Consider the following 144,179-nt stretch of genomic DNA (forward strand, 5'->3'; position numbering starts at 1 on the left):
CCCCAACGTGTTGCAGCTGGTACCAATTACTAAAGATTAGGAACGCCTGTAACTAATAAGAACAAGTGGCATAAAAGGGTGGTGTACTAGGAGGAGTTAGATGGCTACAGCAAGGACTGAGAAGAGTCACTGCTCAGAGGAGCTCACCATGAGAAGTATTGGGAAGGTATGAAACTCAGAAGCTTTGGAATCCTTGCATGATAACAGAATTGTTGTAATATATAAGGCAGCACAAAGGAGGATCAGGGGGGACCTTGTGGCTCTGCACAACTCCTCACATGAGGGGAACAGGGACAGGATGAGAGGAAACAGCCTCAAGCTGCACCAGGACAAGTTTAGGTTGGATATGAGAGAAAATTTCTTCACTGAAAGGTCAAGAGTTGCCACAGGGTGTCCAGGACAATGGTGGAGTAAAATAGGTAATTCCCATGAGCAACCACCCAGAAAAGAAAGTGCTGAGAAGTCTCAGGCCTGAGTGAAGGAATCCCCTCAGCTCCTCAGCTTCAGGAGGTGCTGGGGGTGCTTTCCCCAGGCCCAGGGGTGGCAAAGGTGAGGCAGAGATGATCTGACCACCAGCTCAGGGTGGCAGCAGGACATGCAGCCACTGCTCCATGAGGATCCCTGGCGGTGATCCCAGTGCTGGGAGCTGCAGGGCAGGAGTGCCCTCAAACCCAGTCCCCAGGGGTTTTTGTGTGGGTTTTGTGACAGAGTTTGGGTTCTGGAGAGCCCTGAGGGTGTTAGGTCAGAGCTGCCCAGTGAGAAGATGCTTTTCAGTGAGAAGAAGCAGAGTTTGCTTTGGTCAGCTTATAGTGGGATGCCAAGTGGAAAAAAATAATAAAAAGGGTCAGGAGTCAAAAGTTTGGGAGCTGGCAAAAGCCTGGGACAGACATCCCATGGGACAGAGCCTGCCAGAGCTTTATCCCAGGACCCTGCAGCTCCCTCTGCTTTGTGGCAGGAGCCAGAGAGCAGCTCTTGGATGGGTATTTTCACAAATAACCATGTTTTCACCCCCAGCTCTCTGGGTTTGTGCCCATCAGGAACAGATCATTACTTTATAAAAAACATTGGAGGAGGGAAAAAGGTGTCAGGGCTGTTGCTGCAGCAGACTCATGGATGTGGGAGGGGACTTGCACAGCACAATATTTATATTTTTTATCTGACACAGCCACTCTCTCAGCCTCACATTATCTTATCTGCCATCCTGATAAGGGCCCCAGAGAAAAAGCCAGCAGAGAAATTAGCAATCACAGGCTGTTTTATCAGGTCTGTGTGACAAACACAGGGACAGGGAGCAGGGTGTCCTTTGGCCCCTAGTGATAGGGGTGCCTGGAAACCACGAGGCTGTTTTCCCAAAGAGGTCAGAGACGTGGCATGACTTTCAGTTTTATTTTTCCTGGTCCCACCTCTGCCAACACCCAGCCTCACCCAAAGTCCTGCAGGGAGCAACAGGTTCAAGCCCACAGGGTGCTTGGCCATGAGGTGAATCTGGAAAGTCTTTGCTTCAGCAAAATAAAGGAAAAACCACTCTTTTTTTTTTTTTTTTGTTTTGGTTTGGTTTGGTTTTTTTTTAGAGCCTAAAGAAAGATGCTGATCCTCTGTGTCTGCTGTATTAGCAGCAGAGAATCCCAGAATGGTTTGGGACCCAAATCTGGTTCCACCACCCTGCCAAGGGCAGAGATACCTTCCAAACACCTTCTCTGAAAATGCAAACCCCTCATGGAGAAAAAAAAAAAAACACAAAAAACTGGAGACGTGGCAGAGAAAAGCACGGATGAGCTGACCCGGCCTCAGAAGCTGGGAAGCAGCCCTGTCCCAGGGCTGGGGCTGGCATCCCTGCAGGGTTTGGAAAAGCCAGCAGGCTGAGAGAAGGCAGCCAGATCAACACTAACCAAATTTGTATTTTAAAAATAAATAAATAAAGAGAGAGAGAAGAGAAGAGCTTGGTTATAACCTTGGGCTGGGCCCTTTCTCTGTCTGGCTGATGAGATTGTGCAGCCCCCCCTGGCAAGGAGGAGTGCCAGGCTCCAGCCAGCCCTAGGGGGAATTTTGGGATTTATCACAAGGGCACCGCAGACCCTTCCACTGGCAGCGGGGGGAGCGCGAGGTCACATCCACAAACGTGTTGGGGGAAAAAAAAAAATCCTTAATTGCTCCCCCAAGGGCCGTTTCAGAGCTGCTGCCGGGCCAAAAGCGAGGTTGGAAAGGTTCATTAAGGAAGTTGGCAGACAGATGTGCCCGAATCACAGAGTCACAATATGGTCCCTGACCTTAAAAAGGGACACTGAGCAGCACGGGGTGAAAGGAGAGGGTGGAAGAGCTTCAAACCTGCCCTTCTCCAGCAGGGAGGGAGCTGCAGAGAGGAAGATGCTGTCAAGAAACGTAGATATTTTTTTTTTTTTTTTTTTTTTTTTGCCAGCTGAGGATTTTGCTCTGTGCAACATTCAGCAGTGTCAAGAGAGGGCAGCCCAAGCCACCACATCACTGCCTGGCTTTTTCCTAGGATGTTGAGTGAGGTTAGGATGCTAGGAGCAAGCAGATAAAAAAAAAATTAAAATTAAAAATAAAAATCAACATAAAAATAAGCATAAAATACAAATACATTTAAAATAAAAATAAAATTTAAAAGAATAAATTTAAAAAAGAAAAAAATTTAAAAATATGTAATATAAAAATAAAAATATTTTATATATTTATATAGCTATATTTATTACAATAAATATTATATAACTAAAAAGGAAATTAAAAGGAAAATTAAAAAAAAAAAAAATTATTAAAAACAGGGGTGAGGGAAAAAAGAGGGGAAAAAAGGCAGTCAAAAGAGCGGGAGAAAAAATACTGAGGAAAAACCAAAAGGGGACTCCAGTTTTGCAGGGATGGAGAGGCTGACACTGTAAAATTGGAAACTGGCTTTGGGCAAGAAAATTTTAGAAGGTGTGAGGTTAATTAAAGCATAACCCAATGCTAAGGGGCCATGAGGGGAAGTGGGGAGGCAGCATCTGCCCCTCAACCCTGGGAGGGAAGGTGAGCCCAAGGTGCTCAGTGCTTTGTTTTAAGGATGGTACAGGGAAAAGAGAAGCTGGGGAAGTTCACGAGCCAGGCCATAAATACATGTGGCTTTTGTGCTCACAGGAAAAGGACTTGGAACCCAGGGGTTTCCATGAAGGTCTTTAGGTCTTCAGTCTCCCACAGGTACCTTTCTAGTGGAGAGAGGCAGATTTTGCACAGTTTCAGAATTCCTAATAAAAATGGCACTGGATATTTCACATTCAGAAAGAGAAAATGAAATTTCCTTTCGGGAAGGGAAAGGGAATCTTGCGATTTCAATGGGGACCAATAGGGGAATCTTTGGTGCATGTCCCAGCACTTGCTGGCATGCCATGACTTTGGATGGCCTTGACTTTGGGAAAGATTTTCTGCATTTTTTTTCCTTTTTTAAGCATCCTTGCCATGTCCCTCATACCTTCGCCTCCAAGTTGTGTCCTCCTCCTTGCCTTTTTCCCTGCTTTTGCAGCATCTGTGAGCTTAGATTTGGCCTCTTTTGGTCCTTTGCACTGCACTGGACATAATCCCGGTCCATTTTCTTATAGTCACTAAATCTGCCAATTTTTTCTTTTTTCTCTTCCAATTGCAATTCCTTTGATTGTATGTCCATTCCAGAGTGTTTCTAAGTCCTTCTTTTCTCTTTTGGCCTTCAGCAGCGATCAATTTGGGCAAGCTTTGGTGCATGTCCCTGCACTTGATGGCATGTGGCCTGCCTTTGGATGGCTTTGACTTTGGGGATGTTTTCTTTAGGTTTTTTTTTTCAGCATCCAGCCACATTCCTCATCTCTTCCCCTCCAAGTTGTGTCCTCCTTGCCTTTTTCCCCTGCTTTTGCAGCATCTGTGAGCTTAGTTTTGGCCTCTTTTGGTCCTTTGCACTGCAACTCATTTCCTCACCCACCATTTCTTGAAGACACTAAATCTCCCGATTTTCTGGGTTTTTTGCTTTTTTTTCAATTGTATTTCATTTGATCCTATCTCCTTTCCAGAGTCTTTGGAAGCCTTTCTTTTCAGGGTCGCAAGGTTCCCTTTCCCTTCCCGAAAGGAAAGGAAATTTCCTTTCGGGACGGGAAAGGGAATCTTGCGATTTCAATGGGGACCAATAGGGGAATCTTTGGTGCATGTCCCAGCACTTGCTGGCATGCCATGACTTTGGATGGCCTTGACTTTGGGAAAGATTTTCTGCATTTTTTTTTCCTTTTTTTAAGTATACTTGCCATGTCCCTCATACCTTCGCCTCCAAGTTGTCTCTTCCTCCTTGCCTTTTTCCCCTGCTTTTGCAGCATCTGTGAGCTTAGATTTTGCCTGTTTTGCTCCTTTGCACTGCACTGGACATAATCGCAGTCCATTTTCTTGTAGTCACTAAATCTGCCAATTTTTTTTTTTTTCTCTTCCAATTGCAATTCCTTTGATTGTATGTCCATTCCAGAGTGTTTGTAAGTCCTTCTTTTCTCTTTTGGCCTTCAGCGGGGATCAATTTGGGCAAACTTTGGTGCATGTCCCTGCACTTGATGGCATGTGGCCTGCCTTTAGATGCCTTTGACTTTGAGGATATTTTCTTTTGGGTTTTTTTTTTCAGCATCCTGCCACATTCCTCATATCTTCCCCTCCAAGTTGTGTCCTCCTCCTTACCTTTTCATCCTGCTTTTGCAGCATCTGTGAGCTTAGTTTTGGCCTCTTTTGGTCCTTTGCACTGCAACTCATTTCCTCACTGACCATTTCTTGAAGACACTAAATCTCCTGATTTTCTGGGTTTTTTGGTTTTTTTTCTATTGTATTTCATTTGATCCTATCTCCTTTCCAGAGTATTTGTAAGCCTTTTCTTCTTTTTGTTAAATTTTTTTTTTCTCTTCTTGCATTTCCCATCCCAGTCTGGACAGGAATAATATTGAAGGTCGTTGCAAGTGGATTTTGCTTTATCTCCCTTCCCACCCAAACCACTCTAATATTTTATGACTCTGCATTCAAGGAAATGTTTGGAAATATCCCTGGTGAATATTCAGGGCACTAAGGTGTGGATCTGTCCCCCAGCACATCTGAACTTTACACTGACAAATAAATTAACCAGAAACAAAAGGAAATGATCAGAAAATTCCTTCTCCTCGTTGTGGCAACTTAAAGTAGCATGAATGTTGATTTATTGATCAGGAGAGGTACTTACATTTATAAAACACCAAGGGCTTGTGTTCAGTGCCAATAATGTAACACACACCTGATGGCTCCAGGCTGCCAATCCCTTATGCGCACCTGAATTCATCAGGAGGGCAGGATGTAAAGGGGAAAGAAAATCCAGAAAACTTTATTTTTTTCTGCAAAAAATAAGCAGTTTAAACCCTTCAGCAAAACTGGGATGTCATGAGCCAACCACCCTGCAAAGAGCCAAGGAGAGAACCAGGCTGGAATCAGAGTGGGGATCAGATGGAGTAGCAAGGTCTCGGTCACATCCAGGCACCAACACCAACACCATAAATCTCTCAAACATCCCCAGAAGCAAAGAAATTTTCCCCAGGGATCCAGGTGAGCAGCTGGAAACAGGCAGAATTTCACAGCAGGAAAGGTGAGAGCAAGAAGCAAATTGTAGGGACAAGGGCTGATGCTTTAGGGCCGGAAAGGAAAAGCACAGAGGGTCTGTGAATAAACTTGGAATGCTCTTCCCTAGATCCAGAGGGTTTGTGTGTGAGTTTTGTGGCAGAATTTGGGTTCTGGAGAGCCCTGAAGGTGCTAGGTCAGAGCTGCTCAGTGAGAAAATGCTTTTCAGTGAGGAGAAACAGGGTTTGCTCTGGGCAGCTCAAAGTGGGATGCCAAGAGGAAAAAAAAAAACCAAAAAAAGGGTCAGGAGCCAAAAGGTTGAGAGCTGCCAAAGCCTGGGACAGACATCCCATGGGACAGAGCCTGCCAGAGCTTTATCCCAGGTCCCTGCAACTCCTTCTGCTTTGTGGCTTGTCCAGGAGATCCATCACTGGATCAGAGGAGGAGGAGGAAAATCCCCTTGCAAGGCAAAGGCAAACCAATAACCTGCTCAAGGCTCACTCTTAAGACAGATGTGGGAATAAAGGCATTTTGTCAGAAGAGGGTGCAGAAAATAAATAATTTCTGAAATTAATTCAGAAAATTCTGAAATAATTTCAGAAAATAAATAATTTTTGTCATGGTGCAGGTCAAATAGGCAGTGTAGAAAGGACATGTCTGGCCAAGGAAAGCCATAGATTCTCCCCACAGTTTGATCCAACTCCTCACCAGATTTTCCAAGTAAGGAGGGAATTGATCTTCTTGCACAAAATCTGCCCCTGGGATTATTCCAGGTTCAACCAAGAGAGAAGAAAAAAGCAAGAAACCCAGTCAGTTTTCTCAGCCTGGACATCTGCCCTGTGCATCCTGTGGAGCTCCTGGATGGAGTCCAGGATGGACTCTCATTCCCAAATGCATCCCTGGAGGATGGGGTACCCTGTCTGCCACGGAAAAAAGGGATGCTGTTGTCTCAGCAGGCAAATCACCCACAAACTGTACAAGCCACAGTTAGTAAATGATTAAAACATCTGATCTCTGGAACAGTGATGGTGAAAATGGTTTGAAAACAAGATATTTGTGCAGGGGGAGGGGGCTCCTCCAGCATCTCCGGGGGCTGGGCTGCAGAAGCCCTCCAGAGGAGCCCCAGATAAGTAAGACATCATTAATAAATCAATGGCAGGGAAATGAAAATGGAAGTGGATGAATCAGGGAGCTGATGGGGTCACAGATGCAAACCGCGCATCTGCCGCACTCCCGGTGCATTAACAAACAAGGCCAGTGGCTCAGGCACGCTAATGCCGGGAATAATGAACCTTCAAGAGCGATTAGAGCATAAATCACTTCTTTTAAAGCGTGGCCAGGCCCTCCCTGGCCATCAGGAGACAACATTCTCTGAATCCCAGGGGCTTCCTGGTAGCGCCGCTCCTGGTGCCAGCAGGGCTGGTTCCAACCTGCCAGGGGCACCTCCATCCATCCCATCCATCCCATCCATCCCATCCATCCCATCCATCCATCCCATCCACCTTCATCCATCCATCCCATCCCCAGCCAGGGAATCCCTGAGCCCTCCACACCACCTGGGTGGGATCCCCTCTTCTTCCCTGCTCACATCCTGTGAAAAATGCCTATCACTGGTTTTTAGAATTTTAAAAGTTTAATAGTAATAAAATGGTTGTAAAAATTGTAATATAATAAGAGTAATAAAAATTTGGACAATTTGGATTAGGACAATACGAGACAATAAAAACAGTTATGGACAGTCAGGGTACCTCTTTCTGGGCAAAAAAAACCTGAAAAAGGACCCACGTTAACAAAGGATTAACCCTTAAAAGCAATAGCCTGTTGCATATTCAAACACCTCATCCATGATGCATAAATTCCATTCAAACAAAGGATTCTGTCTGGTCACTGTCAGCTTCTTCCTCTGATTCCTAGCAGCATCTTCAGGGCTGAGCAAGGTGGGAAGAACTCAAAAAGAGAGCAATAAATTCTTTTTCTCTGAAAGATTCAGGTGTCCTGTGGCTGCTATCTCGCTGTGAGTCCTCTCTTTAAAAAAAGTATCCTACATAGCATAGTTTCTATTTTAACATTTTTTATAACCTAAAACTATATTTAACACACTACTTAAGAAAATTAATACAACATAACTTTTTAACATAACACATCTAATATTCATTTTAATATTTGCGAAAAGCCAATCATAAAACACGCATTTTTCATACATCCCTTGGGGGCATTATTTGGACCAGAGAGCAAAATAACCTGCTCCTGTAGAATTTGGGATATTCAGGGAAAGGAATTGAGTAAGACTCCATGGGAAATCCTTTCTGCCTGCCTAGGAGGGAAAACTCTATGATAAGTCTTTCCAATGCCCTGGGGATTTCCCTGAGGGGGAAATATTCAGATTCCAGATGCTCCGTGGATTTTGGGAAGGAAGACAAAGCAGCTTTTCCTTGGAGGGAGCAGCCCCAGCCTTACCCCGCAGGGTGTCCCTGGGGACCTTGGGGCTGGGCACAGGGACACAGGGGTGGCACACAGGGCATCCACAGCACTCAGCACACGTGGCAGGCTGGCACTGAGCAGCCCCAGCTCCCGAATTCCTGCATTTCCCATCCTTCTCCCCGTGTCCATGTCCCCAGTGTCTTGCTGCCATCCGTCACGGTGACATATCCCAGTGCTCCTCCTGCTCATACATCAGCTCCAAAAACAGCCAAAAATCACCCTCCCAGGGTGTTGTGGGGACAAAAACACGGGGTCACCAGACACCCCACAAAAGCCACCCTCCCAGGGCCTTTTGGTGTTGGAATTCAGGAAATTCCTCTGGCTGTCCTGGATGGCTCGAGCCCCTGCCCAGCAGGCTCAGAGTCTTTGGCACAGAGCCCAAAACCCCTGTGCCTTTGATTTAGCCCTTGGAAAAAACAATTACCAACCTTTATATGAAGAATTACAAGTCAAAAGGGTTTAAGTAGAATAATAGCTAGTTTGCCACGGGGTGAAAAATAGATTTTTGGGGTTTTTAGAATGGGGACTCAGGGCTCCAAGATGGAGGAATTTGGGCGTGCCTTGTCCATTTTCCTTCTTCTTGGCCTCCATCTTCTGGGTGATGTTGGCACTTTTAGATTGGTTTAGAGTAGAAGCTCACTGTCTAACATAGGTGATAGGTATTGGGAAGTCATTGTAAATAATGTACCCATAGTTTTTAGTATAAAAAGACAACACTGCCCCAAAGATGGGCAGTGTGCCTGAACCCGACCTGCCAGACAGACTTCGGTGGGTCAGAGAAAGAATGTTATAGATAAGAAACAATAAACAACCTTGAGACTGAGAATAGAAGAGTTCTGACTCCTTCTTCGACTGCCAGGCTGGGGAAAGAGACTTTCTAATGCATCTCAGGGTCACTCTGACCAGCAAAAGTCCTGAGATTTTGGGGACAAAACCACGGGGTCACCGGACACCCCATACCCCATGGATGTGCCCAGTGGGTTTCCCCTCCTGGCTGCTCCCCCGTTTCCCCCTGCACATCCCCACATCCTCCAGCCCCATCCCTGGGCACAGGGTCACTCCTGGGCAAACGAGGAGATCCATGCGCTCATCCAGCTCCTTCCCCTCCGGGCTGGATGGAGGCACAGATCGTTATCTGCTGCTATTTTTAAATGCCCGGGAAGTGCCAGGATATCGCAGCAATGGGGTCAATCTGCAATCCTGGCATCCCTGTGCTGTGCTGGGAGGGAAGGAGAGGCACAACCCGCCTGTGGAAACCCAGCACCCAAAATATCCCTGGGAAGGGGCTCTTTGTGACCCTGGAGAAATAGCCTGGAAGGAAAAAGAGGGGAAGGAAGAAAAATGGAAGCTCCAGCTGCTGGGATGGGGGTTCAGGCATCTATCCCAGCTGGGAATACCCTGGAGCTGACCCTGGGCTCATCCTGACTCAGCTCCTCTGCTCAGCCCCAAAACAACATCCCCCCAAGTTATTGTTATGGCCACACCGCCTGCCTGCAAAACCCAGAGCAGTCTGAGCTCCTCCAGCCTGGCTAAATCACATTGAAATGAGGGCAGGCCCTGCAGCTCCGGGATTATTGCAGGACCAGATTATGGAGCCATCGCCATCCCAAACCCCACCACTAGCTCGGGATTTAAAACAAAGGCTCTGAACTGCAGCCCTGGCCCCAGATTCCACGGACTGGTCGCTGCCAGGGAAAAGCACTGGGAATTCTCCGTGGGCAGGGAAGGCTGGCAGGGCCACTGCCACTGCCAGATGGTGACAGGAGGGTGCTGGGCTGGGGACCAACAAGGGGATGCTGTCAGATGGGGCAGAGGCCAGGAGCTGCTGGGGGATATCAGCCTCTGATCCTGAAGGAAGAGCTTTGCTTTCCCTGTTACATCCTCTGTTTATTCCCAGTGTTTGTGTATTGTATTCACCGGGTGCCCCAATGAAGGAAGGAATGGTGAATCTGACTCTATGTTCTCAGAAGGTTAATATATTAATATATATTATATTATATTATATTATATTATATTATATTATATTATATTATATTATATTATATTATATTATATTATATTATATTATATTATATTATATTATATTATATTATATTATATTATATTATATTATATTATATTATATTATATTATATTATATTATATTATATTATATTATATTGTACTATACTAAAGAATACAGAAAAGATACTTAAAGAATGCTAAAAAGATAATAAAGAAAACTCATTACTCTTTCCAGAGTCCTGACACAGCTTGGCCCTGATTGGCCATTGAGTCAAAATAATTCACAGCAGAAACCAATGAAACAATCACCTGTGGTTAAACAATCTCCAAACACATTCCAAAGGTGCAAAACACAGGAGAAGCAAATGAGATAATTATTGTTTTCCTTTTTCTCTGAGGCTTCTCAGCTTCCCAGGAGAAAAATCCAGGGCAAAGGGATTTTTCCAGAAAATGTGAATGTGACATTTGTGTTCCCATTGAAAGGCAAAGCACCAGCCAGCCACGCTGGTTCATTAGGAGGAACATCATAGAAGAGCCTGCTCAAGCTCTGATTACCTGTTTGCAAGTGATATTAATCACTGAATCAAAAACTAATTATGTGGTTCACCAGTTTTCCCTTCTCCTTCGACAGCTCCGCTGTGAAACCCTTGGACTTGACAAACAGGGAGCCACAATCTGCCACTACTGTGACACAAAATGCCTCCTCCTCTCAAAAAAAAAGCAGACCAAGGGATTTAGGACGAGCCTGGAGGAGTTGTGGGAACATTCCAGGGTTTCTATGTCAAACACAAACCTCTCTGTGATGACTGGGATGTGATGGGAAGTGTTTAAAAATGCATATTCTGACCTAAAAAGAGCTCCTTGGGTTTGCTTTCTAAAAAATGTCCATCTTTGGGATCTGAAGGACCCCTCTGCTTTCCTGGCGTGGCAGGGCAGGTGACCCCAAAGGAGCTGGGGGCTGCTGGAGGGGAGCCCCAGCAAAGCAAGAGAAAGGGAAAAATGGGAGAGAAAAATGAGAAAAGAGGAAAATAAGAAGGAGGAGGGTAAAGGTGAGGAGAGGGAGGAGGAGAAGGAGAAGGAAGAGGAGGAGAAAAGGAGAAAAAGAGAAAAAGAGAAAAAAAGGAGAAGGGAGAAGGAAAAAAGATGAAAAGGAGAAGGGGAAGGGAAAGAAGAATGGGAAGGAGAAAAAGAAAAGGAAAAGGGGGAAAAAGGAAGGCTCAAACATTTTTCAGTCCTGGAAGTAAGGCAAGGCTGGGAGCAGCCACAGGGACCACTGGGGCCCAGCAGGGTCTGTGCACCTCGAGTCACCTCTGAGCACTCAGCGAGGAGCAAGCCCAGAGCAGCACTGATTAAGTGGGTTAATTCCCATCCCTAAATGATTATTTTATCACAGGAGCAGCAGCAGCAGCAGCAGCAGCATTCCATGGCAAGGCACAGGCCCTGCCTCCTCTGTCTGCTCCCCAGCCTTCCCCCCAAGAGCTCCAATCTAGGTCAGAGCCACGCTTCGCACATCTTTCAATATTAAACAAAACTCAGGCACTGCGAATAACTCATCTGCAGGGGGTTGGGGGCGGCTCCTGCTCCCATCCATCAGCTCTCTGGGAAAGGCAGCCTGGAAAAATACGGAGAAAAGGTTGTAGTGCTAGCAGGGTCTCACACCTGGCAGAATCCACAGCTCTGCCTTGTCAATATTTGGTGTATTAGATTCATTAAGGTTGGAAAATACCTCTGAGATTGAATCCAACCATTCCCCCAGCACTGCCAAGCCCACCCCTAACCCATGGCCCCAAGTGCCACATCCACATGGCTTTTAAATCCCTCCAGGGATGAGGATTTTCTCAACCTGGTGCCATATGATGGTGGTTTTGTGGCAGAAAAAACCCGAAAGTTCATTTTCTGCATGAGGGGCAGAACCACCTCCCCAAGCAAAGCTGGCACGAGAGTGATGCGTCCAGCAGTGCCAAACCTCCAGGGATCACATCCCCAGAGCACAGGCAGCTTTGGGAGCACTGAGCACAGGGAACAACATCAATTCCCTGTTTCCATGAGCAGTGACACTGGAATTGCCATGAAGGGGCTGCTGGTGAGTGTCGGGGTGCCCAAGGTGTGGCTTTGCTGCTCCGTGCCCGTTCCCTCCCATTCCAGTACCTGTCCAAAGGGGTTCCAGACTTGATCAATCCAGCCTCAATTTCGTGCCTGTTGCACTCTGCAGGGAGAAGGACTCTCCTGTCCAGGAAAATGCACTGGCTGCTTTTCATCCTTTTGATTTATGGAGCCCGTGGTTGAAGAGATGTTCCTCTCCTCTCCAAACGGAGCAGGGCTGACAGCTCCATCCATCACCCGGCCTGTCAGGAGGCCAGTGCTTTAAATAAGCTATTAAAGAGAGATCTAGCTGGTTAACAGTCATAACAGAGCAGGAATCTGAGTTTACTTACGTCAGGGCCTGCTGAAATTAATTTCCTTTTAATGACCGGGCACCGGAGGGAGAGATCACTGCAGGCTGGAGATGCAGAGATAGCCCTGGCATCAGCTGTGAAACACCTTCCTGGGCTTGCTCTGGGGGGAGAATCTGCTTTCTCACTCTGGTAAAGGCTAAGGAACAGGCTGAAACACCCACGGTGCTGGGCTGGGAGAGGGAAGAGGTGGCACTTTCACTGTCACCCCCTGGGCACCCTCTGTGACCCAGGATGAGCCACACTGAAAGTGGGACATGCAATTAATCAGCTTTAAATATCTTCTGTCATGGATCAACAGCACCTGTTTGGCTGTTTCTTTCCCTAAAATAGATGTTCACTGCTTAAAAAATTAGTGTTGCTACCAATTTTGGAGATTAAAGGTTTCTTTGCATGATTAGCCCTTGAACTTTCCTCTGTAAGCCCTGAAATTCCAGTGTTAAAACAATTAGTGCTGTAATATCAAGTTTATTGGGTATGTACAGCTAAAGAAAGAAACACAATCTAAGTGTGATTATCTGAGTCCAACAGAAGATTGAAATTTAATGTAGGAACTGTAATTATCCAAAAGGAAGTCTATTACTCCAGGATAAAACTGTCAAAACAATGATGGGAGCTCCTACAAATCACACAGAAAATCAATAAAGTGAATTCTGCATCATGGCTTGAGAATTTAGAAATTGTATTTTGACCTTAATTTATGATGCAGCCATTCAAAACATATTTTAAAAATGGGCTTTAGTGCTTCTTCATAATTAAAAATTAAATTGTTCCTGCTGGGTTGGGACCACAGGAGGGCCAAGTGCTGCTGTGCTTTGTCCAGCAAAGCCTGTCCCATCCCAAAAGGTCCACCAAAACAACCTGTTTTGCCTTTATGGCATTTTTTGCCCCAAAGTGGGCAGGCACCAGTGGTTCCCAGCCCTTAAAATGCTGCTCTGCAGCAGCAGAGACACTCACTCACTGCTCAGTGAATATTTAACTCCTTCAGAGCAGCAAAGTCCCTTCCAGGCTGGTCCTGCTGGCCACACTGGGATGTTGGGACAGGGATGCCATCATCCCACAGCTGAATGTACAAGTGATGTTGAATCCCCAACCCAAAACCCCCAAAGGTTTGGTTCCACAAAAGCACAGAGTCCCAAAAGCTCTTGTGGAGATTTTGGGATCCACAGGTGAATATCAGGATCTGCAGCTTCAGTTCCCAGGGGCTCCAGGAGAGCTGGAGAGGGATTTTGGACAAGGGATGGAGGGACAGGACACAGGGAATGGCTCCCACAGCCAGAGGGCAGGGATGGATGGGAGATTGGGAAGGAATTCCTGGATGTGAGAGTGGACAGGCCCTGGCACAGAGCAGCTGTGGCTGCCCCCGGATCCCTGGAAGTATCCAAGGCTGTCACTGTTATATTTTCTAGAAAAATCCCTTCACCAGGATTTCTTCTCCTGGGAAGCTGAGAAGCCTCAGCGAAAAAGGAAAACAATAATTATCTGATTTGCTTCTCCTGTGTTTTGCTGCTTTGGAATGTGGTTTGGAGACTGTTTATCCAACATGTGGTTGTTTGATTGATTTCATGTGAATTGTTTTAACTTAATGACCAATCAGGGTCAGCCTGTGTCAGACTTTGGAGAGAGAGTCACAAGATTCATTATTATCTTTTAGCCTTTTGTCTGTATCCTTTCTCTATTCTTTAGCATAGTTTAGTGTAGCATTCTTTAATATAATATAGATCATAAAATAACAAATTAGCATTCTAAGAACATGGAATCGGATTCATCTTTTCTCCCCACAATGGGGGACCCCAAAAATACCACACAAGGCCAGGTTGGACAGGGCTTGGAGCAGCTTGGGATGGTGGAAGGTGCTCCTGCCATGGCAGGGGTGGAATGGGATGGGCTTTATGGGCCCTTCCGACCCAAACAAAATAATAATAACAATAACAACAATAGCAATAACAACAACAATAATAATAATAATAGCATATAATGATATAATTAATCTATATACACAAATTATATATTTATTAATTAATATTAATATAATTTATAGCAACATTTATTAATATAAACTACACTTCTACAATATTTTATACTAATATACTATGCTTATATTGATATTAATAAATATTACTATAAGTATAAATAGCTTTATATTATATATGAATTTATAAATTAATTTAATATAGTTATATAAATTAATAATAATAAAGGACACAACACGAGGGCAAAGAGCTCCTTTTGGGCAGAGAGATGGGGCCCAGTGAGGGGTCATGTGCACAGTGGGGAGCAGTTGGGCACCCAGGGAAGCTCAGGCAGACAGTGATGAATGGGCAGGGGGATGAAAAGCTACAGCTGTATTTATTACCACTGGTCATTTCTGACAGCAGAATGTTAATAAGAATACTAATAGTCAATATTTCTTCAGGAGAGGCTCCATACATTTTTAGCAGCTTGCTGCTCCCTGCAGATGAGCTCCTCATGGGCTGCTCCTTGTGGCTGCTGACACGATGTGATGAAATCTGAGCTCCTCCAGAGCAGTGGCACAACTTTATTGGGCTTTCAAAAATCCAATTTTACTGTGTCCAATATTGTGAGTTGATTAAACCTGATTTGAATCGACAAACCGGGAGGGTGGGTGGCAGCTCGCTGCGGAAGAAGGGAGAGAGTTTAATAAACAGGCTTGGGAGATAAAAATCTGCTTTTATTCCAATAAAACCCTCGTGTCAGAAAGCTGATGGTAGCACGAAGGATGAGAGAGAGAGAGAGAGAATTTTTAAAAAAAGATATTTCCAAGCCAGTGAAGACTCAAAGATACTGAAAGTACAGGAGATTAAAATGGAAAATCAGCCAGGATGGCAGGACCTGCTTGCAAGAGCTGGGGACAAGTTGCAGAGCTGGGGTTGCTGCAGGGCAGCTCACCAGGATTTCACCAGGAAAAAGGGGAATCCTGGGAGAGAACAGGTTTTATTGAGCTCAAGGTAAACTCAGCCTCTCTCCCCACCTGCAAAAACCCAGCTGGGCTCAGAAATGGGCGGCAGCTGTGGCTTGAGGGGATGGAGCACAGCACCCAGAGCTGGGACACAGCCTGGGATGGCCGGAGGGGAATGCAGGCACCCTCTGCTGCTGTCCTGCACCTCCAGCCAGCCTTGCTCAGGGTTGGGGTGCAGCTCCTGGCGTGCTGAGCATCAAATCCCACCCAAAACCCGTGATCATCCCTCCCCTCCTCCCCAGCGCAGCTGCCTGGCATCAGAAAATTTTGCTTTTGCTTTTTCCCTGGATGTGCCCTCCCTGTGCCCCTGCTCCATCCCTAAAAACCTTCAGTTCTGCAGGTTAAACTGCTTGATCCAGGAATATCCTCTTGCTTTTGTACTCCCTCTCCCACAAATCCAGGAATCCTTCACCTGCCTGAACATTCACTGGCAGCAGCAGAGCACAATAAATTCCCTCATCCCTCTCTGCAACAGCCACACATAAACCCTTCCTGCATGATTTAGGTGGAGGTTAAACACAAATTTAAATTAAACACAGATTTAGGGGTTAAACACAAATTGAGCTCCCTGTGGGGGATCCTCTTCCCAGAGCTCCCCAAAATCTGCCCAGCACCACCTCAAGGAGTGATGGCAGGAATGTGCAGGGCTGAATCCATGGAAAACTGTACCTGGAGGTGAGGAAGGAGAAAATCAGAGCCTCAGCTCCTGCCAGAGCCTGGCACTGAGCAGGTTTTACTGCCCTGCAAAGATAAATTTTCCTGCCCTCTGCATCCTTATTATTCCACCCGCATCCATGAGCCCCTGGCTCTCCCAGGCAGCTCAGGATCTCAGCCAGGGCTGCTCCACACAGCTCCTGTGGCTTTTTGCACCAGGAGAACCCCGTCAAACCTACAGGCCTTTTGCAGAAAGGTTTAAAAGGGTTTTTTAAGGCAGTGAGGATACAATTTGCTTTTCCCAGTTGTCCCAGAGAGATGATGGGTGGGCAGTGAGTGAGGTGTCACATTGACATTTTCTGGAAAAATCCCTTCGCCCAGGATTTTCTCCTGGGAAGCTGAGAAGTCTCAGAGAAAAAGGAAAACAATAATTATCTCATTTGCTTCTCCTGTGTTGTGCTCACATGTGGAATGTGTTTGGAGATTCTTTACCCACAGGTGAATGTTTCAGTGGATTCTGCTGTGAGTTGTTCTCACTCTTTGGCCAGTTGGGCCCAAGCTGTGTCAGGACTCTGGAAAGAGTCAGAAGTTTTCATTATTATCTTTTTAGCCTTCTGTAAGTATCCTTTCCGTATTCTTTAGTATAGTTTAGTATATATCATATCATATCTTAATATAATAAATTAGCTTTCTGAGAACATGGAGGCACATTCATCATTCCTGCCTTCATCTGGGCACAACGGTCAGGATGGATGAAGCCTCCAGGAGGATGCTCCTGGCTCTTGGGACAAACTGCAACCAGTGGGTGCCTTCAGGCCACGAAACACTTGGCTTTGCCCACATTCCTCTGCCTTGGCACCTGGTTTGATCAAAGAGGAGGCATTTGGCTGTGTCCTGCCCCTGGATCTGGGCATCCACAGAATCACTGGGTTGGAAGAGATCTTCAAGATCATTGAGTTCAAGCCAGCCCCAACTAAACCCTGGCACCCAGTGCCACATCCAGGCTTTGTTAAACACACCCAGGGATGGGGAGTCCACCACCTCCCCGGGCAGACCATTACAGAACTTTATCACTCTTTCTGTAAAAAAACTTTTTCCTGATATCCAACCTGTATTTCCCTTGGTGCAGCTTGAGGCTGTGTGCTCTGGTTGTGTCAGTGCTGCTGGAGAAAGAGCCCAGCCCCAGGTGAGCACAGGCACCTTTCAGGAGCTGTGCAGAGTGATGGGGGCACCCCTGAGTCTCCTTTTCTCCAGGCTGAGCACCCCCAGCTCCCTCAGGGGTTCCTCACAGGGTTTGTGTTCCCAGCCCCTCTCCAGCCTTGCTGCCTCCTCTGGACACGTTCCATTGTCCCAATGTCCTTCCCAAACTGAGGGCCCAGAGCTGGGCACAGCACTCCAGGTGCAGGATTGGATTCAAGGCGACCCCCGTGGCAGGGAGAAATGATGAGGAGGACTCCATGATATCAGAAGGCTAATTAACTACTTTATTATACTATATTATTTATTATACTGTATTATTCTAGACTATATTACACTAGATTACATTACATCTAAACTGAATCTGCACAAGCTCCCAGCTCAGCTCCACTGCCCGGAATCTTGTGAGTGTCTGCTGACCAACAGCCTGGACATGCCCTTGGCCCTGATAGGCCAAGGAAACAAAACACCATCACTCTGGGTAAACAAAACACCACATTGGCACAACAGTCTCCACATTGCATTCTACTTTGGCCCAACACAGGAGCAGCAAATGAGATAAGAACTGTTTTGATCATTCTTTTCCCTGCTTCTCTCACTGCTTCTCTCAGGTTCAGAGAATGGGAATCCCACAGTGCAGCCTCAGCAGGGCTGAGTCCAGGGGACCTCCCTGCTCCCACCCACATTTCACAGAATCCCAGGCTCACTGAGCTTGGAAAAGACCTCCAAGATCAAAGCTCGACCTTTGATCAAACACATTTGGTGTGTGCAGGGTGTCCTGTCCCCTTGGTGCCAGGCACCAGGGCACATCTGTCCCACCCAGGAATCCCAGCCCATCCCAGCCTGCAATCCCACCTCTGCCCAGATCTAAACTGAATGGGAACAGGAAGGACCTTGCATGGACCACAGAAATTCCTCCCTGCGAGGGAGAGGAGGCCCTGGCACAGGGTGCCCAGGGAAGCTGTGGCTGCCCCTGGATCCCTGGAAGTGCCCAAGGCCAGGCTGGATGGGGCTTGGAGCAGCCTGGGATAGTGGAAGGTGTCCCTGCCCATGGCTGGGGATGGAATTTGATGAACTTCAAGGTCCCTTCCAACCCAAACCCAGCTCTGAGTTTGTAGAGATGCAATTGGTACCAGCATTTCTTTATTGCCCCCTCCCCACCCTTCCCCTCCTGTCCCTTGGACAGAATCCAGGCCACAGAGCCAGATGGAGGCAGCAACACCTGGGGAAGGAGATGAGAGCCCCAGGCTCCTTCCCAGCCTCACACTTGTTTTATTACCCCCGTGGTTATCATAACCTCAACATCCCTCCTTTTCCATCCTCCCCCACCCTTTTCCCTCAACATCATATTTTCCCTCCATCACTTCCAGCTCCCTCCCCTTCTGCCACAAAGCCAGGAATGTTTCCAAATCCCTCAGCCCAGGAGTTTGCCCTCAATGGGTTTGATGTGCAAAACACCCACTGAAACACATCCAACCCCTCCAGGTACAAACCCCAGGGCTCTGGGCACCCACCCCAACAGAAAACAGGAGAAATTATTGCCAGGAGCTTCAATGCACAGCCCTGGCAGGGTTAAATGTCCCCGTGCCAACCCTCCCTGTCCCCTTGGTGCTCTGAGCCACAGGATAACATGGATGGACCACAGGAAGATCCCACTTTGGTTTATGATTCATTTATGGGTGAGAGAATCCATCCCCAGACCCAGCACAGGTGTGCAACAGGTCCACGTCTTCGTGTGGTTTTGAAGCACTTTCAAAAAACAAAAAAAAAACCAAAAAACCCCAAACCAAACCAAACCAAACCAAAACAAAAAAAAAACCAAAACACCCCAAAAAAAAACCACCCCAAAACATTTGATGCCCATCTCCAGGACAAACAATTGGCAAAGAGAATTTTCAACTCCACTTTTCAAACTACTCAAGCTTTCCTTGGTGGGGCACAGCTGAGGGGGAATCTCAAAAAAAAAGAAATCTCAAAACTTCTTCCTTCTGTTGTTTTCTATAAGATGAGGCTTGAGCAAAACTTTTGATTTCTCAGGGATAAAATTTCATCTCGGAATAATTTTGCTCCTTTAAGTGTTTGCATTTTGGAGGGTCCCTAATCAAATCCCTGGCAGAGGAGGGGAAAAATTAAATAAATCCTCTCAGATTTTGCTCCAGGGCTCAGAGTTTTCACCTCATCTGAGAGCCAGCCCCTGCCCAAACACATCAGGTTTTCCTGGGAAAGCTGCATTTTTACACCCACCACTGAGCCAACAGCCCTGGGTCCATCACAGCAATCCCAAATCCCTGCAGAAAACACAGATTTTTATTATATATATATATTTTTTTTTTTTTGGTCTGGCAGGGAGGATAAAGAGGGAAATGACAGAATTAGCAGCTCTTCTGGTGAACCAAACAGCATCCTTGGCTCCAGCATGGGCATGGGACAAAATCCCTGCCCTGATAAGGAGATCCCCTCTCCCCCCCACATCCCTTTTCCCCCAGCACTCCCCTCTTTGCCAAGTCCCATCTGCACAGAAGGTCACTCAGTTCATACTTTTTTTGTTGTTTATTCCCTTATTCCATTTTCCTGTCCCCAAATCCCTCAGCATTTTTGAGCCAAGCCAAAGCCCTGCTATAGGTTGGGTTATTTTTTTTTTAATTACTCATAATTAAGTGATTCTTGGCAGGGAGGATCATGGAAAGAGCATTATCCCACAGACAGGAATTCAGCTAGGAATTTCCTCTTAGCCTCCTAACCCTAAATACATCTGGAAAAACCTATAATCACTTTATTGCAGCAGTATTTCCTTGGGAATTGAGCACCCCAGGACCTTTATCACAAAACCAACAGCAAGGCCTCGAGCTGCACCCCTGGCTCATTATTTGCTCAGCTCCACTTTTCCTCCTGCCAAAGTCACCAGGAAAAACCCCCCAGATTATTTCTGGGAGGGGGTTTGAGCAGCCTGGGACAGTGGGAGGTGTCCCTGCCCATGGCAGAGGGTTTGGAAGGAGATGAGATCTAAAGTCCCTTCCAACCCAAACCATTCTGGAATTCTGCTTCCCCCGTGCTCTGAAGGGAAAATGAACCCCAAATTGCTATATCCTCACATCTCCTGACATCTCACAGCATTTTAGAAAGACCAGGGGGGTCTGCTAAGGATGCAGGAGGCTAAACCAGTTCCCAGTCCCCCTTCCAAGCTCAGGACCATAACCCAAAATGCTCAGAGGAGCAGTTTTCCAAGGGTGGGCTGCTTCCCAAAACCTCAGTGCCTCTGGGGGAGGCACAGGGTGCCCAGAGAGGTTGTGGATGTCTCATCCTTGGAGATGCCCAAGGCCAGGTTGGATGGGGCCTTGGAGCAACCTGGGATAGTGGAACTGGATGATCTTTAAGGTCCCTTCCAACCCAAAGCATTCCATGATTCCATGGAATGGTCAAACACCACCCTCCCTTTAAACCCCCCAAACCAAAGGAGCTGAGTTCACACAACTCTGACTCCCTGAGTTGCTCTGAGCCCATCACTCACTGGAGTTTAGCACCACTTTCCCAAATAAACTCAAGGAAAATCCTCTATCCAGGACTGTCAGCTCTAAATATTCATGAGTCATGAGACTGCCTTCAAAGTCGGCAGATTTTTTACAAAATCTCACTCATACATTGCTATTATTCAAAATTGTCTTAATTCTTTTTTTAATGTTCTATATTTGGCTTGCTTTTGATGTGTGTTCTCTTTGGGGCTGTGTTTCCCCCTGCAACCAAGTGGGCCTTAAAAAATGGAAAATAAAAGATAGCTGCAATTCTGATACATCCACACAGCTCTAGATGTTAATCCTTGAAACAAAGCAGGACAGGAGACGGGGGAAAAAATCAGGATGATGCCATAATTGCTGGTGGGGAGCTCCAGGAATCAACCCCCATATCCAACATCCTGCCTGGAATCCAGGATGTTTTTGGGGATCCATGTCCTGTGCTAAGGGCAGGAACCAAGGTGGAGCCTCTGCCAGGTTCCTTTTGTTCTGACAGATTTGATTTGCTGGGAAAATCAGGAGCTGGCCATAAACCTGCAGGTAAAATCCTAGGAGAAAATTCTTTGGGGTGACAGGGACGTGTGTGGAATGAGCCAGGAATGAAGGAATATCCCAGGAAGTGGAAAACAGGGACAGGGAGAGCCCCTCATGTCCTGGATTGCAAAGCAATGTGTGTTCAGTTCCCACCTGTCAGAGGTGGGGCAGTTATCCTCTGTTCATTGGGCAGTTTTCTTTATGTCTTCCACAACCAATCCTCTTTTTTTGTTTATTCTTGATTGATCTTCTGTCCATGGCCAGTGAGTGTCCCTGCAGGGCTGATCCAATTCCAGCATCCCATGGGGAGATGCTGCCCCCAGGGGAGGGCTCCTCATAGCCCTACACATAATCCCCATGATACTACTAATCCTGAAACCCGAGCTAATCTCCGGTATCCCCATATGCAAGTATAGTTTCAACAAAACTTAGACCGTGACTCTAAAATAGAAGTTAACCTTCTTACCTGCCGGGAGAGGAAAAACAGGCTATTCCGTATAGTATAAAATTTAAAGGTTAGTATCCAATGGTCTTAGGGCCACTCATCTTGGTGAATCAAGTGAAAGCTTTCACTGTCCTAAACACATTCTATCTAACCCTAACAACCCTCTCCACACCCATCTATTTCCCCTCCTATCCAAAACCAAAAAAACCCCACCACAATACAAACACAGTCAAAACCTCCTTTCTAATCAGCCTAGTCCCATAAATTACATTTACTCAGGGAAGAACCACCTTCTATGAGATGAAATCACTAACTTCAAAATCCATCAGCCTAAAATCTTTACTCCCTCACCTCTTCCCCATTGCACTATTGTATGATCATCCTACAATTCACTCATGATACATAGCCAACCCCTACATCACAAAATTCTTCACCTACCTACTATTCTTCCTAATCGCCATACTCATTCTAATCTATAGGGGAGGAGCCAAGCATTCCTACCTGGATCCAATCTGAGCCTGGAGCAGCACAGCAGCCTTTGCCCCCTGCATTGCCAGAGGAGCAGCTTTCTGCTGCCCTGCATTGCCAGAGGAGCCCAGGCCCATCTGCAGCAGCCCTGGAGCTGCAGAGGAAAACTCCCCCCTTGTGCAGGATCCCTGCTCCAGCAGCAGCACAGCTGGCACTGCAGGAGGGCTGAGCCCCCATGGGATGGGGCTGTGCCACCCCCTGACACCCAGGGGGCAGCGCCTGGTCTGACTCTGGCAGTGTTGGTTTGTATCACTGCATCGTTTATTTTATTTTTATTTTCTTCCCAAATAAAGAGCTGTTATTCCTGCTCCCACAGCTTTGCCTGAGAGCCCCTTAATTTCAAAATTATAACAATTCAGAGGGAGGGGGTTTACATTTTCCATTTCAGGGAAGACTCCTGCCTTCCTTAGCACACACCTGGCTTTTCAAACCAAGACCCCCCATTGCCCCCAGCAGCTTCCTCCAGCCAGGATGAGAAAAAGAAAAACTGCTCTGGCTCCTCCTCTGGTTCCTGCTCCCTTTGCTGAGGAAATTAAAGGAAATCCCCAGGCATCCCAGGGAACACAGCCAGGGTCCCCCTCCCTCATCTCCATCCCCAAATCTGAGCTCATCCCAGGTGTCTGCCTCGTCCTCAATGCAAAACACTTTGCATAATCCGATTAAATAGGATGGGTGAGCTGCCTGGCAGGGCAGGGGAGCACCCAGCTAATCACCAGGGAATACAAACCTCTGGGACTTTGATGGATGCTGGTGGATTCTCCATGGAGAGGCTTTGCCTTGTAAATCCTGGAATTGAGCTTAAAAAAAAAAAAAAAAGAAAAGTGAAAAGCAAATGTTGTGCGCAGAGCGAGAAACCTCCCAGAGCCATCACAGTGCTGTTAATGACATCTAATTAATTAATTAATTGTGGATAGCAGGCAAGTTCTGGAAAAGTAGAAAGGTGCTTTAGTGTGGATCCAGGATTGAATAAGGCAAAAGGAATCACCCAGGTTTTTTCCCACCAATGTCTGTCCCAGGTGGAAAAGCACAGGTGTTAGCGCAGGACTCAGCTCAAAGGATAAAGAAATGCAAAACCAGCTGGCTCCACTGGGTGGATGTGCAGGAATAAGCACCAAACACGAGTGTTCTCCTTCCTCATGAGCTCTACCAACAGCAGGGAATTCCAGAGAGGAATTCCAGGAGGATTTTGAATCTAAAAGCCCTGACATTGGAAAGCAGAGCTGCAAAATCCTTACACTCCATGATCCTAAAGGAGTTTTCCAACCTTAGTGATTCCATGAGGGAATGGGGCCATCCGCCCCAAACTCCCAGGAGGGGGAGTTTGGCAGGTGGGGAAGGATTCCAGCCCCATGGGGTGGGGATCTGCAGCCAGGGGAGCCTCAATCCCACCAGGTCCAGCTCAGCTCAGCAAAAGCAGCAACTCCCAAGGGTTCCCAGGTGCCTCGTGGGTGGGAAGAGGGGGACTGCAAGGCTGGGATGTGACCCCACACCCCAGTGTCCCACTGAGCAGCTCAGCAGCAGAGCCACGTGCCCAGATCCAGCAAGGGAACCTGAAAAGGCACAGAAAAAGCACAGAAATGACGTTAAGGACAGAGCTGCCCCATCTCTGGTCAGAAAAGGGCCTAATCCAACAGGGTGGTGTATCCTGATGGGCAGGGCGGGAAGGGAGAAAACAGATCCTGCCAATGGGACAGCACTCCTGGGAGCGTCAGAGGGTGAAGGAAGAACAAACACCTGAAGGAAGACATTGGATTCTGCAGAGAACATTCCCACTGAAAAAAAAAAAAGGACATATTTATTATCTGCTCGCAGAGGGGGAAAAACCATTGAGCGAAAAGCCAGAATTTTAGAAGAAAAATCTCAAATAGTCTCAGGCAGTGCCAGGTAGCTCTGTAGTTCCTGTTCTCTGGATAGGAAAGGGGAAATGAAAACCAACCCAAGGGCTGGGCAGGGAAAAGCCAGAAGTCAAACCTGCCCTCCTGTTAGCTCGTGCCTTCCCCTGGGAAAGGGGAATTTTTCTGGCTTTGGGTGCCTGTGCAGCTCCCCTGACATGGGATGGCTGTGGCAGCACCCCTTGGTGCCTTTCTGCCACTGGGAGCTGGAAAAGGACTTTGGATGAGGGATGGAGGGACAGGACAAGGGGGAATGGATGCAAAGAGACAGAGGGCAGGGATGGATGGGATATTGGGAAGGAATTCCTGGCTGGGAGGGTGGGCAGGCCCTGGCACAAGGTGCCCACTGGATCCCTGGAAGTGTCCAAGGCCAGGCTGGATGGGGCATGGAGCAACCTGGGATGGTGGAAGGTGTCCCTGCCATGGCAGGGGTTTGGGATGAGATGATCCTTGGGGTCCCTCCCAACCCAAACCATTCCATGATTCCTCCAGGCCCACTCATGGGTAAGGTTTGCTGAACCACATCTAAAGCCAAACCACTCCCTGTGTACAGACACAGCTTGGACAAAGCTCAGCTTAATCCTCCTCTGGACCCCCTCATCAGGGGAATTACTCTGGCCTGCTCTCCCTTCCTCCAGCCCTTCCCTGGCTCCTCACTCCATTTAATCAGGGAGAAATAAAGGGCGGGGGGGGATGCTCCACAGCTGTGCCAGATGTTGCTCCCTGCTCTCCCTGCCCAGCTGAGCTGGATTTGTGACCTTGGCTCAACAGGCACCAAAGGGGGACAGGACCAAATCCTGTCCCCCTTGGGGCTGAGGCCAGGCTGTGCCCCTGCCCCTGCTCACACAGCTGGCACACAGCTGGCACTGCAGAGCCACAGCTGGGGCCCAGCAGCCTGGCAGGGACACAGACACCATCCCTGAGGAAACCCAGAAACCCACACAGCACATCCCATTCCTGCTCCCTGGCTCCCTTTCTGTTCCCCTTCTGTCCTTGCTGAGAACAATTCCTACCAGAATTAGCAGATTTGGGCTCAGTTCAAAGGTCAGGCTCCTTTAAAAATACAGCATTTAAGGGCAATGCTCCCCAAAGAGTATTTATTTGCATATAAAAAGAAATGTATATAAATATTAAAATGTATATAAAATATTAATATAATATAATATACATTGTATTATATATTATAGTCAATTTATATTATATTATATTATATTATATTATATTATATTATATTATATTATATTATATTATATTATATTATATTATATTATATTATATTATATTATATTATATATAAATATATATAAATTTAATTATTTACAGGCACGTCTAGGATTTTAAGCCTTGATGTATCTGGGGTTCTACTGAATTCCTTTCTGCTGTGAAGTCTTTTCTCATCTCCTGTCTTCAGACAGGAGTTTTCAGTGAGTGGAAAAGAAAAGAAGTATCAGGCTCAGACTCCTCTGTCAAACTTCTGCCTGCCTTAGTTTTACATGAAAGAGATTTCTTAAGTTCCTCCTAAAAATATGCATCCATGCAGCCATGCCTTGAAAGGCAGAGAAGAGCAGGAGCCACAGATGCCCTGGAAAGCTCTCACAAAGATGATTTCCCAGCAGCACAAGCTGCAGTGAGTGAGTGAGTAGTGAAATTTTACAGCCAGGTAACACAGATAGGAATCGATGCTCCCTTCAGAGGGGAGTGAAAAAAGAGACCACAACATCTTTAATCAGGGAGCTGGAGGGATGAGGAGAGAAAAGCAGCAAGGGAATGGGATCATTAGGATGATGTGTGGTCCTGTTGTCGTGCATAAATTGAATGGAGAATAGGCTGAAAGCTGAAGGTTTCAATTATAAAACAAACCTGTGACAGAATTGATACAAAATCCACACAATCTGCATAAAACAAGCTGACACAGGGTCAGTCCTGAGGGGTACTGAGGGTTGCTTTAGGATGAGCTGGGACAATTTTGCTGCTCTGGAGCCAGGCAGGGAGAGCTGGGGGTGCTCACCTGGAGAGGAGAAGGCTCCAGGGAGAGCTCAGAGCCCCTGGCAGAGCCTGAAGGGGCTCCAGGAGAGCTGCAGAGGGACTGGGGACAAGGGACGGAGGGACAGGAGCCAGGGAATGGCTCCCAGTGCCAGAGGGCAGGGATGGATGGGAGATTGGGAAGGAATTCCTGGCTGGCAGGGTGGGGAGGCCCTGGCACAGGGTGCCCAGAGCAGCTGTGGCTGCCCCTGGATCCCTGGAAGTGTCCAAGGCCAGGCTGGATGGGGTTTGGATCATCCTGGGATAGTGGAAGGTGTCCCTGCCATGGCAGGGGTGGGATGAGATGAGCGATTCCCTCAGCACTCTCCCCAGGCTGGGGCTACAGCAGCAGCAGCAGCTCAGCTCTGAACTCTCCTTGTCCCTCCCTCTCAGCCTTTGCTCCTGCCTTGAGGCTCTTCCCCTCCTCTGAGGAGCAGCAGAAACTTCTCCCTCACCCAGGCTCCCAGCAGAACTGCCCCAAGGCTGCCCTGGAACCCTGGCATGGTTTGGGCTGGAAAGGACCTCAAAGATCATCTCGCTCCAACCCCCAACCCACAACTGCTCTAAATCAGCAGGGCCCTGCCTGTCTCTGCTCCCCTGGGCACTGCCTCTCTCCATAAACAGAATTCCTGCCCAGGAATCCACCAGGAGCACATCCCTGCCCTCAGGAGTCATTTTCAGTGTCCTGGGGTGAAGCTGCACAGATCAATCCCTCAGGAAAGGGTTCACTGCTCTGCTGGGAGGTGAGCACAGTTACACCCAAACACCCCAAACTCACCCAGGAGCACTTCCCTGGAAAGGATTCAGCACTCCTGACTTCCCTGGAAGCACAAGAGCCAGCTGGCAGGTGATCACATCTAGAAAGCACTGCAGATATCCTTATTTCCCTTCCCTGTGCTCACACCAACACTTATTTTTCCAAGTCCCAAAAAAAGATGAGAATTCATTTTAGCTCCTTTTAAAAAATGCAGCTCCTGTACTCACAGGGACCACCTGCAAAAAAAGGGATGCAGAACACACAGATGGAAAACAAACCACTGAATTCCCATTATGGAAATTAATTTTAAGAGTCACAAAGCATATTATTCCTGGAAATTGCTTTTATTTAGCAATTAAGTTAACACTGCAAGGAGGCAGCTGGCACTGAAAACAAACAGTTCAATTTAAAAATCAGGGAAGGGAATTAACTGAAATTCCAGGGCACTCACACCTGAATACGCTCCACTACCTCCAATATTTAAGAATCCTCAATCAAAGGCTTCAGGTTTTGTTTGCTGAGTAGAAAGGGGATAAAAGAGTAAAAGAAACCATTTATTTTTGAAGTTGTTTATATGGTTTTTTGCAAATCAAAGTCAAGCTCTGACAACCAACCAGCAGGGAAAATAAACTGAAGGAGTCAGTGACAATACTGAGATAATATTTTAATTTGTTCTATAATTTTTTTTTCCTGTAAAATGGCTTGTACTTCCACAGGTACAACAGCAAAAGAAATTATTCCAGTCCATTTCACACGGTGTATAAAAAGACCAATTTTACAAATATACCCAGAAGTTGAACAGCTGCTCACACTGTTTTTAAGGTAAACATCCCCCTCCATCACACAGGGCTCGCTGTGGGAGAGGCTTTTCCTACAGCTGTGCTGCCTTCCAAGGGCTCTCCATGGTGGATCCAAGAGCCATTCCCATCCCCAATCCCCAGGACAGCAGCAGGAGGGACTCCAGGTGACTTGGAGACTGGCTTGCCCGCCAGGAGAACATAAATCTGCCCCCAGTGAGGGAATCTGGACAGACATTGGGCTTTTTCTGGTGTTTGGGTGTCCAAGCAGCTCCAATTTTTGTTCTGCTGCCAATAAATGAACACTGAGCAGCACAGACAGTAAAAATCCGTCTCTGCTGCCTGTCCAGGGTCACTCCACTGCTCTCCCAAGATCCAGTGCCCACTGCACTCAGTGGGACACAGATTGCAGAGCCACTGTGACTCCATCCTAGAAACTCCCCCCTCTCCACCCCCCACCCCCCAAACCAGCCTTACCTTCTACATTTGTCCTTTCACCTCACAACACTGAGTGTGCAGACTTGTGACCAGTGCTTAGAAAACCCAGGATAATGAGAACAATCTGTCAAAAGACACTTGCAAAAACACCTGGCTTGTGTTTTCCTTGTTTTCCTTCCAAGCTGTATTTATTTGTGTACCTGCAACTGCGTGGATAAATCAAAAACAAGGAGCCAAGGACTCACAGGATGGTGAAAAACGGAGGAAATGAGGAGGAAGAGCCAGAAGAGCTTTCCTCTCAGGCTAAAAATGGATTTAAATGCCATCAGGTCAGTCCTCACCACAACCACATCCCTACCAAAGGTTCTCCAAGCACAGGAAAGTGTCAAGACTGTGGGATGGAGGAACAGAAACATAATGCTCTTGGAGAAACTTCCTTCCACTTCCAGAAGAAAGAAAAATGGTGAGGAATCCACCAGCAACTGCAAGAGCACTAAAGGGAGAATGACCACAGCCCTAAAATATAATTAAGCACTAAAACATAATTAAGTTCTGTTCATAGTTCCACTGCAGTTTCTCACTATGACACACTCTGGCTCCTCACTCAGGCTCTGAAGCCAAAGCCCCAAATTCCAGGAATTGCCACTAAAACACCAAGGAGTGTCTCACTGGAAGGTCACCCAGAGCATCCCAGAACTCCCCACAAACCCACAAGAATCCTTTGCAAGGCATGGATGAGGTCTGAAAGCAGGAACAGCTCCAGTCACAGCTCCAAGCAGTTCCTTTGCTTCTGTCCCTGCTGGAACCAGCTCAACCATGGCTTTCTCCTCTTCTGATCCCCATTCCCACCCTCACAATGGAAAAAAAGATTCCTCTTTAATTACTTGACCTGCATAGTACTGTGACTGTAGCTTGATGCACAAAAATGACCAAATTTGAAAAAAATTAATGAATAAAACACAGTCTCAGGTGAACTCTTCTGTACAACTAGACAACAATTCCTGTAAGAACAGCATTCATCACTCCTTTTATTTGTACTTCAGCACTCTCCCAGAAAGCTGCCAGGAAAAAGGGAAGGGTTCCAACTCCAGCGTGCATGGATTTGACAGATATCATCTTTTAAAAAAAAATCAGACTAGAAAAATACTTTTAGTTCTAAGTTATGCAGTCAACGCTGCTTTTGAGGCATTCAGATAGAATCAACAGTAACAGGTGATAAAAAAATCCTTATGGAATACACTGCCAGCATTGGAAATGGGATGCGGGGAACATCGTAACACTGAGATAATGAATAAACCTGAGGGTGCGTCTCAAATATACTGACTCTAATTTGATTTATCCACAAACTCCTTTTACTATAGAGGTACCAGAGCAGAGGAGGCGTTTATGGAGCTGGGGTAAGGTGAGGGCTAAGAGCTGAATGCTCCAACATTTCACCAGAGCAGGGTTGGAGGAAAATCGTATTACAAACTCTTCTGCCTCCCCAGCACAGGGGACTGACCCTGGATTTGAACAGCAAAGTCCCTGAATTCCACACAAACCCTGGGAAATTGCTTCCCAGAAAAGAATCCTGCCCCTCTGCTCAGCCAGAGTGCTGTGCCCAGTTCTGGCTCCTCAGGGCGGGAGGGACACAGAGATGCTGGAGCAGGAACAGCACAGGGCAAATCCTCCCATGAGGATCAAGGGAGTGGAGCCTCCCTCATGAGGAAAGGCTGAGGGAGCTGGGAATGTTCAGCCCCAAGAAGAGACAACAGAGACCCCATCAATGTGTATAAATATCTAAAGGGGGTGCCAAGAGGACGGAGCAGGCCCTGCTCTGTGGACAAGAGGAATGAGCAGGAGCTGATGCTCACAAGTTCCACCTGAACATGAGGAAGAACTTCCCTGAACAGAGACCAGAGGGGGTGTGGAATCTCCCTCACTGGCGATATTCCAGAGCCATCTGGACACAATTCCATGTCCTGTGCTCCAGGATGGCCCTTCTTGAGCAGGGAGGTGGGACCAGATGAACCCTTGTGGTCACTTCCAGCCTGGCCTGTTCTGGGATTCTCAGAGTTTTCCTTGTGTTATACAGAACTGCCAACAGCAAAAGGAAAAATAAATCTTGTTTAAACAGTTTTAAACAGCCACTTCCCTTGGATACAAACCATCATCCAGTGTTCTGCTTCACACAAGCCCAACACAGCAAGCCTGATGGTGTGCTGTGTTTCCAGTGAGGATTCTTCCAACACCTTCCACTCACCTTCCACAGGGAGCAGGAGGGAGATGAAGCCCTGAAGCAGCAATTAAACTGCACAGTGAAGGGAAGCAGTGAAGCAGCTGGGGGAGGGAGGTGGTGCCTGGCTGTTTCCAGCCTGTGGGGGCTCAGAGGAGATGTGCAGACCCTGCTGAGCTCAGGGCATGCTGCACGTGGAGGGAGCTGCAGGGCCTGAAGCCAGCCAGGAGCATCTCACCAGGAGCATCCTCGGGTGTGAGTCCAGCAGGGAGGGAGGGAGGAGTGAGGCTGCCTCTCCCAGATGAGGTATCTGCTAACCAGGAATGACTGTGGCACCTGAGGAACCTGCAGGGGCTCAGGGGTGAGGAAGAGGCACCTCTGTGTCTGGGTTTCTCCCCCACGTGGCTGGGCTGCTGCTCTCCGTGGAGATGAGCCATGAGGCTGGGAGAAAGGATTGGAATATGGAATCACAAGAGGATCTCTTTGAAAAGGCACTAGGAAGAAGCATATAGTTGTAGGTTAACAAGGTTTATCCTGTTTCCAATCACTGAGTGGGACAAAAACTGTACAGTTTGGGGCTTTTAGGACAAAAAAATGCTGCAGAGTTGTATTTTTTTAACAGCAAAAGCCTAAAAAGAAAAGTAAAGCTATTTTCAAATTATTAAAATGCTGAACATGTATACAGCAAAATTATACTAAAAACAGCAGCAGACAAAATCCATCCCATCACCATTGGCAAGGGACATGTAAAATGTTTATAAGGTTAACTATAAAACAATTTTACAACCAAAATATGAACAGGCCAATTCAAGTATATCTATATACAGAATATATTAAAATCATATAAATTATATATTTATACAAAGGGCACAAATATAGCAAAAAGCTATAGTTGATTAAACAGAACTGAGCTTGAATGATCAATTTCATCTAGAGATGTTATAGATTTCTCCCAAAATTTTTTTTTAAAAACCTGGATAGATTGATACCTCAGATACCAAGAGTACAGAAAGCATAAAGGAAAAAAAAACCACAAATCAAAGAGTTATCATTCTGCATGAAATGAGTCTAACAGTGGGCAGGGTACACCTCATATGAAATTCTGATTTAATTATTTCCATAGTAAACATTTATCAGCTCTTTTAAAAAGTCACGAATTTCAAGTGATCCACTTCAGATGTACCACCCCAGTGCATATATTTGATTACATTTGAATGTTGTTTGATTTGCAAACATTTGGGGGAAAAAAGAGATACAAACACAACTCAATCTGCAAAAGAAAAGGTGACAGATGGCAGCAAGTTGAAAAGTGAACAAAAAATGCTCAGCTGAACTGGAAATGATGCTCTCCCTTCTAGTGAAAATGCTTTAAAGTGAGCTTAAAAAATAACTTAAATTGCTTTTTTTTTTATTTCAAAACCTAACAGCAAATAACCACAATGCACTGAAGCTTTTGAGAATCTAAACAGTTCCAGCCATGGGCCCAGATTTAAAGACAGACTAAGTGCTTTCCTAAATTCAGGTTTATGGAAATAAATTCTGTACCAGCTGAACCTAAACCTCCTGCTGTGGCACCACCCTTCATCACTGCAGCAAAGCCTGGACACAGCTCTGGCTCCATCAGAGTGCCCAGAGCAGCTGTGGCTGCCCCTGGATCCCTGGAAGTGCCCAAGGCCAGGCTGGACAGGGCTTGGAGCAGCCTGGGACAGTGGAAGGTGTCCCTGCCCAGGTCCCTTCCAACCTAAACCATTTTGGGAATCTGTGGCCTCCACTCACCCAAAGGTCAGGGTAAAGAGCACTGAGGGCAAGCAAAGCAGAAATAAAAATGCCAGACCACACATACACAGAACATCAGCTTAAACCCCAGAGCTGAGTATGGAAAAGAGCAAAGTGGTTTCACCAGATGCAGGTTAAATGGAAAAAAAAACAAACCAAACCAGAAAATAATCAGCCATCTCCCATACCTAATAGCCAGTGGATATCTACTACACTGAAAGGAAATCAATGCAAAGAGGATTTCCTCAGTTTCAAGTAATCTTTGATGCCTTTTTGGCCAGCTGTGTTATACCATAATAGATATTTTAATAGCTTTTATCCTCTACACTTTAGGCAGCTAATTTTTCTCCTACATATCCAATTATCTCTAGTGAACATTCACCTATGGTTGTCCACACATTCTGTATTTGCTCCTTGAGAAACTATTCAAGTTAAATTATATTGCAAATTAAAGACAGTTACATTCTGTATGTTCCTTCTAGATTTGAAAAATAGGTTTTAAAGGCTTGTCAAAGTTTAGAAGAAAAAACCTTTCCATTAAAAAATCTTAGCTTAAAAAAATCATTTAAGACACCTTTTTCTGATCCAGGGTACTAATAAAAAGATTACAAATATACTACAATTTGACCAAGAAGACTCCATGAATATGCTGCTTTCGAGCATGCAACACCACTGATATCTGTCGAGTTCCAGGTATCAATGTATCCCAATCCCACCACGGTCCCTCCATCCCCACCCTACCAACCCCCTATATTAACAACATTATAAAAAAAGGTAAAATCTAGAATTAGTGGCAAAAAATCTTCACAGTAAACCGTTCAAAAAAACTTTTTATTGTGGTCATTTCCGTGCGGTTCCTCAGTCGATGGGGCCCTGAAAGATGAGCTTGACGCAGTTGTCTCCGGTGAGCTGCGTGGCGCAGAAGGGGCAGGCGGCGTGGAAGGCGTGGGTGCCGTGAGGCAGCGGGATCTGGGCCCAGTATTTGGCAGTTTTCTCGGAGCACACGTGTCCACAGGGGGTGAAGGCGTGCGTGGGGGGCCCGGCGTCCACGTAGAAGCCGGCCTCGCAGCCCAGCCACAGGGGCACGTAGCGGCCCACGGTTCTGCACATGGGGCACTCGCGCTCGTTCACCTCCGCGTCGCTGCGGTGGCCCCAGTTGTGGTAGCCGTGCACGTGGCCGCAGCTGAGGTAGGCCCAAGGCTGCTTCTCCTCCACGTCCTTCTTCTTCACCACGTCCTTGCGGGTCATGCTGGGGAAGGCCAAGGTGTTGAAGCCCACGGGGCACTGGGGCCGGGCGGCGTTGATCTCCTGCCGCAGAGCCTCGATGTGTTTCTGCGTCGGCGAGCGCAGGAGCCCGTCCGCCGTCCGCCACAGCAGCGTGGCCCCGCACAGGTCAATCAGGGAGCCGTCCTGCAGCACGTTGGTCTCGTTTTCTACCTGGTGGCAGGACACAAAGAGCTTTTACACACACTGTCACCGTGATACTTTTTGAAAAATCCCTTCGTCACCATGATATTTTCTGAAAAAAATCCCTTCGCTGGGATTTCTTCTCCTGGAAAGCAGAGAAGCCTCCAAGAGAAATGTAAACAATGATCTGATTGCTTCTCCTTGTGCTTTGCTGCTTTGGAATGTGCTAGGTGATTGTTTGATTGGTCTCATGTGAATTGTTTTATTTTAATGACCAATCACGGTCCAGCTGTGTCAAGGCTCTGAGGAGTCACAGGTTTTTATTATTCATTCTTGTTAATAAGCCTTCTGATGGATCCTTTCTCTATTTCTTTAGTATAGGTTTAGCATAGCATTCTTTTAATATAATATCATCAAATAATAAATCAGCCTTCTAATGTATCCTTTCTCTATTTCTTTAGTATAGGTTTAGCATAGCATTCTTTTAATATACTATAATATCAAATAATAAATTAGACTTCTGATGGATCCTTTCTGTATAGTTTCAGTATAGCATTCTTTTAATACAACATAATATCATCAAACAAGACATAAGCCTTCTGATGTATCCTTTCTCTATTTCTTTAATATAGGTTTAGTATAGCATTCTTATAATATAATATAATATAATATAATATCATAAAATAATAAATCAGCCCTCTGAGAACATGAAGTCAGATTCTCATCTCTTCCCTCGTCCTGGAGACCTCACAAATACCACAAAGACACCACAACCCCTTTTCTCACCATTTAACCTGCTTAATTTTATCTTACTGTTGTCCTGAATCCACCTCACCTCCTAACCTATATCTAGGATTAAAACGAGCGCTGCTCTCTTATTCTGTGCTAGTACAGGGGATTTGCATTTGCAGTTGCAATATAAATTATTATACAGTCTCTGGGCCCCTGAGCACGCATTTTTTTTTCTCCAATATTGATTCTCTGTTCCTTTGTCATATTTCAGTAAGTCCTGATAGACTGAAGAAAAGACGCGCCATTCCCTGAGGGCTGCATTAGCAGATTCTCTCCTGGAATTCTTTGCCCACATAACACTGACAGAAGCTGCTCACACAGTAAAATAAAAAAAGTCCTTTTTGGACTAAAAACTGCTACCCAGGACAGGCCAGCTGTCCTGCCTCTCAGATACCATTTTTTCAGGGGTTGTGGCAAGGGTCAAGCATTTTGCAGAAGCATGAGCTCCCAGAGTGTGCCTCAGCAGCAGCACAGGTACCTGCATGGCTTAGCACTGCAGCAGACAGAATCACCAGCTGAATTTCTCAGGTGACAAATTTGAAGTCACACGGGCTCAGCTTATGAACAATTACCCACCCCACTCATTAGCCCTCTTATTTAATGTATTCCAAGCAAACACAGCCCCAGCATGCACTGCCTAAAGGCTTCTCTCTGATTAAAAGCAGGTACTTACAACATTTTCAGGGGATTATGCCAAACACACATTGTACCTGACTAAAACATTCTTTATTTTAATGTCACAAACATATAAGCAATCCATGCTTTTGCTATCAGTTCATTAGTGATGAATATATATTAAAAAGGCTCTTTATAAAATTAAAGAGAAAAACAGACCTACTGCCTGGCTTTATGCACAGAAAGTATGCAGAAAATACCACTAATGCAGAACAAACAGCCAAATACAAACAAATACATTAAGTAGGTCACATGAAATCATCACATCTGCCTAAGAATACTATGAATGACAACCAATTTAGCATTTACATTTTAATCCAGTTTAAATTCACAGATTAACTGTGGATCATCCTTGCACAAAACACCTCAGTGGTACAATACAGACTACAGATAAGAGGTCACCAGCGCCAAGTAATTCCAGCAGTAAAATGTAGTGGTTCAAGTAGAGATGAGAGAAGCCTTGATCTGATGCTCTTTTCAGATAATTCCTTCACAAACAGCAAAACAAAAAGCTCCCTCATATGCAACGTGTTCAATTCATTATACAGCCTGCATCTGGTTTTATGAACCCAATCAAGCAATACTGATCACATCAATACCAGTGTGCCATGCCAATTTTATTTAAATGAGAATTCAACTCGTTTTGGATGCAGGGAGGGGGATTCATTTGTTTTGCTGTGCCTCGCTTTAGCAGCACTAAAAAGGTGTTTTGCTAACCACAAAGGCTGCAATTGCCACATCATCTGTCCAAGTCCCCAGGCAACATCTGCCTGCCACCATCAGTGACAAAGCAATTTATGTCCTGAAGAGTGTCTGCTGAAAGCAGAGCAGCCCAACTCCATTCCCCTAACTCTTTCTGCAGTCAGTTTTCTGCAAAGCCAATGGCAGAGTTGCAAAGTCACTTCATTGAACTTCTCTTCTGGTTTTATGTGTCACAAGTCCCTGGCAGCTGAAATCCCTCACTTCTGGCAAAGGCAAAGCTCATCCTGCCTCACAGGAGAAAACAGGAATATACTTCCAGGGCTCCTCTTATCTTCCCAGTGGCAGGTAAATCAAACAGAAGCTGCCTTACCCAAACTGCTTTTGCACAAAAGTGGACTCTTCTGGCAGTACTGCAAAAGACAGCTCCCCATGCAGCAACTTCAGACATCTCCATGTCCCTGGAGAACATTCCAGAGATGGAGATCCCAGAGCAGAGTTTATTTTGCTTTTACACTCTGCGCTATTTCAGTTTGAAAAGTGGCATTAGCAGAAAGCTCTGAATCTTCTCCCACACACTCAGGAACAGAACAGCAGTGCAAAATCTGCTGTAATACACAGATTTACACACTCACAGTGCCACTGCTCAGGGCCAGCCACCCTGTACCTGCCTGCATTCACAGCAAAGAAAACAAATACCCTGTCACCGTTGAGTCAGAAGTGACACTGATAAAGAGTGACACACTCCATGCATTTTCAGAAGGCAAATAACAGTTTTATTAGGAACCCATTCCTTTTTATACTCTAGGTCTCTACAGGTGGACCTGATTAGTCCTTTAATCAAAACACCATCACCATTGGCTAATTATGAAGACACCCATTTGTAAACAACCTTATGAGAAAACAGCTTGTTACAAAACACCACCTGTGGATTGTTTCCATTTGATTATCATTCCTTCCAGCTCCCTGAAACTTCCCAGACTGATTCATGGGAAAGCTGATCTAGCTTTCTGTCTCTCTGACCAGACTGTCACATCCACAGTACTCCTTCATTAATTTCAGTCACTTCCTGATGGAGTTCTGGATGTTGGAAATTTTAGACTTTCTCTACAGACTCTGACTTCCTGGAGAACACTACAGTTGACCTGAAGCCATGGAACAGGCTTCCAAAATTGACTGACAGCACTGAGATCACAGGTGTGTAGCTGGTTAGAAATGTGTAATATCACAGGGTGGAAAACTCAGAGTTTGGGGTTTTAGAATATAGTAATAAATAGGAAGTAAGATAGAAGTTTTAGGGCAGAAGCAGGTTGTTCTTCTTTACCTTCTTCATGGGTTTGGCTGGTATTTTGTAGTTGGACAGAAAAGTCTGCAGTGCGGGTTTGGAGTGATTAGTTATTGGGTTAAAAGTGAAAATAATTTAGGTGTCATTTCTTAATTAGATAGTTTAGCCTTAAAAAACCTTGTAACAAGAGATAGTTAACCATTTTTGTGCCTTGTTAATGAAAAACTACAGAACTCACTGCTGTAAGACTGTGACAGTGATAAAAAATAACAAACACCTGAGTCCAAATGCAAACTATCATCTCAAATACCTTCAATCCCAACCTCAACAAAAATCAAAAAAAAAAAAAAAACCAAAGCCAACAACTTCCCACTCACCAGTTTGCCCCGGTGCTGAGCAGACCTGGTCTCCCGGAGCGTGTAGACGTCCCCACAGACAGAGATCTCCCTCCACACCCCGGGCTTGGACTCCTCCGTGAAGCCTCCCTTGGGGTGCATCACCAGCACCCCGTTGGTTGTCAATCCATCCATGTGGCCATCAGGGTTTTTCCACTTGGCTGCTTTTTCCTATGTGTGACAGGGATTATCAGAAATGCATCAAACCAACCTAAAGAAAATCCTCTAACAGTTCCTAAAGTGCAGCTTCATTGTCAAAGACAATTATGACCACGAGTCTCTGCTGGTGATAACTCAGGCACATAAAAATGCAGTTTCTATTTAACACTGAAGCTGGTGCATTGGAGTAATAAAAGTCTAATGACAGTACAAGTTATCAACAAGTACAAGGAGATTTGGGGGCTTGAAAGTAACAGAATATTAACCAGAGCTTGCTTGTAACATCATTATTAGAAGTACTTACACCAAGAAATATATTTTTAGACGAGTCAAAGCCAGCTGCAAAGATCCTTGCTGTGTATGGTGGGTTCCTGTCACAAACAATCCTGCAGGCAAATCGGGAGATGGTGCTCTGGGTGATCTGGGTTTCATCATTATTTTGATATCCTGAAATAGTGTCTGTTACTACAAAGTCTATGGGGCTTTCTGTAGACCTCCCAACCTGCAAAAAAATTAAGATAATGGTATAAATAGAAATACCCACAGAAATATGAAGCATTGAGGACATAGTTTTACCAGGTTAATACTGATGATATCAGCAAACTTCTGTCTACTGAATTTCTGGATGACAAGACCAATCAGAGACTAACCTGTATTTCCACATTTGTCCTAGGCAGAAATACATTACAGACATGGAATGACAAATTTTCACTTACCACAAGTGATATTCATGCTTGCTTGAAACAGATCAGCACAGCTGATCTGTTTGATCAGAGTATTGTCACCAAAAATATATTATCACCTTGCTATTTCCTCATCCAACCACTGCAAATTACTTACCACTACATTCTGCCAGTTGAGAAAGCACTAACTTGGATTGACAAGTTTTATTCACATTTTCCAGTTCCAGATACATTTGCCATGAAAATAAAGGACTTTTTTTAGACACAGAACTTGGTTATTTTGATGTGTCATAACAAAGAGCTACCCACCTTCATGTTTTTGGGATTTGTAGTCCCTGAAAGAAGAGTTGTCAGGCAAAACCCACCCTATGTTGAAATTTATCCCTAATCATGCACATGCATGATTAACAGAATTTAAAAACTTTTTTGAGTTGAGCAGAAATGAAACACACCCAGTAGTGTGTAGATAGGAAGACTCAGCATACTCAGTAGTAGACGGGAAGATTTTTCTGTCTTGTCAGCTAAAAATTTTAATTGTCAATCTGGAAACATCTGGCACAGAAAACTTCATGACTACATGGATGGAAGGATCTGATTGCCAGACAGACAGTGAGGCTTTATCAATATCTCTACAGGCAAATTAGTGTTACACCAACTTTGAGCTTAACTGGGAAAGTGGAGCTGAGGAACAAGAAGTGGAACAGAATATTAATTTTACAGACACCTTGTGATCAAACAGAATTAGGAATACTCTTCACATGAAACTACCTTCAGTTATTCAGGTATCTACATTGATATTAAATAACCTCCTCACTAAACATGATCTCACTGTCCCCCCAGAAGTTCCATTCTGCTCAGATCTTGATGGGGAGCCATGTATGGTTCTGTCATTAACAAACATCTCTGCAAACTAAACCTGCTTTAAAGAAGTATTGTTCACAAGTCAAGGAAATGAATATTATCCACACCTAAGCCTTGTCACAACTGGATTGATAAGAATAGTGCAGGGATCTCTGCTGTGCTTCTCCTTCCAGTTCTGTTTGCAGGTTGCAGTCTAAGACATGTCAGAATTCCTGTCTCCAGTGACACATCTAGTTACTGGCTCCACATCACAGGGCTCAGCACAGGCAGAAAATGGGATCAGCTCCCTGCACAGGAAATACTCAACAAGGCCTAATCAAAAGTCTACATTTCAATTTCTCACAGAAAGTGTCTACTAGAATACCCAGGAGAGAGAGTTTAGAAACTATTTAATACGGGATATTCCTGATTTATATAACTTGACAACTTGAAGCTAAATCTTACAAAGCAATATTCTTCTTCCTTTTACAGTATTATTTCTACCAGGTTTCTATTTCCCATCCAAAGCAATTCCTGCTAGGAGTCAGCATTGAGCAGCAGCAGGAACCTCATGAATAACTTTTGACTCTTCTCCATCTGTACATGGAGTCTCTTAAAGGATAATCAATAACAAATATGAAATTAATTTGTTCATAACAAGTTTCTGCCTCTTGCAGTCTCTGAAATAGATCATTCTCTCAAAGCTTTTAGATGCAATTAGAGAAAAATCTGCCTCATTTTTCCTTAAAGGATGACAAAGCACACAAGTGTGTGCTCCCAGCCTTACATCACACTAATCATTCACCATGAAATTCCAATTTCTTCTGATATAACCGTTAAGATCTATAACAATGCATCTATGTGCTTTTTTAAATCTCTAGAATGATATGTAGTATTTTATATAAACACTTCAGTACTTATCCCATTTGTGTCACAAGTATATCTGTGCAAAATCAAATATTTTAAATATTTGGCTTTCTTCCCTTTTCCAGTTGAGAAAGCCTTCTAGAGGATGAATCTCATGTATTGTGCTACTTTTCAGCATTTGAATTTATTTGAAAAAGTGGCCTTCAAAATCTGGCAATTTTCTCAATCTCTGTATTAAATCATGAATTTGGGTTTGAGATCACCTGAAAAGCAAGTGCCTAAGGAATAAATGAAAAACTTGATGCTATCAACATCCACCCTGCAGAACTTTTACTTCATCTGCAGTTGCAGCCAGACCACAGCCACTACAGAGCCAGTCCATTATTCAGAGCTGCTCTTTACACACTTCATCACTCATTTTTCTCTCACTTTCCACCACAGCACAGAACACTTTCTTCTTTCTCAAACTTCAGGCTTTACTTTGGGACCCTTCTTGTTAACTGTGTCATCTGATTTCCCCAAGTTACTTCCAACAAGAACCCATAAATGTGCCAGGTGCTGCAGAAGCAGCAGAGTTGTGTCCTGTGCAGGTGATTGTTAAACTGTGTGAGAGGCAGGCAGTGGCTTTGCTGCTGTCAGTAAAACACTGCTCCTGACAAGAAAACTCTGCCAGCACAGAATTTAACAGCTGCAGGTTCTTGGACTTCGACAGAATTTCACTCTGGTGAGAGTGAGAATTGGATTCTGCATCTTCTGAAGGGTCATTTTTCAGAAAAAAATCAATCCTTTGTATTGAATGTACCTGCTACTTGTATAAACTTGTGGTTATTTAGGGTAGGAGCTGCACATTTTGGGTTTTGTAGTGGCATGAGCAGATGTAATCAACCCATTTTCACCCCATCAAACCATGAAGAAACAGCTTCAACTTCACCTAATGCATCATCAACAGAGTGGTTAAACTCTGAGGAAAATCTTCATTTATAGCAGCACGTGGATGCTGGAGCATGCAGAGCCTGGGAGATGCCAGAGGAACACATTTCTACATTCTTTTTGTAAATAAATGAAGAAATCTGACCTGGGTGCCACTCAGGCAAAGGTGCACAGCAGCATTTGCACACAGATTTCATAATATAGTTACATTTAAAAAACCCAAAAAACAAAACTACAAACAACACAGCAAAGCAACAGCTCAAGAAGCACAGTGGGAATAAAGAACAAAAAGCCAAGATTTGCCCAGGATAATACATGTTAACTGCAGTCAAAGCAGGGCCTGAAGGCTCAGGATAATCCTGTGGTCCAGGAAACATCCTTCCCTTTTCAACTTCCACATCCTACACAAGCCAAGAACACATCTTGAGAAAAGAGAACATCAAACTCCATTGTCTGTCCAAGTGATGCCTGACCAACAAGGAAACTCTGCTCTGTGGATCAACAAACATGAATTTTGTCATCATGTACCACAGGGCTGCACTAAACATCGTCAAGGAACTTTTCTCCAACAGATTCATGAGAACAGTTAAAATCGAATGGCTCAAATAAATAATGGAAACCTCTTCAGCTGCTCTGGCACAGCTTCAGGGGGGAATTATTGCCACAGCCCAGCAGACCACTCCTGCAGGCCAATGCATGGAATGCAATCCTCAGGAAAGAGCCAGAGAGCAGAAACCTGAACCAGGACACAGCACTCGAGGTCACACTGAGATCAAGTCCCAGCAGGACCCCCCACCACACCCCAAGACTGAAATGGTGTCTTTATTCCCCAAAAAAAAGCTGTACCCACCACTAGGACACTATGCAATAGAAGTCTATAGAGAATGCCCAGAAAAAGCAGCTGTTCTACAACTCTTAATTCATTTTTCACTGCACTCAAGAAGAGGAAAAATCCAGCTTTCAAAAATGGCTTTTCAAAATTTATATACAGGAAAAAATTGTGCTGTAGCTACTCAAGAGCTAAACAAGCATCACACAGTAACCCCAATGGATGGGTTACATTTTTCTTTCACTAGTCAACATCTGAAAAACCTATTTCAGTTCATCCTGGCTGTTCAATCCTTCATTCTGCAGCAAATGAATAAGACTGGGTTTTAATCAATTCCTATTTGGACCTAATAGCTTCAGACACAGTGGAAAATTTAATATAGAGCAAAACACAGAAGTCAAGAGAAGCAACAACACCTCCAAAGAGTTATTTCCTCTCTGTCAACAGCACTCAGCTGCTGACCCTTCTAAATATGAAAGGCTGAATGAGGAAGGATAACCATTCCTGGTGAGATGCTCTAGATAACACAGACCTGACCAGTCTAGAATGAAAAGTGTTGTTTGGCATGTTTGGGCTCCCCAAATTTGAAGTCTAAGTACACACAGGATTTCTGCTCTCTTATTATACATAAAAATAACCATGGAACAAGAAAATCACTTAGGTTACTACACTGGTAAATGATGCAGAAAAACAAAAATGCAGACAGGGGACACTGAGCACGTGCTGGACAATAGATGGGAGCTTAGAGAAACTCAGCCCACACCCCCTGAGGAACCTGCACAACCCTCAGAACTCATCATACTGAGTGAAATGATAAATATCATTTATCATTGGTTTGTCTCCCCTACTGCCCAACTCCTTTTACCTTCCTCCTTTTCCCCATCCCATGTCCTACTCCTCCTTCTTTCTTTTTACTCCAGCTACGTGACTATCTGCAGGGGGGTGAGTGTAATTCTGTGCTAATTCATTAATCCAAACAGAGCACACTTTCCTCTCCAGTACAGTTTGTCTTTGGAGAAAAGGCAGAGTACAATTAAAGGAATAAGTCAGTAAGACTATTAACAGATGCTGCTGTGGGTTTGCAAAGAGTAGAATAATGCAAAATTTCCAAGTGCTCCCATATGAATGCAGCTGGGTCAGACTGTGGAAATCCCACAGGTCACAGAGAATACCCAGAGGATAAGGCAGAACTGCGGTTTCTTATGTTGCTTTTAAAAAACAATCCAAGTATCTTAGAGCCTTACCTGAAACATGTCCGTATCTCTGTCATGAATGTATTCCACTATAACTGTCTGGGTTCTGGATAATGTGTAAGAGATGCTGTGGTGGCCTTTTGAGCTGATTGCCTGGGCATTAAAAAAAAAAAAAAAAAATGTCTATTACACACAAAAATATTGTAATCAAATCATTTTTCTACATAAACACCTTTGCTGTGATCAGGAAAAGCAGTGTATTGTAACATGTTATTACAAGGTTGGGTAAGCACATACAATAGGATTTCTTTTGTTTGTTTTTAATGGAAAACCCCAAGCTGCTCTTGTTTGTTTCTAGTTCAGAAGCACCCAATACTTTTTTTTACATTTTTATATACATTTTTACATACAGAATATAATTTTTATATATTTATTTATAAAAAATATTGTATTTTTTCCAAACACTTTTTTTTCTCTGAAACGATATTGAACTCCTAACCCTTCCAGCAACTTGTACCCTAGCAAAGACTTGGAGCTGAGGGAGCTTTGGCATTATTTTTGAAGTAAGTGAACAATAGAACTGATTTCCAGTTAAAAGCCAGGACTTCAGGTGAAGTAAATTTCTGGTTATATCAGAAAGAGCCCAGCAATTTTATACAGCTGGTGACAAAATCCAGACTTTCAGTGTGGTTTTCCTCATTAAAGGGTATTTCTTACTACCTGTCAAAGTAGACTGGTGTCTACAGATATGGATTTAGCATCAAAGATTAAAAAGGATTTCAGTATTTAAAAGAAGACAGCAAGAGGACAGCTCCTGTTTTCTGCTTTATCTCACCCAGATTGAGGGAAACGAGCTGAGAAACTGAATCTCTTGGCTAACAGGGAAATAGCTGTAAATATAAAGGTCCATATAACCACACACAGTTCTGTAAGGTAATGACTGTTACTGCTCAGAAAACACTTTGCAGACACTTAAGCAATGAATTAATAAGTTAATTAAGGCTTTCTCCAGTTTTCAGTTCAGGGGATAATTTCCTCCAAGAAGTTCTCTCACCTGCTCCTTTCCTTTGTTCTGTTTTTCACCTAAAGCATTCACAGAGAGGGATGGTTAAACTAAACAACTAAATATATTCTACTCATCTGCCTGCCATCCCTCACAAAAGCCTAAATTATGCCAAAGCTCCATCAATTATTGAACAAATCATTAAAAATCCTTCTGAATGCTGGAGGTACTAAAAACATCTATGTGCATACTAAAAGCCTACTAAGGGTTAGCAAGAGTATTTGACACAGAATTATTGAAAACACGTAATGGAAGAACTGTTTCTTGCAAACCTCATGCATTTACAACCAGACAATGCTTTTACAATGTGCCTCTTGCTGGAAGTTCTAGTACCTGCTCTAGTGGAAAATGTCCTTTCCAATGGCAGAGGGGTGGAACTGGATCATCTTTAAGGTCCCTTCCCACCCAACCATTCTAGGATTAGGCAATAAAACCTTTCCCAGTACTTCTTTTCTGCAATAAAGCTTTTAACAAAACTAGGCATTGTAACAGCTGAGAAGTGATGTAAACACACTTGGTAATCAGTAATAGCCAGCTTCTGAATTTCCCAGATTATTTATAGTATTTTGTAATAACCACTACAGTGGCACACAGTTGCAAGAACAAATGGCACTGAAATGCAGTTTGGATTAAGTCACTAACACTCTGTGACCTGCCAGGACACTGAGCTGGGCTCTCAAAAGGTCTTCCTCTGTGCCTGTTTGACAACTCAGAAAGGGATCTCAAACCCTGGACAGGTCTCAGGTGCCCCTAGGATACAAAAGAAATAAAGGTGTTCTCAGGATATAAAGAAATGAAGAAAAAAAATGAAGTGAAATAAAGAAATAAACAGGAGATCCTTACACCTCAAGTTTTATGCTTAATGTATCAATAATCAGTTCATACTCATATTATCAGCTATCACCATTTCAAAGATCAGAAAGGAACAGCTTTCCTACACAAGATTTCACTCATTTCCACAAATCTGTGTTGCAGCTGGAATCCAGCAGAGGCAGAGTGTAAATGTGGCAGTCCTGACTGCAGCTCCAGCCACCAGCACCCAGGTAAAACTCCCAGGCAGGGACGTGTGCCCCAAGCTCATCCTTGTGTCAGACAAGCTCCTGCATCACTTGGCAGCTTTGCTGAGAACCTAAGTTGAAAGTTTTAAGGTCTGATGGAAAAAACACAGAGGGAAACACACAAAAAGGACTTCCTGAATTACTGAGTCAGGTCGTGCCCTACGCCTACAGAGCTCAAGGCTTAGATACATTAATAATACTGACCAGGGTCAGCGTGTCCTCTGAAATTCCAGGGTAGGACATAATCTTCTTTTCTCTGTGTGTTCCTTTCCCCTCCCAACTTTTCTTCCCCATGTACTCCCCCTCCCCTTTGTTTTCTATTATTTATACCCAGTTATTTTCAGTGAAGAAATGCTATGTTTAATTTCCTGGAATTGTGTAATCATTTTTGGAAAAAGGCAAGAACATTATGAGAAATGTTTCAACTTGTGTGCTTTCATAGCTTGCTCAGCACCAATAGTTACTCCAATTCAGACACTTTACAGATATTTTAAGAGCTGCTCTCAAAGCAATTGGCCACTTCCAAGTCAAAAAATAAAATTAAACAACAGACAAGTAACAGTATTTTAGGAACTACACAAAACAGTGGAAGTTAAGACTCCTAATAAAACACTATTGCAAGTGGAATGCAGATACAGGCAAAATCATGAAGGATTTTGACTGCTTGAGGAAATAATAGAACCACACTACTACAAGTCCCAAAAGAGTCTGGAGATTGATTGCACAAATCTGGGGTTTTTGCAACCAAAATAATGAGTTTGCCTTTTTACTGCTTTTAGCATTCAAATTTTCAGCCTGTTTTTCCTGTCAGCCGGATTCCCTCCTCAAAACCCCTCGATGCTGTCACACAATTGCCCTGGTGTAGCAACTGAAGTTTTGAGAAAAGCCCTGACACTCCTACAAGAATTACAGAAGCTTCACAAGCTCTAACTGATAAATTCAGAATTTCAGGCTGGACAACACCATGTCCACATTCCAGGCAGGAAAAAGGACAAGGAAAAACAAGAACCTGGCACTAAACTCCACCTCTGCCTCTTCACCTGCACTCCAAGGCTGCCAAGATCTGCCAGAGCAAAACTGGGTATTGTCAAAGCTTTTTCTTAGAATCTACTATGCTTTTGAATGAGTGGAATTGCAGAATCATTTTAGTTTTAAAACACCTTTAAGATCATCAAATCCAACCATAAATCCCAGCATTGTGGTTTCACCTGAGTAGTGAGGGAAGGGAAATCTTCCTTCAGGCACTTCCAGCACTTCGGGCCCCTTTACTTGAGCAGTTTGTTCCTATTTTTCAGGTTCTTAAAAGTTGAATGAAAATTATAAATTGAACAGGAAAAAAAAATTAGTTTCCAACAGATACAAATGCTGGAAAACCTCACTAACATCCATAGCCTGAGCCTACCAAGCCAATCCAAACTATGTGGCTCCAGGCTGGCCACAGAAAATCCCACCCCCTGTCCAGCAGGAATGTTGGTGGGGAATCACAGGCTGGGTGAATTCAGCTGCTACACAACACTTAGTTTTCTACATTTAACTGTCTCAAGGTGCTGAGTTCAAGTAATTCCCTTTGGAGAAAACAGAGAGCAAAGTGAAGGTGAACTGTCAAAAATCCTGTGGAGGAACAGGGGGAACAAACAGCAGCAAGAGACTTTTCCAGAGTTACTCCACTGCTAGTGACTATGTCCATAGTGGGGCAGAGGGGTTTTTAAAAGTCCAAATGCCAAAGAAAAGCAGGAAGGGAACCCTGAGTGCCATATTCTACGTGGTATGAAGGGACAGATTTGGCCAGCACTTTTCCAAGACAGGGCTCACATGTTTGCACAGCAATCCATCCATCCCCATGGGGCTTCCCAGATGGAGGCTCCAAGCCCCATTGGATGCTGAACCTGCTTTTGAGGTGAGCAGGAAGATTCCTCCCTATTGCTCCAGGCAAACCCCACAGCTCCCCCCACTACCTCAAGATTTGTGTTCTGGTGATTTTGGATCAAAACTGCCCAATTTTAACAGAGACTGAAAGGAGAAGGCCCATGACCTCACAACAACATGGCCCAAGCAAATGTTCTTTTTTTTTTTATTTTTCATTTTTCAACTTTGCTAGTAGCTCAAGTTTCCAGTTGTATCCTTCCTGCTGGCTGGAATTACACTTGGCCTTGGTTTTCCCCTGCCTCCTTATACACACTTTTTCATTCTTGCTCCTTTCTCTCCGTTTTGAGAACAAAACCTCGTTCCAGCACTTTGCCCTCACAATCAAAGCGGCAGCTAAAGGCTATGACTTACAAATGTGTCAGGTCTCAGAGGAGCCAAGATCAAATAGAGATCAAACACAGTCTGCTTTCCCAGCAGCAACACTGCAACTCTGCCAGCCCCTGGAATATCTCAGTCCATCTGAATTCTTTGCTCTCTGCTCACTCCCCTGGAAAGGGGATGCTATCAGTTTTATCATCATTTCAAGAAGGGAGAAAATCAAATTGCCTCACCCCATGTAAAGGCACCTTGTAGATAAAGGGAATAAGAATATATCAAGGTTATATTTAAAACCAGTGTTTCTTAGTGCTCTGCTTTTTCAGCCAAGATAGAGAAAAAGGTGGGAACTAAACTAAACAAATCTTCAACAGATTATCCTCAAGAGTAGAAACAGCTCTTTAGTCAGAATTTCCACCTTTTTCTCCTACACTGAATTTCTATCTGCGCTCAGCCAGATGTTCCCTGCCTGGGATCATGTCCTGGAGTGCCACAGCAAAGCCCAGCACACTGACAGCACTGCTCATTCCCCTGAGCCACCTCCAGCCCCAGAGTTCAAGAACAGGTCAGGAGCTCACTGCACGATTACATCAACTTAACACTGTTAAGCCAAACCTTCCATGTCAGGAGCCTGCCAATGAACTACAGAAGCAGATCCCAAAATTCTCAGTGCCCTTAACTTGCAAAGCTTGCAGGGAACAAGTCTAATCGACTTCTAGAAATAGAGATTTTATTGCTTCCTCCTGGCTTGCAAACCATGTTTCCAAGGAATGAAAAAAAAAAAAATCTCTGCATTTGGAAATTTAAAATTAATTCCCTTGTGGCAGGTGAGCTCCCCAAAGAGGGTAAGAGGGACTTAACGTTATTATGGTCACCAACTCTTGTGCACTATAGCAGAAATAAAAGCTAAAATCCATTAAGAAAGAGGCAGATGTCTCACAGGAAGGGCTGCTTCATCAGAATAGGATTTTTAGTTTCGTTAATTAGGTTGGATTAGGACAATAAAATGATTTATGGGAACACTTTAGTTTTCTTTGTTGGTAGCTGAGCTGACCGACACCACAGTGACGTGTTTAAAATTAATGACAGCAGAGCCTTCATGAGTTAAATGCTTTCAGACTTGGCTGCCAGCCTTCCATTGCTTTTATAAAAAGAGAACACAAGAAACACTCAGGGATGTCAGACAAAAGATCTTGCAACTTAAAAGGAAGCTTTAGCCAGCAAGGAAGGAAGCCTTCAAAAGTGAAGAACACATCCCACTTCCACTGGATTTTTGGACAGACTGGCTGCCAGAGCCAGCAGACTCTGAGTTATCCTAAGAAAACGTAACAAAAGCTCCTGAGCATGAGCCACTGATATTTTACCCACATCAGAAAAGCATGTCCACCACTTGGGAAGTTTCCCAGCAAATTAAGACAAACGCCAATAGAACATTAGCTAAAGACTGTTTGCAATTTTACTCAGTCTCAAACCTAACAGTAATTGCCCAGAATTGCTGCTTCTCTAACACAGCCTTTCAATAAATTTACACTGACCTCTGCCCACTGATACAGCTATTACATATATACTGTAATTTTCCTACAGTCTTCTGCAAAGAAAGACACATTATTATGGAAAACTTATGGGTTTAATGTGTCTGTAGGAGAGACTGAAATATCTGAATCAACCAGAACCACTGGCCCAGCTCTTTTAACTCTGCATCTGCCTCCTGCACAGCTCCATACAATCCCATTCTTCCAGGATTTTCCCTTTCTTTATAAACACTGCAACTGCAACAACATCCATGCAGTCATTTTTGAAACATCAATGTTAACACCTTGCCTGTCTCTAATATTTCAGCTGTCAATATTCTCTTGACAACTAAATGAGTGTTAGGAAATGACCAAAAAAAAAAAAAGACCAAGAGCCAGTAACTGCATGTAGGGAAGGAAACGTGCCACTCCAAAGAAATTAAATTTTGTCACTTTGAAAGGACCTACGTGTGGCACTGTCTGCAATCCCTGTCACAATGAACGAGCTGAAGCATGAAAATAGCAGGTCACCCACCCCACTTCCCTTTCCTGAATGCAGATCAGCCCCCAAAACTCAAAGCTCAATGACTGCACAGAAACAAAGTCAGCACAGTGTGGTTTATTTACACTTCACATTTTTTACGGCTTCTGAAGCACTCCCAGGTTTGTTCTGTGCACCCTTTCCTGCTGAGGCTGGAGGGGACAGAAGGGACAGCACATTTGTCTGGAGCACACATCAAAGCCATCTGCTCCAAGTGCACATGTGGGGTTGTGTGTTGCCACTGGAGCACTTCACCATTTATCAACTCAACAGGCAGATGTTAAACCCTTTTCTCCATTTGCTGAATCGGTGTTGTTTTAGACAAGCAGCCAATACCACACACAGCAGCCTCTCCAGACAGGCAGCATCAAAACATGCCATTCCCTAAGTCTATGGTTGGGTCCTGCAGCAAGGAAGGAGGCAGAAAGGGAAAAGTTTCCTAGATAGGAAACCTTCTCATTTTTCCTAGATAAGCTACTGTAAAGCTAAGTCAGGCTGATAAAACACTTGGCTATACTCTTCTTTTCAGAAGAATGTAGAGTAACCTACTCCTCAAACAAAAGGGAGTATTCAAAACATCTTCAAAACACACAGGGGGTGTTGGTGAAACTGCACAGATTGAAGTTAGGGGTCCAAACCATGATTTTTGCAGCCACTGACCAGACCAGAATCCCTCTTCATTCCTAGGACTCCTGACCAGCTCTGCAAGCCCAGTTGTTCCCCCTAATAAGTAAAAGCAGCTCAAAGTAGATACCAGTTTATACCAACACACATCAACTTCATGACACAGTAGCTCAGGAGCTGCTTTGTAAATCACCAACTTTTGGTGGTTGTGAACCAACACTTTACAGAACCAGCCTATGAATGGTTTTCCTCCCAGTCTTGCCTTTTCACTTTTCCAGCCCTTAAAATCTTTCTTCTCTCCTTCCATTTTCTTCTGTTCAGTAACAATATATTACAAGTGATCTTTCATCCATCTTTGGAATTATTTGTGTTTCTCCTCCTTTAGTCAGTTTGCTGAATTTCCTGCCCCAAAGAGACCAGAGCCAGAAACAGCTCAGAGGCATCACACAAAACTGCAGCAGTGTCAGCTACACCAATATCCAAAGCATAAATCATCATTCCCAAAATCCAGAATGCTCCTCTGGACACATTTGTGCCTGCACATTGCTGTGACACTTTCTAGCACAGCTGCTCTAGAGCTGCCTGCTGGGAATCCTGTGTTGAGGACAATTTCAGCTGCTTTGGAGCCTCAGGAAACATTTCTGTTTATCACTGTCCTATGCAGAGTTTCATCTGTTTCATAGGAGACCTTCAGTGGTGTTGTATCAAACTGTCACATGCAGATTTTTTGAAGTTTTGCATTTTTTCATATTAGCAATCAACAATAACTTATCCATACTTTAAAAAAAAAGTCACACTACTTCTTATTTACTCCAGCAGGGATTCTCTTTTCATTGTCTTAACTGATCACTACAGACTATATGGGGATCCTCCACTGTATTACAGGTTAGATCTCCGTATTATTCTCAGCTTATACTCAAATTATTAAGATAATTTTTTGGACACCAGTGAGACCTTCCCTCACGTGTGACTTTTTGGAAAGCAAAAGTTCTGACCCCAAAACTCCTGGCATTAATTTCCTAAGAGTAGGATTTCTCCAGGAAGACTACAGATTTAAACATGAAGGCATAAACATGATTTTGTCACTGCAGCTGGATCACATCCCCAAAACTCTTGACACACCCACAAAAATATCAGCAATTAGAGAAGGATGCAACAGTGTTTGTAACTGAACATTCTGGTGCCAACAGTCTACAATTCATTTATACACATCAGAACAAAAGCAGCAGATGCCTGGCTACACTCATGTATTTGGGTATGCCAAGCACACAAAATAGCCACAAATTAGAATGCTTAACTAAAAGCCAGACAAAAAAAATATAGTGATAAAGTCCCCTCAAGGGCTTCTATCAATCCACAGCCTCAAAGATTTGTACACTCAGCTCATGAGCAGTGAATGCTTCTGTGAATCAAAGCACCCCTGAGCACCACGCTGTGCCTGCCTGCCAAGGAGAGCACACAATAACGCCAGGAGAAGCTGCAGATCATTCCACACCTCCCAGAATCCATAAACTGCATCTGACACGAGTCAGTTTTACATTAAGACAGCCAAAGACTCTCCAGACAGTTACCTTAACAGACCTGTTAAGCAGCTGCACAAAACTCTCTCAAGAGGGGGAAGGCAAATTCTTCTTGCCAAAAAGCCATTCAGTGCTTCTAGAAAGCAGTTAAGATTTTATAGAGCCCATCAAGGGACAGAAGCTGCTTTCTAGAAATCACACTATGGAATATGGTCCTGATAGAAAACACTCTGACAGAACAAACCCAGAAGCAATCAGATCATTTTTTACTGGTCTGGGATTGCTGCAGGAATTACAACAAGTCATTGCAAACTGGACTTTGCGGCAATTTCCTCCGTGGAGACTTTCAATAATAAAAAAATATCCTGTAAAATAGTTCAACTGGTGCTTGAACCAAGTTGGGCAAACTTGACAGTGGCTCTGGGCAAAAGTATGTTAAACCCACTTTTCAAACAGAGCATCCTTATTACAAGGGATTTCTGGGGGCAGAAGGCACAAAACAGGTAAATCTGTAGGATCTGGCTCCTACAGGGATAAAAAGGATGATCTGAGCTCTCAATTCACTAACAGGTTAACAGCTCACATCTTGCATGTGGAAAAAAAAAATCACTTTGGGTTTCTTTAGCCCTACAAGTGCACAGTGAACACAGTATTTATTTGTAACCTTTCAATTTCTCATTTATACACATTACCAAGCATCTTCCTGGGCAAAGTTCACAGCTTACTCACATTCCTGACACACAACTTAGTGTATTTAAAACACACACACACTCTGAACTGTGTTTAACTGAGCTACTTATGTGATTTAAGTCAACAAGACAATACATTAAACAGCAGTCAGAATTAAATCCTGATTTACGTGCTGCACGGAAGTTGAAAAATCAAGTTGCTAACAAGTGGGAAGCAAGGAGCTTCCCTCTCCACATGTGCAGCTGCCAGGCTCATTCCAAAATATAAGTAACTGTAAATCCCTCTGGTGCTGCCTCTGAATCTGTGCAAAACTGAAAACAAGGCTGGCCCTGAATCCCAAACCTTTCTAAATTATACAAGGGAGGAGAAAAAAAGACCATCTCAGCAGCCAGGAGGTGTCAGGGCTCTGGGGGATGTGGGACCAGCACTGCCTCCCCACCCTGCAAACTGAGAAACACAGTGAGAAAGCAAATCCCATTCTCAGTCACTCACCAGAACCACAACAAAGTGCTTACAACCAAATTTAGAATTCATTTATCTCAGAATGTTTTGTGCCTGAGTGTTACTCCAGAATTTTTGTGTCCAAGATACCAGCCAGGTTCACAAAACAAGCAACACCAGCAGAGGGAGGTTCAGCTGAAAACCACACATTTAAAACTTCAGCATCTTTGTGAGTTTATTGAACTTCAGTGTGGAATGAGGGATTGGGGAAAACATCAATACCAACAGCACACTAGTGAGCAAAACAGGCACAAAATAACTGGCTGAGAGCATTTGAGCCAAAATGCAGGTCATGTCTGCCACTAAACAGCTTTGATATCAGTGTGCAGCCAAAAGGAATTTATAGGAGAATCCAACACAGTCACTGCCTAATACAGGTTGGATATCAGGAAGAAGTTTTTTACAGAAAGGGGGATAAAGTTCTGGAATGTCTGCCTGGGGAGGTGGTGCAGTGCCCATCCCAGGGTGTGTTTAACAAAGCCTGGATGTGGCACTGGGTGCCAGGGTTCAGTTGAGGTGTTGGGGCTGGGTTGGACTCAATGATCTTTAAGGTCTCTTCCAACCTGGTCATTCTGTGAATTCTGCTGTAAATGTGCCACATCCTCAGCCCCCATGCCCAGAGCAGAGGGCTCTGCCCCGTGGTTTATAAAATCATGGAATTGTTTAGCTCCATTTCAAACCCCAGGGTGTGAAAGGGCGAGCACAGGGTAATTAAGAGGCAGAAAATTCAAATCTGCAGACAGACATTCACAGAGCAGCCACATCTGTTTCTCTGCCATCAGATAAAGACCACCACGGCCCATTACTATTCTGAGTTGGTAGCAAAATCCTTCCCTTTACAGCTTTGGAATGGAATAAATTTAGCTTACTCTAGATTGTACTGAAGGATATTCTGCAGCCCAATTCCCAGTGTTCAGAGAAAGTAATTAGAGGATTAGTGGCCTCTATTGCTCTCCCTTCCTGTTATTTTCATTGTGTTCTCCAGTTTGAATCTTTTGTCGTTTTTCAGTAAGATTGATACAGACAGAGGAGAGGAAGGGAAATTTATTTCCCTAAAATTTAAATCTATCATGCCAGCTTAAAATTTCAAGCCACAAAGATTCGTTTTAAAATTTATGATCCTGGAATTTGGGTTTAGCAGGCTCTACTAGATGCATCCACATCAGGAAATTACCACTTATCTTTTCTACAGTTTATTAAAATTTAAAGCAAGCTTTACAGGCAACTTGCTTTCTATTCATATGTAATGTCAGATAAGAGAACAGCTCATCAGAAGCTCTGCACTTCACACAACATGATTTCACCACTGATATGACCTGCTTTGCCTCTCTCCAAAACAGGCTGGCTCAGACAGAAGTGAGGCACAACTCCATCCCATAATAACACTTTTTCCCCAGATGTATCTTTAGTAATAAGACCCAAATTATATGAACACACACACAGACAGAAAGATTATATTTAAAATTACACTTTTAAAATCCTTTTTTTTTATTTTAAAAATAAAGAGGTAGAGCACAAATCTAGTGTTGCAAGAGCAAAATTATGGGATATGTCACTATTTCTATGAAAAATACAATTTTCCCAGTGGCAGAAGGGATTTGGGGCTTTATATTGAATGAAACAAACACTAAGTAACAGTCTTAAATAATGACACTATGCACATAGCAGGCCCACAGTGTTAATAAGGCACAGTTTTAATTAGGGTTATAGAATATCCAGTGCTTCCTAGGATAAAGCAGCCCACATTTATGTGGAGAACAGGTTTATGAAATTACATACAGCAAAAAGCACTTCAAGGACCTTTTTTTCCCCCCTCAGCATGCCTGGGTAGAAGTTCTTGACATAAAAATTAACTGTGTTTCCCAGTATTAACTGATTTAAAGGAATGGTTTTAATTTGGTGTCTTAAACTACTTGATTTCTTAAATCAGTTGTTTAAGCTAGGTTTTAGCAAGGAGGAAGGAAAATCTTTGCTGCGTTGATTCTTCTCCTGGCAGAGCTCTGAATCCCAGTCTCATGCCAGGTAAGGGTATTTAGCACACAGCATTATCAGGCTGCCCATAATAAAGATGATAAAGGTGTTCAATATTAATGCTTAATTTAAGAAAAAATCATGAATTTACACACATGTTCCTGAGAGCTTTAAGAGCAGTATTTGACATGTTTCAAAGCACTTCACTATCCACAATTTTACAGGTTTACTAAGAGCAGGACTTGGAACAGCCACTACACATTTCACACACAGCTCAAGAGATCACTGCTTACTCACTCATCATTTTTATGCTGGAGATAGGAAGAAAAAAAATTTCCCTTTTGCAACCCTCTGCCAAAAAACCCATTTTGACTTTCCAGAGAGCTGCCCCGTAAATCCCAGAATCATTTAAATCATTTCCCCTGTCCCTTTCCTCTGCACCAGCCTCCATCTCCAGACCCACCGGCCCTTCACATTCTCTTGACTAAACACCTACTGACAGTTGTTACATGATTTGGAACACACATATTCATATATATAAAATTAAAACCACTGAAATCACATGCTTTGGGTGCAGTTTTAGTCACATTCTTGTGCACTTCTGGAATACTTGGATGGTATCCAGAGGAAGCCCCAAGACACTGGTGAGTGAATTAAGAAGCAGCTCTGGTGACTCCTCAGAGCAAACACTGCCTACAAATAAATTATCAAATCATCTCGTGCAGGCTGTAGAAAAATCATGAGTAATCTGTTTTTTTTTTTAAATAAACAGCAGTGGCTGTGAAGATCAAATTGCAAGAACTCTGCCACCACTCTGCTGAGCTAAGAAAGCAATTTAAGAATAGTAATCGTGGGAATCTGCACTGAAATCAATTGATTCTTTCACAAGGTATGAACTGTAAAGCTACAAAACCCAGCAGGAAGCCTAATTAAAGACAACAGATGAAAATGGCAATCCAGATCAAATGCCAGATAAAAAAAAATAATTAAGAGCTTACATATTTTTAGAGCAAATATAATAAATGGAAATCCAAAAAAGATAATCTCTTCAAAGTCAATATAAATGAAGAGTATATTTAAATTCACATTTAATATAATTATAACTGAAAAAAAATTATCCATTTTTTTAACAACCACCCAGCAAGCTGGTAGAGATTCACTGATCCTTAAAAACAAGAACTTAATAGCACAGCACTGCTGCAGAAATGCAGACCACAGAGTGCAGTGCCAACACAAAAATTCTTTCTACCTGCAAATCGTACACCAACAGTTGGACTTACTTAAAGAATTACTTTCAGAAAACTGGAGCAGAACCTCTTGTGGGTTCCACAGACATTGAAGGAAAGGTTGGAGTGTCTCAATAACTGAATGCACTCCCCACTTGCAGCCTGACTTCCAACTACCTCTGTCTCAGTGTATCTTCTCCTATCAAAACATTCATTTTTGCACTGACCTTCCAATGTTTTATTAAATCTCTGAGATAATGACATGTGTTCTTTAACAAGCAAGGTAATATGTAGAAAATATTTCACACCCAAAAGGTGTTTTATTCAGCTACATTAACCCATCCTGCTCTCTCAACCTCTGCTATTATTATTAATACAGCTATTACAAGTAATAGGTAATTCAGAACACCTTTTATTACTGTATCTCATTCTGACCTTTTCATTTCTGTATGTGGCAACTGATGTAAAATTATTTCCACTCAGGAGATTTGCCCTCTGACTGTTAAGTCAGGTCAGGGAGTGTGAATAACAGGGATTTTAAATGATGGCACAGAAGCCATAAACCAAAATTTGTGGTTGATTATAAACTACATTTTACACTTTATACAGTATCATTCCAAATTTACAATTCCCCAGACGAAACAGAAACTCGAGTTTGAGGTCTTTTGGTATTGGATTTTGTTGTTGAGCCTCTGTAGGAGTAGCAAATAATCCCTTAAATCTCACATCAGCTTTGCCTAATGAAGCACCAGGAACAAAAGGCCCCAAGAGCTCTGAGGGTTTTCCTGCATCCATCAAGGCTCAGGGCTCTCACTCCCTTCCCTGATGTCTCTGCAGACAGAGCTGGAGCTACAAATCACATATGGGCTCTAAAGATGGGATCTTCCTTTAATCTTCCCACACTAATGCTTCCCAGGTTTGTTTTTTTTTCCCCACATTATGTACACAGACTTTCACTACAAGCATCATCATTTTCTACACCTAAAAAAAAAAAAAAAAAGTTCCATTTTAGCACTTACTCACAAACAGCCCTAATTTATTTTTACAACAGCCATTACCCTCCCATTCCACACACTGCACACAGTGCCTACTACAACACACAGGAACATTTCCCATCATTTTCAAAACCCTGCAGTTACTGGGATACAACTCACTCCACCCTCCACCCAGACCCTAAAGACAACACCAATCACCTGCTTCAGAATAACCAAAAACTTTTGCACACTTAATATTTTCTCCAAAAGACCACAAAGAAAAGATAATTTAGATTTTTAAACAGAATTACCTAATCAGGTTAAATTTTCCCCATACCAGCTATTTTCCAAAGTCATCCTGTTGTCCCCCACATTGGTTTAAGTGCATCACATTTGGCTAAAACATGTCAATCTGCTTCATGCTAATTTGATTCCATCAATGAAGTGTAAAATACACTAAATTAAAAGCAAACCAGATTTCTTCAAAGAAATCAGTTTTCATACAGCAGCATGTAGAAATTGCTAGGCAGCTTCTGGAGTTCAGAATCGAATTGAGGCACTTTGTGCCAGGTTTCTTGGGCAGTTGTGGTGAGTAACTTGTCCAACAGCTCATTTCAGCTGCCAGTTTTCATTTGCTGCTATACCAGGCAGAGTCCCTCCATTCCCTCCTTCAAATCAGTTTTGCTACTCCTGTTTGAATCCTCTCCAGTATTTCAGAATCCTTCTGAACACTTGACAGCAGATCTGTACTGGATAACACAGACTCTTCAATTCCACAACTCCCTGCTCATCCCAGTCCAGAAATCCATTTTTACAGAATTACATTTTTACCAATTGGAGACAAGTCTCATTTCCAAGGCACAGTCCCTGTTGCAATAGCTATAGGCTATACTGAAATCCTCCACATATTTCACTTTGCTAGTATTTTGGTTATAGTTAATTCTAACTAATGTGGTTTTTTAGAAAGCCCATTTTTAAATGGGCAAACCACTCAATGAAGCTGTTTCATTTTATTTACCCTTCTAACACTTGAACTGCTACCAGTTTTATCAAATGAAATTTATGGGGTTTGTTATTTGGTGTTTTCTTGTTTTTCAAAGGTTTTCTTTCATGTGATGTATTTAATGCTGGAAAATTGCTCACTACTATGGAATCCCATTAGTAACCAGCTCAGGAATTCCAATCTCACAAATAATTTACTGGGATTTAAATTAATTAATAGCCAGCTGATAACAGTGAAGATAATATCACCTAAAGCTCCTTTCCATTTCTCTCTTTTTGACTGTTCATCTCAGTGTTCAGTGGTGCCACATTCCCATCCTGCACAGGGACCTGGGCTCTCGTTATCCCTTTGCAGCTCTTAGAGGACCATTAAAGCTCTTCAGGAATTCCCCACTGTTCTCACTCCAGCAATCAATTACCAAGCCAGCAGGTGCTCTCTCCCTCTCTCTTTAGCCACTTAGGATCCTTGGGAACACACTCATTTAGAAAATGGTATTTCTAGGAAGTCCTCAATAAACCAGGAGTCACCTTATAACCCTGCAGTGAACAGGCACCTGCTGTTCTGCTGTTTTCCCCAAATTCAGGGAGAAAATGTGTGCAGAGGGATGAAAAGGCAGCAGGGAGGTGCTGTGCAAGCTTGGGGAAAGGCACAGCCAGGCTCTCTCCTGCTCCCAGCAAACTCAGAGAATGCCGCATTACAGAAAAGGGATCCAATCTAACCCAAATGGATGAGGAACTGATCCCTCCCTCATGAACACGAGGAGAAAGTTTAGAATTCCTCACTCCTCTTTACTGCATCCTCATACACTTTCTCAAAGTATCCTTTATTACACCAACATCTCATTTACACTCAGCAAGTCACAGAAATGTCAGATTCCTCGCATTATTGTGTAGGCAAGCAGGGAATTTTTGGGACTAGAGCCTGCTAGATGATTTTCTCCCATTTGCTGCTTAGCACAGACTGTTCACCTGGGTACTCTACCTTGTCTTCAAACCCAGTGACAAATCTCAACCCTGACCTGCTGGGGTCATCCCTCATATAATCTATCTTCCATTGAAATGCAACAAAATAATGCACAACACCAGAGCATTGAATTCTCACTGGTTTTGGTACATTTCCTCCCCCCTCTCCTTGCTGAGAGCATCTGAAAAGCCAGGATTTGCATCCTGCCAAATCTATATATTGACATACTCTCTTTTAAGTAAAATATTTTGAATAGACCTCTCCACATTACCACAATTTCTAAAAATAAATATTGAACAATAGCTAAAGCTCACTTTCCAGCCTGAGAGCTCTGTGAATTGCAGGTAGCTACTTAAGCACATTCTTTTCAAAATATTATAGACATTCCCTTAACAAGGAGTCATAAATGCATGAATAAACTATTCAGTTCCCCTGACTTGCACTCAATACTTAAATGCTGGTAAAGACACCAATATGAAAAAAGAACTATGTCCTACTAAAATATATGAGTCAAAAAAAGCATTTATTTGTTAAAAAAATATTTAAAGGGTCTTGAAACAACAGGTGAACAACAGAGACAATTTTCTGAAGAGGAAAATATGAATGTAAGACAGTTTTTGTGTCTGTAACCAAATGTATCCTTATTACAGTTTTGCATTGCCACTCAAGCCTCAGCTTTGATAGCTAAAATTATCAAATTAAATGAGGCTTAAGTGTTATGAAAAGACAAAGCACTACCTGAAAAAGGAAATGTTAACTATGAAGTGTAACTAACAGTCTGGAGGGTCGGAAGAATTAAGTACTTGCCCTCAGGGGTGGATCAGCAAACCTAAAACTTCAGGAAAGCCTGCTTAAACCCACACTAGTCCATCATGAAATTGTTGTTAGAGGCTTTAAGAGTTAGAGCATTATATGCCTGTCAAATTGCATTAAGCAATATTAGAAACAGAGCAGTTTAAAGCCATTTTGGGGCTGAAGTGTCCCTGTCTTTGGCTGACAGCAGTGGAGGAGCTGATGCAGCAGAACTGTCGATACTTTTGCCACATCACTACAGTCTTAGGCTGGAAATGGGGGTGTGTATTCCATTCCTATCTGTGAGCAGTTATCCTCTGTTCTTGGGGCAGTTTTTTCTTTATCTCTCCCACAGCCAATCCTCCCTCCAGGAGATCTCTGCTGTCCATGGCCACTGAGTGTCCCTGCAGGGCTGATCCAATTCCAGCATCCCATGGGGAGATGCTGCGCCCAGGGGAGGAGCCAAGCATTCCTACCTGGATCCAATCTGAGCCTGGAGCAGCACAGCAGCCTTTGCCCCCTGCATTGCCAGAGGAGCAGCTTTCTGCTGCCCTGCATTGCCAGAGGGAGCCCAGGCCCATCTGCAGCAGCCCTGGAGCTGCAGAGGAAAACTCCCCCCTTGTGCAGGATCCCTGCTCCAGCAGCAGCACAGCTGGCACTGCAGGAGGGCTGAGCCCCCATGGGATGGGGCTGTGCCACCCCCTGACACACAGGGGAGCAGCGCCTGCTCTCACTCTGGCAGTGTTGGTTTGTATCACTGCATTTTTATTTTATTTTTTATTTTCTTCCCTAATAAAGAACTGTTATTCCTGTTCCCACATCTTTGCCTGAGAGCCCCTTAATTTCAAATTTATAACAATTCAGAGGCAGGGGGTTTACATTTTCCATTTCAGGGGAGGCTCCTGCCTTCCTCAGCACCTGTCTTTTCAAACCAAGACAACTACCAAACAAGTATTCAATAATACAAGGTCTGTCTGAACTCGCACAGATTCTCCTGTTCCTACAACAGCAGCGAGAAAAAAAAACCAAAAAAACAAACCCCCAGTTAAATGTTCCATCAGCAGGGATGAAACACTACACACACAGAGAAAATAATAATTTGTTGTGTCTGTTGAATCCTGAACCTCACCTTGCCAGGACACGGCAGCAGGGAGAGAGGAGCTGCTGTAATGAAGTCCCTTGGGAATACAAAAATAGAGATAATTGCAGCTTTGTCTCACTGCACATCAACCTGACTAACTTCTGTTAGGAAGTTCAAACACCATTTCACAAATTAATTCAAGATTTTCAGTTTTAGAGAAAAACAAACAAAAAACCCACACAGCACTTATGGGGAAGGCATTCAGAAAAGAACAATGAGATGTAAGAACAAAAGGCAGACATTCCTCCTGGAGGAAAAAAAAAAAGCTGAGTTGTTACTATGAGGCTTCTCCAGTGCAAATACTCTGAGAGAAATGAGCTGAAATTCTGTCCTGACCTGGAAAGACTCATTTTATTTGTGACACCGGGAGATGACACATCAGTGTTGTGTCACCAGACACACAGAACCATGACTGACACTTTCTGCTCAGACAGGCTTCCAAGGAAAATAATAATAGTTTTGAGGAAATGAGAGCTATGAAAGAACAGCATGTATCCTACATTTTTCCCTTCAGCAGCAAAAGGCCTCAGTACCAAGGAAAATATCAAGACAGAGGAAGAGTTTGAAGTGTAACATGTAATTTTTAGTGCTTGTCTCTGTGCATCTCACTTAGCAAAGCGTGAAAAGCACTGATTTTCAGTAAAGCTGAAAGAGGTGATCTAGTGTAACTAATATTCTAATTACAGAATCATGTCTCTCAAGCCAGGATTCCCCTTCACAGAAATGTGAACAAACAGCAATGCAACCAAATCCTATCATTTCCTGCTTTCCAAAATTAAGATCTTGTTTATTCATGAAAATTCAATCCTAGGACTCAGTGAAGATTTTAGGATTTAAGCCAGAACCATAAGGGCTCTGAACTACTTTCATGAACACAGGCATTCAAAACAAATGATGAAGAGATGAATTTGTAGTTCTACATTTTTAGATTATTAAAAATCTCTTCTGGATCTAATGTTATATGGAATTTAGCATAATATTATATGGAATATCCTGTCAATACATGCCCACCATTCTGTTGGTGCACTGCTGCAGTTTGTGTTCAGAGACCAGCACAGAAACTTGCTATGGCAAAAACAAGCTTCTCCTTTTGCCAGCTCAAGAGAAGAGAAATAAAAATCAAAATATTACCAAGAAGGAGTGACAGACCAACACAGTGGAAGTGTTATTACAAATGAAAACTGGGACATATCAAATCTCACAATTCCTGAGCACACCAGCCTATTTTTACTTGCTGTGTATTCCAGTAGGAGCAAGGCTCTACACCAGTAGTGAGTGCTAAGCACAATGTATACATGTTTTATATATTAAATGCAAAATGAGAAGGAAAATTCTCTTTTAAAGCCCCAGGAGTACAGTTTTAACATTTTTCTTTCCAAAAAGAAAATGTTCAGCAATGTTTTCCTAAAAAGCTCAAAGGCATCCCACTGATAGGCCAACCAGAAAAAGCAAAAACCAATGTCTAGACTCCTGGTGTCCCTCATTTCCCAGGGACAAAGGAGCAGAAAGGAGCAGCGTAGGACAGGTCAGTGGCAGGACACAGGAGAGGGGAGGTTTGATGGGAAGGAAAGTAACAGCAGGACTTTAACCCAGGCTTACCAATTTATGAAATTTATGAAAACCAATTTATGAAATCTATTTCTTCTTTACACTCTGTATTATGTCTGCATTTCTAAGATGCACAGGAGGTGATTCATAAGGGAAAGACAAAGCTCAAGCTTCTGTGTCAGTTTATTTCCACATTAAATGTCATCCTCTCATAAAAAGTTCATACTATGCATTCTTCCACAACCAGATTCTGTCTGTCAATTATCAAAGAGCTCAATTCAGCCCCTTCAGCCCCAGTTTTTGATGCTTTAAAATCCTGGTAAAGTTGGAATTAAGTCCCAGCCCAACAATTTTGCAGCAAGAACACCACATCACAGAGCAAGTCTCAGTGTTTACACAGACAACCAACCCATCTGCCACTTGACAAGGAGACACAACCTGCCTCAGACAGGTATTAATCTTAGTTTCTGCCAAAAGCACTTGAATAGAACCACAAACCCTATTTTCAAGGCAAGGTGTTTTCCCCCAGTGTAGAGCAAAACATACTTTGGTATAAGAAACTATTAATAGAGAACTAGTACAGCAAGGCACAATCAGAAATTAGATTAATATAGCACTGATGATGTGTCAAAACATTCAGCACATTCTTGGCCTTTCCACTTTGCATGCAATTTCTTGCTGTTGACAAAGTTATCTCAGTGAATTCTAAAGGTGAATCTTATTCTGCTTCAAGTCTCCATGAGCCTGCATGAAAAAGCATTCAATCATTACCATACTGCCTATAGTTAGCAGGCACTAAATAAATAGATTTAAAAGTAGTGAATGCTTCATGAGAAAGAATTATAATTGTAAATTACATTCTCCTTCCCAACAGTTTGTATGTCTTCTTTAACACTGCTCATCTATTTCAGTAATAAGAGGAACACTGTGTCTAGATCCAACCATAAACAAACAAAAAAGAAAAACAAAATAAAGCATATAAACAGAAAAATCAGGGCAAATAAATGTGCAAGCTTTTACCAGTCTGGAGACAGTGAGTACATAATATTTGAATGAGGAGGATTTCTGTTTCAAAGAAAATCTACTTTTTATCTTCACTGTTCTTCAAATACACATTGATACACAACAGGAAAAAAAGTTATATAAATGATAAAGAAGAGATATCATGTACTGGCAGCAAGTGTCCTAAGTGTTCTCTCCTTCCTGTGCATCAAGCCTGAGAAACACAAGGCTGAGAAAATTCTGGAACACTGGACAGGCTGATGAGATAGACAGATTCTATCTGTGATTTATGAATTTCTACTGGTGATAGCAACACACCTCACAAATTGGCAAGTGAAAGCTGGGAAAGAACTGCTAAAAGACAGCCTATGCACCATTTATGCACAATTAACAAATGATTCTGGATATGACATTTCCTTGAAGACAACTTCCTTGACTTCAAAACAAAGAGTACCCAAATCTGGGCAGGAGTTCAGAAAATGACTCTGCAGACACTCAAGGTTTTGGCAGAAAAATGACCGAAGGACAAAGGATTACAAGCTGTCAAACATCCCATGTACACAAACTGGCTACAGTTCCTTCTGGAGCGACCTTCAGCCAGGCTTGTATCAGCAACTGAGATACCAAAATTGGTGTGGCCTTCTGGACACAGCTGAGTCACTGCAGCCTTGACCAAACCCATGTGCTCTAAAGCAGCACTTGCTGCTCAGCTGAGCCCCCCCTGAGCCTGCAGAGCCCAAACCTGCCCAGCCAAACCTTCAGCATCTTCCAGATGTTCCAACACAGGCTCCAGCCTCAGCCTCCATCACCCTGACACTGCTTTCTCCACTGGGCTGCCACAGGGAAGGATTTCTCCACTGCTGGACCTTGGGCTTTTACCTAATGCAAAGTGCCTTATTCAGAATAAATCTAGGCAGGACTGTTACCCTTGAGCAGGGAGCAAGACTCTTTGGGTATCAGAAATCATCCAGTTCACATTATTGCTCCACCACCAGTGCTGCAGCCAAACATTGCCTGATAAACACTGAACAGAATGGATTACAGCTCTATGGAAACTCCAACATCCACTCGTGGAGGTAACTATCACCTCTCAGCCTTTGCACAGCCCCAGTCCAAGCTGAAGCAGAAGTATCAGTTATTACATTTCAAAATCTTCTCTTTTTCCCAGATGTGTTTGAAGCCATCAAGCCTTTGACTGGGGAAGGTGCCTCCACACTCCTGTTTCAAAGTGGTTTCGTGTTTTTAAGGCTAAATGAGGTAACTCACTCCCACCAAGTAAAAACCAATTACTACTTCAGCCTGGAAAAACCTCAGTGCATTCACAGAGCCACACTGTGTGATGGTGTTCTCCCTTGGCATGCTGTGTTTGGAATGCACATATAGATTTTTATTTAGCATTATGGCTCAATTTTAATCAGAGGATTCCTACACAGAATTTCTCAGCAGTCAGAGAAAAATCAGAGCCCTACCTCTAAATTTAGCAAGTGCATCTTCATCTGGAGATGAAAAAAAGGTTCCTCAGAAAGAGCCTTGTTTTTATATGCATCACATAATGGCACAGTGACACTTTCAACCCCAGCAGTATTTGCTACTACAGTGCAAAGATACCAAGAGACAACATTAAACAACCAAGGTATTTTTAACCAAAGAAAAGGAGAGTTAGAGAGAGTGTTTCCAGTAACAGGCAAGATCATGACACAGGGATATTTTAAGACATTCAATATGGGCTGTCTCTCTAACAAAATTGCAAACATTTTGTTTTGACTTCTGCAGTTTATTTATTATACTCAAGTAGCAACAGAGTCAATTTTTGTGACAGAACACCAAACAAAGATTTGAGAAAGCTTGGAGGAGGAGAAGGGATGAGTTAGTGAGAACACTTGATGTGCTTTTTTGCAAGTTTCACAATCCAGCTTTCCAAGGCCAGCTTTTCCTTGGGAACAATCTGGGAGCAGCTGAAGCAAGGTCAGCTTTGTCCTCCCTGCCTCCCACCTGGACCACCAAGGCACTGCCTCATTCCTGACCTTCAGCACTGGAAGATTCTTTGGTGGGCTGAAGAAGAGACAGAGGTGTGGAAAACCAAATGCTAATGTAGAGATAACAGAGAGGAGGAAAAACTCCTGCATGTTTTACACTGTAGCCTCTCGTCCAAAGTTTATAATGGTAAACACCAATATAGGAAGGCTACAAGTCAAAAGTAATCCATAAAGCCTCCCCAGAATTTCTTTCAGGCCCCCTTCCAGCTTTTGTGCATTTCCTCTCACTGTCCTATTCAACATTCCCTGCAAACCTTTGTAGAAAATTCAAAACTAGTTAGGCCTGTATATTTAAAGTCCATTACCTCAAAGTCACAAATTATAGAAATCAGCCCATAACCACTGAAGGGTTTCTTGATCATTCACACAATTTTATTTGCATTTATGAAGTACAGAAGTTCTGCTTTAGTAATACAAACTCTAAAAACCTCAAGCACGAAAAAGCACCTCTCCCTCACCTTCTCTGAATATGATTTCTTTAATTGCCTCTTCTGGAATTCTGGACTCATGCAGCTGAAATAAAGCTGAAATAAACAGCAGCAGCACTGTTAGGAAGAACAGTGTCTGGGGAAGGGAACAGAAGCTCTGACCCTCAGAGGCTCTAGCTCACTACCCAAAGAACAGCTTCCACTGAATTCCCAAAGAGCTGGAGAACAAGCAAGCTGCTACAGGTTCAGATATTCCCCAGTCACCAGGGTGTAAATGTGCATGCTCTGGTCCCACGAAGCCCTGATTTTCAGGGGTCATCTGATACTTCAAAACAAAGCATCTCCTCTGTTAAACTTCTCTGGGATTTGAGGTTAGCAATAAAAGCCAGACATCTGCATTGCTGTAGTGCAAGTATAAAATGTGGTTTATCTCACCAGGGAAGTTCCATATTCTTTTCAGATCCCCCTGCTCAAGACCACCCCTGACCAATGCTGAACAGAATTGGTTTAGACACAAGGGTTTTCCAAGCTGCAGACTGGGAGTGCTTTGTCATCTAAGCCTTCAATCAGTTGTGAAATCTGGGAGGAGAAACAGATTTGTGCAGCTACAGGCCCTGGAAACAGAGCTTCTTTGGCTCATGAGCTTCATGAAAGAAAACTAAATACATAGAACTCAAACTTGTACTTGCTTCCCCTTTTCATATCCTGGGGTCAGGGCAAAAGAGAAAGAAGTGTCTCTCAGTATCTTAAACTTACAAGGAGAGGTTCCCAGGAACATCTCTGTTGTTGTCAACACAAGGCTGAGAGTGCAACAATTCAGGATGACCCCAGCTGCAGACAGATCCCTGCTCAGACACTGGCCTTGCTCTCAGGCCACAGTTCCCAGGAAATGTGCAATCCTCAGCTTGGTGCACCAAGACCAGAGTTTTTCAGGTGGCCAGGGAGTGATACCCCTTCCCTGGTACCAAAAAGCAGAGAGGAAAGCATCCATCATTCCCTGGCTGTGGTGAACTCAGGGGAAGGGAGATCCCTCAGAGCTGGGGGAAGGCTGAACAGAGCAAGCTGAGAGTGCTGGGCCTTTAATGAGCTTCCTCAAGTCAAAGCGATAGGCATCTGCTGCTACTGAAATTAGAAGCCCAAAGTATAGATTACCACAAGCATTATCTCACAGCAGGCATCTGCAGAGTCCAGAACTTCTTGAAGAACTGGCAGAATCACTGTGGACAAGAGACATGCAGAATTTCAAGGCAAGTCTGTACAGAACACAGTCTGACACAGAGGTCACCTAAGTACAAGCTCTGATGTAGGTCCAGTGGCTGGACTCGTTTGTTTTCATGGAAGGACACCTCAGGGATAATAAAAAAAAAAAAAGATAATGATCTTGTAGAAGCAAAGCCACAGTGCTGAAGAATTCTGGATTGCTTTATGACTGCCAGAGAATTTCTGCAAGCAGAGCTGAAGGGCTTGGAGCATCCAGCCAATAAGCACTTTGCTGGGGATACATCCCTTCTGAAGAGATTATCAGGATAAAGTACTCCCTGCTTTCTCCTCAAATATTTGTGAGGTCTTTGGTGTTGAATAGGAACAAACCAGCAGGATCTCAAAACAAAGTAAATCTACACCCAAAAGAAAGCATAAACATGTCTCAGACAAGAGACCTACAGAGTAGAAAGAGGAATCTTTGAATGTCACAAGAGAGTCGCCCCTCTTAGTTCTTCTCTTGGCAAACAGATAACATTACTCATTTTACAGATGGAGTCATAAGAGACTCCCAAAAAGAGAAATATTTAGATTTTATTCTTTCCATCAACAAAATCTCGAAGCACTCTGGAAAACAAGTATTTTCTAATTTGTAAAACAGGAGTAGCAGCTGTTTGTTTCTTTGGAAAGTTACTGTTGGCCCACGATGCTTCAATTGCTTTCTGTGTTTTCAAAATAATTGCCCCTCTCAACAAAGCCTTGAAGCAGAGAAGTCTCATCTCCTCTTTGATGCAGTTCCAACTCCCCTGTTCCAGGAGAGCAATTCCATACTCTGAGTACACACTACCTGACTTTTCCAAAACACAATGTTCCATCCATTTAAGACAATTTACTTTGAGATAACAGAAAAAGCATATCCATTATCAGCTGCCACATTCCCCTTGCCATGGCTCTTTCTTTTGAGCATGAAACAACCTTTACAGAGAAGAGGAATTCCTGTATTACAGCTGCTGGCAGTCCCAGGCTCTCACAGTTGGATATAAGGCTCTGCAGCCATCAGGCTGCTCCCAGCTGTGCTCCAGCACAGCCCACCCAACCCCTGAACACCGCAGCAGATCCCCACCACTTTAATACTCCGAAGAGGATCTCCCTCAGTACTGCCAGCTTGCATTGAGTTATCCCCAACAAGTTCCAAAGGCAGTACCAGCACACAGGCAGAAATACTGTGCTCAGGCCATCCAGCTTCATTTGATCCATGCCAGACTGGGGAGTTTTCTGACCTTTAGGAAGCTCAGAGCAGCCCAGCTCTCAGGAGACATGCAATTCTAAGACCAGACCCATTTCAGGATTACAAAACCAGATCCTATTCCAGGCAATTGAGAGTCCAAACAGAATAAATATGAAACAGGACAGAGCTTCACCACTACAGCAGGTGGTCCAAAATTTCCACTCTAAATTCTGGGGAACGGTGGGGAAGCATGCAGGAACCAGTCAAACTGGAACAAGACAGTTTTAAACAAGTCATGCTACATTAAGCTCAAGCTGTGAAATTTTCATCTTCCAGTGAAACAAGTGGCTCTGCCATCTCCAGTACAAATCCTACTGGTCACTTTTCCCGTGGCACAAAGAAATCCAGGACATTCCATGATGGGCAGCAGGATTTGCAGTGTCTGACCTTACACTACAACACTTAAACCTCAGCTGAGATGCAGCCTCTCCTTTCCCTGGTTCTGCATTCTCACAAGCCCAAACCCCCCAGGTTATTTCTGACATGGTCAAGGAAGCTGCAAAGTGACAGGTCCTGCACAGCAGTGCTCCCACAGCCTGGCTCCCTGCAGGAAGCCAAGGGAAGCGTATGGGGAAATGAAATGTTCCCCAGTTTCTTGACATCAGCCTGGTGATCACTGCATCCTCCTCTGCTTTCAAAGGGCACCACATTCAAGTAGAATCAGCTCTAAAATATTGATTTAGAGCAGATGTAGTTTAAAGAGAGTTTAGAAGGAAAGCATTTTTTTGATTTTTTTTTTATCCTCTGAAGGGAGAGCATGAAAACAAAAAGCAACGTTAAGTCATAAAAAAATAATTGTTGTAGACCTCAGCAATTTTTAATTCCCCTTCCTTCACTAAACATCTGGGTTTTGTTAGAAAACACTCTAAAATTATTTTCCAAAACCTTTGACACAGACCCAAAAGCTCAGGAGGGAGGGTTTCAAACCAAGTAAGGGTTGTTATTTATTCAGCCCTACCAGTGAAATTGGTGTAACCATCTTCTCCCGCCTAACCATTCCCTGCTATTTGCAAGGGCACAGGGGTAGGGAGTTAGCATGTTAAGATGATGCTCATTTAATAGAAGAAAAGGACATTACACCAAGGAAACTATTATTCAAGCAGACTCAGTCTGATGAGCCAAGAAAAAGCTGCTTCTGCACAAGCCAGGGCTCTTGAGACACCTATGTGATTAAGTTACTTCAGAACAAATTAGTGCTCCATGAACTGATTAGACCATAAATAAGCCCAACAGGAAAGAGAGAAGCCACTGACAGACACAGCATCCTCCTGACAGCAGCTGAGCTCTACAGCTCTCATTCAGCATGAACACCAAAAAGCTGTCAGTGCCAAAAGGATTTGCGGCCTTTTTACTCCCAATTCAAAGTATGTCAAAGCAGATGCAATATCTACAGTAGATCACTAATCACAAGAATCCTATACTTTCATTTTCTCTCGTCACTCAAAGCACAAATTGCAGCTCTCTCCCCGACCTAATAATTATTCGTATGGCTGTGTTTTGTTCTTCTCCAGCAGCAGCAGGAAACTTGATTAGAGCTGCAGGAACCCAGCCAGTGACTATCCAAGCTGCTGTTGTGATAGCACAAAGCAGAAGCCTACTCGGCAGGTAATTGGACTTGGAAGTCAAGAGAGATCTTCCTCAGTCAGCTTGAAATAGTCATTTCATAGGGGAGAAAATAGGTTGCCTTTATCTACCACAGGTTACCAAAAGAAAACTTTGATCCTAAGAAAGACAGACATAATAAATACCAAGACACACCAAGCCATAAAAAGATTTTAAAGGTGGGGTTTTTCAAGTCTTCAGCAATTCTAAAGGTATTTGGAATCTTTTCTGGAGTCACTATTACACATGCAATCACTTAGGAAAGCCCAACATTCCCTTGTTAAAAAGGAATACTTCCAATGCTCAGCAGTTATATTCTCTTGCCCACTGACTTAATACTTTGGAAAATCTCAATTGCCATCCAACACTGTAACAAGGAAATTCAGTCATGTTTCCAGAGTAATCCTGGGGAACCCTGGAGGGCTACTGTCAACAATTCCAGCTTCCTAATCCCATACTTCAGGTAATTCAAATGCACATGAAGCCCCTTCTTCACTTCTCTAAACTTCACGCCCATGGAAATAATTCTGAAGCGTCAGAAGCCAACAGAGAAATCCAAATGCTCACAGAGCCAAAGTCATGGGGGATTCTAAGATCAGAGCTCCCAGTAACACCAGTGAGCTCAATGCTCAGCACCGCTCCCATATGGGACTGGGGCAGTTCTCTCCCACTGTTCCACAAAAAGAATCCCAACTAAAAACATCCAGCAAGAAGCCAGGGTTGGTCATGAAGAGGAGCAATGAGGAGGGAAGATTCACCTGTGCTTGTACAGGGCAAAGTGTTAACCTAGTGATGCACTGAATCAAGAGACTGGATGTGGACTGGAACAGGAACATCCACACTCTGCAGGAATTGGGGTCATACAGTTTTATTTCCACAGCACATTACTGACCTCTTAAGATCTGCAAGAAAAACAGTGTCCTCAAATATTATTCCACAGTGGTATTAAACCAGTTTCATTTTCAGTCAGACACCTCTTTCCCCGTTAGACTCAAATATCCCCAACCAAAAAAAAGTCACAAATCCCCAAAACACAAAAAACCCTTAAAGTCTCCCTTATTCCTCCCAAAACCCAGTGAAGTCCAGTTTAGCATCCCATCATTCCCAGGTGATTATTCTAAAGACAACCTTTTATCCCACTCTCACCTGAAGTTCAGCACTTACTGGAAAATTTCTGCCCAAGTAAATCCTGAAATAATTTCAGACATCAGCAGACACTGACTGGAGTTTCACAGCATTAAATATTGTGCATGAAAACAACAGTTAACACAATTCAACAAAATGAAATAAACATTACAGCCGACTTCTGACTCTGTTAAACAGCTCCAATAGCTTGAAAATAAAAATCACCAACCCTAAATATGTTATGATGAGCCAACAGCAAATTTACACCCGAGTTTGGTAGTCAGAGGAAGGTTTTCACAAATTCTCTTACAGTGACTGATAAACCTTCCTCTTCATCATCAGACCCAGGTCAAGAGGCAAGGAATGGCTTCTCCTGTGATGTGATGATTTTGAAAGAAACTCTCTAATTCAGCAAAAAAGATTATTAAAATCATTAGAAAGATCCATACTCAGTTAATGAAGATTCACAGTCCTCCATTCCCCAAACCCCTACCCCAGACATGTCCACACAGACAAGCTTAGGACAGTAGGAGAGTTTTACAGTAAAAACAATTTTGACAATGCTGGAAAAAAATCAAATAGGGGAAACCACAAAATTTACTGAATGGTGCCTAAGCACAGAGTTAATAAAATAGGTTTAAAGTCCAGTGCATAATGTTGAAGAGATTCCTGTGTATTTTAACAATGATAACAACTCTGAAAAAACTTGAGACTTACTACCCTATGCACTGCTTTTCCCCTAAATATACCCACATACCCTCAGAAGGGAAATATTTCTGAATTTTCTTCAGCACCTCAGAAGGCAGAGTGGCAAAAAACAAGTGCTCAGTGGAAAAAAACAAAAGGCAGTGATTCATATGCAATTAGCTCAGCTAAATTTACTACTGAAGCCATTGCTACCCCAGCTGTCCTTGACACCTGCACAGCAGGGACAATGGAACATGACAAGCATCCTCTTCCCATCTATTGCAGTGTTCAGGCTGACACACGAACTTAAAATCGGTGACAGACACAGTTCTTGAGCTGCTGCATTAATGCAATCAGTATAAAACCAGCCATGCACCTTGTTCAAGCCTGTTTGTCAGAAACAAAACCAATGGAGGCAGTCAGGGCTTCTCCCTGCTCTGCTAAATCCACCACCCAAAAAGCATCAGTGCCCTCCCTACACTTGTGTTTTTACTCACAGGTTCAGTTACAGTGACAGACAAGCAGAACAGAAAATTGGTAGCTGGAAAGTTAAAATGAAGGATGTAAAGGGAGGAAACTTATTAACATCCTGTTCAGCATAAGTTTCTGCTGGTTTATATTTCTTAAATACAAGACTGAAAGACTGAGAGCACAACTAAACTTTTGAGGTCAAGTTGCCCATTATTTTCTAAGAACTAAGCAGCTGACTCTTTATTAGCCCATATTTCTTCAGGCATTTACACAAGTTACATGCAGAAACAATTCTCAGTAAAACAATTCAGGCTCTGGTGCCTAAGATGTGAGAAAAGCTGATGACAGCGTCTTTAAAATCTAAGTGTCCTTTCTGTGCATGGGAAGAGCACTCACTGAGAGCCACTGCACCACTGTTCTGGCACACATCCACCAGCCCTGCCCCAGACAGCAGCACAAATACACAAAAGCTCTTTTCTAAGGGTTCAGAGAAAGTGCAAAATACATTCAACTTGACACATCTACCCGAATCCAAATGCTCAGAGGAAAGGCTTTAATGTCCCAGATCATCTGCTATCTTTATAAGGGCACTAATTTGTACAGCACACATATTTTATCTGCACTACAATAACACCACAGATGAACATTAACCAGATTCCTTGTGGTGTCTGCCAGGTGTTTAAATATTTTGCAACTCAAATGCTGAAATACTATCTGCAGTCCAAATGCTTCAGATCATCCAGTGAGAACATGTGTATATTTTCATCCACTATGTAAAACACATTTTCCCCCATTTGTTACATTTTAAGCAACAAACCAGAATTACCAACATATACTACAGCTCTATTTTGAAGGTTGATTTCATCAGGAAGATTTAACTCACAAAAGCTTTTATTTTGCTAACAAAAACACTGTAAAATATTTCCTGTAACTTTTAATCCAAAAGACTCCACATTTTTCTGCAGCAGGCAAGCCTTATACTGTGTTCAAAGATAACAAGCTCTGATATCATGTATTTTGATAAAGTTAGGCATATGCTGTGTATTAAAAAATAAAACAGTCCCATACTATGTATCAAACAACATTCTCCCCTTGGTCCAAGTCAGAAAAGACATTTCTGAGCACGGTGTAAGTTCTCTCTCTCTGTCCCAAGATATATTTCAGTGAGGTACATTTCATACAAACCATCCTCTTGTGTGAGTGCCACGACAGAACTCTCCCTCCAGTTTCCAATAAACTCTACTCACTTCTTGCTTTAAGAAAAAGGCTTTGAGAATGGAGATAGGAAGAGCTTTTGCAGCCTGAAATACATTCCACCACCAGAACTCTGACCTGGACAGTTCTATACAATAGTATGTTACTGTGTTAATACATTAACTTTGCTGCTTTTCCTCCTTCACCCACACTCAACTTCAGGTAAAAATTTCTACAGTATCATTATTAGCAAGAAAAATGAAAGGCCCAAAGGGATCAGAACATTTTTTATAGCATGTCAGTTATCTTCCTGAAGAGGAAAGAAATATCACTCCAGTGAGAAAGAAACTAAAATACTTTTTGTGGTTTTAACCCATGTACTCTATGGCTCAGATAAAACAATCAGCACTGACAGCAAGGTTTCTGAACAGAGGCAGGAAGGTCAGATTATCTCACACCTGAGTTTACAGACTATTTTAAACAGGTAACTGGATTAAAGCTATATACCCCAGAAAGCAAATCCACTGCAGCCTCTTCATTAAACAGAAGTATCCTCCACGCACAGAATAAACAGGCAGCAAGGTAAATCAGCAGCAATACCCGAGTTGCTCTCCACTCAGGATCATCAAAAACCAGGAATTGCCAGTGTTACATACCTTTGAAGTTTGAGGAGTAGAGATGACATGGACAGAGCTGGGTTTAACTCCACTTGCTCTAGATCGTCTATAAAGGGCAAATCTGCTTTTCCTGCGCCCCCTGTCACCATTAGGGAGGGATCCATTGTACCTGGAAATAAAGGAAAAAAGTTTAGCATAAAACACCATCAGTTTGGAATACAGCAAAGGAGAGAGAGGTAATTTGGCCACAATATTCTGGGATCATCAAATGCATAGGGCAAAACAAAAAAAAATAACAATCAGGCTAAGTTTTGCTTCCTGAATTGAGCATTCAAACATTCTTTACCTACTAATGGTTGAAATTTTATTCTAATTTAAAAGGTAATTAACTACAAATGAAATACTCAGTTTTTCCAGCCACAGAGACACTTCTTTACCTCTAAAATCAAAGGAATGTAGAAGAACAAACTCTACATCTTCACTTTAATTTCAGAACGTGAGGAGTTCTAAAATGTTTTTACCCTACTACCCATCTGCCCACATCTCAGGCAGGACTGGAGGAAGAACAGGGGCAACATGGAAAACCAAAGTAATTTATGGGCAAGTAAAACTATGAGAAAGGAATTTTACCCATACAGAATGCTTTTCTAGTTGTGTCTCCCCCATTTTTTACAAAACTTTAATGCTAAAGGCTTCATCTATTAATTATTAAGGAAAGAGGATGCAAGTGTTTTTAATTTATGTGACTATCTGAAGCCTCACTAATGACTTTCTTTATCAGGTGTAACACAGGAGCCCTTGACAGTTCTTTCATCTCTCCCTGAGGACACAGACCCAATGGATTAATTATTCAGAGAAGTCTGAAGCCTCAAGGGGACAGAGCTCCTTCCCCAGGGAAGGGATCAACTGGAAATTTCTTTGCAGTGCACAAGCATGGAATTCACCAGCACCTCACCCCCAAGATTTAGGTCAGGTTTTCACCACCATTCCTGCCAACTCTCAGCTGGAAGAGCTTTCAGGGCTTTACTGAATCTTCTATTCCTGATCCTCAGAGATTTCAGAATTTTGCCCAAGAAACTACAGATGTTATTCCACTGATAAATCTCTTCTGTCTTACTGGGGAGGTCTGTTCTACACTGATCTCATGCATCCCTCTCCTACAGTCCTTATGATTACAGGTTACCACTGCAGGCAGAAAAAGAATATGAAGAGGAAAGGCAGCAATGCAGTAACCCAGAATATTTTTTTCTCATTACATCCTGTGTATGTAATGATAATGATACAAATATTACATCCTGTATATTTGTGTAACAGGAGAATGCACTTGGAGAGCCTCCCACCCTTCTAGGAATCCCAAGGGCCGGACTGCTGAATGACTGAGCACAAGCCAGAACAGATTTAAGATAAAAATTATCTCAAATCTCACTGCTCTAGAACTTAAAATACAGACATTTAAAAAATGTACATTTAATACATGATGCTAAAGCCACATAGAAAATTGAGACTTCCAGCTGAACTTGTCCTCTCACTCCCATTTTCACAGGGAAGACTACTGGGTCTTTCTGGAATATTAAAGGAGATTCCCTAACACAGCACAAAACCAAGAGGAGTAAATCACTATTATTATGCCAGGCCTACTTGCACCTTGGAAATTTGTTATTAACTCTACTCCAGAGAAGTGCAGCCTATGGATCCTCATCACAAGAGACCAATCTCTAGAAAGATCTATCAAAATGTTCCACAGGCAGCCTTAATACCAGCACTTCAAATAGGAGTTATTTGGTTCTGCACTTCAATCTCCCTGGGTACACACACATGCTTTCTTTCAAAGACACTGTTAACAGGAATACGCCAGCAAGTTTTAACTTGAAGACAACATTCTTTCTACCAGTATTTTTATCTGGAAACCTAAAAAAGTAATAATTCCCTCAGAAATAATATAAAACTACTATAGATTACCATTGCTAGCTTTATAACCTGTAACTAATGATTTTTCTTATACTTGTGTAACTGCTGAATTAAAACAGCACTGAATTAAAGAAGTTCTACTGGAACTTAGAACCAGGCAAGTGGGGTTTTATTGTTTGTGGAGGGGTTTCCTTCATTTTCAGAACATAGTTTTAACGGGGGAAGTCCACTCTATTTCATTTCAGGTCTCTGTGGGGTTTAATTACTTTTAAAATGCATAAATAAAGTAGCTCAAGGCTAAAGGATCTTTTGGAGTCTTCAAATAGGAAGGAAATACAAGCAAAGTGAACATTGAACTCATTCACCCTGCTTAGCACTGATAAATTCTCAGGAAGGTTTTCCTTATGCCCATTTCTACATTTCCTTTCCACAAAGGGCAGGAGGAACTGAGTGGTAGTTTTATGATTTGTTATGCTTCAATTATAAACCTTCAAGTTTGATTTTGATCCAACAGTGGTAGAAAGAGCTGGGACAATTCCTAGAGACACACACATGTTTTAAAAGCGGGAAAAAAAGAGGGTGTGAGAAGTTGCCTCTTTCCACAACCAGCAGACACCTTTATTTTTCCTAGGCCAGGTCCCTCAAGCTGTTCCCCACAAATTAACCCTTCCCATGGCACTGCAGCTACACCTGTGCTTCCCAGCCCTGAGCAAGCTCCATCCATGCCCACTGACCTGGCAGTGGTGCCCTGGGATCCTGCCAGCCATGGCAGCTCCCTGCTCCTGAGCAGCTCCACAGCCTTGCCCGGCCCTGCCTTCCTTCCCAACAGGAGCTGGCCCACAGGACACAGCTGGATTCAGCACCCTGGAGGAGGAATAGCTGCCCACACCTTGCTGAGTCAGATTTTCTAAACACAGGCACAAAGAACTACAACAAAACCTTCCCTGGCCTCTCCTCTCCATCGCTCTCTGCTCTTCCTTCCACTGAGCAGAGGCTGGGCGAGCACCAAGTGCCTCCCTCTGAGCAGCAACAGGATGGAATCACCTATGGAGAAGGGACAAGGATCGAGGACACAAACTCCCCATCACCAAACAGTTCCTCTAAAGTGTGTGATGACTAAACAGCTATGTTTTCAAACTGCAGACTTAACTCAAAGATGTACATCTCACCAAAATCAAAATGGATTTCTGCTCTGAAAAAATTTCCACTCTGTCTCATCACAAAGCCACTCCACGAGCAGGAGCCATTTCCCATCTCCTTTGCACTCTTCCAACAGCTCCAGGATCACCTTAGGGACCAGCACATGAGCACACAACTTGGCTTCACAAGAAGACCAGTATTACCAAAAGAACTACAGCTGGAACTCTCCTTCACCCACCAAAAAAACCTGGAACAAATGTTGTTTCCAACTAATAAACAAACTAGGAAAAAATCAATTTCACCTATGGAGAAGGGACAAGGATTGAGGACACAAATTCCCCATCACCAAACACTTCCTCTCACAAAGCCACTCCACAAGCAGGAGCCATTTCCCATCTCCTTTGCACTCTTCCAACAGCTCCAGGATCACCTTAGGGACCAGCACATAAGCACACAACTTTTGGCTTCACAAGAAGACCAGTACTACCAAAAGAACTGCAGCTGGAACTCTCCTTCACCCACCAAAAACCCTGGAACTAATGTTTCCAACTAATAAACAAACTAGGAAAAAAATCAATTCACAGGGACAGAGCAATCATTTCTGAGAGCACCCTGCTCACACACAGATGTGTGGGGGACTTTGGAAGTTCTCCAGATGTTCATCAGACCAGCACACATAGAAGGAGCAGTCCTGTGCTTTTCCAAATGCCTCTCAGTGACAGCAGCACTGGGACAAGCTGCATCATGAAACCTCCTGGGATAATTATCTCAGTTGATAGCACTATTCCTTGCAAATAAGGGAGTGGTGCTGGCATGGACTATGGGCACCATAATTACCAAAGCCAGTTTCCTACAGATTTACATCAAACACTTGAAGAGTTTGGTATACAATGAGCTGCAAACTCCAATTAAGCTTTTCCCATGGCTGGGATGTGTAATGAAAGCCTCTCCTCCTCCTGAATTCAGGGCTGTCTGGAGAGCAAGACCACACTTGCTCTCTCCCACAGTCCACTGTGGCAAGCTCCTACTTTCTACAAGTCTTGTACTACTTGTACTACTACAAGGATTTGTCTACTTCAGAGATTAGCAACAAGCTTTGAACTATTTGTCAGAAGGCTTGTTACACAAGCTTTTTTGGTTTATGTTTATTTTGGCTTTGTTTTAAAAAAAAAATCCAGCCTAGACAGTAGTAAAGAGTAAATGACAGTTCTGTTACTTGGTACAACAGCTCCAAATCATGACCTGCACCTTGGAAAGTTTGACTTCAACTCAAGGAAGTCAACCTTAAAATTAAGGTATCTAGTAGCTGACATTGAAGGTGCTGCATGTAGCTGATTTTTTTTACAATGCTATCAAAATACAAGCCATCAAAGTTAAATGCTTCTGCATACTTATGCAAACTACCTCCCAAAAGACTAAAACTGAACAACTCCTGATCTTCACTGGTAATATTTCCCCCAGACAAAAAAGAATAATTTCACTTTGCTTTCCTTGTCTATTACTAACAGATCTACAGCACACCTCATCATTTTTGGATGAAAACCATCCCAAATGACAGACTTGGCTATAAACAGATGAGATGCTACAGTTCTGTTGTTTCCATAGTTTTACTGAGTCAAACAGCACATCTCTGCTCACTAAACAATAAAGCTGCAGAAGCAAAATCACACTTGAGTAAATCTTCCCTTGTAAGTACATTCTGATCCCATATTTGGTAGAATCCTGCAGAACATACTCCACACATTGCAAAATTCAGTCTGTGCTTACACTGTATTTTCACCTTCCCTGAACCAGTGTGGTCCCACACTGCTGCCAAAAGCAGCAGTCTCACCTTTCATTTATTAATTTGTTCCCACTACTTCTCTCCTTGGTTCACATGAAGGGGAAACAAAACTAGATTTATGTTATAAGTTCAGTTTTAAAACCACATTCCTCACTCTCCAGCCCACTGCAAAGCCACAGAAGCACTTGTATCAGCAACATGGAAAGGAGAGGATTCCCCTGGAAGTGCTACAAGTCTACAGCTTTCATGACATCCACCACATATGAAGGCTAAAGATTCACTATTCACCTTTATAACACCCAGTCCCAGAGCTTTTCACAGCTCCACATTCAAGTCCTGACTAACTGGAAAACTCTCTGCTGCTGAAGCATCCAGCACTCCCTCCCTTGAACACACATTGAAAGGGAAAAAGTCACATGTTTATAGCAAAACACAAACAGAAAGCTTCAACATACACAAAGCTGACAACAAATAAGTATATTTGTGTCTCCCTTTATATAATATCACTGTCAGTTCTTCATAGTCTTTACACTCTCTTCCCTTGTATCAACCTCAACAATTCATTTTGTGCCTAGTAATATTTCAGCAAAAGAATGGCTAAGGATTTCCTTTAAAACAAAAAAGGCAAGAATTATTTCAAGCACATTTTTCTGCATCACAGCTTCAGAAAACAAGCAGTTGCTGTCTGCAACTGGCAATTTCTCTGAGAATTTCAGTGAAACAGAACAGTGAAGTTATTCTCAAACTCAATCTCATGGGGAAGAGTTGCCAAATAGCAAAAACAAAGCTAAGGAGTACTTCTGTACCAACAGGACACTCCTGGTTCATTTCCTCCTTTGAACTGTGCTCTCTGGTGCTCTATCAGTGTCACAGATATTAACTCAATATGAATTTAGGTCTCAGCTTGTCTCCAGCTGATTGCATGCACCAATGTGTGTCCCAGAGGCAGCTCCACCACCAGAGCTTTGCTAATCCTGCTCCTGTTGGGGATTTCTGGCAGTGAACACTTGGCTGCTCCTTCAATAGCTTCACAGATCCCTACAGCAGATTGCAAGGAACATCTTTAATGCTGAGGTTTCTTGGAGGCTGGAAGGAGGATACTGTTTTGTTTATATTGTTTTATCCTTGTTGCCCTCATTCCCAGGAGCTCAACAAGCTCTGACTGACCAGAAGGTTCCCTTTCCCCACTGCACCTTTGGAAAAATGTACAGCTGCTTTCTGAGGGACAGAACACAGAGCTGGCAGAGTCACCTGCTCCATCCCCAACCCAAAGGCTTGAGCCAGTTGATCCATGACACCTCTGTTTGAGTTAGTCTGGAAAATCCAGGCCTCCCCATTGTGTTAGAGTTGTTTAGAGTTAAAACTTTCCCCATGCACACAGCAAGGGAGATCCAGGTCAAGCAAGGGAGATCCAGGTCAAGCAAGGGAGATCCAGGTCAAGCAAGGGAGATCCAGGTCAAGCAAGCCTCCTGCACTTCCTGCCAAATCCACCAAAGAGCTTAAACAACCTTCCTTCTCACAGCAGGCTCACGTGCTAGAAGATTAATTCCCACCAGATTTTGCTTTCTTTCTGAAGGAAAATGTTTAAAGTAGCTACAAACACAAAACTAAAGTAGAATTAAGTAGAAAGGCTACAGCAATAAGCGACTCATGGATAACCAAAGGGCTTCCATCCTTTGATTAACAAGAAACCACTGATCCAAGACCTTTGGTTAATGCAACCTGGGAAGAAGTTCTGAGTGAAAGACATAGTCCCACCTCAGACTCTGCTGGCTAAGACATCTCCATAGGCATAAATGCTTCCTAATCACGACCAGTTGTACAGCTTAACAAAGCCAGTCTTCCTGCAGAGCAAGAAAATCCAAACCAGCAAGTTCCAAAGTCCCAAATAATCTCATCTCTTCACCCAATTAAAGGCAATGTTTTTGCATCTGTGAACTTGATTATCCATAAGAAAGTATGCTGGAGTTATTAATTGTGGCTATAATCAGTTTGGGGTGTTTTTTTCTTTGCTTCTGAGACAAATGTTTGTTCTTACAACTTGCATTTGTGAAGTCATTTTACTATCATAAAACACTTCAGGAAACATTCCCTTCTCCGGCACTTCTGGAACACTCCTTGGCACAGAGATCAGCCCTGTGTGCTCACCACAAGCCTTCTCCTCCCCAGCACCAAATTCTAGTACTCCTTGCTTTGTTACCCGCTCCTGGTACTGTCCCCTCCAGCCTTCAAAGGGGCTGCAGCGATTCAGTGAAATGCTGCCTGGCCTGATTTGTGCCATGACCCCAGATTTTTTCAGAGAAAAGGCTGATTTGCATCACTGGCTCATAATTAGGAGCTACTTTTAATTACTTTTTTTAGCTACCTTTCTAAAGTTGCTCCTACCATCACGAACCCAGCAGTGCGCCACCCCAAAGCGTCATGTTACACTCACAGAACTTTTATGTTCACATCCACCCAGCCAGCCCCATGGATTAGCTGAGCACACAGTAACAGGTTATGTACACCACAAAAAAACAAACAAAAAAAGCTTTCAGAGGCACCTACTGCAGATCAGATAAGCCAGAACCTACTTTCCTCCTTCCCAGGGCATACAAATTAAATAGAACCTTATCTCCTGGAAACACCACAAGAAGTCACATGTGCAGTAGCTGAGGTTCTCCAGGGTGACCTTAATTATTCCCTGGTGTTCTGGAGCAGAACTGGTCACTCTTCTGGTTTGGGGAGGAAAGGCTATTCCTGGCTGCTGTGGCCTCCTCCTGTTCCCCGCACCTCCACCCACAAGAGATGAAAGGATCTGGTACCCTACAGATCAGGTTACCTCATATTTGTAATTATTGCACTCCACACATCCCCCTCCAGCACCAGCAGGACTACCCTGCTATTATAACAGCTGTAATATAAGAGTAATAAAAAATCAACTTTGTTTCAGGAGAATATTTATAGAAAATACAGCTGACTAATCCTCATGCATGTTTAGCTTACGTAATACAGGCACTTGAAGAAAAACCCACCTGATCTGTGTTAATTTCACTCTATACAGAAAATTAAAGGATGCTCTTGGCTTGCAAATACCAAATGGATTGTGTAAGAGCTGCTTTGAAAAAGCTTTCTTTACACCACACATCCAGGTTCCTCCAAGATTCCCAAAACTCTTGGCTATTTTGATACTCTTCTTCTCACTGAAGGGCAGAGAGAGAAATTCTGGAGTAAAATAATACAGAAGCAACCAGCCCCAGTTAGCTTTCTCCTAACTTCAGCTCACCTCCAAATACAAGTGAGGGGCACAGGAGTCAGGGCTTTATTACTGCAGCTTTTGGCACAGAAGACCAGGGAGATGCAGTCAGGAATACAGAAGAGCTGATGTTTCTCCTAGGCTGGGAGAAATCTTCATCAGAAACTTCTTCCTACACTCCTTGATTTTTCTTAGCAAATGGCTTGTTACTTGTCCCAGATTATCTTTCTGGAAAATAATTTGTTACTTTTGTTTTTGTGAAATCAAAGACAGCTGTGTAAGCAGCACAAGAGTTTGATTAAAAGCTGACACTCTGGAAGAACCCAAGGAACATGCTGATGCAGCCTGGAAAAGCTTCAATTAAAGCAGTCAGATAACCTGAAGTTCCAAACAACTTAATAGCTAAAAACTCTCTAGGCAAGGATGACCTGAGTCTCACAACAAAAAACACAGATAACTATGATATGAGCAGGAAAAAAGAAAGGTAGTAACTTTAACAGAAAAAAACTCCCCATTTAAGATATTATTATACATTTCCAATAGAAGTAATATACCAGCAGAGCATTAGAATGCAAGAGATTTCCCTTTCAGAAAGCAAAGGGTAAAGGATAAGGAAACCTCTTCTTTCACATAATGATTTCCTTAACAATCCTTATTTCCAACATTTTACTGCTCCCCCCAGCATTCACTTAACAAGGAGGCAATTTTATTGAGTGCTTTAAGCCCATCTCCAAAGCTGCCAGCTAAAACCATTCACCACTGCAGAAAACCAGCAAAAATGCACAGCAAAATACAGGGTATAAACTGATCAGGTTCATTTCAAAGCATGCTTTTTATTCCAGCTAAAAGAACACAAGAGGTGGGCAAAGCACCATGTTTAGAGAATCCTCTTTCCAACCCTACACCTCTCACAGCACAGAGGAAATGCTGCTCATCTGAGAAGGATCCATAATCCACCAAATGCCACTGGAATTGTTGGATATGGTGCTTGGTTAAATACACACAGATACAGCAGAAAGTGAGACCTGACTCACTGCACTCAAAACAAGTCAGAAAAACACAAAATCCCTTTCAAGGCAAAGTACTACACCCAGCTGGGTTTTGGTGCTCAGGAGGAGAGAAGGGAAGGAGGAATCCTGTTGATCCACACCACCAGAGGCTTAGGAACCACACAGCTTTGTTTGGAAACTATTTACAATCTGCTCTTAAACATCACATCAAGAAAAGGCTGCATGTTTCAAAACTGAGACAAATTAGACTTCACAGCATGCAAGGGGATGAGAGACCTCAAAACCCACCTGCCCTGACATTCTGAACATTCTCCTATTTGTACTTCCCACATGCTCCAAGGTGCAAAACCAAACTGCTCAAATTTTAGCCTGAGGAATGAACAGTAATAACACCACATTACAGCTGAAACTGCACTACATTAAACATTATGGAGAAACTGCATTTCACTCAAAGGACCATTTGAGCCTTTTGAAAATAAAAGCACAGTCCCAACAGTCTTTCCCTAAGAAATCAAGTGCTTTCCCTAAAACCCTATCAAGGACTATTTGATAGTTCACATTTTCATAAGAAAAGGTGATAGCTTTCTCATAACTTCAGCTCACCTCCAAATACAAGCAGTGGCAATGTCATTTTTGTGATTTCACAGACAGCAGAAGTTGTTCCAGGATGTCTGTTACAGCTTTTTCAAACACTCAAGAGTACATAACAAGAATAGTCTTAGGTTGGTTTCAGTACCATTTAGCACAGAGGAAGAGAGAAAATTTGCATCCATTTTGTGAATATAGGTGATCTCACCAGCAGTGCACTGAATAGAAAGTGAGGCACTCAAGTACTGCACCCTGAGCTGCAACATCCGAGTCTAATTCCATCAATTTGAACATTCCTTTTAGTTTCCCAGAGAAAAAGACGCCCTTACAAATGCACAGCTCCCAGTTCAACCCCAACTGCTGAACAGAATCCCAAATATTTGCCTCGGAAACAGAAAATAAAGAATTGGGTTTCCTTCTTTGTGGCACTTACAAGCATTGCTGCCTCTGAACGCAGCAGCTTCCTTCATGTCACTGATTCTGCACTATATCAACTGCTCCATGGCACAAGCTGTCAAAGGGAAGATAATCTACAGCTCTGCCTGCTCCTAGCATGTTTAGAGTGGGTAAGTAAAGAGAAAAAGTAAAGAATTACCTTTCTGCCTGTTCTTGGTTAGCAAGTGTGTTATGTGCCCTAAAATCCACCCAGGATACATTATTGTTCATATCATGTCTGAAAGAACTACCTGAAACCTACGGGTACAGAGGCATCACAGCACTGCTGTAACTGTGAGGGCTTTTTTTAAAAAGTCTTAACAAACCAGAAATAACAGTGCAGCAGTGCAGAGAGCTAGACTTTAATATATCTTCTTCAGACTTAAAACACGCTGACAGCTTACTAATTCAGAGCAACCTTGGGTGTTTGCTTTTATCATCATCTATAACAAAGTTAATCAGACATCTCTAGCCAGGAAAAGATTTCTGCAAAGCCATTAGGTGTTTACTGCTGATCAGCAGAATGAATTCTGATCTATGTACCTTCATGACAGTAAAGTCTTTCAGTTTTACACTTTCACCGACAGAATGTTGAGATTGGCTTCCCTTAAGAGGGTTTCCCAAAATGCTACATAAAATAAACATTGACCTTTCACAGGCCTCAGAAAACACCACTTACTAAGAATGAATCAAAGCAACACAAGTGATGAATTCCTAATGTTTTTTCACATCCAAATGCTCAGAGACTGCGATCTCTGAAGAATCTCACTACAGAGCTTGGTGCAGCAGTGCCTGAACAGGAGACCTTGCTGTGCTCTGCAGATAGGAGGGCATCTCCTCCTCACTGAAACAGCAAGAGACTTTTGTGCAAAACAACCACACAAGACTGTGTTCACACACAGATGCAAGCTCTGAAACCTGAAGCCACACTGAAGAGAAATTTCCTGGAGCAAAACTCTCACTCAGCTCCTCTGCAGGGCTATTCCAGCCTGCCTACTTCTGGTTAAGCTCTGCAAGCTGAAGTTTCATTCCAACAGATATTAAGTAATGTGTACAAGTGGCACAATGGCTTGTAGAAAAGAAAATAAGTTTAAAACCACAGATAGTTCTCCCTCAAATTATTTCCTTTGGAAATCCAGCTCTTTTTCTCTGCCAACACCCACAAAGACAGACAGCATACTATTACTATTTTTGTTCACCAACTTTCAAGAAAACAAGCCACCCCATATGTTTCTCTCTATTTCTTTAGACTCCTTTGATTTTAAAGGCAAGGATGCCCTATGGGGCAAACCAGACCAAGAAAACAGAGGATCTGTTTAAAGCAATGTTTCCCAAGTACAGGCCATAATATCAAACAGCATTACAGGACTCAGAAGTAGCTTTTGCAAGCCAAATGGAAATTCAGCTGTGGAAATAAAGCTCATGAGCCCAAGACTGAAATTGGAAGTGCATTGCCCGGCAAAGCATGACTGCAGGAGCTAGTTCAGACACAGAAATCAAGTAATTGATTACAGCTGCCTGGCTCCAGAGATTCCCTGTTGCCCTCAAGTTTTTATACCTGACATCACTCTCCATAAGGGCACCTTGGCCATGCTGCACTGTTTCCAGCTGAAGAGGGGAGTGGTACAGTGCTGAAGAGCTCTGCAGCCACTGCAGTGTATGAGGATGTGCAAGACTCAGATTATGTCTGTACAATCTCGTTTCTATGTGGGTTTTGAAGATACCAAATTCTTTCCTGTCCTCCCTTGCCCAGCTAAAGGTGCTGCATGTGCATTTCAGGACATAAACCTTTCCTACTCTGTCAATTCTTTGGCATTATACCCATAGGAATATCTCTAAGGATGTGTTACAACTCTGTTTTCCTTTCCTCCTACAGCCCTATCAAAAATAAGCATTTGTAGAAATCTCTCAGGCTGCACCACCTTGAGGGGGAGCAGGAGATAAGAATGACATCCAGAAATACTCACACTCCATCAGTTTGTTTCAGTATCTTTGTAGAATTCAGAAGCAATACTCCTGGAACTGCCTATTAGAAAGGAACAAGCCTGAAATCTACTGGAGAGGCATTCACGTCTGGACAAATCCCAAATTTTTCCTTTTAGAGTTTCAGCCAAGGACAAAAATCCTCCACTAGGCTATTTTACAACCACTAGGAAAAGAAGACTTTCCACATCCAGAAAATTTAAATGTTTGAGTAACACAGAATACTATTCTTAGCTCTGAACTGAGCTCATCCATGAGGCAAAATATGAGGCTGCTAAACTACACGAGACATTGCTGACAGTTCTCAAAGCAGTTTCAGGTTGTGTTCAAAAAAGCTGGTTTTCCAAGAAAAGGCAACACTCAGAGTTATTCACTTCTATACCCAAACCTCTCCTACATCCATCCCTCAGTCACCTGGGGTAGCAGAACATTTGTGTCCATTCCCACTCACTCAAACTCAACATCCCAACACTGTTATTACTACTGCAGGCAGCAGAGGTGAAGCACTGGTAGTGACAAGGAGAACAATGAAAAAACAAGGAGTTTCATAAGCCAGGGAACCAGCAAAGCATGATTTCCTCTGGGTACATGTCTTGCAGTTGGATTCCTTCTTTGTCTACTGAGGTGACAGCTCCAATTGAAGCTTTTTCTCAGAGGTGAGAATCAGTCACATGGATTCCCCAATGTCTAACAGGGAGGGGGGTAGGAAGCTCATTCATCTTTACAGCCTCTCCTCACCAGAGCTCAAATAGCATCGGGAGGCTGTGGAATAAAATCAGTTCAGTGACATCCTTCATTTCCAATTAGAGACTACAACCTCACCTGTCACTACATCTCTCAGTAAATCACAGCATATTCACCAGAGGCAGATGGAAAATGACTGGGAGAGGGAGCCCGTGATGCCAGCAGAGCTGAGGCTTCAGTGTCCTGCAAGAAAACTGCCTGGGCAGCCAGGAGCAGTGACTGCTTCTCTGCAGTTGTAGCATCACCAGCCCAAAACTGACCCCTTGTTCCGTCCCAACACCAGATCCTTACACAGCTTGTCCCACACCACAAACAGCAGCAGTTCCAGAGGCTACTGATGCCTTGTGAAGACTGACCTAGAACAGAGGCTGGACAGAGCTAAAGAATAAAGCAGGGATTTATTAAAAGGCCTCAATGGATCCACCTTGGGCAGCACAAGAGCCCAGCCAGGGTTACACCCAAGGTGAACCAAAATGGTTACAAAATGCACAACTGCTCACGGGGTCTCTCATTTTTATAGTTCTGCTCCATTTGCATCTTGGAGTTAATTGTCCAATTCCAGCTTTAGCCCATCAAGTCCCATCCTTCTTGTTTTTCTCTCTTCAATCCACTGTTATTTATGCTCTTGGGCCTGAGATTTGGATCATTTGTCCTTGGTGCCCAGCTAGAGAAGGAATTGTTTTGTCTCCCTGCTCTGTGCACAGAGCTCACCATCCTAACAAGAAGCCCAGACGCACACACTAAAGCAGCACAGATTTGGAAAAATATAAAAGCTAAAACCTGAGGCATCACTACAAGCAATTATGAATGATCATCAGTGAAACAAGCACCTGTTCAGAACTTCTCCAGATTTTAACCAGGATTCATTTATGCCAAGACAAACTACCCATTTGAACAGTCATTATCTGGACTTTTGTTCTTCCAAAACAAACAACAAATAACAGGAAACTAAAAGGTCCTGTCAAATTCTGCTTGCTATACCACATTTTTTAAATTTTGACAATAGCTCTCACACTGCATAGGTCTGTACATCAAATAAACTCAGTCTTTCTCCAAATACAGAGTGAAGTCTAGGAAGAAAAGCAGGAAGAAAATGAAATGTCTGTTATCCCTAACCAGACCAGCCTTTAGATTTAATAATGACTAAGTAAACCAAAGGCTGCTCACAATCACTCACACAAGCTTCACTTAGTTCAGGCACAAGTAAGAATGGTGCAGGAGGTGGGAGAACATTCCTTTGGACCCATGGTTACAATAAATGAGTTGTTTTTACAAATGAATACACTTATTTTCTGGATATTAAAGAGCATCATACATTCTTATCTTAGTTTAACTCAGCTAAATGTTTTGGTCTCTTGACTTAGGCATGACAAACTGATCTTTAATGCATTTCTCAGTCTCTGCAGAGCACAAAGCATCCCACTTTTACCACCTGACATATTCATAACTAATTTCCTCAGCTCACAAAAGTGAGACAGCTGGTTTTTCTCAACTGTCATCTCTGCCCAAAACCCACAAATAAGCCCATACTCCTTCTGGCTTGGGTCTGAATAGAGTCTGCAACTGGACCCCAGCCAGCCCCAAATCCAGTTCCTTCCTTCCCGCCTGCACTGGTCACAGAATGCCCAGAGGTGAAAGAGCAAATCACTTTTTCCTCAATCTGCTTGCCCTTTCACAAAGCATCATTTTACCATTGTTCTCTCTACACCAAAAGACTGCCAGTAGGTAAAGCCATAACATAAACCAGTCTCCTCCAAAGAGCTGAAGGTGCAAACCAGCAATACGTGATCAGAGGCCAATTCCTGAGTTGAATTTGAAGTTACACTGCACATAATAAACTAGGAGGGTACACAGAGCTTGACTTAGACTCTGCTAATCACTTAAACCCTGGCTTTGCTTACAGAGGGAACTGTACTTTCTGTAGTCTCCCTGTATCCTTACATGGAGAGCTATTTGCTGGATAACACCAGTCTCTGCATGCTGGAAACTCTGAACTTGCAATAAAACTGGATATATGGCACTCAGTTTTGCAGCTGGAAGTGGAATTGCACAACCAGAGATAAGGCACAGCTAAGTGAGCAATGGAACTCCAGCATTTTGTGCTCAAACATGGAAAAAAGGCACCAAACCCAAGTCAAAAGTTAAAGCTCTTTTGCTCTGACAGCAAGCAGACTGAAAATACTGGAAAAAACCCAGCTTAGTTATCTTTCATAGTCAAAAGAAAGAACATATCCAGAGATTTTGGGAAAGCTCCATCAAAGTCTTTTAAATGGGCACAGGGACTCATTACCAAAAAGGGCAGAAAAAACCATTTGGGTATTAAGAAAATATTTACGGAAATTACAGGAAAAATTCCCAGCGCACATCCCTGAAAGCAAACAAGCAGCTTGCAGTCTCTACCCTGGCACCCTGAGCAAGGCATCCCAGCTAGGGAACAAATCCCAGCACAGTCAGTGAGACCAAAGCACTGCAGCTCCCATGGCCACCGCCCATGGAGGCAGATCCTGCAACCTCCAGATCGCCAGCACCATCCAAGGGCAGCTGCACCACCAGTGCTGTTCTGAGGCATCTCTCATCTTTCATTTTCACTCTTCCAGTGAAGCCCAGCCTAAAACAAAAGTGGAGTAAAAAACCCACACAAGGTTCGTCCATTTCGCTGTTGCCCAACTTCCTTCTCCAGTTTTTGCTCTGATGGAAGAAGTTACTCAGCTGCTCACATGAACCAACATCTGCCTCCTCACAGATCTGCCCCAACACCAAATCATTCCATTTGCTTAATTTACCAGTCATTTTTTGGCAAAAGCCACCAAGGTACTGACAGCGCATTTAAGTAAATCTTCTGGTAGAGTGAGACGAGGGAACACTTAGGAAGAATTCCTCTGAATTCTTCAGACCTGCAGCAGGGCACTGCCACCTCTCCCATCACATGTGGCTCTGGAACGGGACTTCTGCCCACTGCCCAGCACAGCAAGCCACACACCAAACTCACGAATCAAAACTCACTCCCTGATTCACTGAGAAACTACTCCAGCAAATTTTAAGATTCAGAATGCAATTCAAAGTAAGTATTGCATGTATGTTAGCAGGAAGGTTAGGGCAAGCACAAAGTAATGAATCCTATCAAGTCTTGAAAGATTCGTCTTCAACACCAAAATGATTTTAAATCCAAGCATTGAGCTGCACAGCTGTTTGCTCTCAGAAGTCAAACATGCACTAGGAGAAAGGCAAGTTGAAAGTACAGCAACATTTTGGTGTATTAGTCAATGCTCCACAAAAAACACAGTCAGTGTGTGAGGTGCTGAACCCTGGCACAGGATGTGCTGGGAAGCAGGAACCTCACAGCCCTCGCTATCTTTCACCAGCACCACGTCTCCTGTGAAAGGAGGACACACACAAACTCTACTCCTGTTTCAAAGGCTGTGCCTCCACCAGCACTAAATCAGACACCCAACAATCAAAATGAATTCATGCTGTTGCACATGAAGAAATACAGCTGTGCTTATATCAAAGTTTCAGCCCATTAACTTCTGTGTCCAGACTAAAGAGTTCTTTCACTCTTCCTAGGGGCATGTGCTCCAGGGTTTGCACGTTTGGGCTCCAGTTTATTTGTAACAGGCAAGCAGAGATTTAAGCTTTTATTCACTTCAATTTGTTTACTTTCATACAGTGACTAATTGTCTTCACTGTCAGTCCCACTCTGTCCTCACGAAGGACATTTCCATGCCTTAAGAGGATACACCTCAGAAGTTTGAAGCCTACCTGTTTGTTGAGGCATTGCTAAAGCCAGCCAGTTTGAAGAATAAAATTCTTTCATGACAGCTTATGAACAGGATTCTAAATTAAAGACAGCACACACATTTCTGGGTGAAGAGTAATTTGAAAGCCCACTAAACGCATCATTATAGTTCAGTAAGTGCTTCAAAAAGTTAAAAAGTGTTCCTCAGAAAGAAACACTGACAATTTTCTGTCCTCAATTCCTTGAATGTAAAGAGAAAAAGAAATAGTTTTTGCAACAACAGGGGTCAGTTAGCATTACAGTGCTCAAGGAGATGATCACAATGCTTCTTTGCCTTCTCCTTTTAACCTACTATGTGCCAGCTGTCTCAGAACTTTTCTTGCCTGTCCCCGCTCCTTTGGGAAGGCAGCACAACAGACATTTTATACAGTACTTGACTCACCGCACAGCTGCCTGCTGGCGCCTCTGGTAAACACAGTTGCTACACAGCAATGTAGCTGTATCATAGTTAATACAAGCAATAAATACGACAGAAGAACATCAGGTCTTTATTGACATACACTCAGTGTGGCCTTTGTACCAATTCCCAAGAACAGAAAGCTTTGTGCTATCCAGATTAGGTGCAGCCCACATCTACTCCATCCTCCTTGAAACACGAGTTGTATCTACAGTGAGGTCAGCGTGAAATATTGAAAATTATATGTTAAATGACCTGAAGTAAATCACTTCCAGAAACACAAAACAGAGCCTGCTTGCTTTCCCTCTCTCCAGCATAAACAAGCTGCTATTGAAAGCAGGATGCCTAAACAGGTCCTTCAGCTATCAGCACCTTCACATCATTCCTCATCAAACAGAGCTCATCTCCAAACCACTTTGCTTTTAACACAACAAACTCTTCAGCTTTGCAGACGTTGTCTGTATCCATTTTCACAACTGCTGTTTATAATGTGCTCCCTCCAGATGACATTTCTGTTGTGAAACAGAGGAAAGCTTTTAGCTGAATTACTCGCTCTTCTCCATGAGCCAATAACTGCTGTACTACCCAGCTGTGGCCGTGCTTCCCAGTGACCTCACATGAGCACTTCCAAGGCTGGAATACCATGGACTGAGTGAAATTTCATTGCAAAACACCTGACAGTTGCTATTTTTAGGAACAGAGGTTACACTAATCAGAAGGAGTAATTGTAGAAGCATTGTCTAGATGAAGACAATGCAAGTCCAGTGTCACCTTGTTCACACATCACTCATAACCCCATCCCACTAAAATGCTGCATCCTCCCACCACAAAGCCCCTCAGTGACAAGTCTTCAAATACCAAATATTTAAAATTGCTGAAGTTTCACCATACAGGGATTTCCTACAAGGACTGTCTTCCTGAATCCTAAGATCTTTTAACTCAACCCAACAAGTGCTGTTTCTGGGAAGGGCAGGAGAGATGTTTATTCCTAGGCAAATCCTAAGACAGGTTACTCTTAGTGCTGAACTCCCAGCACCACAATGCCTACTCAGACTTTAAGAAAACCCTACAAACAATTTGCTGCCCACTGTCACCCCCCCCTGCTCTTTGTTTGGTTTAAATCATTTTTCAGTCATGGACACTGCAGAGACCCACGGGGAGTATTTGCACAGGAGGTGACATTACAAGGTCAAACAGAGGAGTCAGCACAGAGGGGGCACAGCTGGTGGGACAGCACTGCTCCTGCTCAGCCCCCAGAGCTCACTAATCTCTGCTTTGGAACCCCCACTGCTCTCAACTGTACTCTTTGCTTAACATGAGCACCAAGACTATTCCAGGCTAGCAGGTAATAGGATTAAAGCAGTCTAATCCCAGATGTTACTTACAGTTTGTCAGACAAGGCACAAATTGGTCCCTCAAAGTATGGGGATGTCACTATGAACTCAAGACTCAGGACTAACCTGTATGAAGCTACACCAGGAGATGCCTAAAAACAAACATGATGCAAAAATAAGGCAGGCATAAAATTCTGAACTGCACTTTATCAGGAGGGAATCAAGCCCTCTGAAGGCAGGAGCACCTCACCATATTGGTCTATGCAGGTGAAGTGAAAAATGCAAGAGCACCATTTAGTCATGTCTTTATAAAACAAACAGAATGAGCAGCTTTGCCTCAGAAGTCTCTGGAAGCAGGCACAGTCCCTATGCCAGCATCCTCATTGCTGTCCCTCAAGGTTTCAACTCGTGACAAGCCACGTGCAAGCTTCCAGTGGTGACCTTGGGACCGAGCAAGAACAAACATAAGGATTTCTGCTGATAAAAGAAAAAGCATCCCCAACACAAATGAGATTTAGGGTATCAAACAGTAGAGGCAAAAAAGGATTTGACAGCACAAAGTACACTGGAAACCAGCTCAAGATCCTCTTCAAGCTGGGAGCTTAGACCAAATCCTCCTCTACTTCACTTGCCTTGCTGAGCACAGGACAAATATGCCACAAGTATGACAGTGCAGAATAACCAGACTGAGATGACACCACAAGAAGCACAAAACAAAGACTGCAACTAACACACCAGAGGAGTCATCTTTGGAAGGTTTCACAGCCCCAAGTGCTCAGAACAAACTGGGAATGTGCAGACAGTACCAACAGGAAACAAGACACTTCTGCAGGACTTTGCAAACAGTTGTAAAATTTCTCTGCTGGCACCCTGAACTAACAAACCCCACCTCGAGCAAGGCACAGGCTCAGTACTACACTCACACACCTCCTCATTAGGGCACAGGAGGAGTTTGTTATCTTTAAGTATCAAGTTTATACCTTCTATCACTACTGAGCAAGTTAGAGAGCAGCATTAGTTCTGTAAGGATAAACCAGCCATAATTTCAGTTTGAACTGGATAATAAGTTCCTGACTTCTTAAGAAAAATCTGTTCTCAAGCAACCTTGTAATCACAGTTAAAGAACAGCCTGCTGTTAAGAAGGAACACAAAATAGCTTAAGTAAGATACTGCTTTCAGCAACAAAAAACAAACCTTAGCAGCCTAGAAAGTAATTTCTTGGTTTATATGCATATTTTAAAGTAATCAAGTGGACTGTTACAGTATTTACACATTTACAAATTTCAGCTGAAAATGGAAAACTATTCATCCCTATTTCTGCCAGGCCCGAAGAGGAAGAGCTACTTGGTTCTACACAAGAAGTGCATCAAAGGCAAATCCTAGATTTCCCAGACTTGTTTATTCAGAGTAAACTGTTTTCCATATTTTAAGGGGAAAACCCTGAGTCTTTCACTTCCACATGTGTGACCTCCTGCCTGTACACACCAAGGGGATTAGTTTAACTTCCAGAATGCACTCCGATTCCTTTTTCTAACAAACATTAAAGATGCAGACGTTTGATGCTGTGATTTGCTTCAATAAACATAGATTTTAGAGTCTGATGTTTGTGCTCTCTGATTTTACATGGGTACTGAGATGTTGTGAATAAAGCCTACAGCTGGATACAAATCTGCACTCTGAGAAAGTCAAAAGTACTCCAAGGAATAGGATAGCTGTAAAAAACCAACTCAAGTATGTTTTCTTTCTTAGCTTAAATGAAGCAAAACGTTTGCTCTATCCAGCCATACACAAGCTTTCCAAAAAATCCACAGACCTTTCCTCAGATATAATCCTTTCCACTGTTTTCCCTACACTGCAGTTAATGTTCTATTCAGACACAATTCTTCTGGTGTTTGATTAATCTCCTTGCAAGTTCTGAACTGACCCTGATCACACATTTGCAATATGCACATATAAAATCCACCATAAACCCAGCACAAGACATAAAGGTCACCAAGAAGCCACTGTCAATATCAAAGAAAAAAAAAAAACAAAACAAAAAAACCCAAAATCTATTTCTCCAGAACAGCAGCCTTCCAGCTATGACTGCTGGAGCCAATGATTCTCAGAGAATCATGACCTTGAACACATTTAACTGGTAGTTCCCATTATGTGCTACAGTCATTACTTTAAATGAAACCTAAAGTACATTTTCAAATAAGGCTTAAAAGCAGAACTCGAGTCACCTAAGCCGTTTCACCAATATATCTACAGCAGATAGTGCAGGAAATCACCAAGTCATTAAACAAGCCTCAGTCTGGTAGCAGCAAATCCATCTATGTGCAAACTAAGTCCCAGTTTAATTCCAGGGCCAGGATGACTCTCCCTCCTCCTTCAGTCCATGCACAGCAGCAAACAGCACTCAAGGACAAGCAGAGATCCCACTCTGCTTCTGCATTTGTCAACACCACTGGAAAACTGCCCTGGCTTCTTCCTGAACTGTACAGCAAGAGATGAACAGGAGTGATGTGAAAAGCCAGACAGGTAAGTTAGAAAAACAGAAATATGTTTATAAGCAGAAGACACTTGAGAAACTTTATTTACCCTGCAAGAGGTTAGTGGCAGTGGGAACTCTGATCAGTCAGAAAAAGCCAGTATGAAAAACAGGAATATAAAAATGCACGTTCCTTCAGATTAAAACAAAAAGACTGTTTCAGATCTAAAGTTGCTTCAAGTATAAAGTGGTCCATCAATGAGAAGAGCTTCCCAAAAAATTACTACAAAATGTATGACTGTGAAGACAAGTGAGAATTTTTGTAGAATCCCAGAATGGTTGGGTTGGAAGAGACCTTAAAGACCATTCAGTTCCAACCCCCTGCCATGGGTAGGGACATCTTCCACCAGACCAGGCTGCTCCAGGACCCATCCTTTTATTCTACTTTCTCAAAAGGTTAAATTTAAGCAGAACTACAGCATGTTTATTCAAGGATGGCCAAGAATCCACATTAAACAATGCTCACATAACTCACAGTGGCTTATTTCAGCACTAAAGCTTCCAAATTAACCAATTCATTTATTTTAATGGTAGTCAATGGAAAATTTACACACAAAATGTTGGCAGCAATTTCAAAATTACTACTGTAACAACATTGAGGGAGAGCCCTTAGAGTTTTGTCTGGTTAAATTTTAAAAATGCATTGGATATTGCAAAATCCAGTAAATCTGTACAACAAAGTCTTCCTCAGCTGAGGATGCACCAGGCTGCACCTCCTCGCTAAGGAGTAGCAAACACCTTTGGTTTTTGCTACTCCTTATTAACCAAAGAAAACCTTTGGTTAATAAGGAATATTTTGCTATTCCTTATTAACCAAAGAAAACCTTTGGTTAATAAGAGAATATTCCATTGACATGCACACAGATACCAGAAATCCCATCCAAAAAAAGCATTCAATGTCAGGTACAAATCTTTCCCTTCTACAGAACTCAGCCATTGACTACAGCTCATGTCTGTTTGCTGTTCCTTCTTCAATTTACATCGTTTTAATCAAGTGACTTTCCTGAGTGGTCACAGCTGCCCATCCCCAGCGTGCAGTCCCAGAGGATTTAAGGGCACCAGGCCACTGACACCTGCCTTCAGCGACAGCCACCCCCTGCAGCCGGGGACAGGCTCCTCCAGCGTTTAACAGAAGTGACACTGCTGGAATAAAGGCTTCAGGGCACAATTCAAAGTTAGGGGACAAAGGGGCCAGGACATGCACCTCAAAACATTAAGGCACCAGAGAAGTCAAACAAAAGCTCCTGACAAAGGCAGAAACAAACACCCTGACACAATTCAGGTACTTGGTACTGCATTCAGCATCTCCTTAACTCCCTCCAGCCCCTCGTTCCAAGAAATATATAATGAGCCATTACTTTGACAGGACTTCAAACAAAGCTGCTGTCTTTTTTTCTTCAAAAAGAATTAGAATATGAATGTTTCTGCTTCACCAAGAAATCCAGAGCCTTTTGTGAGCAGATGATGCTACGAGCAGATGTACACAAGCAGATTCACAATAAAGCAGATGATCTCTTCTTTACCAGCCATCTTGACCTGTCTGGCTCGATTTACATAAACTGTTTCTATTCACTACAACATTGATTATGTAAACCTCGGCAAAACCTTAACCAAACACACGCTGCCACATCACTGCCAGCACAGACGTAGCACAGAGCTGGGAGAAGGTTATCAGAAATGTGTTTGCAGCACACACCAAACGCCCGGGGCTTTACTGGGGCTCACGCTGAGGTGCAGACTGAGCAATCCCAACTATTGAGACAATACGGAACGTGCCCTGCTGGGAGAGCCACCTCCTGCCAAAAAAACACCTTTCCCTCCATTTAAAGGTCAAGGTACAGCAACCCCACTTTAATACTGCTAAGGCAGAGTGAGAGGAAAAGATAAAGGGAAAGTTTTGTCATCTTAAAAACGGGAGCTCAGCAGTTTGCCAGGTACGCCAATTCCTTTGTTCATCATCCTTTTCACCACCTAATTTAAAAGTCTCACAGTTCAAGACACAAGTTATTCATCAACATCACAATCAAGGCTTTTTAAAAAAAAAAACAACAACCCACACAGCGTCTCAAAACAGCTTTTTCTTTTTTTTTTTTAACCTAGCTGCGAGGCTGCTCTATCAATTTTAATCAGGCAGTTGTAACAGGAGCTGCAACAGAACGCTTCTGCTGGTCCCCAGGTCTCAGTTTCACTGCAGGGAGGAGTGCAGATTTACATTGTCTTATTTAAATGAAACTCCAGATTACAAGATTTTAATACAAAACAGGTATTAAGTGGGTTTTTAGCATACTGAACAGCTTAAGCTGTTCCAAGAGTTCCCAGTCACAAACGTTGAGTCGCCAAAGAGAGGGATGTTTGCATTATTTATGGCACTACAAACACTTAAGACACCTCTGATAGGACAGTAATGAGATCCTGAAGTGGCAAAGGGCTCTTAAAACAACAATCTTCCGCCTAAAAATTAAAAATACATTTGCTGAAGTCATGAGATTTCCTGGATTGATTCCATCACGTCTACCTAGCCCTACATCCCATTGTGTGAGCAGCGACAGCCAGTGCCCCATTGTTTGAGTGCAGCCACAGGGACACTCAGCTCCCTTGCACAGACTTCTTGTCCCTGGCTGCACTGCAAGGACAGCAGCATCTGTTTGCATTTTCATCTTACACCTACGAGATGCAGCCTCAGTAGTTCTAGAGAACGGCTGAAACTCAAACAGGACCCAAAACTCAGCCACATACGTTTCATTTCGATTTTATTGGTGTGTTTCAATGCACACAGTGAAGATCAAGAGCCCAGCAGAACCGATAAGCCGAGATCAATGAGTCCCCATATTAAAGGCAAAGCTCACCAGACTTTGCCAGGTTAAGATCAGAGCCAAAACATTTCATACTTCTGCACTTTCAGCTGCTGCTAAAAATAGTAAAGCAACAGAAAGGAAAATGCTTCCAGCTGTGCACAAAGCGCCTCTGCAGCACAACATCAATTTATGCACTCTAATTTAATTAAAGATTCTGCATTATACTATGACTTTATTGTCAGAGACAGTGTTGCACAGCTGAGCTCACCCTCCATTGCCACAAATGAAACAGTAAGAACGTTTCTTTATTAAATTTAGTGTGATATGGGTATTCCTCACGAACCAAGGGACTTAAATTCAAGGATTTCAAGCGCCAGCTACGCCACGTTCATGACAGCAGCTGTGTTTCATTCCACGGTAACTGCATCTTGACCCAGTCTCGTGACAGGAAACATTGAGCATCCCTTAAGGATAAAAGGTGCACTACTGGATAGAGTACGCAGCCTGGACTGCTCTTTTTCAAACACTTCTTCTGCAAAGGTGAACACGGCTCTTTAGGAAAGCACCGAAACAGAACAAAAATCCTCAAGACACCAGAACAGGGTTTTCTACGACCTTGCAGCAAATATGGACCAGGTTCTGGGGGAGGCTGAGTAACGCAGCGAGGCTGTGACCGTGCTGCTTCGCGGCTGGCTCCAAACCTTTCCGTTGTGTTTAGCGCTGAAAAATCACTCCATTACCCACACGTTACCTCGTATTGAACTCCCAAAATTAAGCGTCTCTCCTGAGGTTGGCGAGGGCTCTCAGCAAGCGCGGCTTAGACGCTTCTCCCTCATCCGCCGCCGCGGCGCTCAGCAGAGCGGCTGCGAGCTTTAACAGCAGGGCAACAGCGTAATGCCAAGCGGATTACTTTAAGATCCATATCAAGCCGAGAAAATAAACATTTCCACGACGAATCCGAATATAAGCGCTTCACCCTCCTCGCTCCAAAGTCATCTCCCCGCCATCTGCACGGAGGACGCCGTTCTCCCGCAGCCAGCGGCCGAGGCACGGCGGCACCGGCCGAGGGACGGGGCCCGCAGCGGGGAGCGGGGGGGTTTGTGGCCATAACCCCGCAACCCCAGGCCCAGCAAGAAGTTTCTTCCCCAAGCCCCGCTGAGACCTCGATGCCCGAGAGCGGCCGGACCCCGCTCCGTCCGCTCCTCCAGCACCGGGACCCCGCAAGGGCCGCGCCGCGCGGGCCCCCTCCGGCACCGGGACCACGATCCATCCCTCCCTCCCCGTTCCTCTCCGGCACCGGGCCCCCGCTCTATCCCTCCCCATTCCATTCCAGCACTGGGTCGCCGCTCCAACGCTCCCTGTCCCCGTTCCAACCGGCCGCCCGCAACGGCCGCACCGCGCGCCCCGTCACGCACCGGGACCTCCCCCTTCACTCCCCCATCCCTCCCCGCTCCTCCCAGGCACCGCGACCACCCCCCATCCATCCCTCCCTGCTCCGCTCAGGCAACGGGACCCCCACCCCAATCCCGGGCACCGGGATCACCCCCCCGCCTCCAGCGGCCGCGCCGCGCACTCGGCCGGGGAGAAGGCGGGAAGCGCCACGCGCCCCCTCGCGCCCCCCTCCAGCTCCGAGCGCTCCCTCGCAGCGCGGAGACGCGGCCGGCGCTGAGCCGGAGCCTGGCAGGGAGCAGCCCCGGCCGCTCCCGCCGCTCTGGGACCGCCGCGCTTCTCCCCGCACCCCGCCGCTCCCCGGAGCCCCTGTCCAGCACTCACCCGAGCACCACCAGCTCCCCATACTTGACGGGCTCCTTGTTCAGCGCGCACAGCTCCTCCTGACTGGCGGAAAACATGGGGTCGCCGCTGTGGGAGCACCGGGCCGCCCCGTCCCGGCCGCCGGTGCGGGAGCGCGTCCCGAGCGGGCTCCGCTCCGCTCTGCACCGCCGGCCAGCGGCAACGGCCACTACACCGCGGGGGGCGCGAGGGGCGGGGCCACCGGGGGGATGGACCAACCCTCCGCCGCGGGGGGGCAGGAGGAGCGAACCGGCGCCGTCCCCCCCCCGCGAGGCTGCGAGTGGCCCCGCCCTCCCCGCGCCCATTAACGGCCGGCGGACGGGGCGGGGCTGGGCGCGGGTGCGCACCGCCCCCTCCCGCGCGGCGCGCCCCCCCCCCGCTCAGGCGGCAGTGGTACGGCCCGGCCGTGTTATGTAAACATAGAGTAAAGGGGACCCGGCCGCTCTTAAAGGGGCCGCGCACCGGCGGCCGCGGCTCGGGGTCACCGAGGGGTCCCGAGCGGGGGCTCTGGGTCACCCCAGGCCGGGTTCCACATCACCTGTGGGACTCCAGATCCCCTCCTGCCCCCGGGATCCACGGCGTGTCTCTAGACCGCAGGGTTGGGTCACTGCGGGGCCGCGTCGCCTCCTGTCTGGGCTGGGGGGTTCTGAGGGAGCTCCCGGGGCTGCTCTTGCCCCTGAGGGAGCGGCGCCGCCATTGCCCTGCCCCCGCGCCTTCCCTGGACTCCCTGCCCTTACCGTGCTCCCCTGTCCCACCTCCTGTCCCTCATCCCTGGAGGTAGCATGGAGCCCAATTCCAGCCTCTCCTGCCTCCTCCTGAGGGGACAGAAATTTCTGTCTGAGGGGACGGAAATGCCCTCACACCCCCTTTGTTCTTTACTGGTCTTTCAGGTCCTTCCCAACCCAACCCATTCGATGACTTCCAAGGATATTTTTCTGCCTCGGTGTCTGCCCCACCACCCTTCTCTCCTCCTTTGTCCTCTGCACCTGATTAAAACCCAAAACCAGCAAAAATTGTCCTGATGTGAATCCGTGCTGAAGATAGAAACTATCATTAGCTGATATTTGTGGTTTCCAACCCATTATCAAAGACAAAAGCAAGAGGAGCATCCACCTTTGCTGAAGAGCATCCTTGGGGCCGGCACAGTCCCAGCTGCTCCTGCTGAAAGCTTTCCCTCTGCCAGAAATTGTATTTAGCTATTAATTTTACCGGTAATATTATTTTTCTGTCGTTCCGGTGAAGAGGTGAAATGGAAAAACACAACCAATCTCGAAGGGCTGCAAAATGGAGATCTTCCCAGGGGCTGTGTGAAGAAGACAAGATTTTATTGAAGACAGGGAGCTGAATTATTATAGATTTATCTTCTTTATTGCTCTAACAAAATAGAAAAGAAAGCCAGGCCGTAAGTCACTGTCAAAGGAAACAAATAAATTCCCAAAAACAGCATGGAAAACAAAGCTCCTGGCTGCATCCTCTTCAATTTCTGCATTTCTCCCCTGAAAGCAAAACCTTCCCAGCAGTCTGGCTTTCACATGACATTAACAAACTCCAACAATCTTCCAAAAAATGCTCCTGAGCAGCTCAGCTCAGATGGGCTTCCACAAGACAGTGATGGGTCTGGACTTGGAGCATCTTTTACTGCTCCCACCTGGGGATGGAGGGATGAGGAAGGACCTTGGAGGTCTGATTTCACTCCTGTTTTCCACTTCCACATTTTCTAACACTGCTCTTTTTGGAAAACGGGGGAAATTGGGCAGCTCTGCACCCTTTTCCCAAACCTGCAGGTTTTTTTCCCAGCACACAAACCAGTGCATTTGCTGTCATTAAACACAGAAGTGACTCCCACTCTATAACTACAGAAAACACACTGGTTTGCACTGCTGAAAAAAATTATTAAATACAGAAAATGCTCTTTTTGGCATTGCTGAAAAATGAATGTGCAGGGGAAAAAAAAGATCCCAGTGGGATTCACAGAGGAATATTAGGAATATTTACATCTATGCTGGATGAGCTGTGCTGGGGTGAGGGGCACTCACCTGCCATGGACCTCTGGTGGGACACTGTGACATAAGCCCTGAGCTTGGGCTGATCCATCATTTTTTCCTTGGAAATGTGCTTCAGTGGTCCATGTCCAATCTCTTCATTCTGCCTACAGGGTGTTTTAGGCTGAGGGAAGATCAGCCCCAGCCCCACAAGGTGTTCTGAGGACTGTTGAGTCTTTTCTTGCCAAATTTTAGGTTTTCTCATTTCAATTCCCAAAGACCAATAGCTGCCAGCACTGGAAACCTGCTTAGAAATGTTTAATATTTAAAATTCCTACGTTTTGGCTGATGAAGCAGAGCCAGGAGGAGGCAGCAGCTCTGCCACACATTACACAGCTCCCTGTGCCACACAGATCCCAACCCCAAATCCCCTCTATTTCCACCAGCTCCAATAAATTCCTTTTGCAACTGGTACGAGCAACACTTGGCTGGCATTTTTCCCCAAACCCATTGAAATAATTGGGAAATAAGCCCACAGCTGCACTCTGCTACTTTTCAGCTCAAAACATCCTTCCTTTTTGGATTTGGGGTGTCTCAGGGTGGCTTTTCAGGGCAGTGAAGGGAGGTTTGGTTGTTTTCCAACCAAAAAAAACCTGAAAGTGGGAATCACAGATAACTTGGAGCTCCTTCTAGGCTGCATCAACACTGAAAGAGGGATTTTGCTCCCAGGTTTAGCACAAGCAGCTGCTTGGCTGGGTAGAGGAATATCCAGCCAAGCCAGGCAAGCACTAAAAATCAATGTTTGGAGAAAAAAAAATTAAAATCCCAAACATGAAGAAATAGTACATGCCCATTTATTTTTAAAATGTAATAAAAATTTATTTTAAATGCAGGAAGATTAATAAGTCTCTAATTTAGCAAAGTACTTCCAGATGTGCTGGGCTCTGAATGTACTTCAGTGCTTTTATGAATCGGTGCTTAGGGAATGGGCTTCAAAAGTACTGAAAGAGGTTTTTGAGTAAAAGAGGGGAGATTTAGATGGGATATTGGGATGAAATTCTGGACTGGGAGGGTGGTGAGGCCCTGGCACAGGTTGCACAGAGAAGCTGTGGCTGCCCCTGGATCCCTGGAAGTGTCCAAGGCCAGGCTGGAGCAGCCAGGGATAGTGGAAAGTGTCCCTACCTATGGCAGGGGTGGGATGGGATTTAAGGTCCCTTCCAACCCAAACCATCCTGAGATCCTCTAAACAGCCCCTGAATCACACCTGCAGTTCACACTGCATGTGGAACTCATGGCACATGGGATCAGAGCATAAACAGGGACAAAGGTTCCCATTCCTGGTTCATAGAGAGGTTTCCAGGACTGGGATCAGGTTTTATGTTCAGCCAGCAGTGGAGATGGTGTGGGCTGGGAAAATTAAACTCTGGGATGGCAACAGCCTGGATTTGGTGCTCCAGAGAGGGGAATAAACCCCAGGGAAGGAGAAAAACTCTCTCAGCTCTACGGTTAGGATCAAGCAGGTATCACCTGGGTGGGTGATACCTTTCAGGCTGAAACGGCTCCAGCTGGCAGGTGAGTGAGGCTCTCAAGCAGCCACCAAGTAGAAATAGCAGACGAAAGAGCAGCAGGTGTCTTAAAAGTAGATTTGATAAATAAATTACAGGAAAAAATAAGATGTGATTGCTCATATTGATGCAACATCAAGATTAGCATGTTTGGGTGAGCCTCTCAGTCCATGTTTCAGGGGTTCAGTGCCCAACTTAGGTCAGGCTAAAACAGATTTTCTTTTCCTTACTCCATTTGAGAATCTCTTCTATTGTCTTAATTTTCCACCATGGCATGTAATGGTCTTGATTCATAGTACCACCTAAAATTTACAGAGGAAAATTGCATTAAAAAAGAAGTGGAAAAGCTAAAAGGATAAAATGCTTTCAAATACCCTGGCAGCAGCTTAAAGATATGGTACAGGCTCCAGCTTAATATGTAACACTCCTTAATAAAGACCCTAAAGGTATTTTTAAAAGCAAAGAAGTTAAGTAGCAGAGTGGGGAAGGCTATTAGGAACAAAAAAGATAGCTGTCAAAAATGAGGGAAATGGAATATAGCACAAACACTGGCAAATATAAAACCACAGCAAGGCAAGTGGAGAAGATATTTCAAAGCAGTTTACCAGAGGCATAAAAATGCTCATAAAAAAAAGCAGAGACAGAAATTGAACCAGGGATTCACTGGGAGCAGCAAGCAGTGAAAGTGAGAAGTTTGGGGTGAAATAAAACACTGGTGGGCTGAGTAAATGAGATCCCCATGTGTCTGGGCTTGAGACTCCCACAGAAAAACCCTCGTTTTCTGCAGTGGCTCTGATGAGCTTCTTAAATATAAGTTTCACCAAGAAAATTTTAGAATAAAAGGGTAAATTGGCAGAGGAGTAAATTTCCAGAGTGAGATATCACTGGCCCAAGACTTGAAAAGAAATTCAAATACATTATATGAATAATTGTATAATTATATTCCATAAAATTGTATAAATTATTATTTTACATATTTGCATTTGTAGAATTCTGTGAAAAGTTGCACTTGTCTGCAGGATGAGAAATAACAAACTGACCAGTGATGAAGCAAGTTTGAAAAATTAAACTTTACTTGAAGAAGCAAAGTTAAAAAACTTTAAGAGTCAGAGATCACATCATTTTTCATTACACAAATGAAAATGCAGTGGAGTTCAGGTAAATATGGATACCTGGGATGCACTGGGAAGATCTGATACACCAGGGAAAGGGCAATAGGAAGGTTTTGCAGAAAGAAGTCAAAGTTTATAAGGCATTCACACCCCTTAAAGCAGTCAGTGAATGTGTTGGAGGAGGTGATTGCATGTGTATCACATACCTGGGGTTCAGCAAAGCTTTGGCACCACAAGAGCTGTCAAAGAGATAAAAGTTGCATGAGATAAAGAAAGGGATGCATGGATTAGCAGCTGAGACAAGAGAAACCAAAGGCTGGAAATCAGTTCTCATTTTCACAATGGGGAGAGGTTATTTGCTGGGATTTTATGGTATTGTGGGGCCCTGGCCAGGCTGCTGACTTCTAATGGGAAAGTTTGCTGACAAGCCAAAAAAATTTTAAGCTGACTGCAAGGAGTTCTAGAAGGACCCAGCAAGAAAATGTCCAAGTAAAGTAGACAGAAGATGACCTTAGCTATATCTGTGTAATGGCTGGCTCTAATTGAGCCATTGTCATTCCAGAAAGGCATCCCCAGGTGTGACAGGCACTACAGGTCCTTCTCTTGAAACAGAATGATCTAAAACACAAAATGTGCCCAGATGGTTCTGTATGTCCTTTACAGCAACCTGGGTTATTCCAGAGGGATGTTCTGAGTCCCTTTTCCTGTGCCCCACAGCTCCCCCCTTTCCTGGAACACCAGCACTGTGCCCTCACTTTGCAGCTCAGTTCCTGCAGGACTTGTGTTAGCTAATGGGCAATGAAAATAAACACCTTTTGTGTGTGCCTGCCAAAATCAGAACACTGGCATCCCAAATCTCAGTGTTGCCTTTATTGCACTTTTCCCAGGAGGATTCAGGTCCAGCCACAACTCCAGCTCCTGCTGAGGACCTTGCAGCCCAGAGCCAAGTCCCCTCTCATCATCACCACATCCCTCTATCCTATCCCAGATGCTGGTTTGGCAATGGACTTTTGCTCTTCAAGATTTCACCCCTTTTTTTTCTCCCACCCCTTTTTCTTTTTTAATTTTGCCTCCATTGCAAAGTTAACACAAATACAGTGGTGGGGTGCAAAAGATGGACAGAGTTACCCTATAATTTACTTGTACCTAATTTAGGGAAAATTCTGCTACTCTGACCCTTTATCCCAGCAGACAAAGCTGGTGAATGTGGGTCCCTGGGCTTGGACCACATCATCCTCCTGCAGGAGCCATCCCTGGCACTGATGGTCCCCATCCCCCAGGGGAGCAGCTTCCAGAGCAGATGTCTGGGTCCCCATGCACAAAGAGAAATTCAGCCATCCCATAAATCAACCAGACTTCCCGCAGTCAGGCATAATGAGAGCACCCAAATCATTGCAGGATATGCGGTAGGAGAGGAGCTCTGCCTTCCAAGCACTGGAGCTGTGGCACAGCACAGATCTGTGGTCTCAGCCTGGCTCTGGTGTGAAAGGCTCCCTTGGTGAGGGTTTGTCATCCAATTGCACTGATCCCTGAAAACCCTCTCTAGCTGCTGGTATCACCCAAGCAATTTTTATCAGCCAACAAATCCCCTCTTCAGGGGATGCTCAAGGAGTTTCAGGATGATGGGAGCCATCAGTACCAGCACTATGAATCTCCACCCAAAACTTCCCCAGTCTGCAGATACCAAAATATTTCACCCACCAGCAAAGCATGAACACCCACAAAGACACTTTAAAATCAAACATCACTTCCACATATTTCTGCTACAGAGAATGAAATGCATTTTAGAAATTATTGCATATTAGAAACGAGAGACATTCCCCCAGCTCCCATTCAGCCAGCAGATAATCAGCAGGTTACAGAAACCTCCTCCACATCTCCAGTGAGATCCAGCCTGGGCTGTTCCCCAGCAGGATTCAGCTCCACAGCAAAAGCACTGAGCCCGTGGGAGCCCATCACCTTGTCTCCCCAGATTCCTCACTGCTGCCTTTGGCAATCTGTACAGCACTGATTTTGGAAAAGGAAAACGCTCTGGGACTTGGTGGGACAGAAAGGGCTGTGGGATCTTGGTGGGAGCTCGTGTTCTTTGAGGAAGGTTTTATGGTGGGGGTGGTGGAGCACTGAAAAAGTTGACCAAAGAGGAAAGTGCTGGTGGATGACCAGCACTGAAAATATTCAAGGCAGAGGTTGGATAGGGCTCTGAGCAACCTGCTCTAGCTGAAGGTGACAATATGACCTTAAAGGGTCCCTCCCAGCCCAAACTACTCTGTGAGCCCATTCTGTGGTTAACAACAACTTGGGAGTTCTGTCTTCGTGGGCAGCAAGACCTGGCAATTCATCATTTCCTCCTCTACATCTTGTTAGGGTAAAGAGATGCCAGGTCATACCTGAATATGTAATAAAAGCAGCATTTGGCCTCCAAAATGTATACACCAGTAAAGCCTTATAACTCCCTCCCAGCATCTGACATTCTTTTCACTGCTGTAATTTACTGAGTGCATTGCCAGGTGCCCCTGGCAGGATTCCAGGCTGCCTTCAGCCAGCCAGTGCATAAACTCATGGAAAGGGAGAAAAAAAAGGGAGAAGGAAAGAGAGAAAGGGAGAAAGAAAGAGAGAAAGGGAGAAAGAAAGAGAGAAAGAGAGAGAGAAAGAGAGAGAGAGAAAGAGAGAGAGAGAGAAAGAGAGAGAGAGAGAGAGAGAGAAAGAGAGAAAGAAAGAGAGAAAGAGAAAAGAGAGAGAGAGAGAGAGAGAGAGAGAGAGAGAGAGAGAGAGAGAGAGAGAGAGAAGAGAGAAAGAGAGAGAGAAAGAAAGAAAGAAAGAGAGAAAGAGAGAAAGAAAGAAAGAAAGAGAAAGAGAGAAAGAGAAAAGGAGAGAGAAAGAGAAAGAAAGAGAAAGAGAAGAGAAAGAGAAAAGAGAGAAGAGAAGAAAAAGAAAGAAAGAGAGAAAGAAAAGAAAGAGAGAAAGAAAGAAAGAAAGAGAAAAGAAAGAAAGAAAGAAAAAAGAAAGAGAAGAGAAAGAAAGAAAGAAAGACAGAAAAAGAAAGACAGAAAGAAGAAAGAAAGAAAGAAAGAAAGAAAGAAAGAAAGAAAGAAAGAAAGAAAGAAAGAAAGAAAGAGAGAAAGAGAGAAAGAGAAGAGAGAGAGAGAGAGAGAGAGAGAGAGAGAGAGAAAGAGAGAAAAGAGAGAAAGAGAGAAAGAGAGAAAGAGAGAAAGAGAGAAAGAAAGAAAGAAAGAAAGAAAGAAAGAAAGAAAGAAAGAAAGAAAGAAAGAAAGAAAGAAAGAAAGAAAGAAAGAAAGAAAGAAAGAAAGAAAGAAAGAAAGAAAGAAAGAAAGAAAGAAAGAAAGAAAGAAAAGAAAGCAGCCCCCAAAACCCTTGAAATCTGAGCAAGAGGGGAAAAAATCGGAAGGAAAAAAACCACAACAAACACACCACCAAAAAGCAGCGACCACCATCGGCGCGCAGATGTCGGGAGGATGTGGCAGAAGGAGCGACATCCGGCAGCATCCTGGAACATCAACGTGCAGCGGCAGCTCCCAAAATCCGGAGCGCTGCCTTCCTGCCGGCTGTGGGAGCTCGCAGGGGTGGTTATGGATGGTCACTTCTCCTCCGTCTGGGTAATTAGTAAGTCATTATCTTTACAAGCTGAAAGGCTCGCTATTGTCGGCAGCGGCCGGGATTCCGGTCGAGTTGTCTCTGTTATGGGCTCTTTAGGAGATGGACGGGCTGGAACGGTGCTTCACAGCAATCAGGTAATGGCTGAGAAACACGATCCTGGTGGGCCCCTGATTGCTCCTGGAATCGTTGGGAGATGGAGACGCCTTGTACCTCATCAGATAATGCCTCTCCTTAACAAAGGAGCCGACTTATCATGGAAGAGGCTGAGGGCTCCTGCCTTTTGGGCAGGGAAAAGGCACTCGCGTGGCTGAGATTTACCAGCTCTGATAGAGGGGAAGATTTTGTATGGAAACACCAGAAGAATCTGTGAAAAGTGTGTGATACATTTTTTTGGTACAAAAAGAGCGCAGACATACCTGCTGTTGCCATTAAGAGAGAGAAGATGAATGAGGAAAGCCTTTGAGCTGAAAGAAAATCGACATGAATTCATTGCTAAGGGTTAGCAATCATACACAGAGAGTACATCCAACCCCAGCAACAGAAAATACATTATTGAGGGAATCAAAAGAACAGGAAACCACTCACTTATAAAAATCACCATCTGCCTTCTGGAGTGAAGGAGTCCTTGGGTCAGATGTTTTAGTCAAATCCAAGCATCCAGGAAAGCAAAAGCAACCTTATAAATCCCAATCTGGTGGTGGAAAATCACATTGTGGAAAATCCCATTGTGGAATGCCTTGAGTTGGAAGGGACCTTGAAGCCCATCTTGTTCCAACCCTCTGCTATGAGCAGGGACAATTTCCACTAGATCAGGTTGCTCCAAGCCCCTTCCAACCTGGGGAAAGCAAAAGCAACCTTATAAATCCCAGTCTGGCGGTGGCAAAATGACAGGGTTGTGGAATGGCTTGAGTTGGAAGGGACCTTGAAGCCCATCTTGTTCCAACCCTCTGTGATAAGCAGGGACACCTTCCACTAGACCAGGTTGCTCCAAGCTCCATCCAATCTGGCCTTGCCCCAAAAGTTTTCATTTCACAAGATCCATTTTATGTATTATTTTATCCATTTTGTGTTTTGTTCACCTGATTTTGGGGAAGAGATGGGAACAGAGCCATAGGAAGCCTCCTCATCCAAGAGCTGACCCAACCTGCAACTCATTAGTGAGGCCCTACGCAGCCAAATCCTCTGCTCATCCCATCTGCAGCAGCCAAGGCCTCGGTGACCTCAACCCCCCCACCTGGGATCCCCAACCCTGCCAGGGCTGCTTATAAATCTTTACATTTGAGACACAGGGCAATCGATAATTCCAGGATGCAAATGGAGCATATGGAGACTGTAGCAGGCAGCACAAAGGCAGAAGCCACAGGCCATTTCCATGATCAGAAAGAGAAAAGAGCTGCTAATTATGCAAAGGTCATTGACTGAGCATGGTGCTACATTTAAATATTTCAGCGTGTCTGTGCCTGGATCCTCTCACAAATGTTGTGTTCATGTGGGCAAATGCTTCTCTGTTTTTGGGGAGATAAGGAAACAGAGAAAAAGTGCAGATGTCTCTGTTTCGTGCCACATGAGAACTTTAAAGCAGACTGAAGCGTCCTGAGGGCTTTGGGGTTCTTTTTTATTTTTTTTTTTTCTTCTCTCCCTGTAGTTAGCTATTCATGCTCTGACTCCTGGTTACTCCGTGAAGTCAAGATAAACATTTCTACCTCCCAAAATTCGCATCGTCTCTGTGCCTTGCTGATGGATGCAGTGATGGCAGCTTGGTGCTGTGGGTTGTCACCTCCACCCCAGCCACCCTGTCACCTCCTCTATGCCCACAGGGCACGGCTGGCACGGGCAAGGCGAAGGAGACAAAGTTTGACTTTTATTCTTTCCCCTCCTCCTCTTTGCAAATGCGTAACAGTGAGAAGGGACATTGTCCGCAGGTCGTGGGAAGCACAAAGCCACGGCTGTGCTGACCTCCTTATAAAAATTCAAGCCTGTCCTTATTTTTCCTGGAGGTTTTTGGTGGTTTGCACACACGTATCTTTGTCCTGCCCCCACCCCCAGCACTGACCGGTCCCACAGCCTCCAGTGCAGCCCAGCCCTGCTGCCCACACCAGCAAATCCTCACAGACCCAGCCAAAACTTCAACAATCAGGGAGAAATTTGGAAAAAAAACAAAACAAAACAAAAAAAAAAAAACAAAAAAACCAACCCTGCTTTTATTTCCAGTGATGCTGCCAGTTCAGTTCAGTGAAGCTCTGCTGCCAGTGCTGACAACTCAGCTTTTCCCAAAATCAAGCCCTTGAAGCCTCTCTGGCCAGTGTCTCATCACTGCAAGCACAGGGAAGGGTGGGATGCTGGGTGTGTAATTTGGAGATTTTCACTTAAATTGATTCTCTGTAACCACTGAGGTCCCTGGCTGGAGTCTGTGAATTTTAAAAAGGATTAATGCTGTGGGAGCCTTCATCCAGATGCCCCCCAAAGAGGTTTTGACCTGGTTGTGTGCTGAGTACTTTGCTCTCCTAAACCTACCGCTTCAAATCCCTTTTGCTTTCCCATTTCCAACCCCATTATTTGGGGGATTTACCCCTTTTCAGGCATTTAAATATTGAGCTCTGTACTGGTATTAAAATTTTTTAGAAGTTGTTGATTGAACAACCTCACACATATATTTTTACATATCATATTTTTGTATCTAAAAAAGAATTCTATATTTTTATTTTTATTGTGATGTTTATATATTATACTGAGAGGATGGATGCCCACAGTTACACAAGGCAATTCCTGTTCTTGGGGTAGACTGAGCTTCACCCTGGGATGTGCATGAAGGGTCCTCACCTCTCTCTGCCTCCTGGCAGCATTTTTGGATTGATGCAGGGTCATTTTGCTCTGCTCCTCTCTGAAAATTTGGGATTTAAGCAGTATTTGGGAGTTCCACCATTTGTAAATACACGGGATGTGCTGGGTTTCTTCCCTCAGCCACAAGCAGGATTAAGGCCAAAGAGCTGCTTCCTGCCAAAAACAGGGAGAATAATCCTGTCATAAGCCATTAATATGGAGCTGTATTGGCACTTGGCAGCAAACCACCAAACCCACAAAGTTGTGTTTAATTTGCTGTTAGAGGACAAGCCTGAGTCTTCTTCACTCAATTATACCAAGACAACATTTCAGCACTAAGCCCTGGAAACAGGCCACCCCTCAGCTCTCCATGGCTCCACATCTCCATCCCAGGATCACTGGCATTGCCCATCCATTGCTGCTCTAATGGAAATTCCAAGAGCTCCTGGTTGCTGGGATGGCCTTGGAGCAATAAATCCCAGGGGTTTCTGCTCACGCCAATGCTGCTGTGGGAAGCAGAAGGTTTTTTGTCCCCCCAAGAGCCAACCCAGCTCTGGCACCCATCTCATTTTGGCCCCATGCACATGGCAGAGTAGCAAGAACAAGCAGAAACCACCCCAATTCCCACCCAGAATAACAGCCAGGTGGGACTTTTTGACTTTCCACAAGATTTGTTCTCCCTCCTCCCATCCCAGCCCACAGGTCCCCATGCAAGCCGGGTTCCCTGATAGTGCTGGGCTTTGCCTGGTGACTTCCTGCCTTCCCTGGCTTCCCACCGGACACAAAGCCTTCCCCTATCATCCAGGATGTCGTTTTCTATTTTTACTCGAATCCCTTTAACTTTTTGACCTTTTTAAGGCAGCAGCCTGGAGGAAATAGATTATCCTGCCAGTGGTACTGCGCGGCTCCAGTCCTTGGTTAAGAAGATAAAACTTCTTCTCAGGGTTCATCACATTCCTGAACTGTCTGTGACTCCTAAGTCACAAAAAAGCGAATAAAATGCCCGTGAGCTTTTGTTCCATAAAATTTTATGGAACTCATCATATCCTTCATGTGGATGGGGAACAACAAGCAAGGAACGTCTCTCATTTTAATGCAGACAGCCTGGGAGACAACTGCAGCCTTTTACCTCAGCTCCTTGGATGTCTCCTGGCTTCCCCAAGTTCCATCTGAGTCTGGAAGCTGTTTAGCTGTCCTGACATTGCGTGGGGACATGAAAAGTGGTGCAAAATGATGTGCTGAGGGTCTTTCACAAACTGCAGTCACCAACACAGGGACACTGCTCATATTTTGTCACAGAGTCACAGAATGGTTTGGGCTGGAAAGAACATTAAAGATCAACTCATTCCACCCCCTGCCATGGGCAGGGACACCTTCCACTGCCCGAGGTTGCTCCAAGCCCCATCCAACCTGGCCTGGAACACTTCCAGGGTTGGAGCATTCACGGTTTCTCAGGGGACCTTGTTCCATCATTGTCCTCACTCGTCGTGCAGAATCGGAGTTTGATATTTCCTTCTTTTGGTTCTGTAACTACAGGAGCAAATCCTGCTTTTAATTTTGGCCTGTATTTTTAGCCAAACAAACTTGCTGTAAGGTCTCATGTCTCCCTTGTTTCCAGCACCTGGAGATGTGCAGAACAACCACCGCCTTAGGAATGTTTTGAAGCAACAAGAGGAGAAACTCAAGAGCGGCTCCAGGGAGAACGCTCCCACGTTCCTGAGATTCCTCTTCCAACGCTCTCAGACAGACTCGCAGTTTTATTTGCAAAAACTGGGAATGCTTCCAAATCCCAGCCTGTAAAGCCTTTCACAAAAAAAAAAACCAAACCAAAAACAAACCATCAGAGGAAAACCATGTTTTCCCCGCTGTAGAGCAGGAGACCCTTGCAAGCAGCGAAGCCCCTGCAGACGTGCCCCTGTGAAGGGCAGCGTGCTGTGAGTGTTCACCACTGATCTGATGCTTCCCAGGAAACGTACAGGGCCCAGGATTTCAATTTGCAAGCACAGCTCTGGGTTGTGTCTCCAAGGATAACATGCTCTTCATCCACAGGAAAAATTCAAGGTGGAAATAAACAAGGTTTTCTGGGAGTCCTGACAGAGCAGGGTCCCTTGGCAGAGCTCTTGAGCACGTTCTGCTTGTGTTGGTGCCCCCAGTGTGGAGCAGCTGCTGAATCCCATGCACCTGGATGAGAGACTCTTGGATTTGCCCCCATTTTCCCAGCAAGTGGAAAAAATAAGATAGAAAAAGAGAGTGTTTCTGCTTGTCAAGGGTAGGACACAGGTAACTCCTCACACCTGCAGCCAAGCCAGCTGGGCAAGCACAGGTGTGATGCCAACACTTGGACTGATGTGAGCAGCCGTGGAGAAACCCCTTTTAGAGGTGTTAATTTGCCACGTGGCCTCGGGGTTTTGGGGCAGAGGTTTGACTTTTTGTTTTTTATTTTCCCACTGGAGCTTAGAAAAGACACTGACCTTGAGCACACAGTTTTCCTTCTCTCCCAGATCTCCTCTCTGTCTTGGTCAGTTACTGCCAGTGACACCAAGAGAAGAGGGGGGGAAAAAAACTGGAACAATATATATTACATTGGTTTAACCTCATTTTGCACATCCTGAGCACCCATTCTGCTGGTCGGGGAGACAAATGAGCTCTGCCTTTTCAGATCTGATCTCCAGCTTGCTGCAGCCTTTCCTGGAGCTGCAAACTCTCAGGCCCAGGGATGACAGCTCCCCACCCAAAGGTGGGCACCAATGGACAACCTGCTTTTCAAGGACAGGCTGATCACAGAGGAGCTGAGACAGGTCCAGAGGCACCTGGGTCTGTCCACTGAGCTGAGCAGCCTCACCACTAAAAGCAATTAGCATTCTTGCAGAGAGGTCTGACAGACCCTGCTCTGCAAATGCTGAAGTGTTGACACTTCCCAGCAAGATGCATCTTGTGTTACTGGCAAAGAGGAAACTACTCTGTTAGGTTTGCAGGGTTTTCCTGCTACATCTTCCTGTTGCTTTTGGTGCCTCAGGTTTTACCTTTTAAGTTTTTCAGATTCTGTGCTGCTTTAGTGTGTGGGTCTGGGCTTCATATGAGGGAATGGTGAGCTCTGAGCACAGAGCAGGGAGACAAAACAATTCCTGCTCCAGCTGGGCACCAAGGACAAATGATCCAAATCTCAGCCCAAGAGCACAAACAACATGGGCTGGATAGAGAAAAACAAGAAGGATGGGACTTCATGGGGTAAAACTGTAATTAGAAAAATAACTCCAATATGCAAATGGACCAGAACTTATAAAAGTGAAAGAATTTTTGTAGCCATTTTGGGTTCATCTTGGGTGTAGCCCTGACTGGCCCCTTGTGCTGCCCAAGGTGTTTTCATTGAGGCCTTTTAATAAATCCCTCCTTTATTGTTTAACTCTGTCTAGCCTCTGTTCTAGGTCAGCCTTCACAAGGCATCTCCCTAACTCGGGAGCAGCCCAGTGCTGATGTCATGCTCAGATTTGCAATCACAGGATTATGGAATGGTTTGGGTTGGAAGAGACCTTAAAGATCATCCAGTTGCACCCCTCATTCCTGGAGAATGTACTTGTGCCTTGCAGCTACTGGGCTGCACAAACATGTGGAGTGTTGCTGATAACTCACCAAGGGAAGTCTGGAAAACGGAATCTGCAAAGAAATAATTCTGCTTGTAGTCTCCTATTTTATGTATTTCTGTTTCCTTCCTTCTTCTCCCCTACTTCCCCCTCTCCCCCCCCAATTCCATTTACATCTAAATAGGGTCTTTGTTTTTTCTGAGTTAATATTTAGTCACTGGTTCCCATTCAAGGCTCCTAGATCAGCTTCTCAGAGCAGAGGCATTCCCAGGAGCGAGCAGGGTCCGAGCAGGACATGGATCCGGTGCCACGCAGCTCCTCCAGGACCACACCGGAAATGGCTTTTACACATGGATTTGTGACTGAGTGATGCAAACTTGTTTATTACCAGCACTCAGACATAAATAGCACATCCTACATCACAGAATCATTTAAGTTGGAAAAGACCTCTGAAGTCATCGAGTCCAACCTGTGACTGTCACCACCTTGTCACCCAAACCGGAGCACTGAATGCCACATCCAGTGGTTCCTTGGACATCTCCAGGGATGGGGACTCCACCACCTCCCCAGGCACTCCATTCCAATGTTTAACAACTTGAAATTCCTCCAGATTTGGTATAACAGAAATCCAGGATCGAGCCCACTTTAAAGGTGATTTATCTGATGTCACCATCAGACTGCAGGTTCACACACCTTGAGCTAAAGAGGCACTTCCCAAAGACCCTGCTCAAACAAGGAATGTATTTCCAGCTAATCATTTCAGATCCTCCCAGAGACTTGCATCAACTCCAGGAACTGACAAGGGGAGCTGTCCATTAAGGGATTGATTTCCACTGAGGTATCAGCTCCTCTTTGTTCAACTCCTGTCAGATCAGCCAATGGTGCTCTGTTGATTCACAAGGCTCCAGCTCTCCTCATCATCACTTTTTCTTGCCTTTTGCACCGAAATTACAAGAATATATGTTTGCTTCTAGGCTTGTCTATGTGCTGTAGTATCATGGTCTTAGCTGCCAGCTGAGCTACACCAGCTGGAACCCAAAGCTTGTCGTTATTTCAGTATAAGACCCTGTTACATCATATCCTCTAAACTGGATTTAATTTCTGTTTGTAAATAAGCAGATACTTTAAGCAGTGGGGAAAAAAAGATATTTATAGGCTTAAGTAAAGCATCTGCTTAGACTGACACTGAAATAAATGCAGGTGGGGTTACAACCTATAAACACAGCAGTTTTTCTAACCAGGGACTGTAAGGTGAGACCTCAGACTGATTCCATCCAACCTAATTCACACAGCTGCACAGACTTTTGGGGTTTGTTTTGTTTGCTCCAAGTGCTTCCTGCTTTTGCTCAAGTCATCTGGGAATGGGACTCGGCTGTACAGCAGGATCCAACTTCCCATGGAGCAGCAATGGTTGAAAATCCAGGGATACAGAGTTGGTGCAGCTCTCAGGTGAAGACAAGAAGGCATCAGGCACCATCTGACTGCCTTGCCTGCATGGCTTGGCAGAACTGTCTGCACCTTATGCCAAGAATTGCCAAGAAAATAGAAATACTAGAGAACTTATGCAGAAAAAATAGATTCATCTTTGGTATGGGAGCACCAAGAGTTGCCCATGCCACAGATGGTCCCAAATTACCAGCCCATGAAGCACCAGGATGAAGGTGGGCTCCATTGTGACCAGGAGAAAAGCAGGGAAGAGCTTGAGAGGAGAAAGGGAGGGGAAGACACACACAAGGAGCTGTTGGGTGCAGGATACACACGATGGAGGCCAAGGAGCTCAGGAGGATTGTGAGGATTTACAGTCATGGAGTGGGCTGGGCTGGGCTGGGCTGGGAGGGACCTTTGAAGATCATCCAGCTCCAACCAGTCCCAACACCATCCCTTGAGGGACAGCACTGAATTATCTCCTTTGGGACACTGAGGCACTGACTACAACACTTTGGACATGATGATCTGGGTAATTCCTTCTTAGGGAAAGGCTGAATTTGTGCTTGTCTCAGAGACAAGGTGTGATCAAAGAGGAGGGACTCATGGTCAGAGCTCTCTTGCTTAAATAGCTGGTGGAAAGAGGGTTTTCCAGGCATGTTCTTCACTGGCACCCAGCCCATTCCCCAGACCCCCACCAGGCCCTGCTTCCCTCTGTGGGCCCCCTCTCTATGGCCAATGCCAGCAGAGCAGTGCTCTCTTCTCCCTCTTTTCAGCATGGCTACATTTCCTTGCCACATCAGCATTTTTCAAAGTGAAATACGAGAAAAACCCACTCCTACACCCCTTTTTGTGGGCAGATTTAGGACAGACCACAATGAGACAGGACACAATGCACCCGTGTCCTTCAGCTGAGCCCTGCTGGGCACACACAGCTTTAGGGACCCACATATTTAATTCTAACCAGAAGAAAGCTGAATTCAAGGTTTAAGAACATGGGGTTGGCACTTGGCTCCAAACCCCTCCTGCCTCCTCAGCTGTTGACCACAGCAGGATGATTCCACAGGCAGGCTCAGTGTAATTATTCTGCTTTCTGTCTTGAAGCCACGCAGGGATGGAGTTACATAACAATACTGCTTAAGCACTTGCAAAATGCACAATTTGATTAATCTCAGCAATGTGCCGGCTCCAGGATCTAAAAAGACAGCCATGTGCATTTTAACCAAGTTAAAGCCCAAAGCTTTTCATTTCATCCTAATGGATAGCAAAGGTCATTCTCCATTTGATAGATGATGATAGCGCTGCTGCATTTGTCTTGTGGCTGGCAGGGCTGGATCCCTCTGAAGTTTGTGTTAATGAGATTCCTCCCACCACCACAGGCATGAAATCCTCCAGTGAGGCACTGGCACTGGATTTATTGTGGAGGTGCCCATCCTGCATCCACACAACAGGAAAAATGCAACTTCCCATCATGCTGATGAGGTGCCCAGGGCAGCTACGTCCTGATGGAATGGTGTTTTCCATGGCATAAATCCCAGGTGCTGGCAACTGACTCTGCACCTAGATGCTTTCCTTCTCCTCCTGACTCAGTTCAGCAACGTTTTTCAGGAGGAACAGGTACCAGGGAAGAATTAAAGTGTAGATTCTACGTTTTCCCCTTGGGAAAAACACCTAAAATAAAGCTATCAGCTGGAATCCTGAAGGGATGATATTTATTTCACTTGCAGAACCACTTAGCAGCATCCAGAAGCCATGGAGTTCCCAAGCTGGACCATAAATTACCAGAGATGTGTTCATGTGCTTAATGGTGCTCTGGTGTCTCACACTGTGAGAGGTGAATAAATTAAAGCCACAGGAGAAGCAGAGCCTCCCTTCCAAGAGTGAGGTGGGAGCTGTGGTGGGGAAATGGGACCAGACAGCAGCACAGAACATGAGACCCTTCTGCAGAGGGGAAGGATGTGGTGAGAAGCTCAGGAGCAGATATGGGTGCTGTAAAATCCTCAGAAGAGCAAGTGCTGTATGACAGCCTTCCTCCATCTCCTCCTCCTCCTCCTGGTGCTGAAGGAGCCCAGCAGGGAGGCAGTGGAAGGAAAAGCTCTTCTTGGAGAAGAATTCCTAGCTGGAGCATCAGCTGCTGAGCTGGGCATGACTACCTGGATCCCCTGCCCCAACAGTTTATCCCAGAACTGAGGGCTGTTCCAACAAGGAGACAGAACTTCCCAAAGACATTCCATGTCTTCACAGAATCCCAGAATGGTTTGGTTTGGAAGGGAATTTAAAGCTCATCTCATTGCAACCCCCTGCTATGGGCAGGGACACCTTCCACTAGCCCAGGGTGCTCCTAGCCCATCCAACCTTGGACACTCCAGGGATGGGGCAAGAACAGATCCCTGATATCCTGGGCACTCACAGGTACATGTACATAACCCTTTCTTGGAATGGAGAAATCCACCTGCAGTTTGCCTCTGGAGGCCCCTGTGTTTCCCATCTGCCTCCTTCTGCAAAGGCAGGAAAATCCTGAGTGCTGATGAGGGACTTGAAGTGATTGGGAATGCTTCAAACACAGGGGTTTGTCCTTAAATTACACGGCCCATTAACAAGCCTAAATTAAAACAACACTATTAGCAGAAGATCTGAGGGAGAAGGTGGCTTCAATTTTCACACAAATGACACATAACTAAATGCCAGACATTTAATATACCAATAATAGCCCTTTAAATCCAGTCTTACCAACTGCAATTATTAAAGCCTACACCAAGGCCCCCAAAATCTTAAAGACTGACACTGGAAAGATCAGCAAATCACAGAAAGCATTCACCTTTGGTTTTCTTTTTTTAAATTTGACATTGGTGTTTTGAGATTTCATCTTTTGAAACTGCTCAGTACCTATGAGAAATTAATAATACAATTAAATACCCCATGCAGGACTATTTTGCAGGTGGTGGAGGAATTTAATTAGCTCAAAAGGCTTCTCTAACATACAGAATCATAGAATCATGGAATATCCTGACTTGGAAAGGACCCACAAGGATCATCAAGTCCAACTCCTGGCCCTGCACAGGATGACCCCAAATGTCACACCATGTGTCTGAGAGAACTGGCCAAACACTTCCAGAACTCCGGCAGGCTTCATGCCACAACCTCTGCCCTGGGAAGCCTGTTCCAGTTCTCAACCACACTCTGGATGAAGAATCTTTTCCTAATTTCCAACCTAAACCTCCCCTGACACAGACCTTGTGCTGCCTTGAATGATCACAAACTTCTGCCGAACCCCACAGCTTCAAACCCTGAATCCTCCCTGGGCTGTTTGATGGGCTGAGCATCACCCCCGGGATCAAACAAACCCCTTGGCCCCAAAATCAAAGGTCAGCAATTGTGCTCAGAGCTGACACATGATGAGCCCTGCTGAACATCATGCCCTTCATGTGTTGAGCAGCAGACAAGCCCCCACAATGGTCCCTTTCATCCTGACCTCCAAATTCCACCTCATTTTGGGCCACCACAGAGCCCTGTCTGTCCGCGTGACTTTGCCACCTGCCTTTGCCTCGGGACAGGCAAAGAAATCCCTACAGGGGAGTTTAAAGAGCTGCCAGCACCCAAAATTCCTGCTTATTAGACATAATCATAATCCTATAATGATAATAGAGTACATTATAATTTGCAAGAGAGGGGAAATCTTGACATAAATTGCTTGCCTCTGATTCACCGACCTGAGCGCAATTCTGGCACTCTGGTTATGGGGAGGAGATTCTTTATCACAGAATCACAGAATATCCTCAGTTGTAAGGGACCCACAAGGATCATCAAGTCCAGCTCCTGGCACAGGACAACCCTAAAAATCACACCATGCAATTTAGTTGTAATCCTGAAAGGGAGAGGGCTTGGTATGAGTGCCTCTCCCACAGTGAAGGACTTATTTATGGACATTTCAGCACCCACCAGGCTCAGCCCATCATGCTTGAGGTCATTATTTGCACCCCAGAAGGTAAAAATGTCCCACTCACAGGCCAGGACTCACCTCTTCAAGCCATTGTACAAACAAATGGAGCCAGAAATGTGGCACTTGGGGTCACAGCTGAGTGGTGGGGTTGGCACTGCTGGGTGAACAATTGGCTGGAGGACCTTAAGGGTCTTTTCCAACCTAAATGATTCCGTGGTTCTATCCTGTGAAGCACTGAGAAAAGTGAGGGGCCAGTTTTGAGCCAGAAAGGTGCCATTTGGTCCTCACTCTGACTGAATCCCTGCTGCCTTTGGGTTGCTCCAGGGCCAGGCTGCAGGCAGCCACCCCATTCCAGGCACAGACCCGGCACCACAAGGATCAGCTGGGCAAAAGCTCCCTCCAGGTGCTGCAATGCTGCAGAGCTGCTGGAGCTTTTAAACCTTAAAACACAAATAAGATTTACTGGGGGTTGCTGCAGTTTGAGGAAAGCTGAGTTATGGGGCTCCCTCCCCACGGAATGTGGATGCTGCTGTAGGAACTGGGTGCACTTCCTGGGGGATCCCCTTGGAACCTCCACATTTCACAGCCCCACTTTAACTCCATCCCGATCCCTGCTAATAAAACACTTCAAATAAGGAGCAGGGAGAGTGCCCAGGACAAGTTAGAGGTTATCCCGGCTCCATTACTCATCCCGGAGGGAAGGCAGAGGGAAGGACCTGACTCACATCACGGCACCACAGAGGGAGGGGCTGGAGGCACCGGAGCCCTGGGGCTGCTCCATGAGCACAGACCGGGATTTTCCTCCACAGCTGCTCCTTTTCCTGACTGCTCTCCCCAAAGGATGCTCTGACAAGCACCAGAGAACCTTCACTTCCCCTCTGCGTGTGTGGGCGTGTGTTAGAGCCCTGGTTACTGAGAAATTTTAAACTTTCTGTGCCGACAGATACTAACCCCAAAGAAAACACTACATTTAACCTGAGGCCATAAAGAAGGCTTCCAAAATTGAATGATAGAACTAAGATTATGAGTATGTAGTTTAAATAGAAGTGTATAATACTACATAGTGAAAACCTTAAAGTTTGAAATTTTAGAATATAGTAATATATATATAAAACAAGATAAAATTTTAGAGCAGAGACTAGTCCTTCTCCTTCACCTTCTTATTCATGAGTTTAAGTAATATTGTGTAATTAAATTTAAAAGTCCACATTACAGACCACAAGTAGTTAGTTATTAAGTTAAAAATAAAAATAATGTAAGTATCATTTCTTAATTAGACAGTTTATCCTTAAAAAACATCATAGAGGAAAAAATACAGCTCCATTTTTAATTTGTTAAAATGAAGTACCGTAGAACTCACAATTTGTGAAACTATAATATTGATAAAAACTAATAAACATCTAAGTCATCTAATATAGATAAAAACTAATAAACATCTAAGTCATATAACAAAACATCTAAGTCACATAAACAAAAAATACTGTCTCACACATTTAATCCCAACCTTAAAAAAAAAAAAAAAAAAAAAACCAACAAAAACTCTACAGGCATGTACCTGCAAGGGGATATTCCCACTTTTCCACCTGAATATCAACAGGCATGTTGACAGTCTCCACATGCCTCGTGTAGCCCTGGGGTCTGAACCTCTTTCCAAAACTTCCCCCACATGCTGCACATCACATCCTTACCCCAGCTCATTTCCTGCTCTTTACTAAAGGAAAAAAACAGCTGTCAAGCCTGTACAGAAATTGCCCCAGAGCCATGGAGGCTCTGATCAGAGCTAGAAAAGCCCAGACACCCTAAAGGCTGTGCCAGAGCTCGCTCCCTGCCATGGGCAGGCTCAGCCCTGCTCCCAGCACAGTCCAGCAGTGGGGAAGGAAAGCTGCAGGCAGGAGGGGTGGAAAAAGGTCATTTCTAGGTTTGGCACTGAGTCAGAGCTGTATTTTCTGCCTTTTGACAGCATTCACCAGAACACTCAGATGTCCAAAGTGTCTCTGGAGAAAGGAGCCCATAAAGTCAACCAATTCTTTCTTTGGTTCAGGGCATGGCCAGGGTGTAAAAACAGACTCCTGGGGGCTGTTTGTACCCAAGCCTGACCTTTCAACCTTTATTACTTTATTGCAGCTATTGAAAATCACCCCCCATGTCCATGCAAGCACCATGGGTAACACCTCCTGGGAATGGCATGGCTGATGGGGAGCTGGGAGAGGGCTGCACAATAAATATTTCTTGCCTTCCCCATGAAACAGAGCAAACTCCTCTCCCAGCAAAGCAGCCGTTCCTTTTTCTTTCCAGCCGTCTGTGTTATTTTTGTGTCGTGTTGCTGGTTAAAAATACCCCTTGCCAGCAAGAACAGAGTTATTTGGAGCACCCTTCTTTATCTTTGTTTGGGAGGAGCACACGCCACCATCAGCTGCTTCCTTCCTCCTAAAAATCATCTTCTGCAAAAAAAACCCCCCAGTGATCCTGTGCTTACTCTGTGGCCTTGGAGAGGTGATTTTGGCCATGAGGGGAATTCCAGGCCTAAACTCTCCAACAAAGGGAACAAGGACACAAGTGCCTGTCACGTGTAGGGTATGGAGGAAACCTTCCAGTGTCCCCCCTGGATGTCAAAGCTCGTGGCTTCTGAATGGGATCCTGCAAGCACATTCCTGGCTGCAGGAAAAAAAATAAATATATGAATCTGGACATTAAGATGAGCTCACTGGGAGGTTTTTGCTTGTGGAGAATCTCCGTGACACCAAGATTGAGAAGCCAGTAATGACCATAAATAATTTGTGAGTGAAACTGGAGTCAGTGATGGAGTCAGCACAGCCCCAGAGCCTCCCCTGCCCTCCCAGAGCTGCCACTTCAGAGGAACAAAAAACATGGAAGAGTCCTCACAGCCCCCAATCTCCATGGGGGTGTCAGGAAACCCAAAGTCCCTTCAGGCTCCTGAACAAAAACAATTTGATGGTGCCAAAAGCCCAGGATATTCATTAATAACCACAACTGTTAATAGTGTCCATGGAGCATCTCCCAAACTTCACTCTCCCAGAAGGCATCCTATACCTTGTTAAGATGGGCAAAAGTATCTCCCTCAATCTTTAGCAATCTTTGGTTGTTTTTATTTACTGCAGGGCATTCTGAGACCCAAAAGAATTCCTGGGGGAACTGTAGCACCCTGTGCTCAGCAGTGCCATCCCCTCGTCACTGAATTGGGCCTTTCTTTTCTCCCTTTTTTTTCCATACTAAATTAATCAGGGAGTAAAAGCCTGGAATCCAACCACAAGGAGCATGAAAATATTTGAACAAGCTGGTTTAAATCAAGGCTTTGACTTGCCTTTGTAATGGCCTCTTTGGTCAAGGCTTGAGCACGCTGCTGCGTTTTGGAGTGCAAAGCAGAGGATGGGTTTGCTCCATCTGCTCTCAGGGTGAGCACAGAGGCAGAAGCATGGCCTGTGGTCTCCAATATTCCAGAGAGAGAAAGGAAATTCTTTAACCCTGTTTGGATTTTTGGTTTGTTTTTCTTTGGTAGTGAATCTGAGCAGGGTGGTTTTAAACCAGCCTATAGCCAGCTGGGCTCACACTGCTCATCCCTCTCCATCCTGCAGCTCCTACTGAACATGGGACAGTGTGGAGGAAACCCAGGGCACCAGAGGTGACACTGACCCTCCTAGTCACTCCAATTTCTTCATTTCATGGGTTTTTTCCCGTCTCCATGCACCCAAAGGATCCATGTGCCTCTGTTTCCCACTGTCCTCCCTAGAAAACACATCAAAGCCCAGCCCTGCACTCAGCGAAGGCTGGAGCAGCCCAGCCTCCTGCTTTCCAAGGTAAATAATGACTTTCATTAGGAACTATGCCTAATTAACCACGTGGAGTTGATGACTCAGCTGACTGTCAAAAGCTTTTTTGCTCTGGTTTCCAGTTTTCACAGCCTGATCCAGCGTCTGCCCCAGTGTGCATCAGCACAGACCCAAAGCTCGGGGAAATCCCAGTTACACCAACCAGGCTGTGACACCTCTTTGAGTGAGTTTGGCAAAAACCCCTCCTGCAGGGCCCTGCTGGCCTCCTGAAAAGGAGATTATTTTTGTCCTCATCTGAATTTTGAAAAGCAAACAGGCTCTGTTGATTCAGACATCACACTTAGGCTCAGGGCAGTAAATACTGCAAGGTTTGCTCTTTTTATCAGCTTGCTCGGCAAATCAATAGAAGGACTCGAAAACGTATTGTCATCATAAACGAAGGAATTCATTAATGCCCCTTGTTTGCCTCCATGTTTTAATGGAATACAGAGCAAATACATCCAGAGGGTGTTCACTGAGGCCAGCAGCACCAGCCAGGATCTCCAGCCACTTGGAATTTGCCTGAGAGAAGGAGGTGATGGAGGTGAAGAGGTGGCAGACCTGGAGGCCTGGGATTTGCATCCTTCTTGCTGTGCATATCCTGAGGGAAAGAAATTCATCTTTTGGATGTGCCCTCCAACACCTCCACTCCCTGGGAGGCATTTTGGGAGTGGAGGGATGTGTCTGGCTAACTCTCACCCCTCGCAGAGCCTGTTATCTCACCTGTGGGAGAGATCTCATTTCAATTAACGCCTCTGGACAAAACATGAAAATGCATTGCTTAAATATTCTGTGCACCCTCCAGCAGCCCTGTTGCCTTTCCATGAATCACCAGGACCCAGCCAGAGCAGCTGTCCTGGAGGTTATATGTGCTCAGCAAATACGTTTTTTGGCACTGAGATGAGCATTTTCCCTGCAGCACTTCTGAAATGTAAAAGGGGAAAGATGCAAAGTGTCAGCTCCGCTGCCATCACATGGCTCCAGGAGCTTTAACCCACAATTCCACTCAGTCCCACGAGCCTCTGTCAGCATCAGGCAGGAGTGTGGGCATGCCAAGAGGTTCCTGTGTCCCATTTCTTAAACAAACTCTCCTTCCAGTCATATTGGGGAGCAGGGTCAGATCCAGACACAATGAGGGACCCAGCTCTTGTACCTTTGCCCATGTCCCATGGATCCTCCTGGGATTTCAGCAGCAGGAACAAGGGAAATCCACGGCATTTGCCCAACATCCAGGTACCTGCATCTATGGTTGGCTGGAAGGCATTGCAGACATCTTAATAGATTTCAAAATCTTTTAATTTTCTCCCCACTTGTTCAGCAGCAGAGGTGACCAAGTGCAAGGTTCTGCACAGGGATTGGGGCAATCCTTGGTGTTACAAGCTGGAGGTTGAAAGTATTGAAAGCAGCTCTGCCAAGAAAGATTTGGGGTGCTGGTGGATGAAAGGCTGGACATCATCTAGCAATGTGCACTGGCAGCCCAGAAAGCAAAACGTGTCCTGGGCTGCATCCAAATAGCTCAGGCAGCAGGTGAGGGAGGGGATCCTTCCCCTCTGCTTTATTCTCATGAGACCCCACCTGCAGTGCTGCATCCAGCTCTGGGACCTCCAGCAGAAGGACATGGACCTGTTGGAGCCAGTCCAGAGGAAATGATGGAGATGCTGCAAGGGCTGGAGCCAGGCTGGGAGAGCTAGAGGTGCTCATCTGGAGAGGAGAAGCTCCAGGGAGAGCTCAGAGCCCCTGGCAGGGCCTGAAGGGGCTCCAGGAGAGCTGGAGAGGGACTGGGGACAAGGGATGGAGGGACAGGAGCCAGGGAATGGCTCCCAGTGCCAGATGGGATATTGGGAAGGAATTCCTGGTTGTGAGGGTGGGCAGGGCCTGGCACAGGGTGCCCACAGAAGCTGTGGCTGCCCCTGGATCCCTGGAAATGTTCCAGGCCAGGCTGGATGGGGCTTGGAGCAGCCTGCTCTAGGGGAAGGTATCTCTGCTGATTGCAGTAATTTTGGAAGGAGATGGCCTTTAACCCAAACTCTTCCATGACTCTGTGACCCTTCTGCTGTGCCCATGGTAAATCGTCCTGGCACATCCCCTGCAGTTCACTCAGGGATTAATGTGGCCCCATACAGTGCCTGCCTCAAATGGAGCCGCCGCCAAAAACAAGCTCATTTGCACATATTTGTCATCAGGAAAAAAAATAGCCGCTCACTGATCCAGAACATTCATCTCTAAATATTTACAAAGCATTATTTCTCTGAATAAAAGAGACATTTTTCACTCAACAGACCAGGCATATGGTAGCAGCGTGCGGCAGGAGACAAATTGCGCTGAGTAATTCTGAGCAGATTTAATGCCAGCAATAATTATTTTTAATCAGACAGAAAGTTCCCTGGGTGATAACTGAACATGCAGCATTTGAAAGCAATTCTGTCGACCTGTGTTGTTGGATATTATTTGTTCAATTGAGCTTGTTGTGCCTTTGGGTACTTCAGTGCAACTTCCACCCGCCTTCCTATCTCCCTTGGGGAAGGGAAAAAAAATAAAGGAGGGGAAAAAAACCACAAACCCCAAGCCCTCTGTCATTTATTTCAAGCATGTCTTTTAATTACAGCTCTGCATTTAGATAGTGTACACAATATTCCGGGCTGGATGCCTGTTTAACAGACTCCCCAGTTGCTGCTTGATGCTGCTCAGCAGAACACAGTGTGAATCATTATGAAATCTCTCACTTCAGTACCAAGGAAAATGGAGAACCAAATGTACTGATGGCAAACATTTAAGAAAGAGTGGATTTTGCCAGGCTTTGGTTTTTTGGGAGAGTTTTGATAGATGCTACAGGTGAATGCAGCAGCCCCAAATTGCTCCCTGCTGTGCTGCAGGATGAGGTGTTTTGTGTCACCCACCTGTCCCCATGTCAACATGCTCACGAACACCCTCCCCAGGGGTTTTTGTAACACTGGGAGAACACAGCTGGAGAAGATACAGAAGCCTTTGGTATCTCTTGCAGTCAAATCATAGGTTCATAGAATGGTTTGGGTTGGAAGGGACCTTAAATCCCATGTCATGGGCAGGGACACCTTCCACTATCCCAGGCTGCTCCAAGCCCTGTCCAACCTGGCCTTGGACACTTCCAGGGATCCAGAAGCAGCCACAGCTTCTGTGGGCACCCTGTGCCAGGGCCTGCCCACCCTCACAGGGAAGAATTTTTTCCTAATATCCCATCTAGACCTGCCCTCTTTAAGCTTAAAGCCACTCCCCATCATCCTGTCACTCCATCCCTCATCCAGGGATGGGGTATCATTCCTCCATAGCCTTGGGACTGTGACCCAGTGCCAAATTCAGGACATTTCTCAAGCCCCAGGATTGGGTATGGCCATATCCAGGTCCCTCACCAGTTATTTCCATCTGGGAAGGTGAGGAACAATGGGAACAGGATGCCAGGGACAAGCTGGGCTGGAAACACAATCCCTGCACCACACAAGGATACAGCCAGGGGTGAGCAGGGCACACAAATGAGGCCAATGGCATATTAATGAGCAATGAGATCTACCTGGCAACAGCTCGTCCATCTGCTGAATAAGCCCCTGTAACGAGCTTACCTGGGCTCCTTGTCATGCCCTGGCAGGGAGCAGCAGCACCCAGACCCTCCCTGCCAGCCCTGGGATCAGGATTGATCCCCTGGCACCACGAGAAGAGCAAATCCCCACGCTCAGCCCTCAAAAGCAACAGCTCAGGAAAGATTAAGTTATGTTTCTGGCAGGGCTCAGGGTTTGCAAGTCCCCTGCAATTACAGTGACAATTACAGGGCTGCCAATGGCTGCAGTCAGAGTCAGGGGAGCAGCGTGGGAGCTGCTGCAATTTGAGGGTTGGTTCCTGTAGCTTCCAGCACTGGGGAATGTCAGTTCCTGCTGAGGGGTGTAACCAACACCAGGACCTCGTTGCCTAAACCTGCACTGGCTGTGGGGTTAATCCTGGCCCTGACAAGCCCACAGTTAGAGGGGAAAGATGCAGGAGGGATGAGGAAAAGCAGCCTGGAGGGAGAATGAGACAGCTTTCATTCCTAACCCAGAAAAATACAGGCCCAGAAGGAAAATACTTTTATCTGAAGGTCTCACAGATGTTTGGGGCATCAATCTCCTTGTCTCACAGGAAAGTTATCCAGGAGAACCAGGAACACCTACATCACCTGGGGATATCTCACTGGACATGTGTCTCACAGCTTAAAACCTCCTCCAGGAGTGCTGAGGAGCTCAGAAAATCCTTTTCAGCCTCACCTGGGGGATCCAGCAGAGATTCCATAAGGACAGCTCCACTCCATTAATCCCTGAGGCTCTCCCCATGTCTGTGAGCCTATTTCCAATAAACCAAAGGAGGTGATCACCAAATTCAGGAAGGCAGCTGATGAGAAGCAAGATTTTCATCTTCAGCTGAAGGAGAAGTAACAAAAAAACACCTTGTTCAGCAAAATACATCCCCTGCACCCAAAAATTGCCCAAACCTGCTTCTAAATGGGATGGAGATCTCTGATCCTCCAACTGTTTGCAGTCAGCAAAGACAAATGGGATTTTCCTTTCATCCCTGGAGCCTTTGCGCTCAGCTGGGCTGGAGCACACAGCCAGCACACACAGGTTGCTTCAGCAAGGAGAGAGCTCAAGGGAAATCATCTTGAAGTGCTCTTGTTAGGCTGGGAAGGTTTAATAGTCGAGGTTTAATAGTCAAGATTGTTTTAGGCAGGAAAAACCCAGCACTGCTTCATCCCAAGTGCAGGAGGTGACTCTGGCCTTGTTCTCCCCCATGGCTTGGGGCAGGCCTGGGTGCTGAGATGCTCCTGGGGAGAATTTTGGGAGATGCTGGGAAGAACTTCCCATGGAACCCTGGGCTTGAGCATAAGCACACTCAGAAGAGACTCACCAGCCCACACCAGCCCCAGCAGGGCCCTGCCAAAAACCAACTCTGACCGTAACTTTCAGCCAAACCTCAGCCCCCTGGGCCTGATGGTGCTTTTGCCATATTCCCAAACAGATTAATTTTGGGATGAGGCTCAGATTTACCAGTGCTGGGCTCAGAGGTGAAATGACTGCTCCCTATTACCAGCATCAAAGCTGTGCTCTCCCAGTGTTCCCAGCAGTTCATTATCCCTCCTACCCTCCCAGCCTCCTTGTCCTGCCATAATAAGGCAGGAGGCAGAAGTCAAAGGCATCATTCCAGGGAAAGCTCTCAGGAGCTGTTCATCAAACTTGCCCTTTTCTAATGAGAGTCATCTCATTTACATGCTCATTTAATGCTACACTCCACATCTAACAGCACATTCCAGCCACCTCCTTCCTTTACCTAAAAACCCATTTACAAAAAAGCACCATTTCCCCTAAATCCTAATTAGGCCACTGTGACCCCACATAAGCCTCAGCAAACCCCTTTTGTGCCCAAACAGCTCAGCCTCCCAAAGGCTTTATCCAAACACCCCCCTCACGAGGTTAATTCCAGCCCAACGAATTAACAGTTCCTCTGATTAACAAAACTGAAATGCCTGGGGGGAAAAAATAGGGAAATCATTCCTGGGTCTGTTCCTGCTGCAGAACAAACACCCTCCTGCCCCAGGGGAGCCTCTCCCACCTCCCTCACACGACCCTTTCCAAAATCTCAAGCGTGGCTGGAAGCCCACAAACCTCCCAGCAAGGGCCTATCCCAAAAAACACCCAGAGCTTTATGATCCATCTGTCTGGAGGCTCTCAGGTTGCAGGAAATGATCAGATTAACTGAGAAAAAAAAGTAAATTTTTGCCCATTTCTGGTGTGCTACCTTAAGGTGTTAATGCAATATTGTGGTTCCCATGAGAGGAGCAATGTGCAGCAGCTCAGAGTGGGTTTGTGCCCACACATCCTTGTCTCAACCAGGGCTGGGCATCCCCCAGCACGAGCATCTTCTGCTCACCAGCACAGGACCCTCACAAGCTCCTTTGTACCAACAGCAGGGACCTTGCTGGAAGCCCCTGTGCTAATCCTGACATCCATCCAGCCTGGGGCTAGGAGGCATTTTTAGATATTCCTGTATTAATTTCAAATATTCTTTTTTTTTTTCTTACAAATAGCATGGGATAGGCGTGGAAAATACAAATAAAGAACCCTGTCGTGCTAGGAATAGTGCCTGCTCCTATTTCCATGGGCTCACTGGGATGCTGTGGATGCAAGTCAGGGAGCTCAGAGTAATTCACCCCAAAGGGATTTCCCAGCTCAGCCCCCACTCTGCTGCCAGCACAGAACAGCCCTGTCAGATCTTTCATCAGTTTAACAGACTCTGCCTCAAAATTAGTTTTGAGGTCTTTCACCCTCAGCAATCCTATTAGCCCCAGCCACCCCAGGATCCCAGAGCTGTGTGCTGATCCCCTCTCAGATTTATTCCTGCCTGCTTCAGAGCCATTTGGGTTTCTGCTGACACAGCCCTTCCAGTTAAATCAGTTTGCTTCCCTCCCCGGTGTTTACATTCCCTCTGTATTTATAGACAGCCGTGGTGTCCTCTCCCAACATCTTTGGACAAACACAGATGATATTTTTCAGCTCCTTGCCTAAAATAAGCCCTTTTCCCCTGCCCTTCCCAACCCTGTGCTGCACCTGTTGGGATTTCAACTCCCCCTTTTTGGGGGTAACCATCACAACCCTGTGGCACATTCACAAAGGGGCTTCCCCAGCATTTAGCAGAGTCCTTACATATTTCCTCATCTTTATTTTGCTTTATTTCCTTTTTTTCCCAGCAGCATCCCATATCAATGGCACATAGAGAATGCACCAAGGTCTTTGTTCTCTTAAATATTTCCTCATCTTTATTTTGCTTTTTTACACTTTAAGGTCCCATTTTCCTTTTTTCCCAGCAGCATCCCATATCAATGGCACATAGGGAATGCACCAAGGTCTTTGTTGTCCTTTTAATTTCCACTCACCAGCCCTCAGTTTAGCAGAAAATGTGCTTCACCTCCCAGATTCTTGAGGTCACCCTTTGCAATATGGCATTTGCCCTGTTTTACAGCAGCCCTAACCCACCCCCCTGCTTTCACAGTCAGGCTTCAATAGCAGCACTGACCCTCAGACTCTGCAGCCTCCTGCCAGCACAGGGCAGTGCTTTAGGGAAGGCAGGCAGACTCCAGACTCTGCATTTGCCTTGCCTAGAAACTCTGCTCCCTTTCCAAGAAAGAAATCTGGTGACAGCAGGTTGGCTGCTGGCATCATCTATGGCAAAATCCCATTTTCTAGTACCTGCTGGCAGCCAGCAGGGGAAAAAAAAACCCAAGGGGGAGCATCCTCATAGTGAGTTCTCGTGCTGGGGATTTAATTTTCATAGAGCTCATTAACTTCCCCAGCAGCAAGCTGGCTGCCCACACTTCATAACTCCAATTATTCCCTCCATCCCCTTTCATCCCACGGCCTCCCAAGCCTTGCAAGCTCAAGAAAATGAAATCATCTCAATGACTAGCTCTTTTTATCCCCCTATCTCAAGTCTTTTCTGTTCTCCAGTCAGATGATACCACCTCTGACTCCTCTGTCCACAAAAGGCTACCCTAAGTATTTGATGTAAATGCTGCAGGGAGAAAAACCTCGCTCCATTTGGGGTTATTATCTCACCAGAATGCCATATATTATCCAGCAATCTCCAGCCAAGCAGGGGGTCTGCTGTATCTCTGCATTATTTTGTTTGGAGCACAGAGATTGCTCACTACGTGGTTCTTACCACAAAGAATACACACAAAAAAAAAAAACACACACACAAAAAAAAACCTAAATAGAAAGCATCCACTTAGGCTGCTGATATTATCCTGGTGGAAAAAAAAAACCAAAAAAATAAAAGGAGAGGAGCTATTGCTAATGGCCCAGGATTCATCCCGAACACACAGAATATCCCAAAGTCTGGCTTTGTAATACTTGGTGCCTGTAATTCTCCACGTGGCTCTGCACAGGTGTGTGTGTCAGAAAGGGATGCTGAGGTTCCCAGTAGAAGGCAGGATTAAAACATCAGAGCTGCCTGAATACACCAGGGCATGGTGCCTCTCACTGAATTTCCTCCTGGAGCTCAGGAACCACGAGGAGCCCATGAGGGTGATCACAGGCTGGGAGAGCTGGAGCTGTTCAGCCTGGAGAAGGTTCCAAAGTGGCTTCAGAGCCCTTTCCAGTGCCTGAAGGGTCCCCAAGAGAGCTGGACAGGGACTTGGGACAAGGGATGGAGGGACAGGACAATGGGGAGTGGCTTTAAGCTCAAGGAGGGCAGGTCCAGGTGGGATATTAGGAAAAAAATCTTCACTCTAAGGGTGCTGAGGCCCTGGCACAGGTGCCCAGAGAAGCTGTGGCTGCCCCTGGATCCCTGGCAGTGTCCAAGGCCAGGTTGGACAGGGCTTGGAGCACCTTGGGATAGTGGAAGGTGTCCCTGCCATGGCAGAGGTGGGACTGGATGAGCTTTAAGAGATCCCTTCCACCCCAAACCATCCTGTGATTCTGTGAATCTGAATGTCAGTATCTCAGTGCTTCCAGCATGTTTAGGATTGGCCATGCCACATGTTCAGGCCAGGGGATAGAGGTGAAGCAAGGATGGCCAGCACTGCTGAGCTGAGGCTCACCAGCCTCATCCCAGCAATTTCAAAGCTGCCTCTGTGTTCTCCACCACTATGGACAAGGACAAGTCCTGCTGACTGGAGCAACATGGAGCCACTTGAGACAGCAATCACAGCTCCCTGCTGGAGGGGCAGCAGGCAAGGGGCAGAGCTCCCTGGATTTTGTGTTTCTCAGGGGAAGGGACCCCACCAGCAGCTCTGGTCTCTGGCAGAACACACCTCAGGGGCTTCACAGGTATTTCATAACTACATCAGCGTGAGTCCTTTATAGACTTAAAGAGATAAGACATTTTCCATGGCCATGGTAATCAATTCCTCTGCTCAATTAACCTTGCAGATCTAAGAAAATATGAATCTTTTTTCTAGGGAAAAAAAATTCAGCATTTCTACAGCAAAGCTGCAGTCGAGGAGGCTCAAGAGCAGCAGCAGCAGCAGCGTGATGGGCAGCAGCCCTTTGCCCTGCAGAGAGTGGCAGGGTGCAGGTGCCAAGGAGGGCAATAAGGTGGGAGCAGGGGCAGGCGGTGCCACGCTCCTGCCCTGGGGCTGGGAAGGTGTTCAGGTTATCCCTGGAGGCAGGAACACACAGTGCAGACCCCATGCCTGTCCCCAGCCTGAGCTTCACAAGTCATTTGCCTTTGCTGGAGGGAAGGACTCGGAAAAATCCATGTGCATGTCCTCTGAGACCATGGCTGGGGACAGAGCTGGGGCTGCAGCTCTGCCTCCAGTGGGCTTAGTGCCAAGAGACAGAGGGAGAGGGATTTAACCTGCCAAGTATGAGCTGCCAGGGAGAATTTCAAATACCAAATAAATGCAGAAAAGTGCTTCTATTCCCTGCCTTGATCCCCTCCTCGAGCTGGCTGGACTTTGTAAGTTTATATCCATGCTCCTGGACAAGAGGTTGGGCCAGTGTGGTGTCCCCAAGAGTGAGCAGCACAGCCAAGGTCTCAGAGCCCACTGTCCCCACCAGTGTCATGCTGCAACCTCAGCCAGCAGCCACAAATGCAGCATCTTCTGGTGGCTGCAACTCAGAACCAAAAACAAATAATGAAAGCCTCCAGCACAGAGCTCATCCCACAGCCCAGAGCTCAGCACCCATCACAGTCCCCTTGGCATGGCAGAGAAATAGGGCAGAGGAGGGAAAACACAGGGGGTAGAGGGGTGTCTGCCTGCTCCCAGACTTCTTACTCCTTCCCCAGCAACATCTGGCTGTGGCCAGTATCAGTGCAAGGAGCTGGAGGAGACAGACAGGGGATTAATCCTGCCCTGCTGAACATCCCCACCGGGACTGATCTGACCCCTGTGGATGTGTGCACCCTGATTTCATTAATCACAGATGAGTCCTCACTGCTTTCCCTCTCTCCCCACCTCCAGGAGCAGCTCTCCAGAGGACAGAATCCGACCTGTCAGGTGTTCCTGTGGAGCAGAGCATCTGTGCTTGCCCCCTGGATTCCCTGCAGGAGCTGCACGGGGTCAGGGATTAGCAGAGGCTCTGCAGGCACCAGGCAGCCCGGGGGTTTCTGTCCCTACTCCACAGCCCAGCTCTGTGCTCTCCTAATGCCCCAAAGCCCCTCAGAGCAGTGTTTCCCCTGCATCAAGGATATTTTACAGCCTCTGCTCTACAGCTTCCACTCCTCTGTGCCCACCTGGAGAGGTGCTGGCCAACCAAATCCTTCCGCTGTAGGATATTTTAGTTCTCATCTATGCATTAGTGACTTAACCATTTGCACCCAGTGATCCCAGTTTGGGAGGGGAGACAGAGGGCCCGAGTGCTGCTGGGCTGGCTGGGCAGGCTGGAAAAAAATCCCCATTGCTTTTGGGGCTGGAAAGCAGCAACCCTCGGGTGCTCCAGCCCTCCTGAGAGGTTTCATCCGAACATCTAACAGAGAGATGTAATTAAGCTTAACCTTACACTTAATTCCATGGCCTCAAAGATCAGAGGGACATGGATCTGCAGGAGGGAGTCGAGAGGAGGCCGTGGAAAAGCTCCCAGGGCTGGAGCCAGGCTGGGAGAGCTGGGGGTGCTCACCTGGAGAGGAGAAGGCTCCAGGGAGAGCTCAAAGCCCCTTCCACAGCCTAAAGGGGCTCCAGGAGAGCTGGAGAGGGACTGGGGACAAGGGATGGAGGGACAGGAGCCAGGGAATGGCTCCCACTGCCAGAGGGCAGGGATGGATGGGAGATTGGGAATGAATTCCTGGCTGGGAGGGTGGGCAGGCCCTGGCACAGGGTGCCCACAGAAGCTGTGGCTGCCCCTGGATCCCTGGAAGTGTCCAAGGCCAGGTTGGACAGTGCTTGGAGCAGCCTGAGATGGTGGAAGGTGTCCCTGCCACGGCAGGGGTGGAACTGGACGAGCTTTAAGGTCTTCTTTAGCCATTCCATGACTCCATGATTCTATGAAGACAGGGATATTAATATCCCCACCAGCTCTTCCATTACCTATAACCACTGCGGTTGCAGGTTCTGTCATTTTCCACTACAGACTCACACAGGTTTGAACAGGTCAGGAAACCTCGGCCTGAGGAAATCCTGACACTGGCTGGATTCTGCAGAGAGTCACCTTTCATCAAATCTGACATTTCCTCAACCCCCAAAATCCTGCCTGAAAAGCATTCAATGTCCTGCCTATGTCCCTCTCTCAGATAATTATCACCATCCCTGTGAAGGCACAGCCAGGCCAGTGGGACATCCCCATCCCTCTGTGCCACTGGCTGCAAAATCCAGCCTTGGATTAAATAATCCTGCAGTTGGTTGGGAAATAATTGGTGCCACTCTGTTTGTGAGCTGTTGCTTTTGGTAATGAAAGCCTCTGTTCCAACCCAATTAGCATGATACTCCAAAAAGGCAAAGGACAAAGCTATGATAGCTCAGGGATAAAAATAGTTAGTGGATTTGGATTGGAGGGAGAAAAAAGGAGAAAAAAAGTCCCACAAACATCATAACCTTACAGCAGACCTTGTCCCAGCTGTGTCATTGTGGACTGAGCAGAGAGAGGATTCACCAAGGACCTGAGGATGCTGTAAAAGGGCTTTGCACCCCATGGCAGGGATGTGTCCCCCATCATTCCTGCTGGGATATGCACCAGGAGCTGAAACACCAACTGAGGGGAGACCTCATTGCAGCCTCCAAAATCCTCACAAGGGGAAGCAGAGGGGTGAAATTTGGGTCTCCTCAAGCCAGGTCTCATAAGCTCTTGGAGGTCTATTTCACACCCAAGATAGCTCAGCTACCTTAGACTAAGGCATAAAATCAGCAGGATGGCTTCTGTGGTAGTGCTGGAAACAAAAAGGTTTTAATAAAAGGCAAAATAACAAAACTCTTTACAGAGAAAAACCCAGCCAGGTGCAAGATTTGTTTCTTTGTTCTCTTCTTTTTCTAGTAAATTGCTCAGGCGGGACTTTTTGGCTTCTGTCCAATTAGCTATCCTTAAGTTTGAGGTGAAGTCTACCAGGTCCTATGAGGTGTCTTTTCACCTAATTGAGGAGAGAAACTTCTGGGCTTATTTCCTTTTTAAGGGGACAAAGGATAGTTTTGTCACTCTGTCAACAAGGGGCTCATTCCTATAGAGGGGCAGCACCAACTCTTCGCTCTCACGAGTGACAGGACCTGAGGGAATGGCTGGAGCTGAGTCAGGGGAGGTTTAGGTTGGATGTTAGGAAAATATTCTTCATCCAGACGGTGGTGGGGCTCTGAAAAGGCTCTGAAAAGGCTCAACCAATTACTTGTTTTTAAAATTTTAGACGTTTAATAGTAATAAAATGGTTATAAAAATAGCAATGTAATTAGAGTAATAATAATTTGGACAATTTGAATTAGGACAATATGAGACAATAGAAACAAAGAGTTACAGATGTCCGGGTGCTTTTTCTGGGCAGCATAACCCTGAAAAAGGACCCACGTTAACAGAGGATTAACACTTTAAAATGACAGCCTGTTGCATATTCATACATCTAATACGTGATGCATAAATTCCATTCAAACATAGGATTCTGTCTGGTCAGTGTCAACTTCTTCCTCTGAATCCTGACAGCTTCATCCTGCCCAAGTGAGGAGGGAAGAAGTTCATTTCTTCAGATAATGGAGCAATAAATTCTCTTTCTCTGAAAGACTCAGGTGTCCTGTGGCTGCTCTTTCAGCGCAAGTCCTTTCTTTAGAAAAAAAAAATATCCTACATAGCATAGTTTCTATTTTAACATTTTCTTATAACCCAAAACTATATTTAACACGCTACTTGAGAGAATTAATACAGCATCACTTTCTAACACAACACATCTAATATTCATTTTAATATTTGCAAAAAGCCAATCACAAAATCCGCATTTTTCACAGCAGGGAATGGTCACAGCCCCGAGGCTGCCAGAGCTGGGACAACGCACTCAGAAATGCACTGGATGGGATTTTTGGGGGGTCTGTGCAGGGCCAGGAGTTTCACTCTGATCTTTGTGGGTCCCTTCCAGCTCAGGATATTTTGTGATTCCATGAAATGCACGGAGGGGTATCCCTGGGGAGGGAATGCTGGAGGCTCAGCTCCCTTCTCCCTTCTCTCTGTGCTCAGGGCCCAGTGCTCACCCAGGGCTGCTAAACCCGCATTTCCAGGGGGTTTTGGGGCTGTAATCCCGGCTGCCATCCCGGCTGCCTTGCATAATGGGTTGCATTACACGTAATCCACACACTAATACTCTCTGAGCAGGAGCCAGAGCTGATTTTGGAGAGTTTTCCTCAGAAAAACCGCTCGGCCTGCGGCAGGCGGGAGGCTGGGGTGTGCCTGAGGACAGGCCCGGGGGCTGCCTCTGTAAAATAAACCAAACCTGGGGGGTTCTGAGCAAAAATTGTCATCCCTGGGAGTGCTCAAGCCAGCTGGGATGAGTTTTGGAGCAGCTTAGTCTGGTGGGAAGTGTCCCTGCCCATGGCAAGGGTGTTGGAAAGAGATGGGCTTTAAATTCCCTTCCAACCCAAAGCATTGTAGGAGTCTCTGTAACAATTATGGAATGTAAATGTATTTGGGATGTTAATATATGGCTACACAGCACACGGGCCATGTACAGCAGACAGGCATACATAATGCAGAGGCAAAATAGAGCACAAAACCAATATATAGCACAAAATATATAGCACAAAATATATAGCACATAATATATAGCACATTTCTGTGGCTGCATGCAAGGGTTTACACAGGGAAGGAGTTTGAAGGCTGGAGGGTGAGGGCAGACATTCCCTAGAGCAAACCCCAACCACAGCTCTAAAAGGATTCAGAGCAGAAATCCTAGGGGGGGAAAAAAAAAGCAAACGAGCAAATACAGCTAAAACCCCATCCATGGCAAAATAAAACTGACCGGATTTATGGATAGCATTTTAAATTAAAGGCTTTGCATAATGCACAGGGTTTTTGTTTTATTAGACTTGCAGCCAGAAGCAGGAGAAAATCGTGGCAAGAGGGAAGAAGGGGAGGACACAGCTCAAATTCCCAAACCTGCCCACCTCCCATCCAGGCTGGGAGTGTGAGGGACGCCATCCCAGTGTGGAACAAACGAGCTGTGGATGATACGGGAATGAAGAGCAGGAGATTTAACTTGCTTTGAAAAACTTGTTCCAGCTGTGAAAGCTCCCTGTCCATGGCTGCCACCAGACCTCCTCCACAGGCACAGCCTCTGCATCCAGCCTGCCTTTCCCGGGCTGAAAACAGCTCTGTGCCTCCATGGAAAGGCATTTGTAGCCAAAGGAACCCAAACAAACGCTCTGATGATCCCAGGAGGTCATTAGCACTTTACAACCTAAATTATCCCTGCCACCACCCACCCCCAGCTTTCCAATCCTCCCGTGTCAGTTTGATAAAATCAGCCGTGTTGGCTTTTTTCTGCTGATCCAGGACCGAGTGAAAACTTTGAACCTGAAGAAAAAATTCTTAATTAAAGAGCTCATTTGAAAATAACATCCCCCACGATTTTTGTTGAGGGAATGTGTTTCACGTGGTGTGTCGCATGCCATTAAAACTGAAGAATTTTTGACCAGCCAACAGTTTTGGTTGGGAGTGTCTGATGTTTTGCTTATATCTGTGTATCTGATGTTCTGCTTATATCTTACTCCTGTGTGCCAGCTATTGCCATCTAGAAACAGCCTTTTACTACAGTGGATTTATCACACAGAGAAATAAGCTCAGTTGTCAACTCCTCTAATAAAGATGAGAGGCTCAGTACAGATCTGAGAGCAAAAATCCTGTCCCATATTCCCTATTAGGCTGAATTCTGTCAGGTTTCTCCTGTGTCTCTATTTGTGTTCCCTTCTCCCAGACATAATGAAAAAGAAACTGCAGGGCTGGAGAAAAAAAAGGAACAGTGTTGCTTAACCTGGAATGAAAAGTCATTTTTCTTTGCAAGGAAGCCCATTTGGTGAGCAGCTCAAAGATACTAAAGATTGGGAAGGAATTCCTGGCTGTGAGGGTGGGCAGCCCTGGCACAGAGTGCCCAGACGAGCTGTGGCTGCCCCTGGATCCCTGGAAGTGCCCAAGGCCAGGCTGGACAGGGCTTGGAGCAACCTGGGATAGTGGGAAATATGCTTGCTCATGGAAAGGGGTTGGGGCAAAATTATCTTTTAGGTCCCAGGTTAGTAAATGCCTAACCTTAAACATATATTTAAGGAAAACGTGTTTAGTAAGGCTGAAATCACTGCTCCAATCCACACTTTAGAGCCAGAGCTGGCACTGCCACAGAGCTGGAGAGTCCCTGGAAAAGGGGTTGTCTTCCTTCTCTTCACAATGCCTGAGTATTTCATAGCCCCAGGATGAAGCAGTGAGGGTATCTGTGTTTAAAGCAAACATGTTTAACACAGAGAGATTTGTAGCTAAGGGCAAAAGCAGCAGGAATTTTGCCCGTGTCGTTTCCCAGACTCCCCTGAGCTTCCTGCCCAACTTCAGGCTGCTCAGAAAATGCCAATATAACAGAAAATAATTATAATAATAAAATAAAACCTCCCTCTCCTGCTGCATTTTGCAAGACTGTGATTGTGTGTTTAATAGCCATCATATATATTTAAAATCTTCCAGTGGGCAGCTGTGTGTCTTCTGGTTTGCTGCACAGAAGTGTTTTTCTTTCCTTGTCCTTTGTATTCCCAAAGCCACGGAATCCTCTCTGCCATTTCCCACAGCTCTACAGCCAGCCCAGGTGAGAGAGCCCAGGGTGTGCCACAAACCTGAGAAGCTCTGGCTGCCCCTGGATCCCTGGAAATGTTCCAGGCCAGGCTGGACGGGGCTTGGAGAAACCTGGGATAGTGGAAGGTGTCCCTGCCATGGCAGGGGGCTGGGCTCTAAGAGCATATGGCCAGAGGTGCATTTATTTCATCCATTTATTTATTTATTTGATTATTTATTTATCTATTTATAAGTACTATTTATTATGGTATAGATATAATATAATTTTAAATATATTATATATAATATTATACATAATATATTGTATATAATGATCTATAAAATATTTATTTATATATCATTATATACAATATATTATGTATAGCATTATGTATAATAATATTATATATGTATAATATTGTGTATAATAATATTATAATATATAATATTATTGTTTATTTATTCATTCATTTTTATTTATTAATTTCTTTATTCATTTATTTTATTTTAAAATTTATTTATATTTATTTATTATTTCATTTATTTTAAATAGGGGACCTATTTTGGTGGTCCCCAAGTCACAGACTCATCAAACAGGCACATTTCCTGTGACTGGTTAGCAGCACGGACAGCAAATTGTCTGTCCTTGGCTAGAAAGCTCTTTGTGCACAAATTTATGCCAGATTGGCAAATCTTCGCGAGATTATTTCATTTGTTGAGCTTCTGTGGCTGAAAACACAAGGAATTTTGTGAAATGCAAGCTTTTGGGACAAAGCCAGGTTGGATGGGGCTTGGAGCTACCTGGGATTGTGGAAGGTGTCCCTGCCCATGGCAGGGGTTTGGAACAAGTGGGTCTTTAAAGTCCCTTATAGGTACCTCAGGTTTTGCTTTGACTGGGACATTGGGGTCCTTGAAATGGCTCATAAATGATCTGCTCAGAAAACCATGGTCCAGTTTCTCCTACTGCCAGAGTCATCCAAATTTAGCCATCCAAATTTTAGTAAATTTTGGTACCTTCTAGTTCTGGCATTAAATGATGCAACTGTGCTGGAAGGACTAAAAGGATGGGCATTGCTGGATTTCAGCTTGGCTTCGCTCCAGGTTTACCTTGGAGACCTCACCAGAGGCTCCAGGAGAAACCCAGAGCTATGGTCACCAACCCCTCTCTGACCTCAGTAAGGCTGGGATATCATCCCACATCCCATAAAGATGTTTCAGTCCCTTCCCAAATTCTCTATCAGCTTGATTTGGCCCCAGACCTGACCTCCCTGGCCCTGGGAATGGCTGGAAAACATCCCACCTCCACTAAAGCTTGGAAAAGCCACCAGAGGCAGAAATCAGGCTGCTGGGGCTGGGTTTGGAGCTGATTCCCCAGGGATGAGGGCAAAGCTGAGTGTTTGCTGGGGTGTGTGCCCTGCTTTGCCAACCCAGCTGCCTGTGGCTGCAAATGGACAGAGATTTGCAGTAATTGAATGGAATAATACACTGGAAATTTTAAATTTATTTTGTTCAGAGATAAATCAGGCTGTAATTAAATGGTGTCAAGTAATGTACTGCCCAATGGATGCAGTTATTGGTTTCTTTAAAGGGGCAGTGTGGTAATATCTACCCATTCCTAATGGGATAACAATGCTGATGTAACCTAGTGGAGGTACAAACAGCCACCCTGAGTGTCACAGCCCAGTGCAAAAAACCCAAAAGTTCACTTTGATCACAAAATTACACTTCATGCATCCACTCATCCCTCTCCTGCTCCCATCCAAAGCAGCCAGGAATTAGCACTGGCTCCACAGGAGGAACATGGATCTTGCTCCTTTCCTGCCCCAAAAGCTGAGGGCATTTTCTTACAGGGGGTTTCCTTCAAGGATGCAAAAGGGAAAGGGAAAACCTCATCCTTAGCTGTCTGCGCTGTATCTGTACAAGACCACCAGTTCAACCAGTAAAACTGCTGGAAGTTAACGCCAGAGTTTCTGAAGAGCCTCAGTTTGGATTTGTGTCTTTGTGGCATGAAGCTTATCCCAAGTTACTCTCAGGTATCCCTCCACTATGGAAAATCCTGCTGCCAGAGTAAAAAAAGCATTTCCCAAAATTTTAAGGGCTCCCCCTGTGAATGTGCCCTCCCAGCCAGCTCCTGGAGTCCCACATGTTGGATTTTCCATCCCTACCCCTTGCTCCCCGCTGAGTTAATTCCCCTCCCTCCGAGCTGCCCTCTCCTTTGATCCCCCTTTTAGTGGAGTTGTAGTTAACAATTCTCCTCTTTAATGCAGCAGGGGTAGGAACCAGGTTAAAATTCAGGGCTGTTCCCTCTGGCTCCTGCAAATTCAGTCTGAACCAAGAGTGAATTTGCCACAGGTGCTGGAGGTACTCCTGACATGAGTTATACACCAGCAAAGGCAGCCCTAAAAACAAACTGATTTTCCAGGCAGCATCACTTCCCTCCAAGCAACTCCAACTGTCGATTTCCTCCTCTTTTTTTTTTTTTTTTTTTTATTAGACTGGAAGTTTATGTTGCAAACAGAGCAGCTGAGGACCTGTAAATATGTATATACATGCATTTATTTTTACATGTGTGTGTGTGTATTTATATATGTGCCTGCACACACATATAAATGTGTACATTCAGGATGGATATTTGAGGAAATTTTTAGATTTTTGCAGCTTACAGCACCCAGTAAGCCTCCAACCCAAGGGTGGAAGCTGGCACGAGGCAAAGCCAAAACTGAGCCCCTGTTTGGAGAAGAGCCATGGTGTTCCCACAGTGGTTGAGGAAGAAGGATGGGGAGCAGCCCTCACCAGTTAATTTTAACAAAGCACACATTTTCCCTGCTCCATCGTGGACTTGCATATTTTAACTCCTATCTTCTGTTCAGCAGCTAAAAAGAGACTTTCATTCCCATTTTGGCTGCTGTGCCTCGTTTCCCATCCCCAGGCTGTTACACTGGCTCTATTCTTGCAGCCACCCAGGGCTGATAACGGGGGAAGGACGAGACACCCCAGAGCTGCTCCCTCCAACAGGTGGGGGTTTTCTGCAAGCACCAACTTCCACAAGCCCAGCACTGTTATGTCTGAGGCAAGCAAGGAATATGAATCAGCAGGGAGGCTGAATTAGCTCTCTGCCCACAGCTCTTCCCAAGGAATTCTTACAGAGATATATTTGTGTTTAAGAAAAGAGATTAGAGAGAGCCATATAAATGCAATCCATCATCCACAATTAGGAATAAATGGGGGCAGGGGCAAGAGAAAGTTTCTGTCTTTGATGCCTTTTTCAGAACTATATATACATACATACATACATACATACATATATATATATACACTATATATATACACTATATATATTTTTTTATATAATATATTTTTTATCTATATATGTCTCTGTGTGTGTATGTTATATATATATATGTATATATAAATATGTATGCTATTATATGTATATATAAATATATATGGTTTTATATGCTATTTTATATATATATATACACATATATATTCATATATTCAAGAATTTTTGTTAAATGTAAGCCATACACTATACATATATATTTACACATATAGCATGCATAAATCTTCTTTTTTTTTAGATATAGATATTAATGTATAAATTATATAGATACTTGCACATTGTACATACACACAAGCAGCCAAAAGAAGCAGAGAACCTGCTTGCCTTGCCCAAGGCCTGACACATCACCACCCAAAGGAAGTTTTATCCCAGAATTTTACCTTTTGTTTTTTCCCTTAAAGACCCAACTCCAGGAATCGAGTGAATATTTTCTAACCACAGTTTTCCTCCAAAAGGCAATTGGAAAAAGCTGTTTAATCAAAAATTATATTCTCATTACCATTATTTCATCATCAGCATCTTACCATCAACATCCTGGTGCTGCTCTGGGCTCCCAACAGGAGCAGGAGGATTCTCAAGGGACCCCCCTCTATTGAAGGACGGAACTGCTGCATCAGCAAAAACCACACCTCAACTTAACCCAGACATAAATCACTGCAAAACTCAGATTTCCACACCAACACACAGCCCCAGCACTCCTCTTGCTGCCTCTCCCAGGAGGAACTTTCAGGAGCACTGAACTTACCCAAAACCATTTTTTAAAGACTTTATTTGTTTGGGAAGTGTGGGAGGTGAAAGGTTCCTTTAAGGAGATTTAACATGAACACCGTTAGCAGTACATTGTTCATTCAGCCCCTCTATCCATGACATGAGAACAAAATGATCTGATCTAAGCAAAACTTCTGGTTTCATAGCAACAATGAATATATAATTTTTTTTTTTGGGTGGGAAATATAATGCAAATCAGTGTTTATGTGCATAACTTGTGACTACTTTATTTCCTGTACTAGAGTCTGTTGAAACACTATTAAATATAATTTAACCAAATGGTTTCCTGGAAAATAATAATAATTAAAAAAAAAAAACCTTTCTAGTTTAAAAGTTAAAAAATGTCAAAGTGGCTCATGCATGAAAAATAAAAATGCTGTTTAGCTCTTACATAAGTCTTTCCATGAAATCTCAAAATAATTTTGGAAGAAAATAGTGTGGATTGCTCTTTCCTAGGACTGGGAATCAAGAGCCATGTCTTGAAGAGTAGAATCTCCAGTAAATCTACTAGAGACAAGTTATTTTGTATTTTGGATCACAGCAGCTCTTTCTGCCTTACAAATTTGAGGTGAAAATGGCCACGGCTCCCACACTGTGCCTGTGCTGGGTGTTCCAGGCACAGAGCAGACCTGAGGGATAAATACCAGTTTTACAGGTAAAAAATAATTTCTTATGCAGATGTTTTCAGCCTTGATCTGGAGGCAATTTGGTTTTGTGGTCTTCAGTCCTGACAAGGAGTGATGGCTAAATTTTATCAGGCTCTGGCAGCAGGAGAAACTGGACCATGATTTTCTGAGTAGTTCATTTATAAGCTACTTCAAGGACCCCAATGTCCCAATCAAAGCACAATTTGGCCAGTCCAGATCTTGCTTTTAATCGTTTTTGTTTCCTGCAAAATAAGGAAATAGTTCCATCAGGACAATCAAATCTATGAGTTTTCAGAGCTATTTTATGATAAGTCCCTCCCACAGACTGACACTTTTGGAGTTTGCCTTCCCCACTGG

General features: G+C 44.6%; 1 protein-coding gene across 1 annotated transcript; it reads right to left on the reverse strand.

Moving 5' to 3' along the window:
* Positions 1-27,359: 27,359 nt before the first annotated feature.
* On the reverse strand, positions 27,360-99,652 carry PELI2 (pellino E3 ubiquitin protein ligase family member 2). Its single transcript, XM_030948770.1, has 6 exons — positions 99,476-99,652; positions 74,061-74,190; positions 43,056-43,157; positions 37,967-38,164; positions 37,486-37,674; positions 27,360-33,687 (listed from the first exon to the last, which is right to left on the reverse strand). The coding sequence occupies exons 1-6, from the start codon at positions 99,550-99,552 to the stop codon at positions 33,109-33,111; spliced, it is 1,275 nt and encodes a 424-aa protein (XP_030804630.1). The 5' UTR covers positions 99,553-99,652; the 3' UTR covers positions 27,360-33,108.
* Between the last annotated feature and the right edge of the window lie 44,527 nt (positions 99,653-144,179).

Source organism: Camarhynchus parvulus, chromosome 5 (assembly GCF_901933205.1).
Source record: "Camarhynchus parvulus chromosome 5, STF_HiC, whole genome shotgun sequence".
Taxonomy (NCBI): domain Eukaryota; kingdom Metazoa; phylum Chordata; class Aves; order Passeriformes; family Thraupidae; genus Camarhynchus; species Camarhynchus parvulus.

What these genes read in the sequence shown, in the direction of transcription:
- PELI2 (XM_030948770.1), bottom strand. Translation starts at nt 99,552, where the DNA reads ATGTTTTCCGCCAGTCAGGAGGAGCTGTGCGCGCTGAACAAGGAGCCC. An exon ending in CTAAAAATATATTTCTTGGT is followed by an intron (nt 37,675 to 37,966) that starts GTAAGTACTTCT and finishes TGTCACACATAG; the next exon opens with GAAAAAGCAGCCAAGTGGAA. An exon ending in CTCAGCACCGGGGCAAACTG is followed by an intron (nt 33,688 to 37,485) that starts GTGAGTGGGAAG and finishes TCCTGCCACCAG; the next exon opens with GTAGAAAACGAGACCAACGT.